The sequence below is a fragment of the Urocitellus parryii genome, chromosome 10 (genome assembly GCF_045843805.1).
Source record: "Urocitellus parryii isolate mUroPar1 chromosome 10, mUroPar1.hap1, whole genome shotgun sequence".
Classification (NCBI taxonomy): Eukaryota; Metazoa; Chordata; class Mammalia; order Rodentia; family Sciuridae; genus Urocitellus; species Urocitellus parryii.
The window spans coordinates 67,969,131-68,113,309 of record NC_135540.1 but is presented as its reverse complement, the minus strand read 5'-3'; the positions used below and the strand labels follow the sequence as shown (position 1 = coordinate 68,113,309).

Sequence of the window (144,179 nt, the reverse complement as noted above, 5' to 3'; positions counted from 1 at the left end):
CAGCCCCTGAGACACAAATGGCTATTAAGCACTGGAAATATAGAGTCTTAAATTGAGATATGCTGTGCATATAACATACACACCAGATTTTGAAGAATTACTATGAAAAAAAGTAATGTAAAGTATCTGAATAATTTTTTACTGAAAAGTGAACTTATATTATCTTTAAAATACTATTTTATATATTTTAGTGTGCAGATAGACACTCATTTTACAGTTTCCCAACAATATTGCTGTACTGTCTTCTTTGACCTTTACAGCCATGAGGTTAGCTGAACAAGAGAGGCAATGAGCTAGTTATTGACATGCCAGCACCAGATCCTAGGGCCTTAGACTCTTACCAGATCATGACTCCACAGGCTGAACACTTAACAACAGTTGGAACAGAGAAGCATCTTCCTAGTGAAGGGTCAGGTAAGAAAAATAAATATTCTCAGCCCACTTCACACTGTACTACTTTCCTGGGATTTTTAATTGGCCGTAACTCACTTCTGGGCTCCTTAAATAAAATATGGATGATTTCTGACAAACTTATATGATCCCTGATCCCAGAAGGAAGTTGTCATTCTAGATGAAGTGATTTATCAGAGGTAGAATATCAAGGAGTGGTACAGTTTACAGCCAGTTAGATAGGTCTGGATCTCCCTTCTCCCTATTCAACTCATACACAATTTCCTCTTCCCTGCTGGCCTTAATTATGAGCTGTTCTATGAACAAGTAGGAAAGATATAAACTCACTATGAGGTTAGGAGAGGGAAGAAGAGAAGGAAGGAAGAATATAAGGAAGGTGATAGGAAGACAGGGAGGAATAAAAGAAGGAAAGAGAGATGGACAAACATGGTGAACATCAATAAAACAGCAGACTATTGTGACCTGTGAACTCTCACCTTCCTTATGTATAAATACTGGACCAAAACACCTACTTGGAAAACAGTACCCAAGGAGTGTGTGTGTGTGTGTGTGTGTGTGTGTGTATGTATACACACGTGTGTGTGGGAATGCAGATGCACATATGTATACATGCAAGCTAGGAATAGAACCAGAGCCTTGTATACACAGAGCATGTACTCTACCACTGAGCTACACCCTGAACCCCTACTTTGTCCCAGCTTCCAGTGACTCTTGGAATTCTCAAATTCCTCCAATACATACATGATGACTAAAATTCTTACCTGGAAGCTTAAAGTGAGCATGAGAATGGTTATAAGACCCACTTGCGCATAGTAAGCATTCAATTGCACATTAATGGCAACTTCCTTCTATTATTCTAAGGATCTAAAGAATTGTTTTGAAATATTTTCCACGTTTTTATTGGTGCATTATTATAGTACATAATGGTGGGATTTGTTGTTATATATCCATATATGCACACAATATTATTTGGCCAGTATGGGATCTAAAGATCGTAAGCCATCTAAAACTAATGGAAAGAGTGAAATAAAGTACATGTTTTCTTTTTCCTTCTCAGTATTCTGCTGTCCCTTGTTACTTTTCTATCCCTTCTCTCCACCATAAAGTACAATCAAGGTGGGCCTGATTGAGGTAGTGCTGATGGTCATGGGAAGCTGAAGGAATTGACCTCTAGATGAAGGTGTGATAAGTTTGGGTACCTCTCAGACTGTCTTTCTTGTATTTCCTCTTTTTTTGCCCCCTGAGGATTGAACTCATGGCCTCTCACATGCAGACTCTCCAGCCATTTGTTTCAATTTTGAGACAGGGTCTTAGTAAGTTGCCCAGGCTGGCCTTGAACTTCAGATCCCACTGCGTCAATCTCTTGACTAGTGAGGATTATCAGCATGCACCACCAGGCATGGGTAATTCTTTCTCTTTCTTTGTAAGTCACTCATTTCCAATGGATTCAGAGGGAGATTAAAAGGCTTATTAACTTTCTAGACACTTCTGGAATTAACTTTTGAGGACATCTGTATGTGAGTGTGTCACCTGGAATATAGAGGAGACTGAGTAATGGCAATGGGAGCATCCTAAGTGCTATCCTATAATGCATAACACAGTGAATGATCTATGTGAGCTTCTTAAGATGGTTTTTGCAGTTGTAATTTTTCTTTTCCTAAGTGTTGTTACCAGAATTCTAGACCTGATAATTGATTCTGAATCCCAATCAATCAGGTCTGGGCACTTGCCTCAAAAACCAAACATAAAAAGTAATAGTGAAAAGCAGGTATTATGTAGGAATTCAGAGACACCAAGATGGTAGAGGCAGGGTATAAGAAAAATACCACTGGAAGACAAGAGAGGAGATGAAACATCCTTTCCCTATTTATGATAAGTCCCATCATGTTGAAAACTCCCACCACTGAAGTCTTATGGCCCATGGTAAATTCTGTCACAGGTCTGATAATCTAACTAAAAAGGGTAAGGAGGACAGTATTCTAATTAGATTTTCTAAAGTGACCAATGGGGGAAATTGAACACTATTCTAATCAGGTATTATAAAGTAACCAATGGAAGCAAATGGGGTAAGGTTTTCAATCATGTCCATTTAGAGAAAAGAATGTCTTACAGCTCAGTATATAAAACACTAATTTCCAGCCACTAGGCCCTTGAGCCTCTCTCTTTTGCTTGGCCCACTCTCTTCTACCTTAAGGAGTGCTACTTCCACCTTCACTTTCAACTATTCTGTGCTTTTCCTGCTATTCTGGTGTGCCTTACTCAGTTCTTGGTTCAGGACATGAAGAACCTTGACCTCAATTGGACTATACTGGTTAAAGTTATGCCTTAATCAGTGTAGCTATAACAGGAAACAAAGGGGACCAGTGTTTCCAGCATTGTCTTTGGGTGAACTAACTATGAGCTTTCAGATCATGCAGACAAGGAGGACCAGTAGTCCTGGGAAAGCTGTGGTCTAGGTGATCACATGTCAGGATTTATCAGATGGAGCCTTTTCTCAGATTAGAAAGCTGGGGGTGCGTATATTTATAATTAACTGAGAAATTTAGAACCTGAATTTCTGATCTTATATTTTTCTCTATGGTTTTAATTTTTTTAGTATTATTTTCAATATGCATTGTAACAAGCTGGTTAATTTTTAGTGTTATTAAAACTCAACTAATCACAGGAAAATGACAAATAATAAGCAAATCAGTAAGCAAATCTCCCAAACTTTTGTACAAACTTTACATCCTGGGAATAAGAAAAAAATATATATATATATTGTCCCCAGAAGTTCTTGTCAGTACCCTGAAGACAATGCTGGGAATGCTGGTCCCCTTTGTCTTTCTCATGTAGCTGTATTGATTAAATAAAGTTCCTTTCTTACTTTTAGCCATTAACTTTTTCATTTGATTTTTGAGGCAAGTGACCAGACTTCATTTGTTGAGACCCCCAGAAATGGATTTCTCGACTAGGACTCTAGCAACACAAACTCAGCCTTCTCATTCTAGCTATATGTTTTTCCTAAGAAAATGGGTATATAATACCCACCATCCTTTCCTGCCACACAAATTTGCTTACTCAGTAGTGGTTCAGGCAACCAACGGCTTAGGTCTCAGGATGGAAGTGCTCAGAAACAGAGTATCAACAGTCTTTAAATAAACTTTCAAAGGAGTAAGCTGGACCTTCCAAACGGACCCAAAGAAGGAGCTTCCTCTCTGCAATGATGTCAAGGATCTGTTCTGTGCAATTCCTGAAGAGCTTCCCCAAATACTCCTGGATCCTTTCCACACTTCCTCCTTCCAGTGTGTCCCTGAGACAGTAGGGACTCCCTATGAAAAACACACCCCCTTAAGATTAAGAGAGTAGGAACTAGGAAAGGAGAAATGAGACAGACCCAACCTCAGCTCTCCACCCCAGCTAGAGGAAAGGCACTTCCAGGACCTTAACTTATAGCCTGTCTGCCATTAATAGTATGGTGGGTGTTCTTCCCTGCTATCATTGTGCATGATTTGTACTTTCTTCCACCCTTATCTTTGTGTTCTCTTAACAGCTGCCAGAACTCCTCTTAAACACAGGGCTAGGATTTTATAGAAGATGCAGCACCAATACAAGGAGTGAACATGTTCCTAGGTTCCAAAAAATTGACAGTTCATTTTCCAGGTAGAAGTGTTTGCAAACAAAAACAGCAATCATCCTTTGAAAACGTACACCAAACCAATGAAAAATTCCTGCACTCCAGCCCATGCCTGCAACAGGTACACGTGAAAAAAGAACCAGTCCCTTTGTATTTTCAAGCAACCAGTCTAACCGTGTCAGAGCTGGGCCTCCTTTCAGTCTCCAGAATTACCCCAATATAGTTTCCCTGTGTATCACTAGAAACACTTCCGGTTTTACCAACAAAAGAAATTCCCATTTCAGGTACCAGCCCTCAGTGTTTGTGTGAGGGTGTTCCCCTTTCCTTCTGTGGTCTGGCGACATTGTCTGTGTAGACCCAGGGCTCACAATAGCAAAGGAGTCCTTCCTGGGACTGTGACCCTGAGGACTCCATCTCTTCCCTACCCTGGGGCAGGGCACTAACGGCGGGTGGCCTCCTGGAAAGGTGCAGGGCGGCCAGGCTCAGTGCTGCCAGAGGCTTGAAGGTGGCAAGGAGGTGGCCTGGAGCTGCTGAGGAGGCACAGCGGGAATGCGGCTTCCCCAGGCAAGAATAGATCAGGGCTGGGCTGCCTGAAGGGCTAGGGCGAGAGTGGCCTCTCCCTGGCTGGCCTGATTGCCTAGTGATGGATGAGAGAGGAAGGAGGAAGGCGCAGGGCCACTTGCCAGGCAGCACTAAGCATCCTGGGACCTGAGAGCCAGATTTAAAGAGTGACTAACACAACACTACCTTTCCTTTTTCTTTTCTTTTCTCTTCTCCCTCTTTTTTTCTTTTTCTCTTCTTTTCTTTCTTTCTTACTTTCTTTTTTTTTAACAAATAGAGTAAACAGAAAGTGGGTGTATGATTAAAATATAGAGAGATAGCACAGAGTGTGTCTGTATTGGATAGGGGTGAGGGTTAAGTGCCCAGATGCTAGAATAGAAACACCTGGGTTCATATACAGCAGATAGTGAACAATTAAGAAATGATTCATTTGAGCTTGTTGTGGTGGTGAGGGCTAGTAATCTCAGCTACTGAGGAGGCTGAGGCACGAGAATCTCAAATTCAAGGCCAGATAGGACAAGTTATGAGATCCTGTCATAATATTCAAAATAAAATAAAGTGGGTTTGTAACTCAGGGTTAGAGTACTTCCCTAGGTCTGGCCCTGGGTTTAATCTCTAGAAATGCCAAATAAATAGAAATAATTCATCTGCAGTCAAGGGTTTCTTGACCTATCTCCAGAATAGGATATACAGATACTTACCAGAAATGGGAGGTTGTGTACTCTCAGTACACTCCTGACTGTGCTCACTAGGCTACAATTGGTTTTGAACACTGAAAACTCATTAAAAGTTGCCCTGGTTTCTAGTTCTAGTCAGATATTTTCCCTGTGCCCAGCAATCTGCGAGGCTTTTTCCTCTCTGGTTCTTGACAATCTAAGTGATAGTCCCATCAACTCTCAGTTTGAATTAGGCCCCAGTGGCTCCCATTGGAGTCCTTTTCACTATTATAAATGCAACTAATAAAAACAAAACAAACAAAAACAAGAACAGATAAAGTCAGTGGAATACCTGTGGCAATTACAAACAGAATCCATTCTTAGCAAGATGAAATATATAATAGATCATTCTTATCCAGATGATAAACATGCTTTGCATCACATTTCATAAATATTTCCTTATCGAATTCTCATCTGTTTTTAGTCCCCACTTTGAACAAGCATCCTGAAACTAAATGAAGTCAATTTAGTCCCAAAGGTTTTAATGGCAGAGCTGCCTGTCCACAGAGCCTCGCCATCAGCCTGAGTTCCCCTGGCTACCTTCCCTGGTAAATGTCTGAACTCAGGGACTGCATGATTTCAGAGCCACAGTGAAAAATGCAGCTAAAAGTGAACAAGTCCTCCGGGTGCCCCACTGTTTAGCCCCTTTCTTCCATATAAAAGGAGCACAATACTTATCTTAGAGGTGTTCTGTGAAGGAGATATGAGACAACACAGCTATGAACAGGGGCCAGCAAACAGAAGTGAATAACTAAATATCTCTTTTTTTAAAATTTTTTATTTGTTTTAATTAGTTATACATGACAGTAGACTGCACTTATATACTTTTATATATATCATACATAGATGGGATATAATTTCTCATTTTTCTGAGTATACATTTTATAAAATCACATTGGTCATACAGTCACATACATACATGAAGAAATAATGTCTGTTTCATTCTACTATCTTTCTTATCCCCACATCCCTCTTCCCCTCCTTTCACTTCCCTATACCTAATATAAGGTAATGCTATTCTATTTTTTGCATTAAAATTATTAAAATATAAGTATATATACCACAATTTTTGTATCTCTGTGTAAAGTATCTTGACACACAATTCAAGTCTTCATACATGTATTTTGTATAATAATGTCCATTACACTCCACCATCCTTGCTAATCCCTTGCCCCTTCCCTTTCCCTCCCACTCCTCTTCTCTATCTAGAATTCATCTATTCCACCCTCTCAATCCCGCTATGACACAACCTCCTTATATCAGAGAAAACATTCAGTATTTGTTTTTTGAGGGGATTGGCTGACTTCACTTAGCATTATCTTATCTAATGCCATCCATTTACCTGCAAATGCCATGATTTTTTTCTTGTTTAATACTGAGTAAAATTTCATTGTGTATATATGCCACATTTTTTTATCCATTCATCCACTGAAGGATATCTAAGTTGGCTCCACTGTTTAGCTATTGTGAATTGTGCTGCTATAAACATTGATGTGGCTGTGTCCCTGAAGTATGCTGTTTTTAAGTCCTTTGGGTATAGTCCAAGGAGAGGAATAGCTGGGCCAAATGGTGGTTCCATATCCAGTTTTCCAAAGAATCTCCATAATGCTTTCCAAATTGGCTGCACCAATTTGCAGTCTCACCAACAATGTATGAGTGTACCTTTTTCCGCACACCCTTGCCAACACTTATAGTTGTTTGCCTTCATAATAGCTGCCATTCTGACTGGAGTGAGATGATATCTTAGAGTGGTTTTTTTTTGCATTTCTCTGATTGCTAGAGATGATGAGCATTTTTTCATATATTTATTGATTGATTGTATATCCTCTTCTGAGAAGTGTCTACTGAGGTCCTTGGCCCATATGTTTTTTGGGTTATTTCTTCCCTTGTCATTTCATGTTGATCTTGTTTCTTTTTTTCCAGTTCTATTAGACTGGTGTGTTATTGTTTTTACCCTACAGATTTGTAGTGCTCTTATATGGTTCCAAGATCCCTGCTTTGTGGGGAAGGACAATGTTAACAGATCCTAATATCAACAGTACATCATCTATGAACAAATTATTGTTATTAAGACATTTTAGTAGTCTAATGTCCAGAAATGTTGGATTCAATTATTATTTAAAATATAATTAGTAGTTTCATAAAAGGCGTATAGTTTCTGTGGCAGACAATGAAACTGGGGTCGGGCATAAGACTATATGCTAAGGGGGAAACATGTGAGGGTATGGGGTGTTGAGAGCCACAGCCAAAGGGGCCCCAGAAAACTTCCAGCTGCCAGCAAACTCCCAGCTGCCGGCTGATGATTGGCTCACAGTGGCCCCAGCAACATCTAGCTGATTGGCTCCTCTGCGGCGATGTTCATTGGGCTGTTTCCCTGCCCTTCAAGCTGCCAGCTGATGATTGGCTCACAGTGACCCCAGCAACATCTAGCTGATTGGCTCCTCTGCAGTCATGTTCATTGGGCTGTTTCCCTGCCCTTCAGACTACGGAACTGCTCATTGGGGGACTTCTTTGGCTCCGCCCACGCGACCCAGCCAATCGGCCTCAAGAGCAGGAGGATTGTGGGAGGTGGTGTGGTTGGTGTGTGAGAGAGGCTTCTGGAAGCCGGTGGTGGCAGTTGGGCTCTGAGGGTTTTCCTGAGGAGCTGTTTTGTTTGGCGTTTGTAGTTTTAAAAATAAAGTTTGTTTCTTTTGATAAGTGGCTCCTGAATTGTGCGGCATTATTCAGGAGCCACTTATCAAAAGAAACAAACTTTATTTTTAAAACTACAAACGCCAAACAAAACAGCTCCTCAGGAAAACCCTCAGAGCCCAACTGCCACCACCGGCTTCCAGAAGCCTCTCTCACACACCAACCACACCACCTCCCACAATCCTCCTGCTCTTGAGGCCGATTGGCTGGGTCGCGTGGGCGGAGCCAAAGAAGTCCCCCAATGAGCAGTTCCGTAGTCTGAAGGGCAGGGAAACAGCCCAATGAACATGACTGCAGAGGAGCCAATCAGCTAGATGTTGCTGGGGTCACTGTGAGCCAATCATCAGCTGGCAGCTTGAAGGGCAGGGAAACAGCCCAATGAACATCGCCGCAGAGGAGCCAATCAGCTAGATGTTGCTGGGGCCACTGTGAGCCAATCATCAGCCGGCAGCTGGGAGTTTGCTGGCAGCTGGAAGTTTTCTGGGGCCCCTTTGGCTGTGGCTCTCAACAATATACTTTAGGAAATTTGAAGGAGAACTCCAATGAAGAGGGTTAGAAGCAAAGGAATAGACAGGAGGTAATTTAGGGTAGACAAGTACTTGGGAGGACAGTAGAGTACATAAAAATAGACACATATATCTATTTAGAAAACTACAGGCTGTTAAAATAATATAATTTGGAGGGTGCAAAAAGAAGAAAGAAGAAAAAAGGAAAGAAAGAAAGATAGAAAGAAAAAAGGGAGAGAAGAAAGAGAAAAAAAGAAAAGAGAATTAAAAAAACAAGGGCCTTATGCAATTCATCTATATTATATTATTCATGTGACTCAGTTCTCATAGTTCTATTTCATGTAAAGTTCTTGGTTTCACATAGGTTGGGGTTATGAGGACCAGAGGATAGAAGGGTAGAGGAGGAAGAATAAAAAGGAAAACAACAAAAACAAAAACAAAAGCTCTTAGAATTCCATTTCTTTTTTTTTTTCTTTCTTTCTTTCTTTTTTTTTTTTTTTCTTCCAGTAGGTGGAGTTGTCTTAACCAGAGTGAGAGGACTTGAGCCCCCAGTATCCTCTCCATCTCCTGCCTGGAGCTTCCCAATCCTGGTCTCTCTGATTTGCTCTGGGTTTTTCCCTTTTTTGTCACTAAACCCTCCCCTCCTTTGCTCATCAGGTCCAAACTTTGGGACCCCTCACCCTCAGGCTCCTGCCTGGGGGAGAGATCCCTGTACCCTGGGTTTCAGGGGAAAGCTCCAAGGGCACACTGGGTAGAGGGGACTCCCCACTCCAGCAGGGAGAGTCCCCTCTACCTTGCGTGTAGCAGGGAGCTCCCCACCGAACCCAGGGAAGAGGGGACTCTGCCCTCCAGGGGGGAGTCCCCTCTACCGTGGGTGTCGGGGGAAGCATTGTATACCAATGCACCCAGGATAGAGAGGACTCCCCCCTCCAGGGGAGAGACCCCTCCAAAGTGAGTGACAGGGGGAGCTTCTGCTTACCACCACACCCAGGATAGGGGTGATTCCACCCTCCAGAGGGCACCCCTCTAACCTGGGTGCGGGTGGAGCTTCATATACCAAAGGACCCTGGGTAGAGGGGACTCCGCCCTCCAGGGGAGAAACCCATCCAACCTGGTTGGGGGGGGTGGTGCTCCTTATACCACCTCACCCAGGGTAGAGGGGACTCTGCCCTCCAGGCAGGACACCCCTCCAACCTGGATGCTGGGAAAGCTCATATAGCACAGCACCCAGGGTAGAGAGTGGACTCTGCCATCCACACGGGAGACCCTTCCAACCTGATGGCGGGGGAGCCCCATGTACCACCACACCCAGGGTAGAGGACACTCCCCATCCAGGGAGGAGACCCCTCCAACCTGGGTGCTGGGGGAGCCCTGTATATCACCACACCCAGGGTGGAGGGGACTCCCCCCTACAAAGCTACAAAGGGGAGACCCCTCCAACCTAGGTGCGGGGGGGAGCCCCATATACCACCGCACCTAGGGTAGAGGAGACTCCCACCTCGAGGAAGGAGACCCCTCCAACCTGGGTATCAGGGGAGCTCTGTATACCATTGCACCCAGGGTAGAAGGGAGTCCCCCTTCCAGGGGGAGACCCCTCCAACCTGTGTGTATGGGGGAGCTCCGAATACCAACACACCCAGGGTAGAGGGGTCTCCTCCCAACAGGGGGGAGACCCCTCCAACCTGGGTGTCAGGTGGAACACCATATATCATAGCACCCAGGTAGAGTGGATTCCCCCCTCCAGGGGTAGACTCTGCCAACCTGGGTGTCTAAGGGAGCTCTGTATACCATCGTACCAAGGGTAAAGTGGATTTCCTATTCCAGGGGAGAGATCCCTCTACAATGGTTTTCCGGGGGTAACTCCCCACCACACCAAGGGTAGAGGGGACTCTCAGCTTCTGGGTGGAGGCCCCTCTATCCTGTGTGTCAGTGTGTCAGGGGGAGCTCCCCACTGCACCCAGGGTAGAGTGGACTCTGCTCTCTAGGGGGAGACCCTTCAAACCTGGATGCCAGGGGAGCTCCATGTACCACCACACCCAGAGTAGAGGTGAATCCCTGCTCCAGGCGGGAGACCCCTCCAACTTGGGAGCTGGGGGAGGGGGGCTGGAGGAAGGGGATCTCCGAATTTCACTAAACCCAGGGTAGAAGGAACTCCCCACTCTATGGGGGAGAACCATGCAAACTGAGTGTGGGGGGGCGGGGGGGCTCCGAATACCAGGGCAAAAACAGGAGAGGGAACTCCCCCCCTCCAGGGGGAAGACCCCTCTAACCACCCGGGTGTTGGAGGAGCTCTATATACTACTGCACCCAGGGTGGGGAGCCTCCGCCCTCCAGGGGGAAGACCCCTCTAACCTGGGTATCGGGGGAGCTCCGTATACCATCGCACCTAGGGTAGAAGGGAGTCCCCCCTCCAGAGGGAAGACTCCTCCATCCAGTGTGTAAGGGGGAGCTCCATATATCATTGCACCCAGGGTAGAGGGGACTCCCCTATAAAGGGGGGAGACCCCTCCAGCCTGGGTGTCTAGGGGAGCTCTGTATACCATCGCACCAAGGGTAGAGGGGACTTCCTCTTCCAGGGGATAGATCCCTCTACCCTGGGTCTGGGGGAGGGGGGGAGAAGCTCCCACAGTAACAAGGGTAGAGGGGACTCTGCCTTCCAGGGGGAGACCTCTCCAAACTGGGGGACAGGAAAAGCTACTTATACCACCATACCCAGAATAGAAAAGACTCCCCCCTCCAGGGTGGAGACCCCCCCAACCTGGGTTCCAGGGGGGTCTCTGCATGCTGCCACAGCCAGGTTCGAGGGCAATCCCCCTCCAGGGGGGAGACCCTCAACCCTGGGAATGGGGAGGGGGAGCTCCAAACTCCACAGCAGCCAGGGTGTAGGGCACTCCCTTCTCCATGGGGGAGAAACCCCCAACCTGGTTGCAGGGAGGGGGGCAGCTCCACAAGCCTCCATAGCCAAAGGATCTCCCCCCAGGGCACTTCCACTCCTGGGGGGAGATCCCTCCAACCTGGTTCCAGGGTGAGCTCTGCACTTCACCTCAGCCAGGGTCAAAGGCACTTTCCCCTCTAGGGGAGAGACCCCTCCAACCTGGGTTCCCAGGGAAGCTCCAAAAGCCACTGCACCCAGGGTTCAGGGCACTTCCCACTCCAGGGTCCAGACTCCTCCACCCTGGGTGCTGGGAGAAGCTCCTTACTCCCCCCCAGCCAGGGTTGAGGGCACTTCCCCCTCCAGAGGCGAAACCCATCCATCCTGGGTGCCTAGGGGAGCTCTGCACACTGCCCCACCCAGGATCAAGGGGACTCCCCCCCTCCTCCAGGCACAAGACCACTCCACCCTGAGTGCCAGGGGAGTTCCACATGCTGCTGCAGCAAGTGTACAGGGTACTTCCTTCTCCAGGGGCAAGACACCTCCAACTTCCATGTCATCAGGAGTTCCTCATGCTGCAGCAGACAAACTCTAGGGGACTCCCATTACCAGGGGCAAGACCCCTCCACCCTGGGTGCCAGGGGGAGCTCTGCACACTGCTGCAGTCAGGGTCCAGGGCACTCCCTTCTCCAGGGGCGAGACCTTTCCAACTTGGGTGCCTGGGGGAGCTAAAAGTCCCTGCAACCAGGGTCTAGGGCACTCCCCACTCCAGGGCTGATACCCCCCCAACTCTGGGTGCCAGGGGGAGCTCCTCACGCACTCAGGATAGAGGAGACTCCCCACTCAAAGGGCGACACCCTTCCGCCCTGGGTGCCAGGGGAGCTCCTCAGGCCGCTGAAGCCAGGGTAGAGGGCACTCCCCCCTCCAAGTGCAAGACCCCTCCACCCTGGATGCTTGGGAGAGCTCCACACACCTCCGCACCCAAGATAGAGAAGACTCCCCCACTTAAGGGGTGACACCCCTCCACCCTAGGTCCCAGGGGAGCTCCTCATGCCTCTGAAGCCAGGGTGAGGGGACTCCCCTGTCCAGGTGCCAGACCCCTCCACCCTGGGTGCCAGGGGTATCTCCGCATACCCCTGCATCCAGGGTTGAGGAGACTCCCCCATCCAGGGGCGAGACCCCTCCACCCTGGGTGCCTGGAGGAGCTCCTTACTTTGCTCCAGAAAGGGTCGAGGGCACTCTCCCCTCCAAGGGTGTGACCCCTCCACCCTGGGTGCAGGTGGTAGCTCTGCATGCCACCACACCCAGTCCTGAGGAAACTCCCCCCTCAAGATGGGAGACCCCACCTCCCTGGGTGCCAGGGTGAGCTCTGCATGCTGCTGCAGCCAGGTTTGAGGGGACTTCCCATTCTAGGGGTGAAACCCCTCCAATCTGGGTGCTGGTGGGAACTCTGGACACCTCTGCAAACAGGATGGAGGCACTTCCCTCTCCAGCGGGGAGACCCCTGGAAAATGGGGGGGGGGAGCTCCACATTCCGCCCTCAAGGGGGGAGACCCCTCCAACCTGGGTGCGGGGTGTGGGGGCTCCTCAGGTAGCTGCAGCCAGGGTAGAGGGCACTTCTCTCTTCCAGAGGAGAGACCCATGTGACCTTGGTGCGGGGCGGGGGGAGCTCCCCACATCACTGCAGCCAGGGTGGAGAGCACTCCCCTCTCCAGGAAGGAGACCCCTGGAACCGGGTGCCTGGGGGAGCTCTGCACCCCGCCCTCCAGGGGAGGAGACCCCTCCAAATAGGGTTCTGGGGAGTCCTCCGCATGCCACCTCAGCCAGGGTCCAGGGCACCCCCCCTCCAGGGGGGAGACCCCTCAACCCTGGGTGTCGAGGGGAGCTCCAAACTTCACTGCAGTCAGGGTCCAGGGCACTCCCTTATCCAGAGATGTGACCCCTAAAACCTGGGTGCCTGTGGGGTGCTCCGAACCCCAGAGCAGCCAGGGTGGAGGTCACTCCCTTCTCCATGGGCAAGAACCCTCCAACCTGGGTGCAGGTGGCAGCCAGGGTGGAGGGGAATCCCACTTTCAGGGGCCAGACCCCTCCACTCTAGGTGCCAGGGGAAGTTCAGCATGACTCTGCAGTCAGGTCCAGGGGACTCCCCCCTCCAGGGGCGATACCCCTCCATATTGGGTGCCTTGAGGAGCTCCTTACTCTGCCCCAGCCAGGGTTGAGGGCACTCCCCCATCCAAGAGCGAGATCCCTCCACCCTGGGTCCTGGAGGTTGCTCCTCAAGCTGCTGCAGCCAGGGTCCAGCGGACTCCCCTCTCCAGGGGTGGGACCTCTCCACCCTAGGTGCCAGGAAGCTCTGCAAGCCACTGCACCCAGGCTTGAGGGGACTTGCCCTCCAGGCGCGAGACCCCTCCACCCTGGCAGCCAAAGGAGCTCTGTATGCTGCTGCAGCCAGAGTGGAGGGCACTGCCCCCTCCAGGGGCGAGACCCCTCTCCACCCTGGGTGCTGGGGGTGGCTCCACACACCGCTGCAGCCAGGGTCGTGGGGACTCCCCACTCCATGGGTGGGACCCCTCCAACCTAGGTGCCAGGGCAAGCTCTGCAAGCTGCTACAACCAGGCTCCAGGGCACTCCCCCCTCTAGGCTTGAGACCCCTCCACCCTGAGTTTCGGGGGGAGGGGGGGAGCTCTGCAGGCCTCACCATCCAGGCTCTAGGATACTCCCCCTTCAAGGGTCAAAACCCCTCCACCATGGGTGCCAAGGAGAGCTCTGTTCGCAGCCCCAGCCAGGGTGGAGGGCACTTTCTCCTCCAGGGGCGGTACCCCTCCACTCTAGGGGCAGGGGGAGCTCTGAAAGCTGCTGCAGCAAGATTCCAGGGGAGTCCCTTCTCCAGGGGCAGGGCCCCTCCACCCTGGGTGCCTGAAGGAGCTCCACACACCACTGCAGCCATGGTTGAGAGCACTTTTCCCTCCAGATAGACCTCTCCACCCTGGGTGTCTGGGAGCTCCTCATGCAGCTGCAGGCTTGGTTGAAGGTACTCCTCCCTCCAGGGGCCGGACACCTCCACCCTAGGTGTAGGGGGGAGCTCTGCATGCTGCTGCAGCCAGACTCAAGGAGATACCCTTCTCTAGGGACAGGACCCCTCCACCTTGGGTACAGGAAGGAGCTCTGCATGCTGCTGCAGCCAGGGTCCAGGGCACTCTGCCCTCAAAGGGAAAGGCCTCTCCAACCTGGGTGCCAAGGGGAGCTCTGCAAGCCACAGCAGCCAGGGTTGAGGGTACTTTCCCCTCCAGGAGTGAGACCTCTAGACCTGAGTGCAGAGGGAGCTAAGCAAGCCACTGTAGCCAGGGTCTAGGAGATTCTCCCCTCCAGGGGCAAGACCCCTCCACCCTTGCTGCCAAAGGGAGCTTTGCAAGCCCCTGCAGCCAGGGTCGAGGGGACTCGCCCTTCCAGGAGCTATACCCCTCCACACTGGGTTCCTGGAGGAGCTCCTTACTTCACCTCAGCCAGGGTCGAGGGCACTCCCTTCTCCATTGGCGAGACCCCTCCATGTTTGGTGCCAGGGGGTGCTCTGCAAGCCTCCACAGCCAGGGTCCAGTGCACTCCTCCCACCAGGGGGAAGACTCCTTTACCCTGGGTGACAGGGGGAGCTCCACAGGTAGCCTCAGCTAGGGTCCAGTGGACTCCCCTCTCCAGGGGCAAGACTTTTCCACCCTAGGTGCTGGGGGCTGCTCCACAGGCCACTGCAGCCAGGGTCAAGGGGACTTCCCCATACAGGGGCTAGATCCCTCCACCCTAGAAGCCATGGGGAGCACCGCAAGCCATTGCAGCCAGGGTCGAGGGCACTCAACCCTCCAGGGGCAAGACCTCTCCACCCTGGGTGCCAGGGGTAGCTCTGCACACAGCTGCAGCCACAGCCAAGGTAAGTCAAGGGGACTTTCCCTTCCAGGGGGGAGACCCTTCCACCCTGAGTGCCAGGAGGAGCTCCTTACTCCTCTCCAGCCAGGGTCCAGGGCGCTCCCTTCTCCAGTTGGGGAGACCTCTCCACCCTTGGTGCCCTGGAGCTCTGCACACGCCTCCACAGCCAGGGTCTGGTGCACTCCCCCCTCCACAGGGGAGACCCCTCCACCCTGGGTGACAGAGGGAGCTCCACACGTAGCCTCAGCTAGGGTCGAGGGGACTCCCCCCTCCAGGGGTGAGACCTTTCCTCCTTGGGTGCAGGGGGTCGCTCCGCAGGCCACTGCAGCCAGAGTCAAGAGGACTTCCCCATACAGAGGAGAGACCCCTCCACCCTAGACGCTGTTGGGAGCACCTCACGCCAATGCAGCCAGGGTCCAGGGCACTCCCTGCTCCATGTTCCAGACCCCTGCACCCTGGGTTCCAGGGGGATCTCCTCAAGCTGCTGCAGCCAGGGTTGAGGGCACTCTACCCTCCAGGGGCGAGACCCCTCCACCCTGGGTGATGGGGGAGCTCCACATGCACGCTGCCGCCATCACATCCAGGCTCCAGGGGACTCCCTCCTCCAGGGGAGGAACCCTTCTATCCTGGGGTCTTGGGGTCGCTCAGCATGCCACTGCAACCAGGATTTAGGGGACTCTCCCCTCCAGGGGCGAGATCTTTCCACCCTGGGTCCAGGGGAGCCCGAAACGCCACAGCAGCCAGGGTCCAGGGCACTCCAAGCTCCAGGGGCAAGACCTCTCCACCCTGGGTGCCAGGGTGAGCTCTGCACGCCACTGAAGCCAGGGTTGAGGGGACGCCCCACTCCAGATACCAGAGCCCTCCACCCTGGTTACCTGGGGGAGTTCCCCATGCCACTACAGCCAGGGTCAAGGGGACTCCTTCCTCCAGGTGCAAGAGCCCTCCACCATGGTGCCAGGGGTAGCTCTGCACACAGCTGCAGCCAGGGTCGAAGGGACTCCCCACTCCAGGGGCGAGACCCCTCCACCCGGGTGCTGGTGGTCGCTCTGCATGCCACTTCAGCCAGGGTCGAGGGGACTTTCCCCTCCAGGGCAGGACCCCATCCAACCTAGGTGCCAGCACAAGCTCTGCAAGGGCACTCCCCCCTCCAGGCTTGAGACCCCTCCACCCTGAGTGCCTGGGGTCCTTCAGCAGCCATTTCAGCAGGGTCAAGGGGACTCCCTTCTCCAGGGGCAGACCTCTTCACCCTGGGTGCCAAGGGGGTGCTTCACAGGCCAAGGCACCCAAGCTAGAGGAGACTCCTCCCTCAAGGGGCAAAAGCCCTCCATCCTTGCTGGGGGGAGCTCCCTTCCTTGCCCCAGCCAGGGTGGAGGCACTCTCTACTCCAGGGTTGGATCCCTCCTCTCTAGGTGCAGGGGGGAGCTCTGCAGGACCCCTCCACCCTGGTTGCCAGTAAGGGTCAAGGGCACTCCCTCCTCCAGGGGCAAGACCCCCTCCACCCTTTGTGCCAGAGGTAGGGAGCTCCACAAGCTGCTGCAGCCAGAGCGGAAGGGACTCCCCTCTCCAGGAGGGAGACCCCTCCACCCTGGGAGAAGGGGGGAGCTACTCATGCTGATGCAGTCAGGGTCTAGGGCACTCCCTTCTCCAGGGGCAAGAAGACTCTAACCTGTGTGCCAGGGGAAGCTCCTCAGGCCTCTGCAGCCAGCCTCAAGGGGATTCCCATCTTCAGGGGTGGGATCACTTCACCCTGGGTGCCAAGGAGAGCTCTGCATGCTGCTGCAGCCAGGGTCCAGGGGACTCCCCCCACCAGGAGCCAGACCTCTCCAACATGGGTGAGGTGGAAGCTCAACACTCCACTGCACCCAGTCAAGAAAACTCCCCCATCAAGGGGCGAGATCCCTCCACCCTGGGTGCCAGAACTACTTCCACACACCACTGCACCCAGGTAGAGGGGACTCTCCCCTCCAGGGGCGAGACCCCTCCACCCTGAATGCAGGGGGAAGCTATGCATACTGCTGCAGCCAGGGTCCAGGGCACTGCCTTCACCAGGGGCCAGAAGACTCCAACCTGTGTGCCAGGGGAAGCTCCTCAAGCCTCTGCAGACAGACTCAAGGGGACTCCCATCTCCAGGGGCAGGACCACTCCACCCTGAGTGCCAGGGGTAGCTCTGCATGCTGCTGCACTCAGGGTTGAGGTCACTCCCCTCTCCAGGGGACACCCCTCTACCCTGGGTGCCTAGTGGAGCTCCACACGGCTGCAGCCAGCGTCCAGGAGACTTCCCCCTCTAGGGGTGAAACCCCTCAACCGTGGGTACAGGGGAGATCTCCACACGCGCTGCTGAACCCTGGCTGGAGGGGACTGCCTTCTCCAAAAATGGGACTCCGCCACCCTGGGTGCCGGGGTGGGGGGGAGCTCCACATGATGCTTCACCCAGGCTCCAGGGGACTCCCCCCTCCAAGAGCTAGACCCCTAAGCCCTGGGTGCCCGAGGGTAGCTCCACAGGCCACTACTCCCAGTCTCAAGGAAACTCTCCTCTCAAGGGGTGAGTCTCCTCCACCTTGGGTGCCAGGGGTAGCTCCACACTCAGCTTCATCCAGGGTTGAGAGGACTCCCCCCTCCATTGCATGACCCCTCCTCCCTGGATGCTGGAATGAGCTCCTTACTCCGCCCCAGCCAGAGTCTGGGGCACTCCCCGCTCCAGGGGCGAGACCTCTCCACCCTGGGTGATTGGGGCAGCTCAGCAATCACTGTAGGTGCCTTGAGGAGCTCCTTATTCTTCCCAAGCCAGATTCCAGGGTACTTCCCCCTCCAGGGGCGAGACCCCTTCACCCCGGTTGCCTGGTGGAGCTCCGCAGGCAGCGCAGCCAGGCTGAGGGGACTTTCTCCTCCAGCAGCGAAACCCCTCCATCCAGGGTGGCAGGGTGCGCTCCACAGGCCACTGCACCCAGGCTCTAGAAGACTCCCCCATCAAGGGGCGAGACCCCTCCACTCTGGGTTCTAGGAGAGCTCCGCATGCTACTGCTGCCAGGGTTATGGGGACTCCCCCTCTAGTGGCAAGACCCCTCCAACTTCGGTGCCTGGGGATCCCTCCGCATGTCACTACAGCCAGGGTCCAGTGGACTCCCCCATCCAGGGGCGAGACCCCTCAACCCTGAGTGATGGGAGAGCCCTGCACCCCATTGCAGCCAGGGTCCAGGGCACTCCGGGCACCAGGGGCAAGATCCCTTCACCCGGTGCCCTAGGGAGACCCGCACATGCTGAACCAGGCTCCAGGGGACTCCCCCTTCCATGGGCGACACCTCTCCACCTTGGGGGCTAGGGGGCGCTCTGCATGTTGCTGCAGCCAGACTCCAGGGGACACCCTACTCCAGGGGCAGGACTCCTCCACCTGAGTGCCAGGGTAAGCTCAGCATGCTGCTGAAGCCAGGGCCAAGGGCACTCTCTTCTCTAGGTTCGAGACCCTTCTCACCTGGGTCCCAGGAGGAGGTCTACACGCTACAGAAGCCAGGGTGCAGGGTACTCCTCCCTCCAGGGGTGGGTCCCCTCCACCCTGGGTGCAGGTCCCCTCCACCCTGGGTGCAGGAAGGAGCTCCACATGCTGCAGTAGCCAGGGTCAAGGGGATTCCCTCCTCCAGTTGAGAAACCCCTCTAACCTGGGTGCCAGGGAGTGCTTCCGCATGCCCCTGCTCCCAGGCTCCAGGGGACTCCCTGTTCCAGGAGTGAGACCCCCCCACCCTGGTTGCCTGAGGGAGCTTCTTACATCATCCAAGCCAGGATGGAGTGAACACCCGAGTCCAGGGACAAGACCCCTTCACACTGGGAGCCAGGGGAGCTCTGCATGCTGCAGCCAGGGTCCATGGCACTTCCCCCTCCAGGGGAGAGACCCCTTCATCCTGGGTGCCAGGGGGAACTCAGCACGATGCTGCAGCCAGGGTCGAAGGGACTTCCCCCTCCAGGCATGGGACCCCTCCAACCCATGTACCCAGGGAATCTGTGCATGCTGCCTAGCCAGACTGGAGAAGACTCTCTTCTCCAGGGGCAGGACCCCTCCACCCTGGGTGCCAGAGGGGAGTTCCAGATGATTATGCACCCAGGCTCAGTGGACTTCCCCCCTCCAGGGGCAAGACCCCTGAACCCTGGGTGCTGGGGGTTGCTCTGCACGCTGCTGCAGCCAGGGCCGAGGGCCCTCCCTACTCTAGGGGAGATACCCCTCCACCTTGGGTGCAGGGGAAAGCTCCTCAGGCTGCTGCACCCAGGCTCCAGGGGAATCCCCCATCCAAGGGTGAGAATCCTCCACCCTGGGTGCAGGAGGAGCTCCACAGGCAGATGAATCTAGGGTCAGAGGGGACTCCCTCCTCCAATCACTGGATCCCTCCACCCTAGGTGCAATGGGGAGCTCTGCATGCTGCTGCAGCCAGACTCCAGGGGACTCCCTTCTTCAGGGGCTGGACCCCTTCACCCTGGGTGCCAAAGGGAGTTCAGCACGCTGCTGCAGCCAGTGTCGAAGGCACTTTCTTCTCCAGGGGTAAGACCCCTCCAACCTGGGTGCCAGATGGAGCTCCACACGCCACTACATCCAGGGTCCAGAGTACTCCCCTTTCCAAGGGCGAGACCCCTCCAGCTTAGGTGCAGGGGGCGCTCTGCATGAGGTCACAGCCAGACTGGAGGAGACTCACCTCTCCAGGGGTAGGACCCCTTCACCCTGGGTGCCAGGCGGGAGCTCTGCAGGATTCTGCACCCAGGGTCAAGTAGACTCCCCCCACCAGGGGCGAGAACTCTCCACCCTGAGTTCCAGGCAGAGCTCTGCACACTATTGCAGCCAGAGTCTAGGGGACTCCTCTGTCCAGGCGGGACCATTCCACCCTAGGTGCAGGGCGGAACTCTATGATGCTGCAGCCAGACACCAGGGGACTCCCTTCTTCAGGGGCGGGACCCCTCCAAACTGGGTGCCAGAAGGAGCTCCACATCACTCTGCTGCAGCCAGGATCTAGGTCATTCTCCCTTCCAGGGTAGAGACCCCTCAATCCTGGGTGCCAGGGGGAGCTCCCCACACCACTGTAGGCAGGGTTGAGGGCACTTTCCCCTCTAGGGGGAAATATCCCCACTCTGGATGTGGGGGGGAGCTTCTCACCCAACTGCAACCAGGTTCTAGTGGACTCCCCATTCCAGAAGCGAGACTCCCCTCCATCCAGGGTGCCTGGGGTCTCTCCGAAAGTCGCTGTAGCCAGGGTTGAGGGGACTCCCCTCTCCAGGGGCAAGACCCCTCCACCCTGAGTGGTGGGGGAGCCCTGCACATCCCGCTCCATGGGTGAGACCCCTGGGTGCCAGGGGGAACTTTGCACGCTGCTGCTCCCAGGCTCAAGGGGACTCCCACCTCCACAGGTGAAACCTCTCTACCCTGGGTGCTGGGGCAGGAGCTCTGCATGCTGCTGCAGCCAGACTCCAGGGGAAGCTCCTCTCCAGGGGCAGGACTCCTCCACCCTGGGTGCAGGAAGGAGCTCCACATGCTGCAGTAGCCAGGGTCAAGGAGACTCCCTCCTCCATGTGAGAAACCCTTCTAACCTGGGTGCCAGGGAGAGCTTCTGCATGCCACTGCACCCAGGCTCGAGGGGACTCCCTGTTCCATGGGTGAGACCCCTCCACCCTGGTTGCCTGAGAGAGCTTATTATGTTATCCCAGCAATGGTGGAGTTTACAGCCCAGACCAGGAGCAAGACCCCTTCACCCTGGGAGCCAGGGGAGCTCTTCATGCTGCAGCCAGGATCGATGGCACTTCCCCCTCCAGGGTCGAAACCCCTCCACCCTGAATGCCTAGTGAGGTATGCAGGTTGCTGCACCCAGGGTCCAGGACACTCTCTTCTCCAGGTGAGAGATCCCTCTCCACCCTGGGTGCTTGGGGGAGCTCCAAACACCACTGCAGCCAGGGTTGAAGGGACTCCCATCTCCAGGGGGGAGACTCCTCCAACCTGAGTGCCAGGGGGAGCCCCACACTCTGCTGCAGCCAGGGTGGAGGGGACTCTCCCCTTCAGGGGCAGGACCCTACCAACCTAGGTGCCAGGACAAGCTCTGCATGCTGCCACAACCAGGCTCCAGGGGACTCCCCCTCCAGGATCCAGGCCCCTGTGGGAAGCCATTCTCACACCTGACTAGATACCTCCCTGATTGGGTGTGAGGCGCTCAGACCAGCTGCAACAGAGCTTTCCCCACCCTTTCCAGGTGCCAGGGCTTGTCCATGTGGGGGTGGGGCTGACCATTGACCTGGAAACCAATTACTGACCCTGACTTTGGAATGCTGTCTTCCTCCACCTTCATTGGATGGAATTTTCCCCTGAATTTTTTGTTCCCCAATAAAAGCCCACTCTCTGGTGTGCTTGTCCTCTCCCCTGCTGGTCTCTTGTGTAAACCTCGCTACTGCCAGGTGGCTCCAGGGATGAGCCAGGAGAAGCCATCTCTGAGCTGGGCAAGAAAAAGGTAAATTGAGTTTTATGTGTCTTTATTTTGATCTCACTAGTTAACTTCTATGTTTGCAACCTCTAGTATGAAGCTAGCGTGCTGGTCGCACAGCAGAGCCCCTCCACCCTAGGTGCCTGGGATCGCTCTGCAGCCACTTCAGCCAGGGTTGAGGGGAATCCATTTTCCAATGGCAGGACCCATCCACCCTGGTTAGGGGTCTGGGGGAGCTCCGCATGCCTGGGTACCCAGGCTCTGAGACTCACCCCTCAAGGTGCAAAACCCCTCCAACTAGGGCTAGACCCCTCTACCCTGGGTGCCTGGGGTCGCTCCACAGCCACTTCATCCAGGATCCAGTGGACTCCCACATCTAGGGGTGAAACCCCTTCACCCTAGGTGCCTTGGAGAGCTCTTCATGCTGCCACAGCCAGACTCAAGGGGACTCCCTCTACAAGTGCGGGACCCCTCCACCCTGGGTGCAGGGTGGGAACTCCGCAGGCCTTGGCACCCAGGCTTCAGGAGGTTCCCCCTCAAGGGGCGAGACCCCTCCACCCTGGGTGTCAGGGGGAACTCCGCATGCCGCCCCAGCCAAGGTTGAGGGCATTCCCTCTCCTGGGGCAAGGCCCCTTCACCCTGGGTGCCAGGGGGAGCTTCGTACACCGCCCTGCCAGGATGAAGGGCACTTTCTCCTCCAAGAACGAAACCCCTCCACCCTGGGTGCAAGGGAGAGCTCCACACACTGTCACAGCCAAAGTCGAGGGCACTCCCCCTCCAGGGCAAGACCCCTACACCCTGGGTGCCTGGGGTCACTCCGCAGCCGCTTCAGTAAGAGTTGAGTGGAATCCCCCCTCCATGGGTGAGATCCCTCTAACCTGGGTGCCAGGGGAAGTTCCCTATGCTGCCCCAACCTGGGTGGAGGGCACCCCTCTCCAGGGCGACACCCTTCCACCCTGGGTGCAGGAGGGAACTCCATACACCTCCCCAACCAGGGTAGAGGGCACTCCCCCCTCCAGAGGCAAGACCCCTCTACCATGGGAGCCAGGGGAGCTCTACAAGATGCAGCCAGGGTCGAGGGCACTCCCCTTTCAGGGCGACACCCTTTCACCATGGGTGCTGGGGAAGCTCCGCATGCCTCTGCACCCAGACTTGAGAAGACTCCCCCTTTCAGGAGTGAGACCCATCCACTCTGTGTGCTGGGGGAATCTCTGAACGCTGCTGCACCCAGGCTCCAGGAGACTTCCCACTCCAGGGGCGAGACCCTCCAACCTGGGTGCCCAGAAAGGCTGTGCATGCAGCCACACCCAGGGTGGAAGGGACTCCCCCCTCCAAGGGGATATCCCTCTACCCTGCATGCTGTGGGGGGAAGGTCCATATGCCACCAGAGCCAGGGTCCAGGGAACTCCCTCCTCCAGGAGCGGGACCCCTCCACCCAGGGAGCTGGGGGAAGCACCCCACGCTGCTGCAGCCAAGATCCAGGGCATTTCCCCCTACAGGGGCAAGACCCCTCCACCCTAGGTGCCTGGGGGAGCTCCACACACCGCGGCAGCCAGGGTCAAGGGGACACCCCCACCAGGGGCGAGACCCTCCAACTTGAGTGCCAAGGGGAACTCGGCATGCCACTGCAGCCAGGGTTGAGGGACTCCTCCAAACTGGTACTGGGGTTGGCTCTGCGTGCTGCTTCAGCTAGGATCAAAAGGAATCCCCCTTCCATTGGCAGGACCCCTTCTCCCTAGCTGCCTGGGGAGCTCCGTGAGCTGCTGATCCCAGGCTCCATGGGACTCCCCCCCTCCAGGCTTGAGACCTCTTCACCCTGGAAGCCTAGGAAGCTCTGCATGCTGCTGCAGCCAGGTTGGAGGGCACTCCCCCCTCTAGGAGCTTTCCTGTGTTCCCAAGAAAGCTCTGCAGCCATCAAACCCAGGGTTGAGGGCACTCCCCCCTCCAGTGGAGAGACCCCTCCACCCTGGGAGCCAGGGGGAGCACCCCTGGGTGCTGCAGCCAGGGTCTAGGTCACATCCCTCTACAGGGGGAGACCTCTCCACCCTAGGTGACTGGGGGAGCTCTACACACCACAGCAGCCAGCATCCAGGGGACTCTTCCCTCCAGGAGGGAGACCCCTCCACCCTGGGTGCCTGGAGGAGCTCCTTACTCCACCTCAGCCAGGGTCGAGACCCCTTCACCCTTGATGCCAGGGGGAGCACCACATGCCTCCACAGTCAGGGTCCAGTGCACTCCCCCCCTGCAGGGGGGGAGACCACTCCACCCTGGGTGACAGGGGGAGCTCTCCACACTTAGCCTCAGACAGGGTCCATGGGACTCCCCCCGCCCCACAGGGGCGAGACATTTCCACCATAGGTGCTGGGGGTCGCTCTGCATGCCACTGAAGCCAGGGTCAAGGGAACTTCCCCCTACAGGGGCGAGACCCCTCCACCCTAGAAGCCTGGGGGAGCACCGAATGCCACTGCAGCCAGGGTCCAGGAGACTCCCCCCTTTAGGGGGGAGACCCTTCCACCCTGGGTGCAGGAATGAGTTCTGCATGCTACTGCAGCCTGGTCTAGGGCATCCCCCCTCAAAGGGAGAGGCCCTTTCAACTTGGGGGAGCTCTGCAAGCCACAGCAGCCAGGGTTGAGGGTACTTTCCCCTCAAGGGGGAGACCCCAAGACCTGGGTGCTCAGGGAGCTCCCGAGCCGCTGCACACTTGGTCGAGGTGACTGCCCCCCTCCAGGGTTGAGACCCCTCCACCCTTGGTGCTGGAGGGAGCTCCGTACTCCCTGCAGCCAGGGTTGAGGGGACTCCCCCCTCCAGGGGCAATACCCCTCCACAATGGGTGCCTGCAGGAGCTCCTTAATCTGCTCCAGCCAGAGTTGAGGGCACTCCCCCCCCCTCCAAGTGGGAGATTCCTCCACCCTGGATGCTAGGGGTCGCTCAGAAAGCCACTGTAGCCAGGGTTGGGTCAAGAGGACTCCTCCCCTCAAGGAGGGTGACCCCTCCACCCTAGGGTCTTGGGGGAGCTTCATATACTGCTGCAACCAGGGTCAAGGGGACTCCCCCCTCCAGGGGAGAGACCCTCCACCTTGGGTGCCTGGAGGAGCTCCTTACTCTGCTGCAGCCAGGGTCGAGGGCACCCCCTTCTCCAGGTGCAGGACCACTCCACCCTGGGTGCCTAGGGGAGCTCCAAACACCACTGCAGCCAGGGTGGAGGGGCCTCCCATTTCCACTGAGGAGACACCCCCCTCAAGGGGTGAGACCCCTCCACCCTGGTGCCAGGGGAGCTCCTCACGAAGCTGCAGCCAGGTTTGAGGGGACTTTCCCCTCCAGGGGCGAGACCCCTCCAACCTGAGTTATGGGGGGAGCTCAGCACACCTGCAGCCAGGGTGGAGGGCACTCCAACCTTGGTGCTGAGCTCTGCAGGCTGCTGCAGCCAGTTTCGAGGGCACCCCACCCTCTAGGGACGAGACCCTCCACTCTGGGTGCCAGGGGGTGCTCTGCATACTGCTGCAGCCAGGGTCCAGGACACTCCGTTCTCCAGGGGAGAGACCCCTCCAACCTGGGTACCTGGAGGAGCTCAGCTCCCCTGCAGCCAGGGTGGAGGGCACTCTCCTCTCCAGGGTGGAGACCCCTCCATCCTTGGTGCCAGGGGGAACTCTGCACGCCGCCACATCCAGGCTCAATTCCCGCCTCCAGGGGTGGGACCCCTTCACCCTGGGTACCAGGGGAGGCCCTCAAGCCACTGCAGAAAGGGTCGAGGGGTCTTCCCCCTCCATGTCCGAGACCCCTACACCCTGGGTGTGGGGGGAAGCTCCATATGCAGCTTCAGCCAGGGTCAAGGGGACTTGGGCGAGACTCCTCCACCCATAGTGCCTGGGGTCGCTCCGCTCTGCATCCCACTGCAGCCAGGGTGGAGGGGAATCCCCCCAGCGGGGGCAAAATCCCTCCACCATAGGTGCCTGGGGGAACTCCCCATGCCTATGCACCCAAGCTCGAGGGGACCCCCGCTCCAGGGGCGAAACCTCTCCACCCTGGGTGCTGGCGGGAGCTCTGCATGCTGCTGCAGCCAGTCTCAAGGGGATTCATACCCCCAGCGGCGACACCCCTCCACCCTGGGTGCCAGGGCGAGCCCCACATGCCTCCCCAGCCTGAAATGAGGGGAATCCTCCCTCCAGGAGCAAGACCCCTCTACCCTGGGTGTCATGGGTGTAGCTCTGCATGCTGCTGCAGCCGGGGTTGAGGGGACTTCGCCATCCAGGGACGCGACCCCTCCAACCTAGGTACCCAGGGTAGCTCTGCAAGCTGCTGCAGACAGACTAGAGGAGACTCCCTTCTCCATGGACGAGACCCCTCCAACCTGTGTGCCAGTGGGAGCTCCTCAGGCTGTTGCAGCCAGGCTCCAGGGAACTTCCCTCTTCAGAAGTGAGACTCCTCCACCCTGGGAGCCTGGGGGAGCTACAAACGCTGCAGCAGCCAGGGTCCAGTGCACTTTCTTCTCCAGAGGTGAGACCTCTCGAACCTGGGTGCCAGAGGCAGCTCCGCAAGCCCCTGCAGCCAGGGTCGAGGGCACACCCCCCTCCTGATTCGAGACCCCTTCAACCTGCATGCTGGAGGGAGCTCCGCATGCTGCTGCAGCCAAGGTCCAAGGCACTCCCCAATCCAGGGTGCCAGGGGGAACGATCCCTGCACCCTGGGTGCCAGGCGGTGGGGGGGGGCTCCACAGGCTGTAGCACCCAGGCTCCAGGGGACCCCCCCCTCCAGGTGCGAAACCTCCCCACCCTGGGTGCTGGCAAGAGCTCTGCATGCTGCTGCAGCCAGATTCCAGGGGACTTTCTTCTCCAGGGGCTGGACTCCTCCACCCTTGGTGCCAGGGGGAGCTCAACACACTGCTGCACCCAAGGTCAAGGGCATTCCCTTCTCCAGTAGCGGCACCCCTCCAACCTGGGTGCAGGAAGGAGCTCCACATGCTGGTGCAGCCAGGGTCCAGGGTCGAGGGCACTACCCCCACCAGGGGCGAGACCCCTTCAACCTGTGTGCCAGGGAAAGCTCCACATGCCGCTGCACCCAGGTTCAAGGGGACCCCCTTTTCCAGGGGCGAGACCCTTCCATGCTGGGAGCCAGGAGAGCTCTGCATGCTGCACGCAGGGACGAGGGCACTCCCCCATCAAGGGACAAGACCCCTCCACCCTGGGTGCCCAGGTGAGCTCAGCATACTGCAGCAGTCAGGGTCAAGGGGACTCCTCCCTCCAGGGGCGGAAACCCTCCAGCCTAGGTGCACGGGGGAGCTCCCCACACCGCTGCACCCAGGCTGGAGGGGACTCCCCCCTCCAGGCGGGAGACACCTCCACCTAGGATACTGGGTGGAGCTCCACACGCTGCTGCACCTAGGCTTGAGGAGACTCCTCCACCCTGGGTGCCTGGGGTCGCTTGGCACCTGCTCAACCAGGATCCAGTGGACTCCCCCTTCTTGGGGTGGTACCCCTCCACCTTAGGTGCCCTGGGAAGTTCTGCATGTTGCCACAGCCAGACTCCAGGGGACTTCCTTCTAGAGGTGTGGGACCCCACGACCCTGGGTGCCAGGGGGATCTCCGCAGGCCGCAGCACCCAGGCGCAAGGAGACTCCGGCCTAAAGGGGGGAGATACCTCCACCCTGGGTGCCAGGGAGGAGCCCCTTACTCTGCCCAAGCCATGTTCAAGGGTACTACCCGCTCCAGAGGCGACACTCCTCCACCTTGGGTGCCCTGGGGAGATCCACATGCCTCCCCAGCCAAGCTTGATGGGACTCCGCCCTCCAGAAGAGAGACCCCTCCAACCTGGGTGCCAGGATGAGATCCACAGGGTGCTTCACCCAGGCTTGAGGAGATTCCCCCCTCCAGGGGCTAGAACCCTCCACCCTGGGTGCCAGGGGAGCTCCTCACGCTGCTGTAGCCAGGGTTGAGGAGACTTTCCCCTCCAGGGGCAAGACCGCTCTAATCTGGGTTGCAGGGGAGCTCAGCATGCCTGCAGCCATGGTGGATAGGACTCCTGCATCCAGGGTGGAGACCTCTCCAACCTAGGTGGTGCTGGAAGGAGCTCTGCAAGCTGCTGCAGCCAGGGTCCTTCTCCAGGAGCAAGACCCCTCCAACCTGGGTACCTGAGGAGCCTCATAATCCACTGCAGCAAGGGTCGAGTGGTCTTCCCCCTCCACAGGCGAAAACCCTCCACCCTGGGTGTTGGGGGAGCTCAGCACACAGCTGCAGCCAGGGCTGAGGGAACTCACCCCTCCAGGGGCGAGACCCCTCCATCCTGGGTGCCTGGGGTTGTTCCACATGACACTGCAGCCAGGGTGGAGGGGAATCCATCAAGGGCGAAATCCCTCCACTAGGTGCCTGGAGGAGCTCCCCACTCCGCTGCACCACCCAGACTCGAGGGAACACCCCCCTCAGGCATGAGACCCCTCTACCTTGGGTGCCTGAGGTCACTCCGCATGCCACTGCAGCCAGGGTCAAGGGGAATCCCAGCTCCAGCGGCAGGACCTCTCCATCCTAGATACCTGGAGGAGCTCCTCATGCTGTCGCACCCAGGTTCCAAGGAATTCCCCCTTCCAGGTGTGAGACCCCTCCATCTAGGGTGCTGGGGGGGGGGAGCTCCGCATGCCACTGCACCTAGGCTTGATTGGACTCCACCCTCCAGGGGTGAGACCCCTCCACCCTGGCTGCCTGGGGTTGCTTCTCACCTTAGGTGCCCTGGGAAGTTCCACAGGCTGTAGCACCCAGGCTCCAGGGGACCCCCCCCCTCCAGGTGCGAAACCTCCCCACCCTGTTCAACCACGTTCCAGTGGACTCCCCCCTCTAGGGGGGTACCCCTCCACCCTAGGTGCCCTGGGGAACTCTGCATCCTGCCACAGCCAAACTCGAGGGGACTCCCTTCTAGAGGTGCAGGACCCCACCACCCTGGATGCTGGGGGGAGCTCTGCAGGCCTCGGCTTCCAGGATCAAAGAGACTCCCTACTCCAGGGTCAAGACCCCTCCACTTTGGGTGTTAGGGGGAGCTTCCCACACTGCTACAGCCAGGTTCGAGGGGACTCCCCACTCCAGGGGTGAGACCCCTCTTCCTTGGGTGCCAGGGGTAGCTCTGCATACCTCTGAAACCCGACTCCAGGGGACTCCCATCTCCAGGGGCGGGACCCCTTCACCCTGGGTGCCCAGAGGAGCTTCTTACTCTGCCCCAGCCAGGTTCGAGGGCAGTCCCCCCTTCAGAGGCAAGACCCCCCCGATACTGGGTGCCAGGGGGATCTCCGCACCCAGCCGCAGCCAGGGTCAAGGGGACTCCCTCCTCCAGGTGCGGGACCCCTCCACCCTGGGTGCCAGAGGGGAGATCCACAGGCCGCTGCTCCCAAGCTCCAGGAGACTCCCCTCTCAAGGGCTGAGTCCCCTCCATCCTGGGTGTCAGGGTGATCTCTGCATGTCACTGCAGCCAGGCTTTAGGAAACTCCTGCCTCCAGAGGCGAGACCCCTGGATCCTGAGTGCCAGGGGGAGCTCCTTATGCTGCCCCAGCCAGGGTGGAAGGCACTTTCTCCTCCAGGTGCAAGACCCCTCCACCCTGGGTTTTAGGGATAGCACCCTCCAGGGCGGGACCCCTTCACCCTAGGTGTGGAGCGGAGCTCTGCACAATGCTGAGGGGTGTGCTCTGCAGGCCGCGGCACCCAGGGTCTATGAGAATCCCCCCCTCAAGGTGCGAAATCCCTCCACCCTGGGTGCGGCGGGGTGGGGGGAGAGCTCCACAAGCAGACCCAGCCAGGGTCGAGGGGTCTCAATCCTTCAATGGCAGGATCCCTCCAACCTGGGTGCCAGGGGGAAGTCAGCACGCACGCTGCTGCAGTCAGGGTGGAGGGTACTCCCCCTCCAGGGGAGAGACCCTTCCACCCTAGGTGCCCAAGGGAGCTCTGCATGCTGCTACAGCCAGACTGGAGGAGAATCCCTTCTCCAGGGGCGGGACCCCTCCACCCTGGCTGCAGGGGGGAGCTACTCAAGATGCTGCACCCAGGCTCAAGTGGACTCCACCCTCCAGGGACTTGACCCCTCCACACTGGGTGACTGGGGAAGCTCCGCAGGATGCAATACCCATGCTCCAGGAGACTTCCCCACTCCAGGATGAGGCCCCTATACCTTGGGTGCTAGGGCGAGCTCCGCATGCTGCTGCAGGCAGGCTTGAAGAGACTCCCCCCTCCAGGGACAAGACCCCTCCACCCTAGGTGCGGCGGGGGGAGGGGGGGAGCTATTCATGAAGTCTCAGCCAGACTTGAGGGGACTCCCATCTCCAGGGGCGGGACCCCTTCATCCTGGGTTCTGTGAGTAATTCCGCACAACCCTGAAGCCAGGGTCGAGAGGACTCCCGCCTCCAGGGGTGATACCCCTCCACCCTGGGTGCCAGGAGGAGCTCCTTATTCTGCCCTAGCCAGGGTCGAGGGCACTCCCCTCTCCAGGGGCAAGACTCCTCCACCCTGTGTGCCAGAGGGAGCTCCTCACACTGCTGCAGCCAGGGTCGTGGGGATTCCCCCTCCAATGACAGGGCCCCTCCACCCTAGGTGCAGGGGGAAGCTCTGCAGGCTGCTGCAGCCAGACTCCAGGGAACTCCCTTCTCCAGGGGCGGGACCCCTCCACCCTGGGAGACAGCAGGAGCTCAGCACGCTGCTGCAGCCAGGGTCAAGGGCACTACCCCCTCCACAGAGGAGACCCCTCCATCCTGGGAGCCAGGAGGAGCTCAACCCCGCTGCTGCAGCCAGGATTGAGGGCACTCCCCTCCTCCAGAGGAGAGAGAGCTCCAACCTGGTTTCCTGTGGGAGCTCCACAAGCCACTGCAGCCAGGGTTGAGGGCACTTCCCCCTCCGGGCGGGAGACCCTTCCAACCTAGGTGCCAGGGGAGCTCCGCAAGCTGCTGCAACCAGGGTATACAGGACTCCGCCCTCAAAGGGCGAGACCCCTCCACCCTTGGTGTCTGAGGGAGCTCAGCAAGCAGCCACAGCCAGGGTTATGGAGACTTTCACCTCCAGGCTGGAGACCCCTCCACCATGGGTGCTGGGAAAGCTCTACAAGCCACTGTAGCCAGGATCCAGAGCAGTCCCCTTTCCAGAGGGGAGACCTGTCTAACCAGGAAGCAAGGGGGTGGGGGGGGGAGATCTCCACGCTGCTGCAGCCAGGCTGGAGGGGACTCCCCCCTCCAGGGGCAAGACTCCTCCCCATTTTGTGCCTGAGGGAGCTTTGCACACAAAGGCAGCCAGGGTCGAGTGCACTCCCTTCTCCATGGGCAAGACCCCTCCAATATAGGTGACAGAAGCAGCTCCACAAGCTCCCAAGCCAGGGTGGAGGGCACATCCCCCTCCAGAAGCGAGACCCCTTCAACCTGGGTGCCAGAGGGAGCTCCAATCGCTGCAGCAGCCAGGCTTGAGGGCACTCCCCACTCCAAGTAGGAGACCCCTCCAACCTGGATGGTGGTGGTGGTGGGGGGTGCTCCGCAGGACAATGCACCCAGGCTTCAGAGGACTACCCTTCCAGAGGTGAGACTTCTCCACCCTAGGTCCCAGGAAAGCCCCTCACGCTGCTGCAGCCAGAGTCCTTCTGACTCCTTCCTCCAGGGGCGAGAACCCTCCACCCTGGGTGCAAGGGGGAGCTCCATATGCCGCCCCAGCCAGGACCCAGGGCACTACCCACCTAGGGACTAGAGACTTCACCCTGGGAGCCTGGCGGAGCTCTGCATGCTGCTGCAGCCAGGGTCAAGGGCACGCCCTGCTCCATGGGGGAGACCTTTCCACCCTAGGTGCCTGGGGTAGCTCAGCATGCCACTGCAGCCAGGGTAGAGGGTACTTACCTCTCCAAGGGCGAGACTCCTCTGCCATGGTAGCCAGGGGAGCTCTGCATGCTGCTGCCAGGGTCAAGGGCACTCCATTCCCTCCAGGGGCAGAACCCCTACACCCTAGGGGCAGGGGGGAGCTCAGCATGCTGCTGCAGCCAGTCTCCAGAAGACTCCCTTTTCCAAGGGCGGGACCCATCCACCCTGGGTTCCAGAAGGAGCTGCACACTCTGCTGCAGTCAGGGTTGAGCGCACTTTTCCCTCCAGGGAAGAGACCCCTCTAACCTGGGTGCCTGGGAGAGCTCCTAAACAGCTGCACCCAGTGTCTAGGGCACTCCCCACTCCTGGGGCGAGACCCCTTCATGAGTGTCAGGCGGAGCTCTGAACTCTGCTGCAGCCAGAGTCTAGGGTACTCTTCCATCCAAGGGCAGGACCCCTCCACCCTAGGTGCAGGAGAGAGCGCTATATGCTGCTTTAGCTAGACTCCACAAGACTCCCTTCTCTAAGGGCAAGATCCCTTCACCCTGGGTGCCAGGGGGAGCTCTGCACTCCCCTGCACCCAGGCTCGAGGGGACTCCCCCCCTCCATGGGCGAAACCTCTCCATCCTGGGTGCTGTGGGGAGCTCTGCATACTGCTGCAGCCAGACTCCAGGGTATGCCCTTCTTCAGGGGAGGGACCCCTCTACCTGGGTGCCAGGGGTAGCTCAGCAGGCTGCTGAAGCCAGGGTCAAGGGCACTCCCTTCTCTAGGGCGAGACTCCTCCAACCTGGGTCCCAGGGGGAGATCCACAAGCCACAGAAGCCAGGTTCCAGGGTACTCCTCTCTCCAGGGGCGTCCCCTCCAGCCTGGGTGCAGCAAGGAGCTCCACTGGCTGCAGCATCCAGGGTCAAGGGACTCCCCACTCCAGTGAGATACCCCTCCAAACTGGATGTCTGGGAGAGCTCCGCATGCCGCTGCCCCCAGGCTCAAGGGGACTCCCTCTTCCAGGGGCTAGACCCCTCCACCCTGTATGCCTGAGAGAGCTTCTTAAACTGCCCCACCAAGGTGGAGTACACTCTCCCCTCCAGGGGGTGAGACCCCTCCACCCTGAATACCAGGTGAGGAACTACAGGCTGCTACACCCAGGGTCAAGGGCACTCCCCATATCCAGGGGAGAGACCCCTGGACCCTGGGTGCCAGGGGTAGCTGAGCACTCTGCTGCAGCCAGGGCCAAAAGGACTTACCCCCTTGAGAGGCGGGACCCCTTCATCCTAGGTGCCAGGGGTAGCTCTGCATGCTGCTGCAGCCAGGAGATTCCCTTCTACAGGGGCGGGACCTCTCCACCCTGGGTGCCAGGGGGAGCTCCTCAGGCCGTGGCACACAGGCTCAAGGAGATACCTCCCTCAAGGGGTGAGATCCCTTCACCCTGGGTGTCAGGGGAAGCTCCAAACTCCTGTGCAGCCAGGGTTGAGTTTACTCCTGCCTCCAGGGGTGAGACCCCTCCAACCTGGGTGCCAGGGGGAGCTCCACATGCCCCTGCAGCCAAGGGTGGGGGGACTTCGCCCTCCAAGCGTGGTACCCCTTCAACCTAAGTGTCCAGGGAATCTGTGCATGCTGCCCTCGCCAGACTGGAGGAGACTCCCTTCTCCAGGGGCGGAACCCTTCCACCCTGGGTGAGTGGGGGAGCTTCTAGGACACTGCACCCAGCCTCCAGGAGACTTCCCTACTCCAGGGGCGAGGCCCCTATACCCTGGATGCCAGGGCGAGCTCCTCATGCTGCTGCAGACAGGCTCAAGGGGACTTTTTCCTCCAGGGGCAGACCCCTCCACCCTGGGTGCCAGGCAGAGCTCTACACGCTGCTGCAATCCTGGTCTAGGGAACTTCTCCATCAAAGGGCGGGACTCCTCCACCCTAGGTGCAGGGAGGAGCTCTGTATGCTGCTGCAGCAGCCAGACTCCAGGGGACTCCCTTCTCAAGGGGCTGGACCCTGCCACCCTGCCAGAAGGAGCTCTGCAACAAGCTGCTGCAGCCAGGATCTAGGGCATTCCCCCATCCAGGGGAAAAACCCCTTAAGCCTAGGTGCCAGGGGGAGCTCCACATGCCACTGCAGGCATGGTTGAATGCACTTTCCCCTCCAGATCAGCTCAGCCAGCTCAGCTCAGCTCAGCTCAGCCAGAATCAAGAGGACTCCCCCCTCCAGGGGCGAGACCCCTCCACCACCCTTTGTGGTGGGGGAGCCCTGCAGGCCGCAGCAGCCAGGCTGGAGGGCACTTCCCACTCCAGGAGCCAGAATCCTTCACCCTGGTGCCAGGAGGATCTCCGCAAGCCGCTGCACCCAGGTTTGACTGGACTGCCCCCTCCATGGGCGAAACCTCTTGATCTTGGGTGCTGGGGGAAGCTCTACATGCTGCTGCAGCCAGACTCCAGGGCACGCCCTTCTCCAGGGGCGGGGCTCCTCTACCTGGGTGCCAGGGAGAGCTCAGGACACTGCTGAAGCCAGGGTCAGGTCGAGGGCACTCTCTTCTCCAGGGGCGAGACCCCCTCAACCTGGATCCCAGGAGGAAGTCCACAAGCCACAGAAGCCAGGGTTAAGCATACTCTTCTCTCCACGGGGGTCCCCTCCACCCTAGGTGCAGGAAGGAGCTCCACATGCTGCAGCAGCCAGGGTCAAGGGGACTCCCCCGTCCAGGTGAGATAACCCTCCAACCTGGGTGCCAGGGAGACACTGGTTATGGGCACTCCCCATATCCAGGGGAGAGACCCCTGGACCCTGGGTGCCAGGGGTAGCTGAGCACTCTGCTGCAGCCAGGGCCAAAAGGACTTACCCCCTCGAGAGGCGGGACCCCTTCATCCTAGGTGCCAGGGGTAGCTCTGCATGCTGCTGCAGCCAGACTCCAGGAGATTCCCTTCTACAGGGGCGGGACCTCTCCACCCTGGGTGCCAGGGGGAGCTCCTCAGGCCGTGAAGCTCCACATGCCACTGCATTCAGGCACGAGGGGATTCCCTCTTCCAGGGGCGAGACCCCTCCACCCTGGGTGCCTGAGGGAGCCTCTTATGCCGCCCCAGCCAGGGTGGAGTGCACTCCCCTCTCCAGGGGCTAGACCCCTCCATCCTGAATGCCAGGTGAGGTCTGCAGGCTGATGCACCCAGTGTCCAGGTAACTCCCCCCTCCAGGAGCGATGCCCCTCCACCGTGGGTGCCAGGGGTAGCTCAGCATGCTGCCTCAGCCAGGGTGGAAGGGACTTCCCCTCCAGGGGCGGACCCATTCACCCTAGGTGCCCTGGGGAACTCTGCATGCTGCAGCAGCCAGACTCCAGGAGACTACCTTCTACAGGGGTGGGACCCCTCCACCCTGGGTGGCAGTGGGAGTTCCTCAGGCTGTGGCACACAGGATCGAGGAGACTCCTCCCTCAAGGGGTGAGATCCCTTCACCCTGTGTGTCAGGGGAAGCTCCAAATGCCACTGCAGCCAGGGTTGAGGAGACTCCTGCCTCTAGGAGTGAGACCCCACCAACCTGGGTGCCAGAGGGAGCTCTGCACACTGCTGCAGCCATGTCAAGGGTACATCCTCCTCCAGGTGTGGGACCCCTCCAACATAAGTGCCTAGGGAATCTCTCCATGCTGCCCTAACCAGACTGAAGGAGACTCTGTCCTTCAGGGACAGGACCCCTCCACTCTGGGTGCCAGGGGAGAGTTCTGCATGATTCTGCACCCTGGCTCAGTGTACTCCCCCTTCCACGGATGACAGCCCTCACCCTGGTTGACTGAGGGAGCTCCACAGGCCACTGCACCCAGCCTCCAGGAGACTTTTCCACTCCAGGTGCGAGGCTCCTATACCCTGGGTGCCAGTGCGAGCTCCTCATGCTGCTGCAGCCAGACTCCATGGGACGCCTTTCTCCACTGGCAGGACTCCTCCACCCTGAGTGTCAGGGGGAGCTCAGCACACTGCTAAAGCTAGGGTCGAGGGCACTCCCTTCTCCAGGGGCGAGACCCCTCCAACCTGGGTCCCAGGGGGAGTTTCACATGCCACAGAATCCAGGGTCGAGGGTACTCCTCCCTCCAGGGTCGGGTCCTCTCCACCCTGGGTGCATCAGGGTCGATGGCACTTCCTCCTCCAGTGGCGAGACCCCTTCACTCTGAATGCCAGGTGAGGTCTGCATGCTGCTGCACCCAGGGTCGAGGGCAATCCACCCTCCATGAGTGAGACCCGTACATGCCCAGAGAATCTGTGCATGCTGGGGTAGCCAGACTGGAGGAGACTCCCTTCTCCAGGGGCGAGACCCCTCCATCCTGGGTGCGGGAGGATGGGGGGAGTTATGCATGATTCTGCACCCAGGCTCAGTGGACTCCCCCCTCCAGGGATGAGACCCCTCCATCCTGGGTGATTGGGGGAGCTCCGCAGGCCACTGCACCCAGCCACCAGGAGACTTCCCCACTCCAGGAGGGAGGCCCCTAAACCCTGGGTGCCAGGGCCTCTGCTTGCTGCTTCAGACAGGCTCCAGGGGACTTTCCCCTCCAGGGGCAAGGGGTTGCCAGAGCCAGGTCCACATGCTGCTTCAGCCTGTTTCAAGGGGACTCCCCTCTCCAGGTGGGAGGCCTCTCCACCCTGGGTTTCAGGGGTAGCTCCGTCCAGGGTGGGACCCCTCTACCCTAGGTGCGGGGGTGAGGGAGCTCCACTTGCTGCTGCAGCCAAGGTCTAGGGGACTCCCCCTGCAATGGCAGGACCCCCTCCAACCTGGGTGCCAGGGGAAGCTCAGCATGCTGCTGCAGCCAGACTCCAGGGGACTGTCTTCTCCAGAGGTAGGATGCCTCCATGCTGGGTGCCAGGGGTAGCACACCACGCTGCCACAGCCAGGCTCAAGGGCAAATCCCTTCTCAGTGATGAGACTCGCCCTATCTGGGTGACGGGGGCGGGGGGGGGGGAGCTCTACATGCAGCTAAAGCCAGGGCCAAGTATACTCCACCCTCTAGGAGAGTGATACCTCAACCTGGGTTCCAGAGGGAGCTCCCCATGCCACTGCAGCCACACTCAGTGCGCTACTGCCTCCAAAATGGAGACCCCTCCAACCTGGGTGCCAGGGTGTGCTCCGTAGGCCACCTCCAACTCACCCAGGCTCGAGGGGACTCCCTCCTCCAGGAGGAGACCCCTCCACCCAGGGTCCCTGTGGGAGCTCCAAAAACCACTGCAGCCAATGTCGAGGTGATTCCTTCCTCCAGGGGCGAGACCCCTCCACCCTGGGTGCTCACCCTGCTACAGCCAGGGTCCAGAGGACTCCCCCCTCCGGGGCGGGAAGCCTCCATCCTGGTTGCCAGGAAGAGGTCCATATGATGCCCCAGGCAGGGTCAAGGATACTCCCTCTCCAGGGGAGAGATCCCTCCAACCTGTGTGTCTGAGGGAGCTCTACACACCTCCTCACAAGGATGGAGGGGACTCCTCCCTACAGGCGCAAGCCCCCCACCCCCACCCCCAGCACCTTGGGTGCCAGTGGGAACTCCACACACCCTAACACCGCTGCAACCACCAACCTGGGTGCCAGGGGGAGTTCAACACACCTCTTCAGCCAGGGTTGATCTGAGCTCCCTTCTCCAGGGGCAATACCCCTCTAACCTGGGTGCCTGAGGCAGCTCTGCAAGCCGCCTCAGCCAGGGTCCAGGGCACTCCCCACTCCATGGGCGAGATCCCTTTAACCTGGGTGCCAGCGGGGAGAGCTCTGCATGCCACTGCAGCTAGGATCCAGGGCACTCCCCTTCCCAGTGGGGAGACTCCTCCAACCTGGGTGCCAGGGGAGCTCCGCACATGGCTTCACTCAGGCTCCAGGAAACGCCTTCCTCCAGGGAGGAGACCCATCAACACTGGGTGCCAGGGGGAACTCCACACGCCGCTGCAGCCAGTGTGGAGGGCAATTCCCATGCCAGGGGGGAGACCCCTCCAACCTGGGTGCCTGAGGGAGCTCCACAAGCCACCGCAGCCAGGGTGAAGGGCACTCTCCCATCCAGTGGTGACCCCTGCAACCTAGGTGCAGGTGGGAGCTCTGCACACCACCACAGCCAAAGTCGAGGGTACTCCCCCCTGCAGGGGGGAGACTCCTCCAACCTGGGTGCCTATGGGATCTCTGTATGCCTCTACAGCCAGGGTGGAGGAGACTCCCCGCTCCAGGGTTAGGACCCCTCGAGTTTGGGTGCCAGGATGAGCTCCTTATGCCACCCCAGCCAGTATTGAGGGCATTCTCCCCTCAAGGGGAGAGACCCCTCCACCCTGGGTGCCAGGGAGAGCTACACACACCACCGCAGCCCGGTCGAGGACGCTCCCTTCTCCAGGAGGGAGACCCCTAAAACCTGGGTGGCAGGGGCAGCTCTGCACATACCCACCCCACGCAACCAGGGTCAAGGGGGCTCCTTTCTCCAGGGGCAGGCCTCTCCACCCTGGGTGCTGGTGGGGGAGCTCCAGAAGAAGATTCATTTAGGCTCCAGGGGACTCCCGCCTCCAGGGGTAAAACCTCTGCACCTTGGGTGACTGGGAGAGCTCCAATGCTGCTGCAGCCAGGGTCCAGAGGACCCCCGCTCCAGGGGCAGGACTCCTCCACCCTGGGTGCAGGGGGAGAGCTCAGCACACCACTGCAGCCAGGGTGGATTGGCACTCCATTCTCCAGGGGCAAGACCTCTCCAACCTGGGTGCCTGGGGCAGCTCTGCAAGCTACCTCAGCAGGGTCAAGGGCACTCCCCACTCCATGGTTGAGATCCCTTTAACCTGGGTACCAGGGGGGTGCTCTGCAAGCCTCTTCAGCCAGGGTCAAGGGTTTTACAGCTCCTCCAGGAAGGAAAACACTCCAAACGAGTTGCCTGGGGAGCTCCACACGCTGCTTCAGCCAGGGTCAAGGGGACTCCATCCTCCAGGGGTGAGACCCCTCCAACCTGGGTGCCAGGGGTGGGCAGGGGGAGCTCCACCCACCACCGCAGCCAGGGTGGAAGGCACTCCCTCATCCAGGGTAGAGAACCCTCCAACCTGGGTGCCAGGTGGAGCTCCATGTGAAGATGCACCCAGGCTCCAGTGGACTCCCGCGTCCAGGGGTGAAACCTCTCAACCCTGGGTGACTGGGAGAGATCCAATGCTGCTGCAGCCAGGGCCGAGGGGACTCCCCTCTCCAGGGTCAAGACTTCTCCACCCTGGGTGCAGGGGGGTGCTCTGCACACCACTTCAGCCAGGGTCGAGGGCACTCCCTTCTCCAGGGACTATCCCTTTAACCTGGGTACCTTGAGCAGCTCCATATTCCATAGCAGCCAGAGTCAAGGGCACACCTCCTCCAGGAGGGAGACCACTCCAAACCAGGTGCCAGGGGGAGCTCCACAAGCTGCTTCAGCCAGGGTCGAGTGCACTCCCCCTTCCAGAGACCAGTACCCTCCACCCTGTGTGCTGGGTGGAGCTCCTTATGACGCCCCAGCCAGGGTCCAGGGCATTCCCCCCTCCAGCAGCAAGACTCCTTTAACCTGTGTGCGGTGGGGGGGGAGGGGGGAAAGGGGGTTGGGGGAGCTCCTCATGCCACTGCAGCCAGGGGGAAGCCCCCTCCAACCTGGGCACTAGGGGAGCTCCACACTCCATGTCAGCCAGTTGGAGGGCACTCCACCATCCTGGGTGGGAAACCCTTCCAACCTGGGTGCCATGGGGAGCTCAGGAAGCCGCTGCAGCCAGGGTCGAGTGCACTCCCCCTCCAGGGGGGAGAACCCTCCAACCTGGGCTCCTGGGAAATATCCACTGGCCATAGCAGCCAAGGTGGAGGGCACTCCCTTCTCCAGGGGGGGCACTCCCCTCCACAGGGGCGAGACCCCTTCAACCTGGGTGCCAGGGTTGAGGGCACTCCAGGGCAGAGACCGCTCTACCCTGGGAACCAGGGGAGCTTGCAAGCCTATGCACACAGGTTCCAGGAAACTTCTTCCAGGGAAGAGATCTCTCAACCCTGGGTGCCAAGAGAAGCTCTGCACACCTCCGCAACCAGGGTCGAGGGGACTTCCCCTTCAGGGGCGAGACCCCACTACCCTGGGTGCCTGTGGGAGCTCCGCATGCAGTCGCACCGAAGCTCATGGAGACTCCCCCCCCCCAAGGGGTGAGACCCCTCCACCTTGGGTGCCAGGGGGAGCTCTGCAAGCCACCGCAGCCAGGCTCCAGGGGCGAGACCCCTCCACCCTGGCTGTGAATGCTGCTGCAGCCAGGTTCCAGAGAACTCCCTGCTCCAGGGCGGGAACCTTCCACTCCTCCACCTTGGGTGCCAGTGGGAGCTCCTCAAACCACTTCAAACACTTTCCAAGGGATTCCCCCCTCCAAGGGCAAGAAGCCTCCACCCTGGGTGGAGCTCAGCACACCTCTTCAGCCAGGGTCAATCTGCACTCTTTTCTTCTGGGTCAAGACCCCTCCAACCTGGGTGCCTGAGGCAGCTTTGCAAGCAACCTCCGCCAGGGTGGAGGGCACTCCCCACTCCAGGTAGAGCCCCCCCCCCCCCCCCCCCCCCCCCGTGCTGGGGGAGCTCTGCACATCACTGCACTCAAGCTCTAGGAAACTCCTTCCTCCAGGGAGGAGACCATCCAGGGGAGAGACCCCTCCAACCTGGGTGCTGGTGGGAGCTCTGAACAGCACCGCAGCCAGGGTCGGAGAGCACTCCCCCCTTCAGGGGAGAGACCCCTTCACCCTGGGTGCCAGGGGGAGCTCCACAAGCTGCTGCAGCCAGGGTTCAGGGGACTCCCCACTCAGGGCGATTGCCTCCAACCTGAGTTCTGGAGGGAGCTCAACACCCCTGCAGCCAGGGTGGAGGGCACTCCCCCCTCCAGGGTGGAAAACCTTTCACCTTGGGTGCGGGGTGGGGAGCTCTGCACTCCATTACAGCCAGACTTGAAGGGACTCCCCCCTCTAGGGGCGAGACCTCTCCAATCTTGTTTCCAAGGGAGCTCAGGATGCCTGCAGCCAGGGTGGAGGGCACTCCTCCCTCCAGGGTGGAAACTTCCTAACCTGGGGTGGGAGGGGCGGGGTGGTCCCCAAGCCTTTGCAGCCAGGGTCAAGGGCACTTTCCCCTCCAAGGACGAGACCCCTCCACCCTGGATGCCCCTTCCACTCTGGATGCCAGGGGCAGGGGGAGCTCCTCATGCTGCTGCAGCCAGGGTCAAGGGCACTCCCTTCTCCAGGGGCCAGAAGCCTCCAACCTGGGTGCCAGGGGGAGATCCGCTTGCCACTGCAGCCAGACTCCAGGGGACTCCCATCTTCAGGGGTGAGACCCCTTCACCCTGGGTGCCAGGGGCAATTCCGCACGCTGCAGCCATGGTCTAGGGGAATCCCTTCTCCAGGGTCAAAACCCCTCCATCCTGGGGCTGGGGAGATCTCTGCATGCCACAGAAGCCAGGGTCGGGGGATTCACCCCTCCAGGGATGAGACCCCTGAACCTAGTTGCCAGGGGTAACTGTGCAAGCCGCTGAAGACCAGGTGACGGGACTCCCCCCTCCAGTGGACAGACCCTCTAACCTGGTGCCAGGTGAGCTTCTCATGCCACCACAGCTGGGCTCCAGGTGATGGCCCCCTACAGGGGTGAGACCCCTCCACCCTGGATTTCGGAGGAGTCCTGCAAGCTGCTGCAGCAAGGGTCCAGGGGACTCACCCCCTCCAGGGGTGAGACCCCTCCACCCTAGGTGCCAGGGGAGCTCTGCATGCCTCCTCAGCCAGGGTAGATGTCACTTCCCTCTCCAGTGGCAAGACTCCTCCAACCTGGGTGCCTGGGGCAGCTCAGCAAACAGCTATAGCCAGGGTCAAGGGTACTTCCCCCTTCAGGGGGGAAACCCCTCCACCTGGGAACCAGGGAGAGCTCCACAAGCCGCTAAGTTCAGGTTCAAGGGGACTCCCCCTTCCAGGGGCCAGACCCCTGGGTGACAGGGGGAACTCCACAGGCCATGGCACCCAGGGTGAAGGAGAGTCTCCCCCAAGGGGCAAGACCCCTCCATCCTGTGTGACAGGAGAAGCTCTGCATGCCACTGCAGCCAGGGTGGAGGGGACTCCCCACTCCAGTGTTAGACCCCTCCATCCTGGGTGCTGGATGCAGCTCCTCTCTTTTCAGGGGCAGGACCCCTCCAACCTGGGTACATGGGGGAGCTTTGTATGATGTTGCAGCCAGGGTCGAGGGCACTCCCCTCTCCAGGGGGTGACCTCTCCAACCTTGGTGGTGGAGGGAGCTCCACTCTCTGTAGTAGCCAGGGTCTAGAGTACTCCCCCTCTAGATGCTATACCCCTCCACCCTGGATGCTGGGAGGAGCTTCTTACTCTGCCCCAGCCAGGATCGAGATCACTTCCCCTTACGGGGGGGGGGGGGGGACCCCTCCAACCTGGGTGCTCTGAGGATCTCTGCACACCACTGCAGCCAGGGTCCAGGGCACTCCCCACTCCATGGGCGAGACCCATCCAACCTGGGTGTTGGGGGGAACTCCAAATACCACTGCAGCAAGGCTTGAGGGGACTCACTTCTCCAGGTGCGAGACCCCTCCACCCTGGGTTCCAGGGGAAACTCTGCACACAGCTGCAGCCTGGGTGTCTGGAGGAGCTCCTTACTCTGACCCATCCAGGGGTGAAGGCACTCCCCACTCCAGGGGCAAGACACCTCCACCCTGGGTGCAGGAACGAGCTCTGCAAGCCCCTGAAGCCAGGCTCAGGTGGACTCCCCCCTCCAGGGGTGAGACCCCTCCACCCTAGGTGCTGGGGGGGGAGCTCTGCAAACTGCTGCAGCCAGGGTAAAAGACACTCCCTTCTCCAGGGGCGAGACACCTCCAACGTGGGTGCAGAGGGAGCTCCACTGCAGCCAGCTTCCTGGGTACTCCCTGCTCCAGAGGCAAGACCCCTCCACCCTGAGTGTCTTTGGAGGCATTTCAGTCTTGTTAGCTTTGGAATGATAGAAGCTAACAGGCTACAGATTACTGCACAGATTACTAACTCATTATTAACAGATTACTACTGATTTCACAAGTTTTTCTATGAAAAACTTATTTTTATATGTTTATTTGTATAATTCCTATATTTTAAAGCTTGAGTAAAAAAAAAAAATTCACATGGATGGAGAAGACAATCAAGTACTCCAAAATCGTAAGTTTAAAAGGAAAATAATGAATCATTAAACATCTGAACTTTGTAATTCTTGGTGAAATACTTATTCCTGCCAGGACCTCCCTCAGTTCAACTTGATTTTCTCTTACAAACTTCTCATTTAAACTCATTACATATTTGATAGCTGAGGAAAATAAAATTCAATGATTTTATTAAAAGTCTAGAGATTCTTAAAATTTGATGCATCAGCAGTCTAGAATTGGCTAGAATTTGAATGAAAATGCAGATGCCTAGAGAGTCTTCTCAGACAGTGAATTTGGGGAAATTGGTATACAATCTTTGGGGATTGGTATAGGGAGCCCATATTATTAATAAGTATCTCATAAAATCTCTAGTAACTCCCTCTGCGACCTAGGTATCAACTTAGTATTAAAAGAATGGTCAAATAATGTATTTACATTGATCATTTAAGTAATCATACTCTTTAGTAATTGGTTTTCATCCTACCTTAGTAATACATTAATATTATTAAGCACTTAGAATGTCATTTAGCATTTACCTAAGTGTTTTAGAGATAGAGTTTTCACAAGGCTATTAAGATATTAGTATTTCCTTATTTTGACAGATAAGGCTTAAATGTCAGTAACTGATCAAGGGCTCACAGTTATTAAGGAGCAAGGCTAGAATCTGAGCTCTAGACTGATTTTTTGGTAGAAACAGTTCTAACTTATGTTTTATAGGATTTATTACTTATGAATATAAGAAGCAATGGCAAAAATCACTTTCCCAAACTATTTTTTAAATATCTTATGAGAAGAATCACTTCAATTTAATAAATTGATAAGCACCTAGTATATCTAGTATATCCAAGCATGATCTCCCTCAAAGAGAAATAGGAGATAAGATCTATAATTTCAATATGAGGTGGATTAGAAGTAGTTGATGGCTCTTTGTAAACAAAAAAGCAGAGTGATAACCCATTCTGAAGGTGATATATGTAGAAAATATAAATTACCAACAACAGTAAGCTAAGAAAAGAAATACTCACAGTGAAAGAACAAGGTGAGCAAAGTGTGAAATGAATAGGCAAAATCTCAAAACTATAAGAAGTAGTTCTGTGTAACACAACAATCACTGTTTATGAATGTGCTGTGTTGGCGTTGTTTTGGATGAAGAAGATAACTACAAGTGAGGGCCAAATAGGACCATGGTGAATCCTTCAAAAAGAAAATGGAAATTAAGTCAATTGGCAATAGGGAGCTGGGAAAGGACTGGAAGATGGATGTGGGAATCCTGAGGGCTCTGCACCCAAGGTGTGCTCTGAGGACAAACAGCATTAGTATCAGTAATTCTTCTTCAAATCTCCTGTGGAGAACTTTGATGCCTTCCTGAGACCTAAGAAACAGGATCTGTATTTCAACCAGTCCCCAGGTGATGAATGTGCACAGAGATACTTGAGAAGAATTGAGCAGAGCTCTCTGCATGAGAAAGGATGCCTATGTGCTAAGCAGAGAATACCTCAAAGAAAAGGCGTATGAATCAAAATAACCTATATATGTTATGTAATGGGGCCTGAACTCCAGACCCATAATTGGACAACTTCACTTACGTGTGCAAATGACATTGTAAACTTAAGAGGTATAAACCCATGGATATATTCCTTCTTGCCATTTCCTCTTGTAGCATAGAGACCTGCTCATAAGATCATGAGCATCAGATGAAGCATGGTTGTGAGAGAGAGGGGAAGCCATGAAGGTAATATGACCAGCAACTTAAAACAATGGGGCAGAGGAGTTTCTAGAGGTGGTAGACAAAGGGAAACCAGAGCTACTTAGATACTGGTTCCATTAAACAGTTAAATTATGTCACTGAGCAAGTAAGTGACATATATACTTTGATATAATGAAAGCCAAACCTCTCCCTATCTGATGTCACTTAAAAACATGAAAATTTCAAAGACTGAAAATAAGACAGAGCTGTTAGATTGGAGTCAGAAATATTATTATGAGTTAATGGGTTTTTCAATGTATACACAATAACAGAAATAGCAATAGTTATATATCTATGTTCATTTCATGTATTTTTATAGGAAATATCTATGTATACATATATATGTACCACATTTAGATGATAAAGGCTGACACCACCTGTGCAGGTTGCATTCCCAGGTGTGTTGCACTGAGAACTCAGCATTCTTTCATGCCTGAGTCACACATGCAACACTCACTGGGATGGACCTTGCAGGGGGTCATCCCATTAACTGTTCCAGATTCAAAGAAGACAGGGAAAATGTGTTTCTGAAGAGGATCCTGAGCAGACAGGAAACAGAGACAGTAAGGAGCACTCCGCAAATCTGAGTAGTTCTGATTGGATGTTGGCAAAGCCATGCTTATTGATTGGGGATTGAAGATGGTTGCATGTCCTCCCTGATTGGAGTTTACAGCTGGAAGTATTTAGTGTGAAAAGGGAGGATGGCAGAAAAAACTAAGGACCAACAGTGAGGGAAGGAGGGGCTGAATATAGAGTGAAATGTCACAGAGGGAAATCCAGGTGAGAAGAGTAGGATTTCATCTGTATCATTTTTGGATCCTTTCTCTCAGTTTGAAATATGTTCCTATATTTTTAAAGATGATGTCTAAATCTCAACTATTGAAAAATTTCCTACAAACATTCCTTCACATTTTTTAAATAAATGAAATGCCATTTCTTTAATTTCATTCTTCCACTTCTTCAAGCTTGAAATATCAGCAGTCATTGTCTCAATCCTCCCATCACAGGTGGAAATCCTGAGCTGATCCTGTTGGTTCCCTTGAAAACACACCCAGAATCCACCCTCTGCACACATGACCATCCTGGTTGAAGCTCCATCATCCTTCAGCAACTCCTTCACTGGGTCTTCCCTCACCCTTGCCTAACTGCCACTGTTGTGCTCCAAAACCCTCAAAAACCTCCCCATTTCCCCTAGTGACAGGAAAAGCCATACTCCTCCATGACCTATGAGGTCTATGTGATCTGCCACCTGCCCAATTCCACCTCATGTCCCAGTCGACCTGTGATGGATTGAACTTTGTCCTCCCCAAACTCAGATGTTAAATTCCTATCCCCCAAGGCCTCCGAATGTGGCCATAATGGACATGGTACTTTCAAAGAGGTTTTTAAGGGTAAATGAGGTCATTGAGGGTCCTCATTTGCCTACATCCAGTTAGGAGGTGATTAGGACACAGACATACAAAGGGAGAAGATGACCATCTGCAGCCAATGAAAGGCTGATGAAGAAATAATCCAGAAGACACATTGGTTTCAACTTTCTGCCTTCAGATCCATAAGAAAAATTTTGTTGTTGAGCCCTCAATTTGTGTACACGAGGCAACCTCCACACACCTTAGTCTCTGGGTCTGTCCCTCTGGACTTGATGATGTTCCACACACATCAGACATGCTCTGCCTTAGGGCCACTGGCTGATTTACAACCAAATTCTTCTGATTTACAGCACATCTCACTCACACTCTCCCAGCTCAGGTGTCACATGATTGTGGTCTTCTCTGACCTTCCTATTGAAGACAGCATGGCCTTCCTTCCTTATGTTCATTTTTCATCTTCCTTGAACCACTTGTTTTTTGTCAATTCTAACCTGATAATAAAGAAGGAATATTTTTTTTAGCTCCTGCACCAGAAATACCAGTAAAAATAAGTAATTGGACAGTAAATGAATGAAAAACAATGTTGTCATAGCATTTATTTTTTAGGAGTCTCATGACATCATTAGCTGTTCTCCCATCTAAGTCAGTTGTGAGCTTACACAAGAACAAGATGAGAAGATCAAGGATTCCCTCCATTTCTATACTAGTCCTTTTTCTTTCTCCTTTAGATTCCACCTAAAACACAAATTATTATCATCTTCAAGAATTTCTATGGTCACTGTCATTTGGTGAATTCACCAGTAGCAGTCCTGCTAGAGACACTTTACCTCATTTTCTTCATTATTCTGAACAGGAAGTAAATGACACCTGTGTAAGCTGAGCCCAGTGCAAATTTCTCAAGTGATTGCAACTGATATAAAGCTTATTCATTTAATAGTCCTGCATATTCCTCACCAGTCAAATAGTTTCAAGAGAGTAATTTAAAACACTAAAAATAAAAAAAAAAACTATGACAGAGAAATAACTCTTAAGATAGGAGAAGAACCAGGTGCAGTGGGCATGCCTGTAATCCCAGTGCTAGGGAGACTCAGGCAGGAGAATCACAACTACAAAGCCAGCCTAAACAATTTAATGAGGCCCTAAGCAACTTAGTGAGACTCTGTCTCTAAATAAAATATAAAAAAGGGCTAGAGATGTGGCTTAATGTTTAAGCACCCTTGGGTTCAATCCCTGGTACAAAAAAAAAAAAAAAAAAGGAAAGAGAGCAGAAAAGGAAACAACCTATAGCGATCTTTTATATAGTGTAACCACCACCTCCAAACACTACATCTCCACAAGAAGATCCCAACTGGATTGACAAGAGAGTCACCTCAGCTCCAGGAACATATACTTTATATCATACCGTACTCGCATCTTTTTTATTTCATTTTTTTTCCCAACGTGATTCTTTCTACATCTTAACTTACCTTGGAATTGCTCATTTATCTTTTTAGAAAAATCTAGAAGAGAGGATATTTCAAAGGGCGAGTGGCCTAATCGATGTAAGCAGTAAATGTGTGTAGAGGGGATAAAAAAGCTTTGGGGGAGGGAAGAAGTAGGAAACACATCTGGAATTTGTGTAATCAAATTATAATCAAATGTTCTTCATGTCCCTTGATTGGTTTCTATTAACAATTGAACTATTAAAAGACATTTGGGTATCTAGTTCAAAGTACTATATGTATGTACAAATATACCACAATGGATTATATTATTCTGTACAATTATTATAACCATTAAAAAAGGCTTTGGAGGACAATTAGGGAAATGTGAAAAAATATCAATATAAATACAAAATAGCTGATAATACAGAGACCTTGTTCATTTGTTCACTGATAATGGTATTTGTAAGGTAAGGAAATGTGTGTATTTCCTTATGTAATTATGGGAGAAGAGGAAAACAAATGACCAATTGCAGGAAATAGTATTATTACTAATACAGTGGCATTAATTCTTTAAATTCTTTTTTTTAAAGAGAGAGAGAATTTTTTAATATTTATTTAACTTTTTTAGTTTTCAGCGGATACAACATCTTTGTTTGTATGTGGTGCTGAGGATCAAACCCGGGCCGCACGCATGCCAGGCGAGCGCGCTACCGCTTGAACCACATCCCCAGCACCGGCATTAATTCTTTAATTGTTAGGTAGTTGTTCTTATCATTTGAGTAATCAGACAATTTTTCTACATTTCTATCATGTTCAAATATCATAAAGAGCTAAAAAATAAATTATTTGAATCAATGAGATTTTATGCTTCTAAGGAGCCAACAATTGCCTTTTTACATTTCCCTTGGAAATCCAAGCAAGCAACTCATGGAAGTGCCTTCTTGGAACTTAATAAGAGAATAAAGAAAGTGTCTTCCTAGAAAGACAAATCACTTTTAGTAAAAAATCAGCCCCAAAGCCTACATTACTCAATCACTCAACAACAACAACAAAAATGTGGTGAAAGGTTGACTCCTGTGCCAATGTAATTAAGGAGAGATCCACAGACAAAAAAATGATGTTCATCTGCTACAGGTCCAAACCCCTCTGAAATCCAAACCAAGATTCAACAAGACTTTTCTTCAGCTTGGCATGGTTTACTATAAATAACTCTAACCTCAACTTTGATAATATATGTAACTTTTAACATAAATGAGAGTAGTGACCCCAATAGCCAACATTGTATCTTCAACCCATTTGAATGTATTTCATTTAATGGTTTAAAGTATTAATCGGCATCAATATTCCTAAGTTAGTTTTCGTATCTCTCATTTATACCTGTTCCTCTTACCCTCAATTCATCCTCTTGCATTATCTGCTACTACCTTACATAACCACCATCCATCTGTTTTGCCTTTGCAACTTGGTATGAATTATCTTTTATACCTCTTCTCTCTTTCTTTCTGACTCTCTTTTCCTTCTCCTTTTTGGCCTATCTCCCCACTCCTCATCCCACATTTAACGTGATGGTAATTATAAATTTAAGAACTATTTTTTTTTAGTTATTCCAGTACATTAATTACAGGTTTACATGTGTATTTGGGGAACTGTGGAGAAAAATAGCAACAAATTTGTATTTCTTATAAGGTTGGATAGTACGGGGCTTGGCTGTGAACTGATTATAGCAAATAAGGTTCAGTGGCAACCTTGAAACTGGTGTTGATATTGGGATCAGCAGAGGTGACACATGAAAAAAAAATTAACATCTGGATATATGATAAACTCAGTGCTCTTAGGAGAAAGAAACTCATGAATAGTCCCTCTCTTGATAAAGAAGTGAGAACTGTAGCAATAGATGAGTAAACACAGAAACAGTATGAGAAAGCAAGAGAACAAATCATCCCTAAAGCACATAATGCTTCAACAAGTGACTCCATGTATACTACCATGGAGGATATGTCAGAGAAAGAATTTGGAAATTTCATAGATAAAATGTTCTATAACCTCAAAAGTTGTAAAAAGCAAAATTGGAGAGAAAATACAGGATATAAAAGATCATTTCAGTAAAGATAAAGAAATTCTAGAAAGAAATCACATGGAAATCCTAAAAGTGAAAAACTCAGAAACCAAACTAAAAGTTCAGTGGAAAATATCACCAAAAGATTAGATCACTTTGAAGGTAGATTTCAGGCCTTGAAAACCAAATATATGATCTTGAAAATATAGTTTTCCATAAAGAAAATATGGTAAGAGACAATGAATAGATATTTAAGAAACATGGGATATCATTAAACCATCAAATTTAAGATTCATTGGGATAGACAAAGGCTTGAATTAAAAGCTAAAGGGAGGCATAATCTTCTCAAAAAAATAATATTAGAAAAATTTGAAACCCTTAAGAATGAGAGAGAAATTCAAATCAAAGAGACATTTAAGAATCAAATTATAAAATAATCACAATTGATCCACACCAAGAAACATTATAATGAAAATGCCTAGTTTACAGGAAAAGTATAGAATTATAAAAGCTCCAAGGAAAAAGGGCTGATCAGATTCAGAACTAAACCAATCCAGATTTCAATTGATTTCTCAAGCCAGACCCTAAAAGCCAGGAAGACTTGGAGTAAGATTTACAAAAGTCTAAAAGAAAATGGATGTCAACCATGAGTTTCTATACTCAGCCTAATTAAGTTTCAGAATTGAAGATAAAATAAAAACATTTCATTGTAAACAGGAAGCAAATGAGTTAATAATAGGAATCCTGCACTACAAGACATACTCAATGAAATTTTCCATAAAGAAGAAATGAAGAAAGAAAATGAAAAGCAGCATAGGAATGAAGTGCACTATGAGAATAGTCAATTAAAGGGGCATCAAATCTTCTTTAAATATTTGAAACAAATCAAATGTCTGCAAATATAAACCCTCTCTCAATAATAACATTGCATGTAAATAATCTAAAATCTTCAATAAAATGACATAAGTTGACAGACTGAATTAAGAAACAATATCTAACAATAATTTCTTTGTAAGAGTCTCACCACACAGGCAAATACATCCATAGGCAGAAGGTAAAAGGATGGGATAAGATATACCATTCAAGTGGGACTCATGAACAATCAACCTTAGCAATTCCTATATCAAATAAAGTAGATTTCAAGTTAAATTAATCAGAAGAGACAAAGAAAGTTACTTCATACTGCTAAAGGGAATTGTATATCCACAAGATAATGATGGCAGAGATTAATGCCTCAACCAACAGAGCATCTATGTACATGAAACAAACCCTTATCAATATTAAGAATCCATAATACAATGATACTGGGTGACTTTAAATTTCCTTTCTCATTACTGAATGGATCAACCAAACAAAAACTAAGTAAAGATTCTAAAAAAACTAAAAAATACCACTAATACATGAACCTAAGAGACACCTATAGAATATTTCATCCATCAATGACTAAATTCACTTTCCTCTTAACAGCATATGGGAACATGTTATGAAACAAACCATATTTTCTGCCACAGGCAAACCTTTGCAAATACAAAAAAAAACCAGAGATAATGTCTTAAATTTTATCATAATATATAGGAATGAAATTGGAAATCAACAATAAGATAAAAAACAAAGACAACTCTGACACCAGCATATTAAACAATGCACTTTTGAAGATGAAAGTGCAAAGAATTAAACAATCTGAGTCTTGAAAAATGAAATGAGGATGGGAGGACCACAGAAAAGGCCATATGAGGCCTACTCCATCTCCAAGACTAGACCACAGTTAAGAATGTTTCTCTGCATAATTTCCCTCTTCATAGTATATAAATAGTCACTTTTCTCATCACTACAGAAAGCAGCCAGTTTTTTTTTTGCTTTTTAAAAATAAATATTTAATTGACTTTTTAAAAATAAATGACAGCAGAATGCATTACAATTCTTATTACACACAACAGCACAATTTTTCATATCTACTTTCATAAAGTATGTTCACACCATTTCGTGTCTTCATACGTGTACTTTGGATAATGGTGTCCATCACATTCCACCATCCTTGTTAATCCTCTACCACCTCCCTTCCCCTCCCATCTCTCTACCCTATCTAGAGTTTGTCTATTCCTCCCATGCTCCCCCCTCCCTACCCCCACTAAGAATCAGCTTCCTTAAATCAGAGAAAACCTTCGGCATTTGGTTTTTTGGGATTGGCTAACTTCACTTAGCATTATCTTCTCCAAAGCCATTCATTTACCTGCAAATGCCATGATTTTATTCTCTTTTATTGTTGAATAATATTCCACTGTGCATATATGCCATATTTTTTATCCATTCATCTATTAAAGGGCATCTAGTTGGTTCCACAGTTTAGCTATTGTGAATTATGCTGTTACAAACATTGATTTGGCTGTGTCCCTGTAGTATGCTGTTTTTAAGTCCTTTGAGTACGGACCAAGGAGAGGGATAGCTGGGTCAAATGGTGGTTCCATTCAGAGTTTTCCAAGGAATCTTAATACACAGAAAGCAGCAACAAACACCTTGGGAAACTTCTGATTAAGGTCATATTGCCCACACAGGGAGCTCTTCTTTCCTGGTTATGTATGACTGTATCAGGTTTCTTACATTCCCTTAGATCTGCCCTTCCTCCAGATCTAACACTTTAATGGTCTTGTTTATCTTTTATTTTTTTTCCTGGTTTTTCATAGTTGTTGTAAACCAAAGAGCCGCTGAAAACAATATATTTTTTTTTCTCACCATCAGTGTGTCCATCACAACATCATCCTGAAGGCAAATGTGATTTCATTGAGAAACACTGAATCTTTCTAAGACCATCAATTCAGTGTATGTAATTTAATATATGAAAATAACAAACCCAAAGGAAAGTTCTAGCTATTGTGAGTGTTCAACTTTAAGAATTTAAGAAACTTCATACAGCTTCAGAGCCCAAGGGAATCATTTTCACTCTCTGTCTGCACACCCCCATGTAGCACACATGATTATGATGACTTTTAGACACTTAAGGAATGCTTTGAATGAGGACTTTAAAAAAAGTCATCTTTTTTAGGAGAAAAAGAGAAGTGAATAAAGGGCAAAAGAAACAACAGTAGATCCTGATGGAAATGACACAAAAGCTAGAAATGCCTAAACGTTTATTTCCAGGTTCTTTCTGCCTCTCCTTTTGACTCCTCCCTCAATCCTAAAGGAGATTATGTAAAGATAGTATACAGAAGGATGGTTTCTTGAGAATGTTCAATTTGAAACATGATAAACTATAAGCCCAGGCTCTTGCCCATACAGAAACAGGAGACACCTAAAAGGCAAACCCACTAATACTTACCTGTGAAGCCAGATTTAAAGTTAGGTAGTCAGTGTAGTTAGGTAAATCGGGTCTAATATCCAGTGAAATCTAAAATGGAGGCCATGCTGGGAAAACACAGGACAATTCATGGAATGTTAATGAAGTCCCTAAAAGGCCCTAGGCCAAAGTCCACCTCAAAGAAGTGTTAACCAACAGCCCCAACAGATTTGGAGATAGCCCATCCCAGAGAAGTGATAAGCCCATCCCAAAAGGTGATAATTAGGCCCACCTGTGTCCCACCCCTGGGGCCTTCCAACCTACATTCCATCACCAAAACTATAAAAAGGGGAAACAACCGCACTTCCACGGATTCCACCTCTTGGGTCCCCTTCTTCCTCCCGGAGAAGTCTCTTCTGCTGTCCTTTAATAAACTTCTAATTTCTACTCTGACCTTGCCTCAGAGTGCTTCTTTGGTGTTATTCTTCAACATCAGGGAAGCAAGAACTCGTCACCGGTCAACAGCGGTAACACCTGTACCACAGACCCTGTATTACATTGGAAATTGGCCTCCTCGGGTACATCTGGCATCCTTCATGTACTGAGACATCTCCAGATAAACCACCTGGGTCTTTTCTTGCAGCTAAGACATCTAACAACCCATAAAAGGACAGATTTGTTGTGAGATTACTCATTCCTTTAAAGGCCACATCTTTCACCTACTTAGAATCCAAATTCTATTCGTTAATAAATGAACTAGTCAAAACAATTTAAGGTTTAATGTGTGTGTGTTAAACACACACATCAGAAATTATTACTTTTCTTTTCATCAGAAGCTATAAGAAATCTCAAACTTTTTTTTTTACTTCTGATGCATGTCCTCACTGAGACCTTCAGCTCTTTCTCTCCACTTTTAATAGTATTCCCTTATCTTCCTTCCTCATTAGCTCATAACATGGCCAATTGCTATTGGTTAATCACTTTATCATGATGTGTTATTAAAGCTGAGTTTAACAACACTTCCTTGTCCTAGGATTAAAACCATAAACTAATCTAAATGCAAGGTATTCATAGTTGTTAGCTGCAGGACAGGCAGAACAGATGTTAGCTTCAGGGTGGGCTGAACACTTTGTAAAGATAAAATTTCTAAGCTGATTCTAAACTGCAAAGCCTGAATTAAAATGTAAAAGACTAGGTATTGTTAAGTTCCTCTGCTACACCCAGAACCTGAAATTCCTGAGATAGTTAAGACAATGCCCTACTGGCCATTTAGCCTAGGGCCCTGTGCAGTTTGTCATGTGTACCCCACTTAGGAGTGACCAATCAATTTTCCCATGCTTCATGATGATTTGTTCTGATGTATGCAAAGCCCCCCCCCCCCCCCCCCCCCCCGCACTCCCCAAAAAGTGTACTTAAGCTCTGCTTAACCTCTGCTCTGGGCTCTAGGCTGCTCTCCTTCCTTGAGTGGGCAGGGAGCCCCAGCATGCTGGTTCAATAAAACTCCCTCCTGCTTATTGCATGAAGCCAGTCTCTTGTGTGCTCTCTTTCTCAGATGCTTTGCCGGACCCTTACAACTTGACCCTCACCCTGACCCTTCTGGTTCCTTATCACTTGTTGGCCTCAAATCTGAGCACTCAACCCCACTCAAGATTGAACATTGAACCCCACTCAAGGCTGAACACTCAACCCTCACCCATCTGGTGCAATGGAAACCCATATCTAGCCCCTTCCTGGTCTGCCTGAAGGCAGAAGATGACACCTTACCAACTACTGTGTGATCCAACCACTGTATGCCAACAAGGCAGCTTGCAGACCCAGAGACCCTGTTTGACTTAAGCAACACAGCAAAAGGGATCTTCTCCTATTGTTACTTTCTCTCACACTTTTACTCTCTCTTTTGCTTTGCTCTTACCGCTCTGTTTCTCTTTCTTCTCTCCCCCCGTCACTTTGCTCTCTCTCTCTCTCTTTCTTCTCTCTTTCCCGGCTCTCTCTCTCTCCCTCTGACTTTCTCTCTTTCTCTCTCTTTTCCCTGTCAATTAGATACTCCCGCAATAAAGATCTCTTAGTCGCTCGGTAATACTCGAATTAAGGACCCCCAAAAGTCCACCAGAGACCAAGATCGATATAAGCAGCAAAGAGGTGTTTATTGTTTATTGCGAGCTAGCTTGGTCCTCCACGCTCACACCACAACTGGTGACACTGAGAGGCCCTGAGCCCAGGGTTTCAGCAGTTTTATACACTCTTTGGGGAAGGCAGGGACTTCACATACACCAGAGCATCTCTTAGCAAATCATTACACACCCTGGGAAAATCAAACAACAACTCTTAACATTGATTAGCACATTCCCTGGCAGGAACAAGTTGGGTTGGGGTGATTGTTTAGTACAAGAGGGGGGTTAGTTTGAACTGATTGGTTTAAGTCACAAGGGGAGTAGTGCTGAACTACAGGGTTTCCCAACATGTTATCAACCACCATAAACTACTGGGAGGGTCTTCTGGCATCCCAGGTATTTTTCCTGTCTCATGCTAATTGGTGGTTGCTAGGGGTTTGCTATGGGTCCTCACCTAGCCTGAATGAGTCAAGGACACCTGGCTGGGAGATCCCTCCTGTTATTTGTAGATAAACAACTCAGCATGGTGGGTATGTGCCTAGGAGTGCTCTGTGGGTCCTTCCAAGGACAAGGGTCACATGCCCTTCCTTGGACAGGCTTTGCTTTGAGGTAGAGGCTGGTTTCTCAGCTATATGCCAAATGTCCAGGTTACTTTGTTTTCAGTAGTACCTAGGATCACACAGGGAATGCACAACAAATGAATACGATTTTTTAAAAATATTTTTTTAGTTGACAATAAACCTTTATTTAATTAATTAACTAACTCTGGTTATTTATACACCACAACTCTGGTATGTATGCCAGTCTCTCTTTAGAATTGAACGGAGTGCTTCACACATGCTAGGCGAGCACTCTACCACTGACCCATGATCCCAGCCATGAATGTGATTTTTAAAATCACACTGAAATAGCACAAAAAAGGGCCTACTAACACTTTCTTTATATTCACAAATTTTGCATGCACCTGAGAGTCCCATGGTGGCATTAAGGCCAGGTTAATGATCCCACTGTAAACACAAAATAGACTGATTTAATATTTCACTTTTTAAAGAGTTCTATAGGTTTAGGGGCTATGCTGAATATGTTCAGTTAAGGCTGATGAAATTGCAGACAGATAACAACCACCAAATCTTAAAGAAAATAACTCATTGATTAAGAGAAGTCTAGCACATATAGGATATCATCCACTATTCAGGACCTATAAAAAATCTGAGATTCCTGAAGTATCTTGAAACTGTTACCCCTGTTGACCAGTGATGAGTCCTTGCTTCCCCGATGTTGAAGAATAACACCAAAGAAGCATGCCGAGGCAAGGTCAGAGTAGAGATTAGAAGTTTATTAAAGAACAGCAGAAAAGACTTCTCCCGGAGGAAGAAGGGGACCCAGGAGGTGGAATCCATTTTGTGGGCAAATGTGTTCCCCTTTTTATAGGTTTGGTGATGGAATGTAGGTTGGAGGGCCCGAGGGGTGGGACACAGTTGGGCCAAAAGGGCAGGAAGGACTTTTGAAGCCAGATTTAAAGTTAGGTAGTCAGTGTAGTTAGGTAAATCGGGTCTAATATCCAGTGAAATCTAAAATGGAGGCCATGCTGGGAATGACTCAGGGAAAACAGGACAACAGTTCCGAAAAGGCCCTAGGCCAAAGTCCACCTGGAAGAAATGTTAATGAACAGCCCCCAACAGATTTGAAGACAGCCCATCCCAAAGAAATGTTAATGAAGCCCAGGATACAGCCCCCAACAGATTTGGAGATAGCCCATCCCAAAGAAATGTTAATGAACAGCAAACTTGCCCAGATTACTTCTTTGGCCCACCTGTGTCCCACCCCTCAGGCCTTCCAACCTACATTCCATTACTGAAAGAACTATAAAAAGGGGAACACATTGCCCGCTAACTGGATTCCACCTTTTGGGTCCCCTTCTTCCTCCGGGAGAAGTCTTTTCTTCTGTCCTTTAATAAATTTCTAATTTCTACCCTGACCTTGCCTCGGCGTGCTTCTTTGGTATTATTCTTCAACATCGGGGAGCAAGAACTCGTCACCGGTCAACAGCGGTAACACTTTTGGGATGGGCTTATCACTTCTCTGGGATGGGCTATCTCCAAATCTGTTGGGGCTGTTGGTTAACACTTCTTTGAGGTGGACTTTGGCCTAGGGCCTTTTAGGGACTTCATTAACATTCCATGAATTGTCCTGTGTTTTCCCAGCATGGCCTCCATTTTAGATTTCACTGGATATTAGACCCGATTTACCTAACTACACTGACTACCTAATTTTAAATCTGGCTTCAAAGCCACTAATCCCTTTTGGGAAATGACACATTTAATGCTTGCAGACCACAAAATATGTAGCAAATTCTCATGAATCATATCCATAACTCTTACTCCTCTTGAAATAGTTTCTGAGTAATGTTTGATGATCAGCCTCTTCAAATCCCCTTCACCTGCTTCTAAGTCAAGTCAGACATAGTGAATAAACCACACTGATTTGGAGACTAATCAGCAGTAGTGTTCTCACTTTTAAAATCAAATCAGAACAAAAATTAATGTATCAGTAGAAATCAAAGAGTGAAACAAAACATTCCAGAGTATAAGAAACCATCACCTGTTCTTCAAACTCGAGAAAAACATCTTACCAATTAAAAAACCAGGATAGAAGATCTATTGCTTTGTTAAGTGTCTGATAAATCGACTGGAAAATGCTTGGTTTAGTATTGGGAGACATCTCTCTAGCATGGATGTCTTTTCCATATGCACAACCAGAAAACAGATGAAATTATGCTTCAATCAAATTAAATATATGTGTGAAGCTAGTGAACAATCAGATGGAGTAGAGGTGATTATGGCACCACTGACTCTTCTAAGTCCCAAGAAGTCAAGTAGGCTAAATATTGTCCTAAATATAAGAATTGAAACTACTGAGAAAATGAAATGGAGGAGAGACCTAAGGGCAGGACTACTGCAAGTGCAGAGGAGTGAACTCAGCCATCTGACTTCACCCTTTCAGATCTCTGGTATCTCCCTTCCCCCTCACACCATCATATATGTATTTTGTGAACCCATGAGGGTCTCCTTCCATCTTCCATGCAATTCCCTTTCTCCCTCCCTTTCCCTCCCACCTCTTTTCCTTGTTTCATGGTAATCTTCTTCTCATACTCTTCCTTCCTACTCTGTTTTGAGTCACCTCTGTTATATCACAGAAGACATTCAGCATTTGTTTTTTAGGGATTGGCTAACTTTGCTTAGCATTGAAAGGATAAAGTTTCTAAGCTGGAAAGCTTGAATGTAAAAGATTAGGTATTATTAAGTTCCTCTGTTACACTCAGATTCCTGAGATAGTTTAGACAAAGCCCTACTGGCCATTTAGCCTAGGGCCCTGTGCAGTTCCTCACAGGGCCCAAACCAATCAGTTTGAATGTGTAACCCGCTTATGAATGACCAATCACCCTCGCCCGCCAATGAATGTGCCAATCACGTCTCAGAGTTGTTGTTCAATTTCCCCGTGCCTCATGATGATTTGTTCTGATGTATGCAAAGACTCCCGCCCTCCCCAAAAAGTGTACTTAAGCTCTGTTTGAACCTCTGCTTGGGGCTCTGGGCTGCTTTCTCTTCTTGAGTGAGCACAGAGTCCCAGCACGCTGGAATGGATCCCCAATAAATCCCCTTTTGCCAATTGCATGGAGTAAGTCTCTTGTATGGTCTCTCCCTCCGACGCTCCGCCGGACCCCTCTTACAGCATAATTTGCTCTAGTGCCATCCATTTCCCTGCAAATGTCATAATTTTGTTATTTTTTTAGTGCTGAGTAATATTCCATTGTGTATAAATGCTACTTTTTTTATCCATTCATCTATTGAAAGGCATCTGGGTTGGTTCAACAGTCTAGCTATTGTGAATTGTGCTGCTGTGAACATTGATGTAGCTGTGTCCCTGTAGTATGCTCTTTTTAGGTCTTTTGGGTATAGTCCAAGAAGGGGAATGGCTGTGTTAAATGGTGGTTCCATTCCCAGCTTTTCAAGGAATCTACATACTGCCCTCCAAATTGGCTGCACCAATTTGCAGTCCCACCAGCAATGTACAAGTGTACTTTTCCCCCACATCCTCGCCAGCACTTGTTATTGTTTGACTTCATAATGGCTGCCATTCTTACTGGAGTGAGATGGTATCTTAGAGTGGTTTTAATTTGCATTTCTCTGATTGCTAGAGATGGTGAGCATTTTTTTGTGTGTGTGTACTTGTTGATTGATTGTGTATCCTCCTCTGTGAAGTGTCTGTTTAGATCTTTGGCCCATTTGTTAATTGGGTTATTTGTTTTTTTGTTGGGAAACTGAATCTTTTGAGATTCCAGAAACATTAAGGCCTGGGAATACTGGAAAACCTAAAATGTCGGGGACTAGAAGGACATTCTCCTTCAAAGATTAGCCTGACAGCCCCCTGGGAGACATTCTGCCCTGAAGGCATCCTGCAGCTACCTATCTCCCAGGAACATCCTGCAGTTATCAGGATCATCAGACATCTTGCAGCTGGCAGTTTTACCACCCACATCCAGCAATTGCAGAGACCTTCCCCATCCCTAGCATATGAATACCCACCCAGCAATTGCTGATTAGAGAGCTTCCCCATCCCCAGCATATAAATACCCCAGTGTGAACAATAAAAGTTTGCAGCTTGATCAGAACTTTTGTCTTGCTGTCACCTTTCCTGTCTCTTGTCCCTTCATTCCTCTCCATCTAGGTTCACTGCCCACATTGATGTGTCCTGCCAGAGAGGACAATAAAAGACACCATTTTCTGTTTAATCAAGGTCATCTGCTCATAAATTTCTAGAAGAAAGTTAAATCATTTGTCAAAAAGATATCATCAACCAGATGTTCTGGCAGTACACACTTGTAATTACTGCCACCCAGGAGGCTGAGGCATGAGTGTTATAAGTTTAAAGTCAGAAACATAGGGAGATGCTGTCTTGAAATAAAATAATAATAAAAAAGTGTGCCTTGATGTGGTTCACTGGATAAGGACCCTGGATTCCATATCTGGTTAAAAAAAAATCCAAATTTTCAATCTAAAATTACCAGGCATGCCATAATATAGGAGCTAAAGTTCCAAATCAGAACATAAAAGAAGACCCACAGGTAAAACACAGTGGAGTTATCAAACACTGACATTAAAACCATTGATTAGTATGTTTAGAAAACATAGATTACCACCAAATAACCAGATCTTTAAAAAGAAAAAGAACAAATAGAACTCAAGTTAGACATGATGATGCAAATCACTATAATCAGCAACTCAGGAGACTGAGGTAGAAAAGGTGGTCAGGAATGTGCTGTCCAATGAGGCTTTTGAGCAGTCACAGAGGGAGGCCATCTGGAGGAACAGCACTAGTTTGAGCAATAATGTAAGAAAGCAGCAAAAGGCCAGAGTGCCTAAAGTGTGAGAGGGGCCAAGAAGAGAGGAGATAGGGTCAGTAAAAAGTCACCTCAGGAAAACCCAACATTGACCACCATAAGTAATGTGACTTGGACTAGAAATGAGACTGAGAGATACCAGAAAGTCCTGGGTGAAGGAATGGTATGATGTAACTATGTTTATAAGGACCACTCTTATCGGGGATACAGATAGAGCAGGGAGATCATATGAAATACTACTGTAACAACCCAAGTGCCAACATGGGAACACTGTTCTGAACCCCTCCTCTATCATAAGGTCTTAGGAGAATTTTTATCTTTTATGTGCTGCCCCTGTACAGCACCACTCAGTAACTCCAAGAACAGATGCAGCATAGCACCAGGTTTATCAGACATACTGTTAGGATCCGGCGAATCGTTGGAGAAGAGACCACAAGAGACCAGCTTGATGCAATGGGCAGGAGGGAGTTTATTGAAGAGGATCCTGATTCAGTGCGCTAAGGCTCAAGACTCACTCAGGAAGGGAGAGCGGCCCAGAGCCCAGAGCAGAGATCAAGCAGATCTTAAGTATACTTTCTGGAGAGGGTGGTGGGCTTTGCATACATCAGAACAAATCATCATGAGGCACGGGAAAATTGAACAACAACTCTAAGACGTGATTGGCACATTCATTGGCGGGAACAGGTCGGGCGGGGGTGATTGGTCACTCCTAAGTGGGATACACATTCAAACTGATTGGTTCGGGCCCTGTGACAAACTGCACAGGGCCCTAGGCTAAATGGCTAGTAGGGCGTTGTCTTAACTATCTCAGGAATCTGGGTGTAACAGAGGAACTTAATAATACCTAATCTTTTACATTTTAATTCAAGCTTTCCAGCTTAGAAACTTTACCCTTTCAATACCTCCTGCTGCAGCATCTCCTATTCCAGTGGAAAATGGGGTGCAGATGGGGAAGGTATAGAAATTCAGGAGGCAACCTCATACACACAGCAAAGGCACAACTAAACAGGATTCCTAAGGATTCTTTATGAATATGTTTCAAACCATCCCAGTGCCCTGCCTCACCCAACCCATGACAATCAGGTGAATAAAAAGAGTGCTATACATAATAATGGTTGACTTTATGACCCTTGGAACCTAGAGAAGAACTCCTGTAAAATTTAAAAAGATCCTATTGAGAAATTCCAGTAAATTCAAATAAGAGAAGTAGGTAACAAGGCTTGGGGGAGGGGTGTCTGTGGGTGTCAGGAGGACAAAATTGGCAGATGCCCTGGGAAATCTTCACCTTTTGTCTTCTCCCAGCATCAAGCTCACCCACCCTACTGACCCCTATTTAGACCTTCTGTGAGAGAGTAGATGAACTTAGCACCACTCAGTCAATCCTTCCCCTTTCTTTGTAAAACTCACCTCCAGTGGCTTCAGTGGTAGAGCACAAGATTTGTTACATTCTAGAAACTTCTATTTCACCTTTTGGATAAATTGAAGTAGATTACCTAATGCTATCTGGGCCTAAAAACTAAATGCCTCCCAGACCCTGCTGTACCTAGCAGCAAGGCCTTTCTAGTCTCAAACCTAAGAGATTGAGGTATTGATTCATAAAGTAGAGGAACACTTGTTCATCAGTGTCTCCTCCCAAGCCAAGACATCATTCCTTTCTTGTGAAATCAAACTTATTCATAGACACCAGGATGGGAAATGAAGGTAGAATAGCAAATTTTCTCCATACTTCTCAACCATTTCTGACTCAAACAACTGCTACACTACTAACTTTAAATATTATCCACTGAATATTTTCTTTCTGTAAATAAATTAAATGTGTAGCTCACAATCATGTTGGTACCCACTATTCTCAGTCTCGTAGTGAGTGGGAAAAATGAGTACTCATCAGTATGGGTTTTGTGGGATTTTGATGCATGGATGATTTTGAATATATATTAATATTAATATCAATATATATTAATAACCACATAAGTATACTTTAAGTAGGAGAGATATGGTATGTGAATATTACAAAAGACATTATTGAAAAGTTATGATGACAAAATCAACTAGACTATCAACACTTTTGGTTCACATTCTGATGTGAGCTCAGAATTGATTATTTAAAGAGTGGATGAGGTTATTGTAGGTCTATAGAACCTATAGATATAGGTAGGGAGGCCATTTGGACTCTTCAACTTTTATTAAAACATTTCAATCCTAACTTCCTATCCTACACTATATGGTTCATTCCTAACACAGTGTAAAACTTCCTCCCTGACACCATTTTTAACTGCTACCAAACTCATAGCAAAAAGTGTCAGCACAATGTCGGAGGTGGCAGATAAACCAATTACCCTCATCTGATCATTGTACATTGCAGATGTATAAGGAAATGTCACACTAAAAAATTACCTATCTTAAATTAGTGTGGGACCATTGGAAAATATGCACATATTTTTTGAAATTAAGATAGACATATTTACAGAGTACTTAAAGAACATGAGGCCCACCTCTCCCTCTATAAAATGCAGGTTTATCCTCAAATAAGCTCCAGCCATCCACAGTAGCATAAGGGACCACAGAGTTGTAGCATCCAAGTGAAGCCAGAGTTAAAGACAAGCAAGCAGTCAGTACAGAAATAGAGAATGAAGGCCAATTTGGGTCCTGGAAGTTGGAGACCACTCATGAGGAACTGAAATGTTAATTCCTTCAGAGCCCTTCCTCCACCCTTATGAAGATAACCTGCCCCTGCTCCAACCTGTTGCTAAGGTAACATGTCACATAGATTGTCCCTCCCCACAGGGAGTTGTAAGCTTGTTAATTAATGTATCCCGGGCTCCCTTCCTGCTTGGATCACTCCACCTTGGCTCCTCCAGCCATCTGCCTCTCACCTTTTATCCACCTCACCTGGGCCATCTCCTGGGCCTAGTCATGCAGGAAGGAGAGAGATAAGGGGGAAGAGAGCAGGAGAACAAAGAAAATCTGGGATGGATAAAAAAGAACACTCTTACTTCTTGAAATACCAGGATACCAACTATTATGGCCCTTTCTTCCTCCCAGGAGAAAAAGTCTGTATTACTCCCTTTTAAATAAACCCTACTTTATATGCTTGCCTCGGCCTGCTTCTCTAATATTATACTTAAATATGTGAGAAGCAGAACTCCTCACCAACAATCAGTGGTATCATAAGTGTGTCCTCTTAGAACTATGATGATACTTCTTAGGAAGTGCACTTAGAACATGCATATGGACAGCACTGAGAGTGCTCTTCATTGCCATTTGTCAGTCCCTCTATATCCCCATGTGTCGCACACACACAGAAATATAATTGCCATGAAAACAGACATATAGATCAATGGTACGGAATAGGAGACTCATAAGCAAAACCATTCGGGAATACTCATCTGATAATTTTTTACAAAGGCACCAAAAAACACACATGGAAGAAAGTACAGGCTTTAAAAAAAATGGTGCTTGGAAAGCAGGTTGTCCCCATAGAAAAGAGTAAATATGCAGAAGAATAAAGAAGCATGAAAGAATATAGAAGCATGAAAATGCAAAAATAATTTCTGTCATTGTGTATGACTATAATGCACCAAAAATGTAGGAAAAAATAAAAATTTTAAAATAAAAAAATATAAATGCCAGGTAAATCTTCTCTAAAGAACCAGCTTCAGAGGGAATGACTAATCATCCCCTTTCACCTATGGCTTCTAGGATGCATAGTATTGAAGTACAGAGGCCCTTTCTGTTCCTCTGTGTTTATTCCAATCTGTTCCCCCAGGGCAATGTTCCACTCTGGGTGGTATTTTATTTCATGTTTTGCATGCTCACTTCAAATGCTTCATGGACCCCTAATGATAATAAATGTAGAAATGGGTTTGCAGACTCCTGCATTTCAATACACCTTAAGGAAAATAATGTGTTCCCTAAGGGAACTCCTGAATAATGCCCAAGGCCTGAGATCAAATAAGCCCAATACATATTTGTTACTATGAATCTTTATTTTTTTCTGAAAATGGAGAAGGCATGTACAATGCTACAAAATATAGATATATAGATACATATATAAAATATATATTCTACTATATACATTATACATATATGTATATTTTGCGTTCTTATATGTACACTTTTAAAAACTGATTTAGAACCTAGTTTTTGATCTATTTTTTTTGCATTATTTGAATGTTTTCATTTTATTTTTAATAAGTGTTTTAAATAGTTGGTTAATTTTTAAATGTAACTATTAAAACTGAACAATCCACAGAGAAATTCTGAAAGAGAGCTCAAGGACTCTGTAGCAAACTACCCAAACTTGTGAGCAAACTTAATGGCCTGGGATAAGAAAATTGTGTGTCCAATCCCTTTAAAATATTAATCCTAACAAATATTTCCTCCACCAGCAGTAACTCCCATGATTATTACGTTTTCATTCTTCAATATTAATTCCTTATCTTCACACAATGGGGCACAGTCAAGAGTTTTATCTTAACTGAGACGTGTGCAGGACTCACCACAAGACCTGGAATCAGTTGCACCCACACATCATTTTCTAAAAACCCTTCTGAATGGGCAGCTTTTATTTCCTACTCTCAAATTAAACTGCCAAGGGTACAAACTCAGTCATCTCATTTGAGCAGTGTGCGCTTTTCCAACCAATTGTGCATCCAATACCCACCCACCTTTCCTGTCACACAAACTTGCCCACTTAATAGTAGTTCAGGGACCAAGGGCTCAGGGCTCTAGTCTCAGGATGCACATGCTCAGAGGCAGAGTATAAAACTCTTGGATTTAAAACAGGGATATGGAGGTCAACAGAAGTCACCTTGATCTTCCATACATGCTCTGAAACAGCAGGTTCCCTAAGACAAGGACACTAAGCATCTGTGCTGCTGTGGAAATCCTCAAGCACTTTCCTCAACTTGCTTGGCTTTTCCCAGTCTCCTCCTTCCCACCCACCCTTCCCTCCTCAGTGGAGGATGGAGTGCCTCCTCTTCCCCACTGTGTACTTGGAGGTTGGTCTGCTGGGACTCAGGACAGTGCCCACAGCCTCCACTGAGCCCTTCCCTGGATAAAGACAACACCACAGTACCAGCTGCTGTCAGGTGGGACACTCACTGTGGGCAGCCACCTGGGAAGGTGCTGGAAGCCCAGCTCAGGGCTGTGGGCCACAAGTTGGGCCACTAGGAGACAGCTGGGAAGTGACTTCTGTATGTAGGGCTCAGGCTGCAGGGCCAGAATGCCAGCAGCTGCCCATTGCTGGAGTTGGGCTCCAAAGGCCAGGGTGGGGACAAGAAGGCAAAAGGCAGGATGTAGCCTCACAGAACTTGATGAACCTCTGTGCTCAGGGCACCCAAGATCGGGGACCACCCACTTCCTGGGAAGTTCATATCATCTACAAGACTTTTCCTGACCACACAGGGACAAACCAAAAGCACCTCCTCTGGTGCTTTTTATAAATGAACAGAAGCAATTAGGTGTGGTATCAGTGGGGACTTCCCCGACTGATGGACACCTCTTGTGGCTAGAAGTGTTTGGCACAGCTGCTCTCCTTGCCCCTGAGCACTGGGAACTCTGACACCTAGGCTTTTCCTCTCACTCTGCACTCATTCCAAGGGCAATAGGTGATTTCTGGTAAATGAATTTGGAACAAATTAGATGGTTGTACCCCAGCTCCAATACATCAGGAAATGAATCTAAGATGGTGGAGGGTTAGAATGAAAGTATTCCTGTGGATGGTTTCAGTGTCTTGACACACTGCTGAAATAATTATTTCTCTGCAATATTTTTAGGCTGTAGATATCTTAAAATACAGTATGGGAACAGGAGAAGAGCTGGTTACCAGACTCTGTGAATGAGTACTGCTTTCCCCCTTTCCCCTATCCTCAGAAAGTAGCACCTGTGTGGAGAACCTCTTCAATCTGCATTTTACAAAGAAAATCCACAGTATCATCTTTTGACCCTGAAAATTATTGTTAATATTGTGTCCCATTCAGGAAAATTTCAGGCAAGAAGGGAAAAAAAGAAGATAGACAGTACATTAACTTTTAGAATATTGAAGATACTCTACTGTAGAGTTAAAGAACTTCAAGGATATATCCATATATATCCATATATATCCATAATGAACCAAACATTTTCATGAAGTTATTCTTTTAGGATGCATTCTGTCAATGAATGAATGTCAATGAATTCTGGGATGACTCATACAGAAATACAGTTTATTCTGGTTTCATTTCAACTGCACTGAAGCAGTTCAAACAAAGTATCTATTTATAAAAAAAGATAAAGAAAATATGATATTGAGATCAAGCAAAAATAACAAACAGGATAACAGGTTGTATATAGTATTTTGAATTATATAAATGAAAGACATTAGGGACTGGGGTTGTGGCTCAATGGTAGAGCGCTCACCTAGCATGCACAAGGTCTTGGGTTCCATCCTCAGTACCACATAAATGTAAAATAAAGAAATTGTGTCCACTTAAAACTAAAAAATAAATATTTTTTTAAAAAAGAAAGACATCAGAGAGCTGAAAATGATAGAGAGTTGACAGCCTAGATTTGTGCTCTGTACATACATAAAGAGGTAAATAAATAAATAAAAACATATCTCAAATTCCCTATGTTAAAAAATAGTTGGATGAAAATAACTATTTTAGTACAATTTATTTTATAGTTGGTTTAATGCAAATATACATTTACAATGAAAAAAAACACATTGTTTTTAAAGGTAAAGCCATTGATAAAACGAACATCTAAAGAGACACAATGCTTTGAGTCACATCCCCACCCAAATAGGGCCAAAACAAGAGAATCAACAAAGTTTTCACCTCATTTTTTATCTACTTTGTAAAATAGTTTTCTTTGTGTTTTTTTTTTTTTTAATTTTTTATTCCCAGTTATTCCTTACATAAAGGGAGTGGCTTTCTAGAGCCACAAGCTCCTGTCTTGTTTTTGGAGGAACGAGGTGAAAGGACTTCTGATTCTAGTGTTTCTTTCTGAGTTACCACCCTATGACCATCTCTTCAATGTCTTTTATGCTTTGGATATCTAGTGTCCCTGGAAAAGCTTGTGTGTTATTTCAGACATATTGAGAGGTGAAATCATTAGATTATGAGAACAATAACTTAGTAGGCTAATCCTTTTGAAGGAATAATAATTTGCATACATTATTGGGTGAGAAGAGCAGGCAAAAAAACATGGCTAGAAAAAGTAGTTCATTAGGTATGTATCTTTGGGGATTGTATCTTGTCCTTGGATCTCCTTTCTCTCTCTTCTCCTCTCTTCTGTTTGCTTCTTTTTCTCTCTCTTTCCTGTCTTGCCTTGCAAGGGCTGACAAACTTTCCTCTATGATGTTCTGCATCATATAGGACCCTAAACAAGGGAAATAGCTGACTATGAACTGAATATCTAAAACTGGCAGCCCACAAGTTTTACTCCTCTAAGTATTCTTATCTGGTATTTGGATCATGGTAATAGCAAGCTAACACACCCTGATTTGATAAACTGCTTCTGTATGTGGACACCACAAGAGTTGGATTCTCCAAAGGCAACTCTATTAGCTCAGGATGGCAGGAATAAATTTGTTTAATAATCTGGATGTAATCATGAATGGTACTTAAGCACTAATGAGAACACAGTGGCTGAGTTTAAGACTATCCTGAATTCAGGGTGATCTTAATATTGCTTAGTAATATAGTTTGATACTTGCCTAGCATATCTAGGTAAGTTAACAACCCACTTTTGTTCCTGCAAGGGGAGTAAGTACACTGATTAAATGGCTGAAGTTTAACTTCTCTGCTTCTTGCAGCAAATCACAGGGAGTACTACCACCCTTATGATAATATCTGTATTTTTTTTTCAGAAACAGGCAACAGTCTTCTATTACCTAAATTTCTTACTAAGAAATGACTCATATGATTAATCAATACTCAACATCACAGAATTTAAGACTTTAAGAAACATGAGGAATACATTTATAAACATTTGTCTTTTCTATTCACCTAGTCTATCTTTGGCAGTTGTACCTGCATTACTCAGATAACAGAGAAGCATTTCAAGTTATTACTTGGTCAAAGAAGACCCCTAAAAGTTAACTTGATACACATGATATCCAGGAGTGATAATGGAATATGAATTGACCAGTTTATTAAAGTACAGTTCAATCCAAATTCTATTTATGACAAAATGGAAGAAGCTAAGGTAACCTGTTTATACTACTAAAATTTAAGATATTCATTTGCAGTCTTATGAAGTTTGTGGAACAATTTTTTTTTAGGTAAAGCAGATTTCATAGCAGCCTGATTTCTTAAAATGGCTGTGGCTATGTCTCCTCCTCCTTCTTGTCCTTCTCCTATGTCTCCCCTTCCTCCTTTTGCTCCTCACCCCTGTTCTCCTCTTGATGCTTCTCTTCATTGATTTCCTATTCCTCCTTCTTCTTTTTCCTTCTTCTAATTCACAAGTGAATTTACAAGTTAAATCTTAGATATTTGCTTTCCACATAAAACTGTGAAATGAATAAATCTGCAAGCAACCTTAAAAACAGTTTTTCTTAATATAAGAAGAAATTCAGCAGAAGAGAAAATAGAAAGCTTGGAACTTAATTGCAGTTTAAGATTCATTTTAAAGGTACTTCCAAGAAGTTTTAAAATCAGGCATTCCCAAATAAATAAAATATTAAATTCATGCAGAACCTAAAGTGAATTCACCAGAAAAGGTTACAAGATATTTGTATGAGTCAATTGTGTTAAAAAGTGCAGGAGAGGGGTTGGAATTGTGGCTCAGCGGTAGAGCACTCACCTAGCATGGGCGGGACCTGGGTTTGATCCTCAGTACCACATAAAAATAAAGGCATTGTATTGTGTCCATCTACACTTAAAAAAAAAAGTGCAGGAGAAACTCTTTCAAAAGAGCAAAGTGGCCCCAGGAACCCCTGCTAGCTATTCCTTAGAATTAAGCAGACAGTTTACCTTGACTGTTCTAAGTTAAAATATTCCCAATGCTGTCCCCGTGGCCCATTTTGAGGCAATACTGTCTCTTTCAAGGAATATGAAGATCAGGCAGAATTACAAAAGTAATAATAATAATTTTTTGCTTCTTATGGATTCATAGCTGCAAGTTACCTAATTTGGGAGAATGCCAAAATAAAGATAAAGGGTGATTTAAGACATGACCACTATGTTTCACATCCTTTGTGTTCTTTATGTTCTTCATTCTTTGTTATGTACACTTTTTTTTTTAATAATGAAGGGATTCAGATTTAATTTTCATAAATCATTATTTTCTTTTTTTCTTCATACTTTATTCCTCATTAATTCAAATAAAGACCAGGAGTAGAAAAAAAAATGTGGATTTTGGAAAATTTATTTTACTTTACATTCATTCAGAGTTTTAAATCATAACAAAATAATCTTTTATATTGCCTTTCATTCATCTCTCTCTCTGTGTATATGTTTCTACTCAATGCAAAAAATATTTTTAGAAGTATAGGTTAATAAAGTTATCTATGACAGTGCTTTACCTTAAAAGAAGAACATGTTAACTCACATGGTTTTAAACACAAATATCAACACTTCATAGTTACTTGGTATCATGACTTTTCATTTCACTCTTTCTTTAAAAAAAAAATAGGAACTGTGACATCCAGGATGTCACAGGAAGTGTTTGAGTGAATTATTTCATGCCAAGATAAAGATATTTTCTTTTAACTCATTCATATTTCACATTTTGTTGATATCCTGAGACTACCTACAAGGAATATGCATATATTACCTGTAAAACCTGTATATTACCTATAAAACTCAATCCAATAATTAATGTAATTGCTTTAACAAGTATTTTTTTTTTAAAAAAACCTTTTGAGTCTTTTGATGTGATACAAATTGAAACTTTTAACACTTTTAATCTAAGTTTATTAAGATAGTGGTTTTGTCTTAACTATTCAACTATTTCAGCTTAACTTAGGTACCTGGTGTTTTTCATCTAACACTAACATTTCATGCTTTCCTTAAGAGTTGTCCTAAGAAATTAAATAAATTATTTCTGTTTTGGTAAGCTTTTTCACTGCTGTGACACAAAGACCCCATCAAAACAATTGTACAGGAGGAAATTTTTTTGGGGTCTCATGGTTTCACAGGCAGCTGACTTCATTCTTCATGGCTCCAGATGAGGCAGAAGAACATGTTGAAGAATGTTGCAGAGGGAGATGGCTCACATGATGATCAGGAATCAGAGAAAGACACTACACTCACCAGAAACAAATATATACCCCAAAGCCATGCCCCCAGTGACCCACCTCCTCCAGCTACACCCTTCCCACTTTCACCACTCAGTATCAGGAGATTAATTCACTGATTGGTCTCTTATAACCCAATCATTTCTCCTCTAAACCTCCTTGCATCATCTCACACATGAGCTTTTGGGGGACACTTCACATTCAATCCATAATAGTTTCCATTTTCCATAAATTTTGTAAAAATCATTTGTAAAAGGTTTGATGATGATGTTTTCAGTAATTGAGGGTAGTGTCCTGGAAGTGGGCCCAGGTATTCCTGGGTAGCAGGCCCAGGTCTTCCTGGTTAGCAGATGGCATTCAATGATGGAGTCATGATGCTCTTGAGCAGGACCAAAGGTACAGCAGTCTCAAGCAAGTTCCTTTATATCTTGCTGTGTGCAAGCATGATGGGCTTGATTTAAAACTAAATTTGCCTAATATCTTCTTCTTATTGTTGATAAATATGCAGATGCTAAAGCCTTTGTCACCCTCTTACATTGATGGTGCTTTGGATTGTGGGGCAGATCAACAGATCAACAGGGCTAGAGTTTCCTCACAGCATTTCCTGTGTGTTCAAGTACATATTTTTCACCCTGTAGCACTTCCTTCCTAAACTCCCTTGCACCTCTGCATTGGGATTCCCTGAGACAGTGGAAGAAAGACTGAGCTTCTTAACACCTGGTTTTATTTTATTCCTGAAGTAAAGGGAGAAAAGATTCAAGCTGCTGAAAACGGGAGTTAGAACATAATGAATAAAACTGCTATTTACAATGAAATTTTCCTTTAATGCAGGTTTTCACAACTTCAGCAATAGGGCCCTCCTTCTTCCCAGTCATGGCAATCAAAACTGTCTCCAGACTTAGCCATATCACTTTCAGTTTAGTACTGCTTTGATCCTTTACTTTCAGGAGGTAAATGCTTTTTAAGCTCCAACCACACACTCCCTGCTATGTTGTTCTGCCTTGCCACAGGCACCAAAGCAATGGAGAAAACTGACCATGAACTCCTCTGACATTATGAGCCAAAACAGATCTTTCCTCTTCATAAGTTGTTTTCCCAGGTATGTTGGTCACAGCAATGGAAAACTGACTAACAGAAGTAGCCATGTGGTTTGTATAGGGAAGGGCAGGCTGGGGTGTTTACATGTGTTTGTATAAATGTGATTCTGGAGTCCTCAAATTTTAAGCATCACTGAAAAGAAAAGAGATGTAAAATTATCCAGAGAATGGAAGTTTTGAATGAAGCCTGTGTGTATAAACTGACTTATTCGAAACATTCTCTAGAGAGAAAGGCAAATATAAATAGTTGTCAATTTGCCTAAGCTTCTGAACTTTGTTAATTCTTTGGTGACTAAAGGAAAGCCAGTCAATATGAAATAGTTTTCAACTAAAGATAGAAACAAAGTTTCTGCTGCTTCTGCCACACAATGTCACTCTATAAAATATAATTCCCCATGTGGTTAGCAATTTATCATGGCCTTCATGCAATCCAGAGTTGCATATCAGTTTCTAGCTCCTTTAAATTTTCTCTCTTGATTGGCAGAAGGACTTCCATATGAGTCATGTGCTTGCTCAACATTAAGCAGCCTGTAAGTAACAGGCTGCTGCGGCCTGCTTGAGTGCCTAGCTGATACCTCTACCCCTCTAAAGTTAAGGAAAAGAACTTACATTTTACTCTGGAATACTGTCTTGGGTGAAATTCCTTGTATTTCTTGGATTGTAGTCACACTATACCTATGTCTCCCTCTTTGTTCACATCACTTCCTTCCCTTCTTTATATGTTCTTATTTTCTGCTATATCAAAGATTCCTCTGCCATACCCATATAATATCACTTTTTGTTGGATTTAGGCCATACCAAGTTAATCCAGAATGCTTTCTTAATTGAAAAATCTCAATGTCTTCACATATGCAAAGATCATTTTCTCAAAGAAGTTAAAATTTACCATACCAAGATTTTAGATGAGAAAATATCTTTGTGGAAGTGACAACTCAGCCTAATATAGTCGTCCTCTGGCCTTTTAAAATTCATCTTATGTGCAAAATATATTCAATCAATCCAAAAATCCCCAGAAATCTCAACCAGAATCTCATCTCTATATCATCATCTCTATATCATCATCTCTGTATCATAAGTTCAAAAGTCATAATCTCATCATTTAATGCATTTAAATGGGTGAGACTCTGGATATGATCCAAACTGAGGTAAAATTCCTTTCCAAAAGACCTATGGATCTAGAAAGCAAATTATTTGCCCTCAAATTATGATGGTAGGACTGATAGAGCATAAATATATTCCATTTCAGAAGAAATTATATGTAAGGGAGGTTTGCCAGTCCTAATCAAGTTCAAATCTAGCAAGAAAAAATCTGTTAGGTTTTAAGGCCTGGAGGGTAATGTATGATTTGCAGTTCCCTTTGCTAGACTCAAAGCTGGCCCCTCAGGCCTCAGATTCCATTTATTTTATTCACTCTTCCCCTTGCTCCACCATATTCTGCTATCAAGTCCATTCTTCCTTTTCCTTAAAGGGTCACACACATTTGTAGCTTAATGGCTCAACATCCTTAATTCTTGCCTAAAGAATTTTGGAAGTCTAAAGGTTTCTAAGATATGCCTGAATTCTGTTTCTGTCAGTCACAAAAAAAAAAGAAAAGAAAAATCTGTTTTTATTGGTGGTATTTCTGCACTAAACCATTCTCAAAACTCTACTTGTCTGTCTGTGTGCATCACAATGATACACATTATTAGAAAGGAAGTCCTCTACATAGCTTTCTTTGATATTACCATTTCTGTTTTTGGCTTCTGATAAAAATCTTTAAACAGATCCATGATTCAAAAATTTTCAGCATAAAGTTAACCAGTTTGAGTCTTTTTAAAATAATTTTGTTTTTATAATTTTATTAATAACACATAAATGGTTAATGGCATCACCAACTTGAATGACTTAAATTAATTATCCTGTGGAAAAAGTATTTTCCATATTATCCATCTTACCAATGATTGTTCATAAGCTGGTTAAAAATGTCATCTTGGACCCAAGTTTACACAATAAATTTACACAATAAATAAATCTAACAAACACATAAAAAATGTTCATCATAATTAGCAATTAAAGAACTTCAAATCAAAAGGTTTCATCTCACTACAGTCAGAATGGCAGCTATTATGCATGTAAACAACAATAAGTGTTGGCGAGGATGTGGGAAAAAACGTACACTCATACACTGCTAATGGGAATGCAAACTGGTATAGCCAATATGGAAAGCAGTATGGAGATTTCTTGGAAAATTGGGAATAGAACCACCATTTGACCCAGCAATCCCTCTCCTTGGTCTATACCCCAAAGACTTAAATACAGCATTTTATAGAAATACAGCCACATCAATATTTATAGCAGCATAATTCACAATAGCTAAATTGTGGAACTAACATAGATTCCCTTTGATAGATGAATGGATTAAAAAATGGCATATATACACAATGGAATATTACTCAGCAATAAAAGAGAATAAAGTCATGGCATTTGCAGGTAAATGGATGGAGTAAGAGAAGATAATGCTAAGTGAAGTTAGCCAATCCCCAAAACCAAATCCCAAATGTTTTCTTTGATATAAGGAAGCTGATTCATAGTGGGATAGGAAGGGGGAGCATGGGAGGAATTGATGAACTCTAGATAGGGCAAAGAGGTGGGATGGGAAGGGAGGAGGTATGGGTTAATTAATGATGGTTGAATGTGAGAAACTTTATTATCCAAAGTACATGTATTAGGACATAAATTGGTGTGAGTATACTATGTATACAACCAGAGATATGAAAAAGGAGCTCTATACATGTAATAAACATTGGAATGCATTCCTCTGTTATATGTAAATGAGAAATAATTAAAATAAATTAAAAAACAAGCAAAAAACAATGTCACATTTCTTCAACTTTTTAAAACAAGTTTCTTGCTGCAATTAAAAATACAGGGCTGACAAAGAAATATGAGATAAAAATTTATGTTAAACTGTCCATCATTAATGCATTTCTGATGGGCAGGACTTACACTAATGTATCAAAAATACATTTTGAAGAATGGAAAAAATATCCTTGTTTATTTCTTCAATTTCTTACCCCTTAAATGTCCACGTTAATAAATCTTACAGTCCATGTGAAACATCTTAACATGTGAGTTGTGCAATGTTCACCATGGCAAAGAAAGACCAAGAGCCCAAGCCCTGGGAAGTTGAGAAATGCTACACTGTCTTCTCTTTCTCTGCTTTATTGACCTGGACACAAGTACATATGCCTGGGAAAAAAAGACAGAACCTTGTAGTATTCCCACAGTGATAACAATTAGCTTCCCCCACACATAAAAGTAGCCATGCTGTCTAAGCCCAGCCACACAGAAAAGGGAAGGCAGCTTCTGGAATGCCAGATGAGGTCTCAGCTCTGTCTCAGGTCATAGCACAGGTGGTCATCTCCACTGTCATGTGGCCTAGGGGTCAACAGTTGACACTCTCACACAGAAGGTAGTCTGGTAGCTTCCATCTCTACAGCATGGTTTGTTTCGGTATTTAAAATGCATTTCAGTGAGCCATTTGCTCTACTGCACATCCCCATCAGATGACATCCAGGGCATCAGTAGATAATAATCCTGACTGTGAGCAAAAGGCTTGTCCTTGCACAAACTCCAGACAATTCATCAGCTGAGAGAAGTCTGTCTGTGGCACACTGCTGGGAGGAGGGCCCAGGGGATTGGCCATTTTTCTGGTTCTATCTTTCTCCTCATTTTCTCACCTGCAACTTCTACTTCTGTGTTGTCCTTCAGGGCCTCTAAAATGAGGTTCAAGTTTGTGCTGAGAGCCTGAACTCAGTGAAATCCAACAATCAGGGATATAGGCAAGAAACCTTGCTCATCCATCTTTCTCTGAAAAAAAAAAAAAAAAAGTCATGTTCCAAGTTTTCTATACTGAAGTAATATTCAATTCAATGCTTAATATACTCTGTAAGCAATGCTTCTTCCACAGGATACACCTGTACACCCTTTCTGTTGTCATAGTAATACATCATACTGGCGTTACTTTCTGTTTGAAATGGCTGATCTGTCCTTTCACCAAGTTCTCGGTAACCATATGAATAATCAAAGTTCACTGGAGGGTTTCCTCTGCCTTATCCTGTTCCCTGTCCTAGTCCTCTTCCTTGACTTTTGAAGGAACCTCATATATTACCCCCTCACTCCTCACACTGGACACTTCATCCTGATCATCCCTTTTTTGTCTGTCTCCCCTCCAACTTCGCGTGTCATTTCTCCTGTTATGGGAAGACTTGTTTGCTTCAGGTTGACACCAAGAGCTGTGGAGGATCCAGGTCTCTCCGGACTCTCTGGCCTTACATCTTCTGAGTGCAGTGGTACTCACTTGTGTTTATGAGCTCTTTCCCTGACTGCTTGACTGGGCATCCTCACTGACATTTTCAATAGGACTTTCTAATTTTGTTTCCTGTTACTCCTCATTTCAACCTTCTCTCCTTTTTTGCTTTCCTAATTTCTTCCTTCTTATTTCCTTGGATGATGACACTCTGAGATGGCAAAACGGTTTTTCCAGTGCTCACTAACTCTCCGGGTTTTGGCCAGTTTGCCATATCACGGAAATCACTGGCCTTATTGGATTTCCTTGTCTAGAGTTTTCCTGCGTTTATTCTGAGCTCTGCCTGCAGGGTCTCCAGCCCGGGCTGCAGCGCCCATAATGGCGAGGGACATGCGCTCAGGAGGCTTTTTGTTCCAGGGGTTCTCCTTGGGCAGTGGCAGCTTCCCCTCAGGGCCCAGACCCCAGCGGATCCTGGGCGTCTTTGGCTGGCAGCTCTCTGACAAAGGGGCCCCGGGGCTGCCGCACCTTGTGCACCTGGTGGAGCGCCTGCATGCGCAGGAGCGCCCGCACCCACAGCAGTGGCAGCTTAGGACTCTCCCCACACCCCTTCTCCTGGCCGCCCTCTCAGCCTCCCCGCCCTCCTGCTCCAGAAAAGAAAAAATTTCCTTGGGAATCCCTTCAGCTAAAGTTCATCACAAATTCTGCTTTGCATAAAAAAGAACAAAACTCAAGACAAGTTTTGATCACTATATATAAGAATTACCTTTCCTCACATTCCCAATTATATATGTTTCACTTCTCCCTTAACATACAGCGGGAGTGGACCTAACATTCATATTTATGCCAATATTCTGTATATGGAATATATTTATCAACTAAGCCACTAGAGATTTCTAAGTTCTCACCAGATCAGTTTGGGAATTCATGTCTACCAATAGTCTACATATTTTTTTAATCATGATTCTCCAAATTCTTCCAGCCTTCAACTTTTATCCGATTCTAAAGTCACATTAATATGGCCCTTCAGTATCCCTGTATTTGTTTTATGGCTGACAACATTGGATGACATTGGCTCTTCTCCATGTATTTTCTTCTGTCTGTCCCAAATTTTCCTCTTCCAATCTCTTATAATAACAAGTCATTTGCTATGGCACTCAGATAATTCTGGGTCATCTCTTTATCTCAAGATCATTCACACTGTTAAACATGCAAAGATCATGTTTTCCTTAACAGTGTAATCTGTATGAGTTTCAGAATTGAAGATGGAGTCATCACATTGAAAGCCACCATTTCATCCACTCCATGTGGAATTTGCCTGTCTGAGAGGACATGGAGATTGCTGATAGGTTGTTGATAAAGTAAACTGACCACAATGAAAACTTGCACCTAATGGTAAGTTTTTGAAAGGCTTATGTGGAAGTGTTGTAAACTATGGGAAAGATTTCCCAAAGCAATTTTTCTGCCATATTCATTTAGCTCCTATCTGCATCTCATCTCTTCCAGCCTGCAGCTCATTTAGCTCCTATCTGCATCTCATCTCTTCCAGCCTGCAGCAACAGCTGTCTGACTTCTCCTCCTATTTCCCTATAATACAAGCCTCACACTGTACTCACTGTTATGTTTGAGCACATTCCAAATTTCTGTCTTTATATAACAAAGACCTAATGAGATCAACCATGGATATGCTGGAGTTATAAAAGTTATAAATTGTGTTTATTTATTTAATAACACTTAAATAGTGCTTACTACTTACTGAATTAGGCTAAGAACTTCTAAATATTAATAATACTAACTTGACCATCAAAAATTATCTTCATTTCACACGAGTTGTTCTGAAACTTATGTGCATTGAGATAGGGTGGGTTTAGTGTCTTGTGCAAGGTTGCAAACTCAGTAATGGTATGAAAGTAGTGGAGAGGCAAGTTCAAAGATCAAAAACACGGAGGTCAAATATCTACTATTACAAATTAGTAGTAAAATGTCAGAGGATAGCTATAGATGGGTTTGTGGTTTCCTAACATTTGCATTAGAATAAAATTAACCAGTGAGATTATGGGTTTCTTAACAGTCCAGCAGGGACCCTCTGTTCAGGAAAGCTGCTTAGAAAATAAGCCATAGACTAAGTCATTTTTGTCTATGGCCTGCTCAAATCCCTTGTCAGTGAGCCTCTCTTACTCTTCTGGACCCAACTGAATAAAGATGGACAGGGGGCTGAAATATGACCCGATCTTTCCATATGGGCACATGTGAAGTGAAGAGCATGTTTTCCCTCCTCAATCTCTCCCTGAGCTTACACTCGTCCTTTACTTTTGGTGCAACTTTTCATCACTGCCCTGAAATAAACTCCCAGGTATTCCTGAAAGTTTTAGTGGCATGGTATTATTTTTATTTTTAAAGGAAAAGCTTATTGATAAAAGGTGGTTGTTTTCAATTTTAAAATTTATATAACATGAAAAGACCATCAAATGTATGATATGTCAAGGTCATTGTACTGTCATGTGTAACTAATTAAAAAAAAGAGAAAAGAACTGCTTTCTCATATTTTCTGAAACTGTTATCTTACTGATTGTTTTTATTGATCATAATAGTTATGGGATAAATGAATCTTTATGATTCCTTATTCACAGCTCTGAGCTTCATAAGGAAAGTTCATGAATTCATTATTTTTGTTTTAGATTATTTCTCTTACAATGTTATCATGAATAAACATGTTTTTAGATTGAACATCAAGTCCATTTGTAATGTATTTTATATAATATATTTAACAATTTTACATATGATTAGAAAATATATTAATATAAGGCCTAAAAAAGACAAAAAACAAAGGGAAATTCTCACATTGAGGCAAAAGGAAAGAATTGTAAAGATGAGAGAACTTTGTTGCTCATAGTTTCAGAACAACTCAAAACAATGAACTGTTGAACCCAGATTTGGAAGAGTTTTTTTAAGACATATCTATGGTCAAATGGCTGTTATTCAATACATACTTGTTGAATGAATGTCTAACAAATAATAATAAATTACTTTTGAAACAATCATGACTTCCTACTTGGAATGCCTTTCCCTGACCTTCCATATTTATCCCTCAGGTCTTATCTTGAATATCAGCTTATTTGGGAAACCTTCTTGGCATTATACTCTTGTATAAAAATGTGTCAGAGACAAAAGAAGTACTGTGTTTCTAGATCTACCATAGAGGGATGGCCTCTGTTCCTAGCTCTATATTATATATCCACAACACTCTGTAATTAACTCTACACAAAATTTAGTATCATTTCATCTAAGTAAGATCTCATGCAATTTTAAATCTTCAGTAGATACTTTTAAATGCACACTAGCATTTGATTTATATTGTTAAAGTCAACATACTAATGCTGCTATTTTTAATTTCCCACAGTTTAGAAAATACTTTTATTTAAGATTGTGGGTTTAAAAGTTCTGTGGTTAAATGAATTATTTATTTTCAGCTTTATGGGATGCTTTTTATGAAAGTAATTTGCCCTTGTGTTCTTGACCACAGTTCTCTTTCTCACTGTTAATACAGCAATTGCCACCAGCTGCTTACCCAAAGCTAGAAGATGTCATAAAAGTTTTTTGAAAGTTAAAATATATGGAAATTTAAAGTTAATGTTATATAAGGAAAAGTAAAAGCTATTATGAGGGCAGAATTTTTCTTTAGATGTGGGGCTTCAATAAAAACCTGTGTTAATAATTGTGCTGATACACAAATAATCTCATTTTTCCATTTCTATAAAAGAAGCTGAGCTGGAATGAGATGGACATCACTACCCTATGTACATGTATAAAAAAGTCATGAATCGTGTGAATATATTTTATATGCAAGCAGAGAGATGAAAAATTGTGCTCTACGTATGTAATATCAATTATAATGTATTCTGTTGTCATATATAACAAATAAGAATAAAAAATTTAAAAATGAAGCTGAAGAAATTTGGACATACTTCCACCATTAAGATCATTTGAAGCAAATTTCATTAGTTTTATATTTACTTGTTATTCAAATGAAAATGTTAATCAGAATAACTTTAAATTCATTCATACTGTTATTATAATTCAAAATTGATAGAGGTCTACGGGCTTGAAAAATTAACCTGAATTTAGTGCCATGATACTCTCTTCTTTGGAGGGAGTTTTTCATAGCACTTCAGTGGCTTCTAGGCCAACATATTTTTTGGTATATTTGAATAACGCCTAGATCATATATTTACCCAAGACCATTCAGCCCCCAGTGGCCACAGGTCACCTCCAGGAAGAGGATTCAGCTGTGCTTCCTCATGAACATTAGAAAATATGAAAGAATGTCTACAGTTCACACTGAAGGAGATCCATCCAAGGGAGCCCATACTCCCCACAGCAACAACCATTTCAGCTACTGAAAGCTTAGAGGCTGGCTCTCAAGAAACTATTAGGCCAACACACCTCCATGTTTGTGGAAGATTTACACTCTACCATGGTTTAGTACTCTTCTCCACCTCTTTCGTCATCGTGAGCTCCTGAGCATTACCCATTCCAGATATGCCATCGCAGATATCCTCCTCCTTCTCGCTATAATTGTCTCATTTTTGATGATGACAATTTTATGTCATTATTTGTGATGTCTTTTGGAAGTATTTTTGTGTTAATACATGGTTCACATGCACATTCTATGAATATTCATATTTTATGGTCTATATATTCTATAAACTAACTCTACTAGGTGCATTTGAATCAGGTTCCAGATAGGTGCTTTCTGACAAATTCAGTGCATGAGCACCATATCAGTTTCTCTGCCCTTTATCAAAATATAACTGTGCCCTCTATAATAAAAGTCTGATCTCAGCCCTGTGAAGGAGGTTCTTCTTTGGGTATTATAGGGGTGGTGTTTGCTACAGATAGTTTGATTCTTTATTTTGAAAAGAATTCTCTTATTACTAGACAATTTATAAACACTCCAATTTCCTGTTATTCCAATTCCTTGCCCTAGTTAATTTCTTATGTGCAACTCCCAATTCAAATTACTGTGTGGTTTATCTCTCCTGATTAGACCCTGTTACATATCACTATGAGCCTCCATGTTTCACTTGTAAGACTATTTTTAAGAGATGACACCATTATGCCTATAGTTGAGCAAAATTAAGACAATACATTTCACATGCCTTTAAGAAATATCTTAGAATCCCTTGATTGAGCAGTTTTTCCTGAGTGTGAGGAAGAACTGGGAGTTTCCTCACATGAGTATAGCATGTGATCTCTGTGATCACATGAGATCTCTGTGCACCTGTGCATTTGTCTGTCTTCTCTATCTCTATGTCCTATACCTTCATCGCCTTCACTACCTTCAGTCTTAGTTATCAGTGTTCTCCCATATTTGTCTTTTAGTTTTGAATCCTAGCTTTGCTGTTAACAAGTAATTGCTTGATCTCAATTTCCTTCTTGGGAAGGTAGAGATAAAAAATAATAAATTCATTAAATCAAGTACATTAAAGTTCACCATGTAAAATAAGGTGATGTTACTTGTGTTTGTTAAATGTTTTTCTCTTTTATGTGTTTAATTTAAAAATAAATTATTTTTTAGTTGTAGTTGGACACAATACCTTTATTTTATTTATTTACTTATATATGGTGCTGAGGATTGAACCCAGGTCCCTGCACATGCTAGGCATGCACTCTATTGCTAAGCCACAAACCCAGCCCTAAATTTTAAATTATATGTAAAACCATTTCAGAAATGTGTCCTGTAGACTAAAATAAAATGTAGGTATTAACAACTAAACTTCACTAGCACACTATATTTGACAGCCCTTTTCATGAATTGCATTGAACTGGAAGAGGATAGTTGGACATACTGGTGCAAACTGAGTGTTCAATAAATATATCCTCGATAGATGAAAGTAGAGAGGAAAGGAGAGAGAGAGAGAGATACTAGCTCTGGGCTTAAGTCCCGTAAATCTCTTCTCCATATCACAGCTACCATTCTTAAATGAAATGCAAAAATGAATTCCTTACAAAATATACAGTGTAGGAACTGAGACTAAATGGATTTGAAATATCTTTGGGGTAAATGGAAATTTTCTAAAACTTTTATGGTGATATTTGCACAATTCAGTACATTTACTAAAAAACTATTGAATTGTACACTTACACCAGGTTAATTTTATGATATATGTTACAATCCATTAAAGCTACTTAAAAATTCAAATTACATTTTATTTTAAAAGCTTTGAGGTTCCTTCAGAGATGCTTATGACTTAATAAAACACACACACACGTGTGTGTGTGTGTGTGTGTGTGTGTGTGTGTGTGTGTAATTATCAGATGAGGCTGAATGTGCTGTGCTGAAAGAGGGGAATAAAACAGGGTACAGTAGACCCAACAATTGGAACTTAATCCAGAAGATTTATGAATTCCAAGGCAAGCCAGGTGATTTTACAGGATCTAAGCTGTCATTTGTTAAATGTCTGTGACACAAATAGATCTTATACTAGGCAGTTTACATATATTATAAAATTTAATTTTACATTTCTTTGTGTGTGTGTGTGTGTGATTATTTTTATCAGGTGATTGAACCTCGGGGTGCTTAAACACTGAGCCACATCCCCAGTCCTTTTTAAAATATTTATTTAGGGAAAGGGTCTCATTAAGTTGCTAAGGGCCTCACTAATTTGCTAAGACTGGCTTTAAATTCAAGATCTTCCTGTCTCAGCCTCTTGAGCTACTAGTATTACCGATGTGCACCACCACGCCTCGCTATGTGTATTCTTAAATTATTTTAATATATCTTGGGATGATTTTCAAAATACTTTGAGGACAGGTTTATATTCAGATGTTTTGTTCTTTAATTGAAACTCATCCCTGTTAGTTTTGTGAGCCAGTGATGTAAAGTCTTCAGATGGAAAATTGTTTTTGTTTTTTTTTTTTAATACAGTTTCTTAGCCACATCCTATTTTTGTGTACATTAATGGATATTTGCACTTGGAAACATGGTTAAATATGTTTTACCTCAGAATTAGGATAAATAGGATGATATGATAATCTCCATATTAAAAAAGGATAATGATTTGTAAACCAATTGATTGGATTTAAAACATTCTAGGGATTGACATACTTGTTTGCACATAGGAATAAATATAGCATACTATTTAAATTGGATATTATTTCTCTTCAAACCCAAAATATCCTATGAAATCACAGGATGAGTGCATCTCCCATTGGAAGATGTTGCTAAGTGCAAGGTGATCATGATCCCTCCCTAAGGTACTTGTTTTTCCAGCTGGAATTCTATAAGATGTTCCCCAAAGACACTTAACTTTTCTCCTGGAAAGTTAAGAGGAATGGACCTTCATATTTATTTGAAAGCTTCATTCATTTTCCAATTTTTATGAGGAGTCCATCCTTTTTCCACTTGCAGATGAGGTAGAAACTTCCTCTCTCTTTGGCAATAAAATGTGTGACTATAGCTAGTTCAGCTTAAAAAAAAATAGCTCCTCTTAGATCAGCATTTTCTGAAGTGTGGTATATTACTAGAAGTAGACAAACAAACACAAATTCAATTTGCTACTTCTTTTAATGCTTATTACAAAAGAGAATGCCTGGTTGTACCATGCTTATCAGTACCTGAATGTTATTGCTAAAGACTAGAGTAGGTGTCAGAATCCTTTCTAGAGCAAGTGATGAATTACTGGTACAGTGCTCAGGTATGCCTGAGAAAGTGTTGCTGCATTTTTTTAAAAAATATCTTTAGTTGTACATAACTTTATTTTATTGATATTTCTATGTTGTGCTGAGGATTGAACCCAGTGCCTCACACATGCTAGGCAACCATTCTGTCACAACCCCAGCCCTGTTACTGCATTTTTTATAGTGATACAGTAAAATCTTATTTTCAAAAAATGGTAATAAATAAATATAACATATTCACAAACAATTGTAAATTGGAATCAAACCTCTGCTTTGTTTTTTCTTCCTCTTTTCTTCCTCTTCAAGTCAACATGGGTCAATAGGTAAAAGTGGAATTTTTAAAATATAAAGGTATATTCTGTGAGGGAAATGTTAATACAAGGGAATGATTGTGATGAAATCAATTATGTATCTTTAGATAGATATGAAGACCAAAATTAGTAATTGCTTGAATCATCTACTACTATTATAGAAGGATCAGCTGTAAAGAAAACTATTATCCCACAAGTATGATAAAAAATATTTGAAGTTTGTTTTTTCATGAGCATGTCGAGAATGAACCTATTTCCTTGTATGTATATATAAACTTCCTCAAAAATTTCCACATAAAATTAATCATTTGATCTGGATATTCCACTCTTAGGTACATACCAAAAGAACTGAAAATTGATAACCGAAACAAGTCTACACCTGTGTAGAACTGTGTATAGGGTAGCACTATTCACAATAGCCAATGGTTAGACAGGGGAGAATGGGTGCCAATTGTTTAATGAGTATGAGTTTCCTCTAGGGGTGATGAAGAAAATTTTTTGCAACAAGAGAAAGCTTAGGCACTCAGCAGGTTGGGCAGCGGCGACAGCTGTGGGAGTCCAGGCACTGCATGTGAAAGGTCCCTGATGCGTCTGAGGATCCAGCTCCTCCACCCTCAGCCTTTCCCACCCTAGTCTCCATACCAGGCGCTGAGGGAAGAGAAGGCCCTAGCCTCTGGAGCCCCGCGCACACCCCTGGCTGCCTCCGACACTGCCCTCCTTCCCTTTGCTGTGGCTGACCTGCCTGGGTGCGAGGCTCCTCTGCTGGAAGGCAGCAACAGCTGCGTGCTATGGAGAGTCCTGTTGCCCTCAAGCCTTGATCCTTTGCCTGGCCCTGCAGGGGTCGAGAGAACTCAGCGCCTGCCATTCCGCTCGCCTTCTTCCACAGCCGGTTGGAGCAGCTTTGGTCCTGGAGGTCTCTGGGCTGAGGCTGTGGCAGCTCCTAGGGCTCCATCACTTCCGCGGACGGAGACTTCAGGAATCCTCTGAGGAAATTCAAGCTAGGAAAACAGAGCATTGGAAAAACATCCTTGATCACCAGATTCATGTATGACAGTGTTGACAACACTTATCAGGCAACAATTCGCATTGACTTTTTATCAAAAAACCATGTACTTGGAGGATCGAACAGTATGATTGCAATTATGGGACACAGAGGTCAAGAGCGGTTCAGGAGCTTGATTCCTAGCTACATTCGTGACTTCACTATGGCAGTCATTTTTTTATGATATCACAAATGTTAACTCATTCCAGCAAACTACAAAATGGATTGATGATGTCAGAACAGAAAGTGGAAGTGATGTTATCATCAAGCTAGTAGGAAATAAAACAGATCTTGCTGACAAGAGGCAAGTTTCAATTGAGGAAGGAGAGAGGAAAGCCAAAGAGCTGAATGTTAATTTCATTGAAACCAGAGCAAAAGCAGGATACAATAAATCAGCTCTTCCGACCTGTAGCAGCAGGCTTTGCCTGGAATGGAAAGCACACAAGACAGAAGCAGAGAAGACATGATTGACATTAAAGTGGAAAAGCCTCAGGAGCAACCAGTCTGTGAAGGAGGCTGTTCCTGCTAATCTCTCATGGCATCTTCAACCCTTCTCCAGAAACTCATTGCTTTGGCTCCGTTACTCTGTACTCTTTCATTGATTGCAGTGTGACTATTGGCTTGAACAATTTCCCTTTAGTAATAACGTATTGCAATTCATCATTGCTGCCTGTTTTGTGGAGATGATCTATTAGCTTCAGGAGCACAAAAATATCAGTGTCTTCATTATTTATATTTTAAAAAAGCCAAAAGATTCCAGCATATTTCCAGTGATAACCTTAAAGATCAGATACATTTTCTTCACATTTTTTCTTTTTTAATGTTATGATAACATACTTTAAAATGATGGAAATCTCAACATTATGAGCATGGCTTGGTTAAGGAGTAGTATGTTCTCAGCAACATTTACCTACCTACTTGATCTTTACCTGCTTTTCTCACCTCTCTCTTATATTCATTCCCTATTCTCACCCTCCCACAAAACAAACAGGAGGTGGCAATGCAGCAAATCCATTGGAATTATCCTTTACAGATAACCACTTGCTCTAGGCCAAGATGTCCAAAATTATTCTTGAGCACTGATATAAATTATGTTTTGACCTTCTTTGAGGTCAAAACATAGCTTTCATGGTGGTCAATGCTTAAATGAGGAAAGGGTTCTGGTGTATCCTCAAAATGAGTCCTAATGAACATACGTGAGTACTTACAAATAGATGAGCATAAAATTTATTTCTGACCAAGACAAATGACCCTTTCACATGTACTTTATTAGACTCTGGGAGAAAAAAAATAACCAAGTGCTTCAGAATAGGTTTTCAATGTTTAATTATTCATCATAAAATCAGTTCCAATTAACTCTTTCTCCCAAGGTTTTTAAAATTGTTGATATAGCTATTGTTTGTTTTAAAACAAAAAATTCCACCACCACCCTTTTAAGTAACAGATTTTGCTTGTATTTTCTGTCTTTTAAAAAATGTTATGCAGGGCTGGGGATGTGGCTCAAGCGGTGGCGCGCTCGCCTGTCATGCATGCGGCCAAGGTTGGATTCTCAGCACCACATACAAACAAAGATGTTGTGTCCGCCGAAAACTAAAATAAATAAATATTTTTAAAAAATTAAAAAATGCTATGCAGGCAAGGCATTGAAAAAATCAATTTCCTTTAAGAAACAGTAGAAGAATTTAAATTTGATGACTTGATCAAAACTATGACAAATAGAAATAATGATATCTAAAGCTTACCCACAATAGAACCCTCACAGAATAGCAAAGACCCTACTCTGAACATTTGAAGTCAAAATTAAAATGGAAATAATTTTTGTAAGCCCCTAGAGGCAGATAAGAACATCGAAAAGGGAAAGGAGAAAATGGAAATAAAAGTCAATATTATGCAGATTTATGCCTTATGTTTTAGCATTCTTTAAAAAATGTTGGGTCTTTCAAGCTGGTTTTGCTTTTTATTAGATCTGTGTAGTTTGGTTAATTAACCAGTGATTTAGTTTTATATTTAAGCTACAATTAATCTTTTTTTCCTTTTGTTATATTTATTTCTTTGCCTTTTTTAACTTTGAATTTTTAGATATTTTGATGAATCATTTTAGAGCTTCATCACCATGGCAATATGTATTTTCCTTAAAACACTGCAAGCAAATATATTAGTAGTGCACCCTTTTAATCTATACTAGTTATTGTGAGATTGCTGTGTAAGTTAATAAACACATATGTAAATACATTGTTTGCAGGGAGAAAATTTCTGAGTTAAAGCTCAGGAAAAGCCTGCTGAATTTATGTTGTAAGCATTACTTAACACAGTATAAAGACGAAAAGACAACAAAAATAACTTCATATTTCCTCATCTTCTCATTGCTAAAAAACACTTAACTCAGAAAACCTTGCTCCCCTCTATTCCTCTTCCTCCTTCACTTCTCACGTATTGTTACCTGGTAATATTCAGAGAGCACTTGGATTACGCATCTGAATAGAGAAATGTTTTCAGGTAAGCATTAGCCCACATACGTATAAATTATACTCAAAGATGAGATGAAGTTGTAAAGTGCTTTTATAATAGAATATTATTGTTAAAACCAAAAAAAAAAAAAAAAGAAGGAATGAATCCACAACATTCTGAATACACTATATGCCTTGAATTGAATTATGCACTTCAAAACCATAAATTTTTATGTCATGAAAATTTTACCTCAATTAAAAAAATGCAAATATCTATCTATCCTGTAGTGTGGTATGCTTAATAAATAGAATGATGTTAGTTATGTATAAGCATTACTTGTTTTAGGAATTACATATCTATTTCATGGTTTTCTTTTAATGGTAAATTACATTAATTTTCTACTTTTAGGAATATACATTTTCCTTTTAAGATAAATTTTAAGTTTAAGAGGATTAATATAAAAGAAAGAAATGATAAAGTTGCTACAGATGACAAATGAAGAAAATTAAGAGATGAGTGAAAACAGTAGAAACTTCAAGAAACACTGTATTATATGTTCAAGCCAATTAATTTTTAATGAGAACATATTGGGTACTAGTTATTGTTCATCAAAGTTGAACAAAATTTGTTTCTTGCTATCAGGACTTTCATCTAGTAAGGTGATAAACCACATTCATAGATAAATTTAGGCAGAGGCTAAATGTGCCAAGTGCTCAAACAGACTGAGGTGAAGATCAGGAACCTGTTTGGTTACCAGTACCATTCAAGAAAATGAATGTAGATTATATATATATATGAGAGAGAGAGAGAGAGAGAGAGAGAGAGAGAGAGAGAGAGAGAGAGACAGAGAGAGAGAGAGAAACTAAAACCAAAGATACCAACTTAGTTTAGGCATTGTTGGTTGGTAGAAAGGGTATTGATGGGACACTATTTTAGAGAAAAATTTGCCTTCAAAGTTAGAGATGAGGAGCAGCAGTAAATAATAAATGCACAAGCCATGTATTTAAGTTCTATGCACTGTATTAACTTCTGCCTGTATTTTTTCTCTCTCAGTAACCTGACAGTTATCCGAGTTCCCTGTCCTTGATGATAGTATGCTAAAGCACTTAAGAATGTGGGCTCTGAAGCTCAATTGCCTTGGTTCAAATTTCAGTTCCATTAGTTATATGTCATGTAAAGTTAGTGACATAACTTGATTTTACTATCTTGGTTTTCCAACTTGTGAAATGACAATAGTGTTATTATATACACTGCAAATTTGCAGTAATGATTAAGTCAAATGATTAAGTGGATAAAGCATTTTTTTATTGTGGTGCTGGGAATCAGACCCAAGTGATGTATAATAGGTAAATGCTTCACCACTGAGCTATACCCAGCCTTGACAAAATGTTTTTAACATTGATTTGAACTTAGTAAGTGATGAATAAATGATAGCAATTATCATCATTTTTGGTCTATTAGTCCTGTACAATCTACCTCCTAAAAATATTGTTGAATATCCCCCAATCCCACTGCCTTAGTTTAAGACTTTATGTAGTCAAAGTTGCAATTTTACCCTAACTGGTCTTGCTTCATCTCACCCAAAGTCAGAGGGCTAACAACATCCTGATACTCTCTTGCTTAGTCTCATATAAGTCTCAACTCAGGTGACATCTTTTGAAACTTTCCCCAATCCTCTACCCTAGGCCAGTTACAGTCATCCATTTGCATTTATGTCACCTTGAGAATACCCCAATTATAGCACATCTCATGGTCCTATGACTACTTGATGATCCTTAGGCTATGAATCCTTGAAAGTTGCTGGTACAAAGTAGATACTTATTGAATGCTTAAGTAGATGAATGGATGATTTCTGCCTGTGGACTGCTGGCTCACAGTCTATACTCAGAAAGTTAAGGTAAACACACTGAAGAATAAATAACTATGAAGATTGTGTGGTAAGTGCTGTAAAAGTTCAGGGAAAAAGGGGCATTTGGTGAGTGTTGGAGTAATGTAATTAGGCCTCAAAAAGATAGAGCTTGATTTGGAATTGAAGAAAAAGTAAAACTTGAAAAGAAGGGCAACCACCATCTGTGCAAGGGAGATATTTTATGAGTTCAATGGATGGTGACATAAAAAACGTAACATTTGCAAAACAGAAGACACTGGTCTAACTAGGTTGTTTGGGTGGGAGTTATATGTTGAAAATTACAAGTAGTTATCATAAACAGTGTGTGTTCTAAGGATATGTTTACAAATTATTAGGACTTTAGGGATCATATACATGATAATGAGATTTCTGAGCCACCCCAAGATACTGTAATTAACCTACTTAAGTAGTCCAAGTGGCCTAGGACAGCACTGGTCTGAGCTTTAGGGCCTGTAGAAGCAGAGGGTCAGAAAAGCTGTGGTGGATTTGGGACAAGAAGATAAATTGGTAGAGGAAGTCAAGCTTTGTCTTTAGCCTATGGCTCTCTCTACACCCATTTTTACATGTTGAATTCTTGGTTCTACAGCTCAGTTCCTCTATCATTTCCCAAGATCTCTGTGCTGCTAACTACCTTGAAAAAAGCAGTACAGCTGAGGGTGCTGGGTCTCACCTCCAGCCTGCCCCACTCCCTCAGGGTGACAACTCTTTGATATTTAAAGAGACTTGATTGACATATCATGTTTCATACATTAGATTCAAGTTGGTTATGAACTCCCATTTTTACCCCAAATATAGATTGCAGAATCACATCTGTTACACATCCACATTTTTACATAATGCCCTATTAGTAACTGTTGTATTCTGCTACCTTTCCTATCCTCTACTATCCCCCCTCCCCTCCCCTCCCATCTTCTCTCTCTACCCCATCTACCCATCTACTGTATTTCATTTCTCTCCTTGTTTATTTTCCCGTTCCCCTCACAACCTCTTATGTGTAATGTTTTGAACAACCAATAAAAAAAAATAAAAAAAAAGACAAAAAAAATAAATAAAAAATCAATTAAAAAAAAGAAAAAAAATAGAAAGCATAACACATAGTGGGAGAGGAAGTAGAGATAGGAAGGTATTTTTGACAGGAGGTTAAAGTAATCCTCTTTCAAGAGAGTATACTTAATAGTAACCTATTTTCAGTGATCTGAGGGAAATAAAAGAGAAGTCATGTGAAAATCTGAGGTAAGAATATTCTAGACAGAGGGAATGTCCATACAGTTTCTGAGATGGTATAGTGTTTGGTGTACTGCATGAGCATTAAAAAGGCCATTTGGACTTGAGGGGGCTTGAGTGAAATGGAAGCCTGCCACAAATCAGATGGGCTGGGTACATATTAAGCTATTGAGCAAAGAACCTCCATACTTATTGACATTGACATTTATGGTCTTAATATGATTGTTCTCTGTTATCTGTCCATTAAATATACATGACAAATTGAAAAAAAAAAAGACTTGATTGAACTCATTCAGGACAATGTGTGAATAACTGATAGCTACCTCATTCTGGCAGCTTACTTACTATAATTTTAACAGCCTTCTCCTTAGCTCAAATCAAATGAACTTGTAATTGCTGGAATTTTTGACAGTACTATAGACCAATAATGGGGTGGGATAAGGGTTGAAGAAAGAGAGAGTTCCACTACATAAGATATTTTGATAAGGGAAACCTTGGATAAAAGATTTTCATAGTTCCCTTTCTTCTTCACCTCCCTCCCCAAGTTGTTCTTGTGTATTCTTCTACACAGAGCTGCAAGTTGTATAGTTTTGTTTTCATAGCTTCATGGCAGTTCTTGGTAAGTATTGTTATTCATTTGTGCACGCATCTAGGACAATCTGTAATGGAAAATAGGGTTGATTACAAAGGCAGGGGCCTTTGAAAGTGGAGATGATGAAAGCAATAAAGAAGGAACAATTAATTCTAAATTTTGGATTAGAAATTATGGGGTGTCTACTTGAATCTTGACTTGTAATGGTTAATATAAAATCTTATTGTACCTGCTGTTTTTATTTTACTTTTTTATTAAAACTGTTAATATCTGGTTCCCTAGTCATCTGAATCTTCTCTGTGGCTCCTGAACAGTCTTTCTTTAAGATTAAGGCTCTTTGAGGCTTTTGTGTTCTTGTATTCCCAAGTAGCCCAAAGAATTTATACCCTGTTTCTATATTTTAAAATTCAAACCCAATGTTAGCAAAACGCCAAGACTACTTTATAAGACAATATTTTTCTTCTTAGTAAAAGTATTCAGCCCCTGCAACTGTCCTCCGGAATACAACAGAGATAGCAGTTAATGATCTGCATCCATTAGCCCACACAGCTGCAGGAGATTCTGCCCTCTTCCCCAAGCTATGCATGGTAAACCATATTGCAAATAGACTTTCCCCCTGAGAAACCCTGTTGTTGTTTTCTTCTTTATAATGTTCATTATGTTAATATCTTTGATGTTTCTACCCTCCCAGTCAGAAGAAAGGAGGAGGCAAGGTAGTGGGGAGATAGAGATTTGAGACACTTTCTTAAGCCTAAATTATAATGCTGTAATTGGAACAGGATTCATAGGCTTTAATCAAATGCATATGTTTTTCTACATGTTGAAAGTTAAAGAGAACAGCCAGAGGAGCCGGGCAGCGGAGGAAGAGGCCTGAAGGAGATCGCTGAGGGGTTGGGGGCGGGAGGGGGGTGGGGGATTCTGAGGCGCCAGTGGCCTGGAGTCTGGAAGGCCCTGAACGGCGCCAGGCGACCAGCCTCGCCACAACTTGCCCAGACGAGACACGCTTCATCTTGCACCCTGGAAGAAGGAGTCCGCCCGCCTGCTCCTCGACCTCCACGAGCCCCGCCTGAGCCAGCAGAGCCCCTGGGATCTGTGTCCCCTGAGACTCTCCGTCAGCCTGCAGCGCCCGGTACCCGCCCAGGAGCGCGCAGCTGGGGTGTTGGGGATACATCAGTGAGCAAGAGAGACCACAGCCCTTGTTCCCGCTGATCCTGCAGCCCAGTGGATGGAGCCCTCAGTCCACAGACCTGCCAGGAAAGAAAAAAAATTTCCTGGTGGTTGGTCCAAGCAGGGACTCCCCGGTGGATTGAGGAATGTCTGGCTTTCCCTCAGCATCTTGATCTCTGTGGTAACCACTGGCAGCCCCCAGAAGACCCCCAAAATGAGAGGCCTGAAGTCTTCAAGTTGCTACTAGAAATATTTTGGTCTCTCCAGAAAATAATGCAACCCCCACACAAGTTTATAAGGGTGCTGGGCGCAAGCTGACCGCGCGCTGGCCGGCGCGCCCTTTGCTCTGGGTCCGGCGGGGCGCTGCCATAGCAACGTCCTGGACGCCCAGACCTTGGCCGCCGCCGCCGCCACCACCGCCGCCGCCGACCTGGTCTTCTTTTTTTTTTTTTTTTTTTAAACTAAATCTTTTTTTTTTTTAAATACCTTTATTCTATTTATTCATTTGTATGTGGTGCTGAGGATTGAACCCAGGGCCTCACATGTGCTAGGTAAGCACTCTACCGCTGAGCTATAGCCCCAGCCCCCGACCTGGTCTTCTCTGGCTTCCCAAGGGTGTGGCGGCGGCGGCCCGGAAGCGGCTTGAGGATGGTAGGCGAAGCCGAATCGCTCCTCTGATTAAAGCCTAGGCAGCGGACTGGCTCGCAAGCATGCCCTTCCAGAAGCACGTCTACTACCCTCTGGCCAGCGGCCTCGAGGGGCCGACGCCTCTGCCTCTGCAGCAGCAGGCGCGGCCTCCATGGCCTGTGTGCCCCCCAGTGCGCATCAGGCCCCCTGCCCTTCTTCCAGTTCCGGCCGCGACTGGAGAGTGTGGATTGGCGCCGGCTGAGCGCCATCGACGTGGACAAGGTGGCAGGGGCCGTGGACGTGCTAACGCTGCAGGAGAACATCATGAGCATAACCTTCTGCAAACTGGAGGACGAGAAATGCCCACACTGCCAGTCGGGGGTGGACCCGGTGCTGCTGAAGCTCATCCGCCTGGCACAGCTCACCATCGAGTACCTGATGTACTCGCAGGAGTTCCTCACCTCGCAGTTGCACAGCCTGGAGGAAAGGCTGCACCAGAGCCTGGGTGACTGTGAGCACAGCAAGCAGCTGCTCACCAAGCAGGCAGGGGAGATCAGGCTTCTCAAGGAGGAGTGTAAACGCAGGAAGAAGATGATCTCTACTCAGCAGCTGATGATCGAGGCCAAAGCCAGCTATTACCAGGTGGGAAGCTGTACTGTGGTCACAGTCATAACCTTAAACAACCCAGTCCCCATTTAAGAGCTTTTTCCTATGGAATCATTCTTCCTTTTTAAAATTTGTGCCATAACTCAGAAGACAGCACACTTAAGCAAAAAGCTGGCATTTAAACCAATAGAGAACATGGTTCATTACCTTCTGCAGCTGGACAGGGAATTAATAATTAAATAACCAGCATCTGCAGTGCTTTATTGAAGTCGTCTAAATGCTGGTTGTTGAACCTATTTCCTCCTATCATGTCAAGAAAAATCAACCATGTACAAATTGCTGTTGAGGTCAGTCCCCAAATGGTCTGGAATATGGGCCATTTATAAATTTTTTTCTTATTAAAAATTTTTTGAACTATTCTCAAACTGACAGAATAATAGGAAGAACTTTGATATACCCTTCACCCAGAGTCACCAATTATTAACATATGCCACATTTGCTATATTTCCTCCTATCTCCCTCTATATTATTACTTTTGAGCTGTTTTCATGGTGAGTTGTAGACTCCTAAATTTTTGAGAACAAGAAAATTCACTGACATAATTCACAGTATTTAAATAATCAAACATTTACATTCTTTTAGTCTTAATCTCCAACAATTAATGGTTAGATATTGAGCCCAGGATGGTAAATATTGCCATTTTGAGTTACCAGAAATCATTGTACAGGATAAATATCACTTCTCTGAAATGCTTAAAAGACTCTAGTTTTGTTTTGTGCTAGGAGCCACAGCAAAAATATTGATACAGGCACCTTTGGGTTTAGTGACTGCCAGCCAGCAATTCAGATTATGATTATGTTAAGTTACATTCATATGGTAATTGATCTCCTGCTGTTTACCTGGGCCCCTTTCGGGACTCAGGTTACTCATGTCACTCTTATAATGGGAGAGTTCCCATTGGTTGGGAAAGGATGGTAGGAGGGTGTTCCGGGGGAAGTGGAGGCCCCCCCCCTCAGGTAGAACACACGTGGGTGGACCCACTTGTTAGGAGACGCACACGGCCTCTCACATAATAAAACTTTGTTTCAATTTGACTGGCTTGTGTTTTTGTGCTCAACCAGGTTGCAAGAGGTGTGCACTGGAAGCGCTCAGCAGGGGTGTGGCAGGAGCTGAGCTCAGCCAGCCCGCTCGACCCGGGGCTGGGCAGCCTGCAGCAGTTTTGTTTTTTGATTCTAGAGTATTTACATATACATTCTGAGATATCCTGAGAATGGGACTCAAGTCTAAACACAAATTTAATTCTTTCCTAGATACTTTATATGTGTAGTCTGAAAATCATTACAGTATTTTTAGTGTGCCTGCATTTTGATTGCAACCTGTCACATGGAGTCTGGTGTGGAATTTTCTACTTGTAGGGTCACGTCCACATACAAAACTTTCAGATTTGGAGCATTTCAGATTTTTGGATTAGGGATGCTTAATCTGTGTTAATTGGAGGAAGCGTGGTGTTTGATGAACATATCAAAGTAAGCAACACATTGATAAGATTGATTTCATACCTACTGTCTGGTGATTTTGGCTAAATATGTTTTAGAAGTCTTCAGTGGGTTTAGGAACAGTGGAGCTGAAACAGGTGTGAATGTTGGGTGTAGGGCAGAGAACATGGTGTGGTTAGTATTGCCTAGGTATGTATCAAGTCATTTAACTTCTAAACCTCATTCTCCTGATCTGGAAACTGGGGACTTTGAATTGCATGAAATGAAGCATGTAGAGCATGAGGGACATCTGATGTGTGGATGGCACTCTCTTTTTGGCTTCCCCTTACTAAACTGTGTGTGTGGTTTCTTTGAATCCTCAGACCTCTTTTAAGAGCTTAGTGAATAGTGGGAGCAAAGAATGCAGAAGCTACAGAGCAGGTACTACAGGAAATGGTGATGCAGGATGGGGTGTTAGAGGACTCAGAATGATGGTCACATAAGCTGGCTGTGGTCTCCGTGGTATTGTAAGGGTCCGGCGGAGCGTCGGAGCGAGAGACCACACAAGAGACCAGCCTCATGCAATTGCAGGGGGGGAAGTTTTATTGAACCAGCATGCTGGGGCTCAAGGCTCACTCAGGAAGGGAGAGCAGCCCAGAGCCCAGAGCAGAGGTCAAGCAGAGCTTAAGTACACTTTTTGGAGAGGGTGGGGGGCTTTGCATACATCAGAACAAATCATCTTTAGGCGCGGGAAAATTGAACAACAACCCTGAGCCATGATTAGTGCATACATTGGCGGGAACAGATTGGACAGGGGTGATTGGTGCTCCTAAGTGGGGTACACATTCAAACTGATTGGTTTAGGTCCTGCAATGCCTACGTCTGAGCTATTTGGAGCCCTTAGCTAATAAACAACCAGGGAATCAATGGAAATATTTACTGGGCAGTTCAGGTATTGTTCTAACAGCTACAGAGATTACAGGTTCTGGGGGTAGCAGAGGAATTTTAACAATACCTGGCCTATTATTATTATTTTTAGCCCAAGCCTTTCAATTTAGAAACCTTACAATCCCCAGTCTTTTACACTTTAACTCAGACTCTTGCAGCTTAGAATCAGCTTAGAAATTTTACCTTTACAGTATAATCATTTTAACTCCAGGTTCTTAAGGTAGGAATATTTGATTGGTAATAAAATTAGGGAAAGTCACCTATATTGCTTAGTAATTTGACTACTATGCAATTATGAACTTGTATTTATATAGTTTTACTTTAAATTTTGTCGTGCTGAGGATTGAAGCTAGGGTCTCCTGTGAGGTAGGCAAAGCACTCTACCACTGAGCTGTATCCCCATGCATGAATTGTATTTAATAGAGACCTCCCAACAACTGGAGAAGTCAGACAGCCATGTATAAAGGCCAGTGTGTACACTGACTTATCAAGTTAGTTCTTCAGATTTAAAAATGCAAGTATGGTGCTTGCCAGTGGACTGCAACAGAACTAAGATTCAAAGACTTTTTGCTGATTGCTTTCCATGTCACAGCAACAGAAGGAGATTTTGGAGTCTGTCAGTGAGCTTGTGTCCCTGATTCCAATTATACAACCCCATGGAGTTGAGATGAGTGTTGGGGAGTTAAAAAAAAAGCATACAATTTATAATAAAAGGTATGTGAATTAAAATGGAAAAAAAAAGAAAGTTAAAGAGTCTTTTTAACATTATACCCTGGGGCATCTCATTTGCATACTTTACTCTTGACAGCTTGCCATATCATTTGTGATACTGGGTATTGGTGATAGGCAGTGACTTGCTTGGTGGAATTTGCTATTTTGTTTTCTTGTTCCATCTAATGGAGCAGTTATTGTCAAAATTGGATTTTGTGGTTTAGTCTTTAATCATCACTGATTGCAGCCATAATTCAATAAGACCTAATATCCAAGGAGTACACTTTCATCTTTTTCAATTTCCAGTCTGTAGAAATGACTAGTTTTAGAAGATACTATTTTATTGTACATTATTCACTGGTCTAGCTGGTGAAAAACCAATGAAATGCATTTTTTCACTTTCTAGCATTAATAATACTGTTTTTGACTTAGAAAACTAATTACTGGCATTTCCTTTACTTGTCTGAGCTAAGTGTTTCCCTTGCTCAGTTCAGTTCAGCAGTTACTTATTGAACAAGCCCCACAACCCCTACATCCATTGATCATAAAGTTGTTGTATATCTATTATGCTGGGCACCCTGCCAGACACACACAGGCTCTATCATGCAAACATCAAATGGAATTATTTAAGAATACTGTTTGTAATTTTAATATTGATTTATTTCTTATGATTCATATCTTACTTTTGCAAAGTAAGGATTTCTTTTTAAATTTTCATCAGAAAAGTGAGCATAGGCATGGAGGAAGGAAAAAAACCTGTCTCTGCTATCTTGATTTAAACAAAATTACCTCCTATTGGGTTATTATGTGATAGGCACTGAGTTAGGTATCATAAAAACACAAGGAAGACCCAATATTAGCTCTCAGGAGTTTATAGTGTAGGGATGCGTAGAAACAGTTATAATTCAAAGAGAAAGGAGCTATAATATTTATGAGGACACAAAACCAAGCCGTGAGTCTGCTAAGGGATGTGTGGGGAGGTTTCATGGAAGGGGGTATGCTTGAACACATAAGCATGACTAGAAGTTTGCTTGGTTGACAAGGAGAACAGGGAATTCCAAGTTGAAGCCTATGAAAAACCAATGAGGCATGAGAGAGTATGGCATGTTTGGGGCCTGTGCCAAGAAATTCCTGATTGATGGATGAAAGGGAATTCTGTGATTTGGCATTGAGGAGATATCCCTGGCATAGGTATAGATTAATTATTCTTCATTTTTTCTCATAGCCAAACTATAGTCTCTGTGAGATATTTTTTTTTTTTTTTTTGCCCTCCATTCCTCAAACAATTTATTTTCCCATGATTAATGTGTGAAGAATTTTGTTTTTGTGGGCAAGGACATGTTTAGGAGCCATCTTTGTAGTTTTCCCCTAAAATATATAGTTTAATACAGTTGTGACTAATGAACACTGAATTGGGCATCAGGGGACCTGGACTCTTATTTCCCAGCTCTCTCAGGAGATGTCACCTGACACAAATCATTTAACAACTTTGCTTTTTCATTCGTGAAATGGGAATATTAACATCTTCATTGTCTACCTCAAGATCAGGTTAAAAATGAAAATGGCACACTTAAAAATAAAAAAGTGAAGTAAAATCTTTTAATTGAAATTCTGTTAGTTGAGTTTAAACTGACACTTAAAACAAGTAAAATATTTTGAGGAGTATTTGGATGGAAAATTAGGTTGAACAATAATTTTCAAATAGAAATACTGTGCACCCTCCTTAACCTCATATAACTTCCTTTATGTATTTGGGGCTTTATTTAGATTATCTTCATGTTTTTAAAACTAGCATGGTAAAAATTTAAACTTCCCTGTGTTTTAGCACATATATCCAAGACACATTCAGATTCCCACTGTAACTATTAAATAGTGTTTTATATATATATATATATATATATATATATATATGATTTATGTTGATATATGTATGAGTTGATATATTTCATAGTAAACTTTGATAATTAATAACTGTTAAGTAGTTTTAATTACTCTGAATCATATGTGGTGCTAGATACTTGTATGATTTAAATTTTGTTCCATTTCGGATATACAAGAAGGTTCTGATTCATTCAGTTAACATGGAGAGTTTATACAACCCTGTACTTCTGTCTGCTTTGACAGTTTTCCTAGTCCAGTGACAGAGATTTCTTAGACAATCTGTGCTAAATGTTAGGAATTATGCAGTCCCTGTAATGGAGGAATGTAAAAATAAGTGTAGTCCAATTGCCATCGAAGATATCACAGAAAAGAACAGAAATTGAGCTGTACCTGGAAGGGTGAATTGAGTGTAGAAAAGATGAGAGAGGAAAATATTTCATGCAAGGCAGACCCCTGGAGCAAAGTGAGAAGGAACAAAAAAAGCTTGTACAGTAGAGAATGGCAAGATTTGTTATGAATATTATGGACAGCAAACTGCTAGAGCATATGGTGACTTCTAAGTGCTGGACTTAGTTGCTTAATTCTTTGATTGATCCATTTATTGAACAAATGGTTTCTCATAGCTAGAGGATAAAATCCAAACTTTTTCACTCTCACATGTAGCATTTTGCTGTGTGGGTTTCTGCATAATCTTAAAATCAGCTCCTCTCAACACTTTGTACCCTCTTTCCAGTCATATTGAACTCTTTCCAGTTATATTGAAGACTTTGCTGGTCCTTCCAACATGTTGTACTCCCTAAAATCTGTGTGGCTCTGCCTAGGCAATTTCTTCTAGATTCTGTCTGATGAATTCCTCATTCTTCAGCCTCAGTTACAGCAGGATATTCATTGTTCTGCTGTTGCTGTAGAATTCTGAGTCTGTACTACTAAAGCTTCTGCATCTTATTTTGTGTTGTTGAAATGCATGTTTGTTTCCTTCACTCAGCTAGGAGCTGCCTGTGACCAAGAGGTTGTCATTTATTCATTTTTTATAGCCATATCACCAACTATAGTACCAATAGCTAATTCAATTAATGTTTTTAAATAAAATACTCATTGAACATATTTTAAATCATGTATAGTTTCATTTTAAAAAAGTGATCTAGAAGCAATGTGATTGATAGACTAAGAAGGGAGACCAGTTACATATGTGTTTTTTGAAGTAACTTATTTGTTTAAAAACACCAAGGGGGATTAGATTCCTAGAAAATTAATAAAGAGAAATGAGAAGATTCATGACTGGCTTCTATAGGCAAGAGAGAGGAAAAATAATAAATATTCAATATGACAAACAGAAGGACAGTGACCCTTACAAAAAATAAGATTACTTTCAGGTAAACAGGTTGTTCCCCAAGTCAGATCTCATGTTAGCAATTTGCCTCACCCCATCTCAGCTCGAAAGATAAACACTTCATTCCTGTTCAGTTTTTTGGAATTGAGCTCAAAATTCACATCCCCATTTTCATATCTCACCTGGAGTTTACATGTGAAGTATAAATAGTTCAAGCACACTGACTACAAATTTTCTGTCAAGGAAAAGTGAGCAGTGCATAGGTTTTTGAATATATAAAGCCTGTTTCTCCTTTTGGGAGCTGCAATTGAAGTGTTATACCAGTCAGATGCACTGGGGTGTTCTACTATGTAGCAGAGCCTAGCTGTGCAACCCAGCTCTTAACTTCAATAAAACCCCACAGAATTTGATGAGAGAGGGATCCACAAGAACATGACAAATGATGAGAGTCTCAAACTTTAATAGAAAAATGGGCTTATTGGTAAGAGACCTTTATTTTTCTTTATTTACTGCTGCTACTTATTCATTGAAATAGCAAGACTGTTATTTTCATATGTGGCTGTGAAGCAGTATACAAAAATCAATTTTACATGTATTGTAGAATTTGGAAACATATTGGTAACCATGTAAAAATTATAGGGAGCTTAGATAAAGCTTGATTTTTAACAAAATCTCTAAGGAGATTTTATTTTGCTTTGGACTGTGGTATAGATTTTTATATAGCTTAAATGTAATCCAAGTTAATATATATTTGAAAAGTTTAAATAAAGAAGAGTTACTTGTGAAACAATACATAATTTCACTCAGTTACCAGAAGGTGGAACACCAGATTCTTCTTACACACACACAAAAAAAGGGATAATATTAATAGGAATATAAAATAAGCTGTATTTAAAGATATTTTAAGGGCTGGGGTTGTGACTCAGTGGTAGAGCACTTGCCTAGCACCTGTGAAGCCCTGGATTCGATCCTCAGTACCACATAAAAATAATTGAATAAAATAAATGTATCATGTCCATCTACAACTAAAAATGTAAATAAAAGTGCAGATTCTTTAAAAAAATATTTTAATGTACTTTTAAGCAAGGAAACATTATAATTGTTATTTGGTTAACAAGGCTCATGCTAAAATATGACAAATATGAATTTAAATTATTATATCTTTTAATCATTCAACAATAATTTTTATATCATAGCATTTTAAAAGTAGACTTTGAAACAATATGGTCAGCAAGGTGATGATATTTTGAATTTATCATTCTAAATATTCACCATTTACCTTTATTCATTGAAATTTATTAGATTTAAGACAATCTTTTAGGTAAGGTCTTTGTCAATGTCTGTCTAAAGATACTATTAGACTATAGCTTTGATGTAGTTATGACTTTAATAACACAATAAAGCTTGTGAGATGACCCAGAAAAAATTGAGACAGGTTATTTCAAACAAAATGTTAGATGAGGCTAATGTTTACTTTCTAGAAGCTAATAACAGTGTAAATAGAATAAATGTAAATGAATTACATATTGTGTTATCGCTTCTCAAATTTTTTTAAGAGAGTTGACTGTCTGCAGTACATACTGAGGTGTTTCTATAGTAGTCTCTATTTTTAAAACTACATTCCTGAGGCAGTACTAGAAGTATCTGTCCAAGGTTGCTTTTTTGTGTGTTTGCCTAAAGCAGCTAGTTAAATGGCAGAACTTCCCCAACAGGAAATCTTTGGGTTAGGAGATAGTGCATCTGTTTGTATGTTTTTATTAATTACAAGCAGTATGAAAATTGGTAGTAAAAGAGCCCAGAAGAACATTCGCCATCTGTTCTCTGAAAGCTTGTAATTGTGTCATTTGCTTTCAGGTTTTTATGGCAAGGTGGTATATCAGCAAAGAATTTACTTATAGACTTAAAAAGTTAGAAAATAAGGAATCACTCCAAGTACTGAATATATGTTTACTGGAGACATGTTTCCTTGTGTCCAAATTTGACTAGTTTAGTCTTATAGATCTATTGTAAATAAATGTTGTACTTAATGTCAGTCTTTATTCCAGAGTTTCTAAAACATTAAGAGAGCTTCCAAACACAAATAGAATCTTATGACTTTCTAGTTAAGTTTTTAAAAAGTTAATTTCCATAATTTTGAATTGTTCTGTGTAGCCTTAACTGTTCAGGGTTAATAAATAATACTTATTAATCTACAGCTAAAATGCTTTCAGGGTATGCTTTGAAAAATTTGAACTAAATAAAATGAAGCCACAATTAACCATATTTTTTTGTTTGTATGTTTTTGTTTTGCACTTCACTTTCAGGAGATGGAGGGTAATTGTCTTTAAAACAAGCCAATTTCAAGGCTATATTTTTTTTAAAAAACAACTTCAGGGTATGTCTAAGGGTCTGCATTTTCTTTTACCTTTTTTTCCAATGAGAATTAGAATTTATTTTTTAAAAGACGCTGAAAAAACAGAAGACATTTAGTTATACAGTTCCATAATGTCTAGAATTGTTTGTTTATAAAAAATATTAAAAATACCATATATCATTGTATTATGCTTTATATTTTCCTGTGTGCTTTTGCAAATAAGTTAGTTTGTTTTTCATAACATTGCTATGAGATGAGCAAGGAAAATTGCATTTTTCCTAATTTACAGATAAATAAAGATAACACTGGAGATCATAAAGCTAATTAGTGACAGAACTGCAGCCAGAACCAACGTAACTTTTGCTGTTCTATTGCATTCTTCCTCACAGAAATGTTTTTAGCTTTTAATTTGTAATACAGAATCAATATAATTTGTACTACTTAAAAAATTCATGTCCCTCCTTATCTCCCACTTTCATCTGTTTGTCTGCTTCTCTCCCAGTAATGCCAGCTTTATGCAATTGCTTTCAGACTCTTGCAGACCTGAAAGAATTTGGAGTATGGGAAGGCAAGATAATGTCTGTAGGCAGTTCAATTTGACAACTGGTGGAGATTGAGAGAGGAAACAGAATGTTACTATAATTGGGGCATTCTGAGCAGGGATTAGCAACCTTGACCTTAAAGAAGTGTTTCTCTAAGCTTATTAGACATGGCATGTTTAGAAGTTGGAGTACTTGTTTCAAATGCAGAGCACAAACACCTATCTACGGACTTCCACATTTTATTGAACCTGGTTAATTCTTAGCATACATTTAATGTTTGAGAGCATCTGCTTTATAAGTTAAAACTTTTCTTTCTGTTTCAAGTGTATAAGAGGCAAAAGAAGAGACACTTTTTCTCAGTTACATTTGTGTTTCATGTGAAAGCACATCAACTAGGCCAGTGGGAGCCAAGGGGTAGGCAAGTGTGAGGAATAGTAGATATTATTTACCCACATTTCTGTGTCCACATCTGATGCAACCACAATAGGTATTGCTTACTTTGGAGACTGTGAGGTATTTTTGAAAAAGGATTGTGACCAATTTAAACTTGAAGAAGGTGGAAAGGCAGACAGATTCCCATCAAAGGGTGAAAAATAAATGTTGATATTACAATAACTCACCTTTCTTAGTTGTTTTATTTTTAAATAATTTTTTTAAAGTTGCCGAGAAAATTAGGCAATCCAAGGTTCTCTTAGAGTTCAGGCTTTACTCTATCAGTATATTTGTACTCCTTTATATTTCATATGTAAATATCCAGTCAGCCTAATTAGATTATAAAGGCCTAATAGCCAGGACACATGTGTTCTTTTGTATATTTGTAACATTTAGCAAAGTCATGTATTTTCTTTTTTTTTATTGTTGGTCTTTCAAAACATTACATAGTTCTTAATACATCATATTTCACAGTTTGATTCAAGCAATATGTATTTTCAATATTTATTGATGATTGAACTAAATTAGCATGTACCTTCTCTCTAGAGGTCTGGAGTTGGGCATAGTGAGCTGATTGATTTTGGTATTTGACATCAGTCTATGTTGCACTGTCCACAAAGGCTAATATACTAAAAAGGCCTTGTTAAAACACATTTTAGTTAACATATAAAATAGTATGGTCCTAATTAATAAATTTGCTAATGTCTTTCCCTGAGTATCAGTGAAAGCTCAATCTTGCCTTTTGGAATATGGGTTTTATTGTTCTGTATTTTATGAGTCTGAATCTCAAAAACTGGTATTTTTTGAAACCTATAAACATAAATATTTAAATTTTTTAGTTATAGATGGACACAATACCTTTACTTTATTTATTCTTATTTTTAAATGTGGTTCAGGTATCAAACCCAGTACCTCATACATGCTAAGCAAGTGCTCTACCACTGAGCCATCACTACATCCCTAAACATAAATATTTTTGTTGAATGTCTGAACAGTTTTGTAGGAATTTAAATAAAATGGCTATATCCTGCAGTGGAAGACACACAAAAATGTTCAACAGTGTCTCTGACTTAGATAAAGCTGAATAAGGAATGAATGAATAAACATATATGAGCTAAAGGAAAATATTTTCACCCCCAAGTTATGTTGTTTCAGTATTCCAGGAGAAATGACTAAAAATAATTGATTATTTAAAACATTCATTTGATTTTAAAGACTCAAAGTGATTCTGTACATATTATAGTAAATAGCCTTAGAAAGGCTGTCAGGAAACCTAAAATTAAATTACCACTAACTTAAACCTAGGGTCAATCTAGAATATAAATTTTGTTTTTATTCAAAATTTCATTCACTTTAGTTAATAATACAATAAGAAACAAAGGAAAAGAAACAGTTTACCCTCTATGAGATAGCCATTGCATTCAAATAAAGTTAGGCATAATGCCAAAGCAATGTTTTGGTTAGATCACAGCACATAACCACTTTTTATAACATGTGCTAGTGATATGTTATATCAGGATTTTAATTAAAATGCTATTTGAAGGCATAGAAAATTTAAATTACACACTTTTTAGTTAGCTTCTATAATTTAGACTTACTACCATATATTGAGCATCTTTCACTACAACTGTTTCTTCATTCTTAACTTGTTTTTGAGAACTTAAAATCACCAAAGAGAAGAATTCTAAATTAGAAAATAAAAAGGATCTGTAAATAGTCATGAAAATGGAGACCAGTTTGCTAAAATTCTCTTGGTTACTACCATACTAGGCCAAATAGCATGACTATGAACTATACCCTTAATTTAACTGTTAGGCTTCATGTTAGAGTAATGAGTCATAGAGTTCAAATTTGATATTGAGTTGTTTTTGAAGTATAAGATTTTCTCACATATTATATAATTAAATCTTTTCTTTTTAGTTAGCAATACTGTATGTGAATATAAGTTTAGGGAATTTAAAGTTTTAATGATTAAGCCTGGGAAATAGTAAAACAAAATAAAATAATTGAAAATAAAGAACATTTTTTGTGGATACCTTAAAGTGTATATAATCTTGATGAATCATTAGAATTAGCTTTCCATGAAAGTATTACCTCAGGTTATTCAAATATTATTGTGGTTATACTATAAAAACCTGTAATCAAGACTTAAAATAGGTAGAAGAAAAAGAGATTTGACAACCACGTAATTGTCTAACATGGTTTTTAGTGGGAACAACAGTGGTTCACATATGCATTTAACATTTTGTATATAAGTATATGTTTTTCAAAATAGTATCTTTATTTCATCAATTTAAATTGGAATTTTGAATAAGATATACTTTTTTAGATTTTTTTTTAGAAACTCAGGTTTATAAAAAAAATCAAGGTGGTTCTAAAATACTTTAGAATGTATCAAGTATTGGCTGGCATGTCTTTTGAGATTTGGTATGTGATATACTTATTGTTGAAAAGGTTTTAACTATAATAAACAAAAGTTATTAGCAATTGTTTATTCTTAGCAAAATAGTGCAAAATATAAAACTTGTGAATTTATATATATATATATATATATATATATACACAGTCTTCATGCATCTTTGGTAATGTTACTTCTATGTTTGCTGCTACCAAAATTAAAACACAGTTGTGCAATTATTAGAAAGGCTCTATATGAATATATTTTTATCCAGTATAGGCATATTCTTAACTGTTCCTTAAACTGCAAGTACATTTTATCTTATTCTTTCTTTTCTTGCAGTACAGAGGATAAAACCCAGGGCTTTATGCAGGCTAGGCAAGCACTCTATCACTGAGCAACACACCCAGTCTATACTGTACATGTATAATGAATTTTTTATTTTAATAAGTTTGAATGTTTTGCATACAATGCATCAGAAAAGCTAGTAATGGCTTGTTATTTTATTTACCCAAAGGAATTGAAGGATGCACTTAGGAAGTTGCTGAGAAATGGCCAACATATTTAAATAAAAATCTTTATTCAATGTGAGAGCAGAGATTATATATATATATATATATATATATATATATATATATATATATATGGCTTTCTTTAACACATACCTGTTTTTGATTTTTTTAGTACTGGGAATTGACCCATTGAACACAGGGGAACTCAACCACTGAGTCTCATCCCCAGCCATTTTTTTAAAAATATTTTATTTAGAGACCGGGTCTTACTGAATTACTTAGGGCCTCATTATGGTGCTGAAGCTGGCTTTAAACTTGCCATCCTATTGCCTCAGCCTCTTGAGCCACAGGTATTATGGGCAAGTGCCACTGCAACTGTGTGTGTGTGTGTGTGTGTGTGTGTGTGTGTGTGTGTATAAATACACACACACACACACGCATTCTCACACACACATATATACATACACACACACACATACAGACACACACACATACTTGTCTTAACACCTTAATGTCTTTCAACTGTTTCCGAAACTATAGGAAGTGTTACATAAATATCAGGAATTACTACTGTTCTGATTTTCCATTTCCTGCCAGCCAATCATTATCTTCCTTGTCCCTGCTTCTGCCTTCTTCTTTTAACCCTTCCCTAGTGTTTCCCGACTTTTCAACATACCTGTTCCTCATATTGCTACCTTACTTAGTATCCTTCTTAGCCTATGAAACTCTTTCAGACTGAGAGAATCCTGAGCTTTACATTATTTATGTCTTCATGAAATAAGAATTCCCTATGCATGTGCATGAGTATATGCCTGTGCAAATATGTCTTTATACTCAATTTGTATTATGAAAGATTGGTAGGTACTCTGTAAATCCAAGGCATGGTCATAACCACAGTTGTGCTATGTCTTCATAGATCCTTTGTTCTGTTAATTTCCAAGATAGAACTTTCTAACATAGTTATCTTTGAAAAACATCTGGAATTTCCCATTTTGATTGTAGCAAGACTACATATATATGTTGTAAGAACTTTTTAATTTATTTTATATTCAATTTGATATAACCAAATAGTGATACATATACACATATACACAGAGACACATATATAGTCATAAATGTGTATAACAGCTATACATATATATCCATAAATATAAACAGATCTATTTTTGTAAGAAGAAATTTAAACATATTAAGAATTTTGCTCTTTTTTTCAAATTTTTTTGTATGCTTTAACAGATTTAACAGCCCTTCTTGGTTGCCAATAGTTTGACATAATCTGCAGTGTTGTCTAGGTAATATGAGTAACACTGATATTCTAGGTAAGTTTGCAGAAACATTGTCAGGACTAAAGAGATCACATAGTTCCTGCTCACATAAAATGTGGCTGATGTTTTTAGTTTTTAGTTGTACCACAGGTAACTTTTTAGTTAATCACAGGTTAACTTTTTCCTTATAAGGAAAGGTAGGTCTGTTCTTAGGGCATATCAGGAAAAAAATGGAGAGAGAATTTAGGTACATAATGTATTTATTAGATGGTACTAATCAGTAGGCAAATTAAATTTTACTTTAAAATTATTAGGAATAGTTATACCAAGAAAAATTCAGACAATTATTTGTGCTTTTTTTCTTCTTAATTTTTTTGTTTGTGGAGGGGTACTGGGGATTGAACTCAGGGGCACTCGACCACTGACCCAAATCCCCAGCCCTATTTTTTATTTTATTTAGAGACAGGATCAAACTGAGTTGTTTACTGCCTCACTGTTTGTGAGGCTGGCTTTGAATTTGTTATCCTCCTGCCTCAGTCTCCAGAACCGCTGGGATTACAGGTATGCACTACCTTGCCTGGCTGGTATTTGTGCTTTTCCATTTTGTCCCATGCTATGACTGGCTTAAGTTGTATTTACACTTTTCTCTCTGATTATTATTTAAACAGTCTTGTGGAATTGGGACATTTTGGAAAATAGTTCCTTATGTACACCTTTTTATTTTTGGTCTTTCCTACTTTGATCTTTCTGGTACATCTAATAGGTGGAGTAAATACTTCTTTCTAATTCTTATTTATTTGAAATATGGTGAGACATTTAAGAATATTATTCAGTTCAGATAAAAACATACATCTTGTGGAATGGTCTGATTGGAAAGAGAGACAGCAGAGATTCTAGAGAGGGATTCCTAGATCAGAGATTGATAACAGTTTTGCTTCTCATTAGAACGGAGACATTGGACAAATTAACATCTCTGAGTTTCAGTTTTTTTTTTTTTTTATCTATATAATGAGATTTCTAAGAGTTGCACAAGTTCTGAAGATCTCTTCTTCTTTTATCAGGAGCCAGGAATTGGTGTTGTAAGATTTGGCCAAGAGTGACTCTTTCTCTGCCTTGGCCAAGAACCATCATTGCCTTTTGTTTATTATGTCTCTAAAATATGTATTTCACAGGTAATTTTTAATGATTAGTAAATGTTCATAAAATGCTTTGAATATCTTTTGTGTATGCTGTCTTTCTATCCTGTTTTTTTGCAGTGGTCCATAGTAGAAACCAAGTGTTCTGTAAGTGAAATCAGATTTTCTTATGATGTGTTTGAGGGTTTTGACATTTACCAGTCTCAATATTAAAGTAGTGGAGCACTAAGCTTGCATAAAATTATTTTTTGAACATTATCATTTTCTTCATGTTTTTTCTGTAGATGAAAACAATTTTTAGTTCTAGAGTATAAAGCTTATTATAAATATATCATAGTTGCTAATAGAATCTCTTCCAGGATAGTAAAATCTGATTAATTTGGATATTGCTAATTTGTAATTGGGGTAATTTTACCTGGCTGAAGTTTATTTTTAAATTATGTATGGGGAATGGTATTGTTAAGCAATTTAAAATAGTGCATAACTCATGAACCGTATTTCTACTCAAAGGACTGTTTTTAAAGCCTTTGGCATAATACTTGCTTATGAGAGAGAATTACAAATGATTTAGCAATTTATTAAAGCAAAAATAAAAACTAGATATAAATAAATGTCCACAAGCTTTGGGGTTTTTGAGTTTTTAAGGCTGCTGAGGATGGTGTGGAAGGAAGCAGTCTTATTTGTTTTTACTTTGAATAATTATTAAAAATATTGGAATGCAACAAAACTAGTATTATACTCTGTGTCTAAGAAAAATCTAGACTGAAAATTGATGTAGAAAGTTAATTAATTTGATTGGTTTCTTTGGAGTTTAATGAGATTAAGAAAATGTTGGTTTTTCTCAATCAGTTGATTATTCACAAAAGAATAATAACTTGAGAATCTTTACAATAAAGTGGTCTTCACCTGCATGAGAGGGTAAAATGTCTTCTTTGAAATTTGGAAAATTCTTCTTTAACCCTATTTTCTGCTGAGAAATTTTGAGGAATCTCTTCAGACAGATTGGCTGCTAGATACACTTCACTCCATGGATTTTTATAAAATTTTGGGGTCTTTGATCTCAGAAGTTGAAGTTACATTTGCAATTACTGCTTTATAAATTTTTACTAAGCTTGAAAATATTCAATTGAATTTACTTTCTAAAATATCACCTTCTTACTATGTATTATTCTATAGCTTTTTATGTTTTATATTTTTAAATATTTGTAAATGCTTCAGGTTTAGAAAATTTGTTTGAAGTCATTGTGGAATAAGGCATTCCAGCCTTGATGCCTACATATGTGTGTGAGCACACACGTGTCCATGTGTGTGTTTGTGTGTATTATTTGATTTTCAAACAAGTTGACACTAATAATTTTACCTGGGACATTTCTGATTTACAACATCAAAACTTTATAATGCAAAATATATTGACTATGGTATATTTGTATCAGTGGCATGATTTTCTTTTAACCTTTTAAATATATTTTGCCCATGAAGGAACTGATAAATACTCTTTTCTCTGATTACTTTAAAGATTTTTATGACACATTTTTGTGTTTGGATCCTTAAAAGGAGTTGTAAATATAATTTTGGGTTTTTTGGTGGGACATTTGCATATGATAGATTCAATAAAAAAGGTATATTAGGCAGTGGTGGCTAACATCAATTTAATATTTGTAAAGTTTGTGTATTACTGGTCAATGCTTCAAAATAAGTGTTCTCTCTCCATATATGTATGTGTGTATGTATTTGTTACATATTCATAATGATTGTATTTCATAGGAAAAAAATAATTTGTATTTTTGCCTCCATATTGACCTGTATTTTTAAAGGATGGTACTTATGATTATCTTATGTGATTCTGTGCTGAATTTCTGGTTTACTAAAATATGTATTTTGGAGTTTTTTGAAAGTAACTTCTTACTATAAATATACCCATCTGAGGTTTTTAAACAAAAATAAAAAATTCTCTTAATGTACCAAATATTAATATAAAAAAACAACTAATGTATAAGTATCTGAAAGCCAAGTATTTCAGTTGTAAGAACAGTTTATTGTATGGATACAGGCATGAAAGTAAATATGATCTCTTTTTCAATACAGTGATTTTATTAGAAGGTAGTGACTTTTGTTCCAGTGGTGATCTTTCTTTACTAAGCTTTTATTGATGGAGATGGATAGTTTAATTTTCAAGTAGACGTAGAAGGGTGTTATGATGGTATGCTTTAGTGGTTAACATTAAAAGTAAAATTCTTTACCTTTAAATAAAGAGTTCAGGAAAATACCATTTTAACCCATTGTTACTTTTTAGAATTATTTAGAAGTTTTATGAATTTGTTTTGGGTCTTTAAACTGAAACTTAAAAATATCCACCACTTTTAAAGCATTCACAATGCTATTTTCTAAAAGTATTTTAAAACAATATAGATGAACCCTTTACTTGCTATTGCTTTCATGAAATATCTCAAGCTGCATTTGACAGCAACTTCAATTTTTGAACCTTTGTGACAAATGCTAATCTCCTCTGAGGACTGCTATTAATAGGAAGCTATTCTGTACTTTTCTGCTGCAGAAGGAAGAAAGATATTCATTTTACCAGGGCATGTTGTAAATATATGAGATTTTGTTCATCCTGGCATGGAAATAAAAATAGGGGAAGGAGAGCAACTGGAATCAAAAGCAGCTAGAAGAGCATGCACGTTTCTGCCACAGTTTATATTTGTTCTTATATTTTGCTTTCTTCTAACTGGAAAACAGAGGGATTGGCATTTTTAAAATAGGATTTTCCCATAATGGTATTCTTGTGTTGTGTCACCATAGCTTGCAAAGGAGGAAAGCAGGCTGCTGAATTTATTCACTGGTTTCTATTAGCTGTGGCCTAAGGATATGCTGAGGTTTATATCCCATTTGTAATGTCCCAGCTCAAAAGAAGAATGTTCAGAGGATGACAAGTATATTTTGAGTAGGTATGTTGTTTCTTTTTCATATCAAACCCATCTTTTTATTTCCTGCCAATATTGGTCAGAAATCAGGTTAATAGATGCAAAATATACTATAGTGCTACAGTATCCCTGTTAAGGTAGAACGATAGCTTGCAGGCTTTAAAAAAGAATAGCCTTCACTATTTTTATTAACTAAAGGTGCATTGTGTGGTATGCAAAATGCAGTCACACACACACACACACACACACACACACACTGCAGTCAGTGCTTTTCTAATGAAGTGGTACTATTATTGAGTTGGAAGGATAGAATCATTATATTGCTTTAGAGAATATGATGGAGGATTTAAAGGAGGTACCTTGCAGTCCAATTGATAGATTGGAGGCAAAGGTTTAAGGGCACTGGCAGAATTCTTTGCTTGTTCTCTGTGCCACCCATTGCTGTGTCAGTCCATTGTTGAATGGAAGTCCTAGTTGGTAGACTGTTACAGAAATGCTGTTTACTATTATTATTGTACCTTAGTGACAACATGCCAATGATATGGAAAAATGAGCTCTCCTGCATATGAAAGTTCCCAGTTCCTGTGCTTAAAAATCTAGGTCAACTCCACTTTATCCAGTATACATGTCACTGAGAGAAAATAGGATATCAAGGTAGGATTGAATTCATGAACGTATCTTGTGACAAAATGGGGAAGCCCCTAAATAGCAATGTCCCCAATCCTACAATATTAGAAAATCCTCATGCTTGCTTACATTTAAAGAAATTGGCATGCCCACATTTTACATTGTTTTGTTTTCCTTGTGTTTATTTTATGTTCACTTAAAGTGCTTAATGCTTATCTAATTACTGATGTGAAAGCACAAAGATATAGCTAAGAGATTGCATTAGGAAACTTTAATGTTTAACATGGGATTTTTAAAAATCTACTTATCTAAAACCTAATTTCTTTTGTGTAATGGCTTAAAATCTGATGATTGATGGTGGTGGTGGGTTATATATGGAATTGTCTTCTATGGTATTTTTGATGAATTTGAAACATTCAGAATTAACATATTGGTCAGAAAATGAGTCTTTCAATCAAGACTTTTATGCTGTAGTTGTATAATAATATTAATAAGTTTGATGTTGCATGTTTTCACTTCTGTCATTTGAGTTCTGAAGTTAAGTTCAAATTCTTGCAAATTATACTTTGAGCATTATCTGATGGAATGAGTTGCTAATAGATGATACAGTACGTAATTCCTTAGCATCACCTGGATGAATCAATTTTTCATTTATTATGAACATTTTTCCTACAGAGAGGATGTGTGCCTAATCATTTCTGAATGATTCACAGCTAAACAGAAATATGGGAAACTGGAACCAAAATTTTGGTCTTCAGTAGATCAGAGACCTGTCTCATTAACATATTTTTCATAGATATGTTGCTGAAGTTTATAAATAGATGCAATTAAAAGCTACCATTTTTTGAAGCATCATAAATTTTGTCTTTCTTTTATATAAGTATAGTTGCAGTTTATTTTTTGAGGGGGGTTAAATGAGCCTTTATTGGAATGTTGTAGCAGTTGTGTTTGGAGAAGGTTGCCCTACAGAATAAGGATTTTAAATTAAAGTTCCTGAATGCATCAGTAGGAAAATGAGCTGGAGAGGAACTGGGGAATGGTGGTGCCCAGTCTTCTTGTAGGTACATAGATGTGCATGTACATGGGATACCCTCACTTGGGCAGGAGTGGCCCAGCATGTGGTACACGCAGAACGGCTTCCACCTTTTCTCACAAAACCAATTTTTAAGGAGAAGGGCAAGAAATAAAAAGAAAATAAAACTAAAAGCAGACCTCATTCTTAAAAAACATAAACAAAAACAAAACATTTATGTAGGTTCTAAAGGGGAATAGTGAGAGAAAAGAAGTCTGAAAGCAGACCCTGACAGCAACCGCCAGCTTTAAGGAAAGGTTCTAATTAATCCCAAGTGGAAATCCTTAAGTCTGAGGGAAAGCAGCTCGCCACACAGCTGAATAGCACCTTCCAGCTTGGACACACCTGTGCTCACTCACTGACAGGTGCACATGCCAGGGTCTGCCATTATCCATTCAGCGGGTGTAATAAATGAGCCGGGTGTAGCCTGCCATATACCACCCGGCCCAGGTAACGGCTGAAAGGAGAAAATTAAATTTTGCTTTTGTTGAAACATTATGATTTATGTATTTGTAATATAGGCTGTGGTGGGCAATTGGGGGAAGAAAAAGATTGCTGAATATCCTTCAGAGTTACTGATGGCCCCGCCGGCCACTCAGAGAGCCCAGGGTGGCCCACTCCTCTCGGGGGCAGGAACAATAGCGAAACGCAGCTTCCCATTATCCTGCTCCTCGACAGGAGGCATCGAGGGGCTGGCCAGCCGCAGGTGCCCACCTCCACGAGGCCAGCCAGCTTCAGCACGGGTCCTCCTGAGCGAAAGCAGGGGCAGTGTCTGCGGCTCGGACCCCAGACCTGGCATTCTGGTCCCCGGGTGCCCTATCTGGACCCATAAAAATAATTAAGTTCTGCTGCTGGCCCGGAGACGGGCGTGAGAGCGTGTCCTGTAATCCGTGATCTTGCCGTCCTGGCTCTGAGTGCAGTGACGGAGGCTGATCCTGCGGTGGGAGGTGACAGACATACTCTCCGAGCAGCTCCCTCTCAGCTGGCCAGAGGCGGGCCTGGGGAGCAGACCACCCAGGGACCGGGGGCCTCCCTTGATGGAGAGGGCAGTGGCTGTGGGGCGGTGAGGGGCTATGAGGCGTCTCTGCTGCAGGGAGGCCAGCTTCACCAGGCAGGAACCAGGGCACCAGGAGCACAGGGGCCAGGCCCGGGCTCCACAGGCTGAGCTGAGGGTCCAGCAAAGCCTGCCACCCAGAACCACTGGGACCTTCCCTCACAACACAGAGGCCTGAGGGTCTGAGTCCAAGGATGCCGAGTGGCCACCACGGGGGTGTCCTCCTGGCACACCAATCCCTGCTCCTGCAGAAGGGCCAGGCCCTCCTCCATGGTCACACTGGAGATAGCTTTCCTCTTCCATCTGGGGGAGATGCTCAGCCACGTCACCACTGGGTATCTTCCAGGGACGGTGTCCATTCCTGCTCCCACTGCTCCCAGGACCTAGCATGACCCTGGTGAACTCATTTCACTTCCCTTGCCCCCAGGGCTTGTCTTAGTGCCCAGAAATCCCATGCACTACATCTGCCCACCTCCAAAAGGCCTCTGAGTTCCCAGTAAAGGGTGGATACAACTTGGTCCTCGCTTGGAGTTGCTGGTTCAAACCTTGCCTGAAGCAGGTTTTGTTGCCCACTTGGCTGTTTGAGTAGGGAGCTTCCCTTGCTGCTTTGTGTGTTGGGGTCCTGTCCTTGCTCCAGATGAACCCTAGCAGTGCCCTGTCTTCCCCTATTCCCCCAGAATCTCCCCTCACTGGTGCAGGCCTCACCTCTGCTCCTCAGCTCACTGGCCCCTTGCCCAAAGCCCAGATGCAGCCTGCCCAGCTCCAGCACCACCCCTGCCTCTTGGGTGTGGCTGAATCCCAGGGACATGTCTGCCTGGCCCAATCTGGGGTGGGCTGTGCTGGCCCCTGAGGCCTGGGGTGGGGAGGCGACCCCCAGGTGCCTCCAGGGGGCGAGCGGCTCTCACCCCTGTTCTGTGGAGGAATTTGAGCTGAGAGGCAAGAAGCGGAGGAGCAGCTGTCAGGGGCTGTGGGAGCTGAAATGGGAACCACCTCCCCTGCTGCGTCTCCCTGTCCCCTGTTCCCTGTCCCTGTCCTGGAGGCCTCGCGGAGCCCCTGGGGGCCACTGGGCCTCGGGCCAGCACAGGGAGAGGCTCCTGTCCTGCACTGAGACTGAGTTACCTGGGGCAGGGTTCTCCGTCCCACACGTTCTCTGCTGTGGCCGCCCCTCCTTGCCACGGTTCCTGGGGCGCTGGGCGTCTGGCTGGCGGCCCTGCTGGGCTGTACCTGGCCAGGCATCAGTGCACACGCAGGGGATGTGGGGAGCACCCCTTTATCAGGAGCGGCCATCCCTGCAGGGCCACACCTGGGTCTGCGCCCTGGAGAGGGCCAAGGGCTCCTGTTGGGAGCCACCGCCTCGGGACACTGGACTTGGGAGGTGCAGCTGGAGCCTCCATACCCAGGGCAATGACCGTGGACTGGGCTTCCCTGGACCCAACTCAAAGGGACCTGTGTTCCCTGGGAGCAGGACCCTGCCAGCCTCTGGTACTTGTCCTTGGAACTTCCAGAGGGACCAAGGGAGCCAGGATGCCTCTTCCCCACAGAGGCCCCCAGCCTCTGGACAGCCAGCACTGGCTCTCCGCTGGCCACCCCATACCCGCCTCAGCTGGCCTGGCCTGCTGGGGTCCTCATCCCAGGGAGACTCCTACCTTAAAGTACAGCCCTAAAGGCCACTGCCCACTGAGGCTGAGCACCCCCACCTAGAACCAGCCCTCCACCCTCCCCTGTGTGTGAGGGAGGCTGGGCCCAGGAGAGCGAGCGTTCCCACTGCCTGCGGAGTAAGCGCCTGAGTCCTGGGACAGCCCCTGGCCCTGAGAGTCACCCCCAGCCTCCTCCTGGAACCTCAGCGCCTCCATCTTGTCAGCCTGTTATCTCTGTGTCTCCTCTGGGCAGATGAAACAGGACGGCAGAAACCACAGGCTGCGCCACCACCTGAGTGGCACCCAAAGCTTAGAGGCCCAGGCTCTGTCGCTGCCCAGCTCTGAGCGCCTCCCCACACCTCCGCCCTCGCTCAGGACGGGTCTGCTCAGTCACCTCAGCAACACCCCACCCCGGGCAGGGAGGTCAGAGCAAGGTCACACGGTTGGTTTCTCCTGAGCTGTCCTTGCAGGTACCCTGATCTGTGTGTCAGCCCTGGAGGCCCCTTTTGACTTATGGACTCTCAATGCCCCGTCTGCAAGCGGTCCCCTGTGTGCTGGGCTTGGGCTTCAGCATGGATCTGGAGGAGCACAGCACGGGGAGTCCCAGGAGAGGGCCACGGAGCCGGGGGGTGACTGTCGGTCCCTCCCTGCCAGCAGCTACATCACTACCTGGTTCCAGCTGCTGTGAGCACTGCATGTTGCACTGTCCTCCCCAGCCCTGGCCACCACAGCCAGAGCAAGCCTTGCTGCAGGAAACAGTCCCTGCAGGCCCGGGGCACCCTTAGCTTGAAATTCTGGAACTGCTCTTGGGAGTCTTTCTTCCACCTCTTGTGACCAGGATCTTGCTCAGTTGGCTGCACCACCAGCTCAATGTCTCCACAGGACAGTGCACATGGGCTGTGAGAGGCCCACCTCCTGTCTCAGGGCCTTTGCACAGTTGCTCTTCCTGCACTCTGCTGCCTGGACCCCTCATCCATGCCTGCTCTGTGGAAGGGGCCTCCCAGGCCCCTCCATGCCGCTCCCATCCCAGCTGCAGTGTCAGACCTGCTGGTTCTGTATTTTGGGGGCAAACACTTGTCACCATTGTTCTAGGTCTCCAACCAATGTCCCCAGGGCTTGGAGAGCAAGTATCAAGACCACGCAGAAATCTCATCCACATGGCAGGTGGGCACGGACTCCTGTGTCCCCGTGAAGGCCCTCTGCTAGCCAAGAGCCAACAGGCCAGCCCGGCTGTGCCTGACCACTGGCTGCTGTGTTCTGGTGAGGCTACCCATGTCCCCGTCTGTGTGAGAGCCTGCAGGGAGCTGGCATGTCCCCTGGAGTCATTAAGGGGCCCCACAGTATGACCAGCCCCATAGGTGGACCGTGCTCTAGGACCAGGTGGGGGGCACTGGGTTCTTGTCCATGGCCCAGGGCAGGGGGCCCCATAGGAGACCCAGTGTGCCTTCCTCCAGAACCCAGTGAAGCCCCTCCCTGGGTCTATCTGTCCATTGCTGCTGGCGCGGCCTGTGGTTTCTGCGGTCCTGTTTCATCTGCCCAGAGGAGACACATAAATAACAGACGTGATAAGATGGAGGCATTGAGGTTCCAGGCGGAGGCTGGGGGACGCGTTCTCAGCTGCAGGGGGCTCGGGGTGGGGGCGGCGGACATGTCTGGGAGGCTGACGAAGGGAGCCCAGGAGCAGACAGATGGAGCTCTGAGGTGCTGAGATTGGCAGGGAGCACAGTCGCCGCCATCACTGGGCTCCTCCTGCGTTTCAAGGTCACCGCAGAGGAGAGGCTCTGGAGCCAGGATGACCACAGGGACTCCCCCAGGGTCTCAGAGCAGCTGCAGGTGGGGACAGGGAGCTGTAGTGACCCAGGGGGCAGCCACTGGCCCAGGACAGGAGGGTGGGGACCCAGGGCGTGCTCAGGGGAACGCCACAGCCAGTCCTCATGACTGAGGTCCCACGGGTGACGCTTGTGAAGGAGCTGCTAGGAGCCAGGGAGAGCCGTGCTCAGTCCAGGCTCAGACACCATGCCCGGTCAGGCAGCTGGCACCAAGCGTGGGACAGGGCAGGGGTGGCCTTGTCCTGTGGGACAGGAGTCGCTGAGGAGGAGTCCCATGTCCCCAGCCCGTTTTCCTGCAGGGTGCACCTGTGTGTGGCGTCACAGCCGCTGTCACCACCCGCCTCCTCCCCCAGCACTCAGCCAGGGACTGCTGTGGCTCAGACAGAGCCCCCTCCCCAGCTGGTCTGGCCCAGCTGACCCAGCTGGCCACAGCCTTCTCCTCCTGCCCAGGGGGCAAGTGCCTGGTGGCTGACCAGCCGTGTCCAGCCGACAGGGGGCAGTGCTAAGCGCCTGGCCCAAGGAAGGGTCTCCCCAGGCGTGCCTCTTCCTCACCCCCACGTGCCTTGGGAGGAGGCCCTGAGAAGACCCAGCTGGCTGGGGTGCTCCATGCACCGGGCTCTGCGGGCAGCTCTGGGCCTCTCCTCTGAGGGCCAGCCACAGCCAGCATGGCTATGCTGCCCGCAGCCCTCCCCAGGGCCACTGTCACAGCATGCTGGGGCCGGGACTCAGGGCTCCTCCATCTCCCGGGCCCCACTTCCCCAGCTGGCAGAGGGGACCTGGGGCCACACAGGGCACATGAACATTTTCATGTCCTGCCATCTTGCCATTATAGGATGTGGGCCGTGGACCTGGGTGCCCCAGGGCGCCAAGCCTGGCCTGGAAGGGGCAGTGAGTGTGCCCCCAGCCCCAAGCACAGCTCACACAGTTCTGCTCTGGGCCACCCAGGCTGGTGTCCAGGGTGTGCTGGGACACTCTGTGGGGGATGGGGCTCAGGCAATCATTCCCAGAGGCTCAGCAGCCTGACACACAGGGACCAAGCACCACCACAGGCACGCACTATCCCTCTTCTACACTCCTTGAAGGCAGGGTCAGCACCTGCTACTCATGCCTTTCCCTGAAGTGGAGGAGGGGGGCGTGTGATGGACACCAGAGAAGATGGGTGGTGGTGGGGGGAAGGATGGGTGGGTGGGTAGATGGATGAATGAATGGGTGGGTGGGTGGATAGATGGAAGGGTGGGTGGGTGGATGGTGGGTGGGTAGAAGATAGATGGAAGGGTGGGTGGGTGGATGGATGAGTGGGTGGGTAGGTGGATAGATGGAAGGGTGGGTGGGTGGATGGTGGGTGGGTAGAAGACAGATGGAAGGGGGGGTGAGTGGATGGATGAGTGGGTGGGTAGGTGGATGAATGAGTGGGTTGGGTGGGTGGATGGATGGATGGATAGAAGAGTGGGTAGGTGGATGAATAAGTGGGTTTATGGTTGGGTGGACCAGTGAATAGGTGGATGGTTGAGTGGGTGGGTGGAAGGATGGATGGATGATGGATGAGTGGGTGAGTGGATGAGTGGGTGGGTGGGTAGGTAGATGGATGAGTGGGTGGGTGGGTAGGTAGATGGATGAGTGGGCGGGTGGATGGTGGATGGATGGGTAGATGAGTGGATGGATAGATGGATGGTTGGTTGGTTGACAGGTGGGTGGATGGATGAGTGGGTGGGTGGATGAGTGGATGGATGGATGGATGGGTGGATAGTGACTGGGTGGATAGAACAGGTGGAGGAGTATGGCTGGGTGGGTGGACTGCTGGCCAGTGGGTGGATATGTTCATGAACTTGAGCAGCTGGATGTGGCTGAACCCAAACACAATGTCTTTGAGCTGTCTGTCACTTGTAGCTTTTCAGAGGTGCTTAGCTCGGCCAAGCAACCCTATTCATTTCTTCCTCATGCTCTTTGGCTTTCAGAGAAAGCCCCCTCCATTCTTTCCTTAAATTGCCCAGTGTCCTTGCATTCTCTTCATTCTCAGCTGAGGACCCACTTTTTCAATCAGTGAGAACAACAATGACCTACAAGAGGACATCTCCTTGTCACATTGCCAGCTCTATCTCCAACTGCACAGCTACTCCCGCCCAGACATGGGTGGACTCTGTGCATTTCTGGAAAGGGCCAGCACCACCTGTGGCCACCAGAATCCAGGCTTCTCAGATCCATAGGTCAATTGGTTGATGGAAAATCGATTCACGTGTAAGTTGGTGGAAGCAGTAGATACAGAGACGGATGGAGATTTGGTGGATAGATAGACAGGCCCATGATAGAGCTGATGGACTAGTGATGGGTGGATGGACCAGATCTGTGCTTGGATAGAAGAGTGGGTAAGAGAGGAATGGAAGAGTGAGCACTTGGCAGAGAAGGAGAGGGAGGACGCTGAGCCAATGGGCACGGAGATGGACGCACCGCACGGAGCACCCCTCCTGGAGCCGCTCATTCCTGCTCGCCAGGCCTATGGCTTGGGCCCACCATGTGTCATGCCCATGCCAGCCTTCTGAATACCCCTTCTGACTACCCCTCTCTCTGGCAGCTTGGACCAGGTGGAGCCCCCAAGAGGGTGTTCAGGTCACTACTCCTCATGTGCTTCAGGCCGAGGCTGAGTGCATGCTGGGGAAAGAGGCCCAAGTATTTGTGTGCACCTGTGCACAGCCCCGCACGTCTGTCTGTGCAGACAAGTGTCCAGCTGTGTGGGTCTGAGTGCACATCCATGCACATGCGCTCACACATCTGGACACATGCGCATGGCACGTGTGCATGCGTGTCTGCATCGTCGTCTCCCCCGCCCCCAACAGCCTCACTGCTCCTTCCGCACAGCCCCAGAGCTTTGCACAAGGGAGGGACACTGTGTGACAGTCAAAAGTCAGTGTCTTGACAGTGGCCACAAGGCACAGCACAACTGGCCACCAGAGTGATGTGGCCCTCTGGTGGTCCTGGCCTCTGGATGTATTTTCTTCTTCCCCTCTTGATTGTTTTGGAGAGACTGGGCCGGAACCCTCTCAGCTGGTCAGGGAACCAAGCCCCGACACAGGGTGGACAGCACCAGAGCTTCTCCAGGGCTGCCCAGGGCCTGGGCCACCTCCCACCTGCCTTTCTGGAGCCAGGGGCCCGCTGTAAGAGGGAGGCCTGAGGAAGGCAGCAGAGTGGCAGGGTGCTCCCACCCAGGCCTTGGGACACATCTCGGATGGTGGCTCGCGCCTTCCCACGACCAGCCTCCTGGTGGGTGTGGCCACAGGTGGGTACAGGGAGGGGCCCAGTAGGCTCTGGGATAGATGGTGGCTCCCCCAGGAGGACAGTGAGGGTGGGGACAGCCAGACTTACCCATGGTGGCCTTGGAGTGAGGGCCCCCACCGCAGGCGCACTCTATCTGCTTTCGGCTCTGTGGGGTCTGCACCCCAGCGGTCTGCCCCTTGGCTTCCCTGGGGAAGTCCCTGAGGACCCAGGTGGTCTGGGGGGAGAACTGCAGCCCCCGTCGACAGGGAGCATCGCTTGGCTGCTCTTACAGTGAAAGGTCCCCCAGGAACAGAGACCATCACCCAGGAGAGGTGGGGACAACCCCTCTGAGCCCCAAGAGCTAGGTTTTGGCACTGATCTGACAGCCATTCCTGTGAGGGTCAAGGGTGATCCCATGGCAGCCAGCAATTATGTGGCCTCAGAGTGGCTCATTTGGGGCTGGGCTGTCACCACACAGCGGTGGGACGACGGGCACTGTGACACTCCCAGTCCCAGCACCTGTGCCGCCGCGGCCGTCCAGGCCACTGTGCTTCCCAGCTCCAGAGGCACCTGCCTCAGGGACCCCAGCTCTGCCCTCGCCTAGGACTGGCCAGAACCTGAGGCCCCCAAGGGGCGGGGGGGGGGCTCCCTCCTCAAACAGCACCACACTCCCACTCTTGGGGTGCAGCTGAGCCCTGCGAGAGCCGTGGGGGGCGCGGAGGGGGGTCTGCCCCAGCACCTCACCTGAGCCAGTCCTGGTGAGCCTGAGCTCTGGGGCCTGCAGACACTTAGCCTGCCCCCCCCCACCCTCCCGTCTCCCTGCAGGTCCAGCCCTGTGTGGGCAGGGACTGTCAGGGAGCGCTCTCTGGAGCTGCCACCCTCCTGCCACCCTCCAGCCACTCTGGGGTGACAGCCCTGGCTGTTAGGTGCCAGGGCCAGAGGATAGCTGTGAGTTTCCAGGGTGAGCTGGGATCCCGAGCAGGGGACGTCAAGCCCAGCACCTTCAGCAGGGGCAGGAACAGCTCTGGAGGGGCGCGTGGGGGACAGGCACTGGGGAAGCAACAGAGGGGCTGTGGCTGTGGGGACTTTGACCCTGCAGGCCCTGAGCAGGAGCCAGGGGGGCTCTCAGGGGGCCTGAGTGCATGGCTGTCCCACCCAGGAAGATGGGTGCACGTCACTGGCATCTCCAGCTATCACAGCAAGTAGGAACAGATGTGTGGTGGATGTGCCGTGTGAGGGCAGGAGAGGGGACCCTGGCCCCATGCCTGGGCTGGCCCTGCCTCTCAGAGCAGCTGGCTGCTCTGTGCAGGGTCTCCTGACACCCTCTGGAACTCCCTCCCCACTGCCTGCTCGGACGGTTCCTCAGGACAGTGACTAACCCCTGCAGGCCTTGGCCACCCTCACGAGGACTCCTGCACTTGTCATGAGTTAGTCAATGCCTGTCAGCTCCAGGGGCAGTGTAGTCTGGGGTCTCCCAGCACAGGTCGATCCCTGGGAGGGAGGGAGGGAGGGAGGGAGGGAGGGCAGAGCTCCACCCATCCCCCCACCTGGGAGGGGGTGCTCCAGACATAAGGGACTCCTCCTCTCACCCACATGGAGAGCCCACTGCTCAAACTAAGCCAAAGACTTTCTCCAGGACACGACTCGTCAGTGCCTTTGGTGGTGGGCATTGGGACCCTCTGCTCTGGCCCTCTGGGAAGCTTTCAGACCACCCCCCAACACCTGCCCCCAACCAAGGGCTTGTGTGTGAGAGGGCTGGACGGGGCAGCTGTGCGTCCCAGTCTGTTGGGCCCCGAGGGTCATGGGCCCAGTCCTCTAGGCCTGGAGTCCAAAGCCCAACCTGGGAACAGGCCACGCTGGGCAGCCTTGGGTAGGAGGGCCATGTGTTCGGGGGCCATAGAGGAACACTGATTCATGTCCAGATCCCTCACGCCCCAAGGAGGGCTCCCAGGTGTGGCCGTCCAGCAGGGCTGGGCTGTCCAGCAGGGCTGGGCCCTGGGCTTCATGTGCTGGGTCCTGTCCTTGGAGGGGAGTTACTCTTGAGGGACCGTGAGCTGTAGGATAGGGTCTCCCTGGTGCCTTGGGCAAAGCCACAAAGCCAGATCTTTGAAGTGTCCTTGGGGCCTGGACCCTCCATGGCGAATGAGTGTCGGGGACGATGGAAGCAGGGGGCCTGGCCAAGCAGGAGGTGGCAGGGACCCCGGGCTGGTGAAGAGCTTCAGGGCCTTGAGTACCACAGGAGCTGGCAGGTGGCTGGGTCCCCAGCCCCATGAAGGCCAGGGGACGAGGGCCCCACCACCTCTGACCCCTCCGACCTTCCCGACAGGGCTGGGGCAGTGCCTGGCGCCACCTCCTGGGCTTCAACCCCCAGTGCCCTCTCCTGTGAACCGGCCTGGGGAGCAGGGCCACTGGGCACCCCAGCTCAGCCCAGGCGCAGCTCCAGCAGGCACAGTGGTTCCAGAGGCGTCCCTGCCCCCTGGGAGCCAGCGCTGGGACAGCGGCGGGCGGCCTCTGCGAGCAGCAGCGAAGGCTATTTAAATGCTCCATTGGAGAGGGATCAAAGTTTATGCAAGGTCACCGAGGGGGTGATAATTATAATCACAGGTTTGGGCTCCACAATGACAGCCATTTGTTATTTCCACTCGGGCAGCTCCCGCAGCAGTGCTGGTGACAGGCGTGGGGTGATTTAGTGGCCCGAGCCGTGCCCCTCCATCCCACAGCAGCCCTGCAGCCCCCACTGCTGGGACCGCAGAGGGGCTCCACCCCCACGGGACTGGGCCTGGCGTATTATGGGATGGGCGAGGGAGTGGTTGGTGATGCCTGAGAGAGAACAGGGAGGGGGTGCCTGGGTCCCCACTGGAAGAGGAGTAGCTGCATGTCCCGTCTACAGGCTGGGTAGGAGCTGCTGCCCCGTGCCTCGGTTTCTCCATCTGTGGAGGGGACGCTCCCAGAGGCTCCTCACTGGCCAGGGAGGGGCTCTGTTCACGCCAGTGTCTGCGGCTGCAGCTCTGGTGTCCAGGTTTCCCTGGAGCTAGGTCCACTCCTGGTGGAAGTTGGTCCTGGGTCCAGCCCAGCCCTTCGTGGGTGTCCCTCAGCTCCCCCTCTAACGGGGGCCATGGCTCCAAGGGCTTCAGGAGGGAGAGCCAGGACCCCACCCCTTCCTGTGCTCTCAGGTGGCTCCCTGCAGTGGGGTCCCCAAATCCCAGGCCACCTGTGCCAGTCATGAGTCTCGCAGGACGGAGACCTGTGCAGACATGCCAGGGCCTTCCCGGACGCTTGCTGGCCAGGGCCAACCCACTCCTCTGGACTGATGAGGACCTCATCGGGAGGTCAGGCTGGGGGGCAGGCCGTGTCCTCCACTAACTGTGGCCCAGGCTGAATGAGAAGGTTGTCTTTGCCCTTGTAGACCCTGGCAAGGACCCACAGCCTTGGCCAGCACAGCGAGGCCAGGGACCAGGGAAGGGGTGCCCAGCCTGCCGGCCGCCTCCCGCCTGTTGCCGGCCTGTGGTCCATGCAGTTTTGTTTGTTTTTGCAATCAGAGGTGAGAGCGCTTTAATACATATTAAATGGTGATAAATGGGGGTCCGGGCGGCCAGCCTGATGCGGCATTTGTCTTTGAGGGAGCGGAGATTGATAACTCACGGGCGGCAAAAAACATGGAGGCAGAGCCCAAGTGGAAGCCTACCGTCCTGGAGCATTTCTGTCTGGGCCGTACCTGGGACTGCAGACCCAGCGTCTGGGTGCCACGGTAGCCAGCGAACCCTCCCTGTCCTGCCCTGAGGCTGACCACCTGTGGGCCCAGGTGGGTCTGCAACAGCAGCTGTGGCCCTCGTGCAGGAGCCAGGTGCTCCCAGTGCCCAGCTTGAGTCCCATAGCCCATCCACTGGGACCTCCCCTGCCCACCTGACTCTCCCCCAGTGGCCAACAACAGGCCTGTCTGCTCCCAAGTGGTCCCTCTAAGGCTCACCAACTCCCCAACAGGAGCAGAGGGACACCTGTCAATCCTCCTCTGAGGTGTCCCTCTAAGGGACCTGGAGTCCCAGGGTGACCACAGTCCCCAGACCAGCCAGGGGCTTCCCACCATGCTCTTCCTCCATCTGACCAGAGGACAGACCCTTCACCCTCCAGCCCCTCCCAGAAGCCCCCCTGGAGGCCCTGGTGGCAGTGGACACCCCTCAGGGCTCCAGCTATCCCGGTGGCCAGGCCCAAGGAGCTCTGCAGGAGGTGTTGGGCTCCCAGGGCCAGTTCTGGACTACCTCTAGCACCCAGCCCTGGCCACCTGGGAGTGGCTCAGCCCCCCGTCAGACTGAGTGGGACTGCCGGTCAAGAGCACCCAGCCAAACCAGACTGCCCAGTTGTGCCCACTCCCAATGTGAGCCAATCAGGACCCACTTTGGTGCAGATGGGTGGGCAAGAACATCCTCAGGTGAGAGGAGAGGGGGCCTCTGAAGGGTCTGTCTTGACCTCTACCCAGCCGCTGCCCTCTGTCTCAGAAGGGACCCCCACCCCAAGGGCGAGGAGGGGGTAGTGGCCAGGCTACACTGTGGGAACTGTGGAGAGGACCAGACCTACGCAGGGCACCACGGCCTGAAGTCTAGCTCAAACCGGAGCTCTAGACCTGCCTGGGTGGACTCTGGGTGGGCACTGGATGGGTGCTAGGGGACACAGGATGGATACTGGGGGACACTGGAGTGGTCAATGGGGACACTAGAGGACACTGGGTGGGCACTGGGGTGGACACTGGGTGGGCACTGAGGGGCAGTAGGACCAAAGCCGCCTGCCTGCCTCTGCCTGGCACCCCACACCCCAAGGATCAAAACAGGCTGCAGTGAGGACTTCCCTGTTCCTAAGACGTGGTTCCAGAGGGGACAGACTTTCCCATGTGACACAAACACAGACAACCTAGGAGACTGACAAATGTGACTACATAAACTCTGGCATTTCAAATGACAAGACTCTCCCCCAAACAGACAAAAGGTGGCAGAGAGAGATGAAAGGCTAAAATTGGTTTAAAAAGAAAACTCATAAAGAAAAAGATCCAAAGCTCCCGTGAAGAAGGAAGGAAAAGCCCGATAGAGCCAGGCCAGTCTGCGGCTGGGAGGCCCAGGCAGCCCTGCTCCTCCTCCTGGCAGGGGCGGGTGCGCCAGGCTGCCAGCCTCTGTCCTGGCCCGCCTTTGGCAACCTCGCGTCTACCTCCCAGGAGTGTGGCCGACTGGCGACTGGGTGGCTCTGCTGCACACTCCTGCCCGCCTGCGGCAGGCCTGGACCCTGGAGCCCACGCTCGCCTTCTTGGGCCTTTCCTGGGGACTCCCGCTGGACTTCCTTCTGAACTTGGGTCTAGCCCTGAACCTCCTGGGCTTTCCCCTTGGGGGTGTGACGCCAGCCTAGCAGTGCCTTCGCTGTCCCCGGGCTGAGCTCTGTCCTGAGCATCTGGCGGTCCTGTTCCTGCCTCTGGGTGTGGGTTCTGCCGCTCCTCTTGCCCCAGCGCAGGCTGCTGCCTCCAGGGATGTGGGTGGCTCTCCCGTGGAGTCATTCCTCTGCTTCTCCCCACTGATGCCCAGTTGGCAGAATAGAGCCCAGGCACTGCCCAGGCCGCCTGCTCTGCGCTTCTCCCTGTGGCCTGCAGGCGGCGCCTTCTCACTGCACCCCCACACCTCTGGTGTCTTCCTGTCCTCTGGACCTGCCCCCTTGTGACCTCACCTAACCCGGGTCACCCCTGGAGGTCCTTTTCCAGCTGCCTCATGATGGGGGTGGGGCACATGTACCTGAAGGGGACGCAGCTCATTTCTGGGTGTCCAGCAGTCCTCATCCTGGGCCTGGGCTGCAGCTGCTTCGCCCAAGTCTCTGGAGAGGCCTGTTGTGCAGGGCAGAGGCAGACTCATCGGAGGACCTCTGCCCACCCAGCTCTGCCCACTGTGGGCACTCCCAGGCCGGCTGGTGGTGTGGGGCTGGTGGACGGGCATGGGCACAGGCCCGGGCACGGGCCCAGCCTGGTGAAATGTGCTATATAAATGGAAATCTCCAGGCCCTTGCTCACTCACTCAGCGAGCTCCCGCGCAGGGCTGTCAGTCCAATTTTTCACACTTTGTGTCTCTGTTCGCTGTCTGGGGCAACCTGCTTCCCTGGGCCTGGTGGGTTGGCAGCTGGAGAAGCCAGCTTTGCACATGGACAGGACCGCCTGGCAGGCCCATCCATGCACGAGGCTAGCTGCCCTACCTGCCTCACCTGGGAAGGGGAGGGGACCAGAGGAGTCCAGCCTCCTGGTGCTAGGCGCCAAGCAGAGCAGGGTGGTCTTCTCTGGGCAGGTGAGGGGTGCCCTGCTTAGAATCCTCCTTTCCCTCTCCACATCTCGGGGAGCACTGGGCCTCAGGACTCAGCCCTCCCTTGCTTGGGACTGAGGCAGAAGCCCCCTGGGAGCACCCTGGTGGCTCTCAGCAGGACTCCTGCTCCAGGGCAGCAGCCTTGCCTCCCTTGCTCAGCAGCAGGACAATGGCTGGCCTCACTGATGAGTTGAGGCTGCAGAGGAGGGGACAGCAGGTAGGTGTGGCCATGCTAGGAGTCTGGGCCCCTGCCACAGTCCCACACACCAGGACCTGAGCTCCCTGGCCTGCAGGCCAGTCCCTCTCCAGTCTCCACTAGCTTCTGCCCATCCTCCTGAGGTGCTTACTGCCTACACCTGCTGGGCTGGGCTCCAGGAGGGAAGCCCTGACTTCACACAGGACCTCGCACATGCTGGGCAGGTGCGCACTGCTGAGCACACCTCTCGCTCCCTGAGCAGGCATTTCTACCAGAGTCACCAGAGCCCAAGAAAGATGCCGGACGCTACTTGTCTTAGAAAGATGAAAACTAAGCCACAATTAGGCACCACTGCACACCCATTTGAATGGCTGAAACTTACATGGACCATAACCCAGCCATTTCACTTACCCAGAGGAAAGGAACACATGTGTCCATCAAATGTCCAGCTTTACCAAGCTCAGTGCAGCTTTATCTGCCACAGTCCAACCTGGAAACCCCAGAAAGCCCCTCAGCAGGTGAAGGGGTAACAAGGTGGAATACTGCTCAGCCCTGAGAACAAACTATGGCCACATGTCACATAGGTGCTGTCCAAGTGCTGGCCAGAGAGGAAGAAGCACATACAATATGGGGGACCGGGGGACTGAGGCTGTAGGCTGGTGGGGTGGACTCCAGGATGTCCATGATCAGACATCTGCATGCAGTGGTACTTGGGCAGGGTTGGGGGGACAGGGCCAGGGAGGGGACAGAACAGGGAAGGAGGGAGGTGGGGAGGGTGGCCTGCAAGCTTGGCTGTGGCCCTGCGAGCTCCACATCAGTGAGGCCTGCCGGCCGGGATCCTCCCTCCAGGACAGAGGTGTGTCCCTACTGGGAATGTCTGCAGGACACAGCCCAGTTCTGGGGCAATAACACACCACCATAGGTCTCATCCATCTTTGAGCCTGAATTACAGGTATTGGCTCCGGGTCACTTGCTTTCTCCAAAGGCTACAAAAACCTAATTGCTTTGGAAGGAAAATATGCCCTAAATAAAGCAGTTAATTGCAAGCAGGATGTTCCTCTAGTGGGCAGCCGTACGGCTTCGAGGTGACCACATGTGTGAAACCATCAGTGGAGCCATGCCCAGCCAAGAGGACCAGGCAGGTGCTGCAGGAAGGGGCGCCAGGTCAGCGGGGTCAGCTGGCATGGACCATAGCCACCGAAGTGCTCAGGTGATGGTAAGGTCAAGTCTCACCAGAGGACCCGCTGGCCTGACGGCTAATTGGAAGAACAAAGTCAATACGTGTGGCTGTGGAGGGACACAATCTTCATTTGATCTCTCTCCTGGGCAGAGTAATTAAGTGTTTTCAATTAATGGCCCTGGTTAAAGGGGACATGTGTTAGTCACTTTCAGGTGATGTCAGGCTGCGGGGCCAATGGGAGATGGAAATCCTGTCCTTCCAGACTCCCCTCCAGCAAGAGTGGACTTGGCCATGCACCAGACAGTGGCCCCGGGGCAGGCCTTTGGCTCACTGGCTGCCTGCTTCTTCATGCCACCCAGGTGTTCTCCATGTAGATTGCCCCAAACCTCAGGGCGTCCCACAAGCCTGCAGAACGGGTCAGTCCACCTGGAGCCTAAGAGGGCCTGTGCTTGCAGCCGGGGGTCCACCCTGGGGTCTGGTCCTCCTGGGCAGCTCTAGGAGCCCCTGGGTAGGAAGTGCTCCTCTCACCCACATAACGCCCACTCAGGGCAGCGAGGTCCACCCATGAGAGCTGGGACTTCTGAGAAGGCTGTCACTCCCTGCCCTGGCACTGGGCTATGGCTGAGGGTTAGATACCTTTGCTCGGATCAGGCCTGGGCTGCCCTGGACTGACCTGGTCCTGAGAGGAGCTGGGAGCTGGGCACAGGCTGCTGGTTAAGCTAGGCGAGGCGCCACCTGCTGGCCGGTTCATGCCGTAGCTCAGTGGCCCTGGAGAGCAGATCTGAGAAGCCAGCTGGGGGCCCTGGCCTGCTGCATACAGCCTACCTGGATGATCTACTCCCCAGCTTCTCATGGTGGCAACATCACCCTCAGCATCTCTAAACACATCATTTTGAACCCGAAGTCACAACCTCCAGTCTAACTCCTACACCAGGCTGCCCATGGGCACTTCTGCTAACTCAGAGACTTCTGTTAAGGTCTGTAATTGTTAAGGTCTGTAAATAAGTCAAAAATAACACCTGGTATTTTGCCAGGGAAATGTTAAGAGTTCGTAAACAAGTCTGGATGGTGCCTGGCAAAATGTCAGAGGGAGTGGTTTGAAAAGTAACAAAAGCGAGCCATTAAGTTTGGAGATGCCTTATTGGTTGATTGATGTATCTAGTTTATGCTAATTAAGATAAGCTGTGCAAAATGTATAAATAGCTCTGTTGCCCTACAATAAACGGCTCCCAATCCTGCTGTATCAACGAACACAACTTATTCGTCAGCCCCCCGGTTATTCTGCTGCAGCTGGACTGCGGCAACTTCAAGGCCACCTTAGAGGAGACCAGAACATGGAGAAGGGTTGGAGAAATGGGCGCTGCTTGAGCCACATCTCAGGGAAGCAGCCCACCAGAGCTCCAAGTGAAGCTATGGGAAGCTTACGCCTGCCCCACCTCACCTTCCTGCTTCTCTTTGGTGGTCCGAGCTGGATGGGAGTTGATGGTGATGATGTGAGGTCATGGTGGTGGTGATGTTGGTCATGGAATGATGTGGGTGCTGATGGTGATGATGCTGATGGTGGTGGTCATGGTGAGGATGGTGGTGGTGGTGGACATGATGCTGATGGTGCTGGTCATGTGAGAATGGTGGTGACGGTGGACATGATGCTGATGGTGGTAGTCTTGGTGATAGTCATGGTGATATTGGTGCTGATGGTGGTAGTGATGTTGGTCATGGTGAGGATGGTGGTGGAGGTGGACATGATGCTGATGATGGTGGTGGTACTAAAATAGTATTGGCCATGATAATGATGTAGGTGTTGAGGGAATGATGGTTGTACTTGTTGACTACTGCTGTGTATCAAGTTACTGAAGTCACAGTTACTAAAAGAAACAACACTTGCCATCTCACACAGATTCTGAGGCTTGGGAGTAGGAGTGGCTTCACTCCAGGTCTCTTCCAAAGTGCAAACTCTCAGTCGTGGTTGTAGGCATTCGGAACCTTCACTGGCAGAGATTCACTGCTGGGCTCACTCCCAGGCTGTTGAGACGTAGATCCTGGATACTCAGAGCCTGTTGGCCATGTCAGCTTCTCCATGGGCTCTGAGTAGACAGGACCCAGTGGATGGCTTCCCCCAAAGCACTTGGTGAGAGAGGTGGTGGAGGTGAAGAGAGGGAGGGACTCAGCACCCAAGGCAGGACACAGGCCACCTGGCCTCATCTCAGGAGCCACCCCCTATTATGTGGCAATGAGTCCACACTGGGGGGTACCTCACAGGGCATGTCACCAGGACCACCATGGTGGCTTGTTACTGATTTCTGGCGTCAGGAAGAAAGAGGGGGTGAGCAACCCACAGGGTCTACATGCCAAGCTGCACTTAGGACAGGAGGTGCTCCTGGATGCCTGCCCAGGCACAGGGGCTGGGACTCAAGGAAGGTGCGGCCCCAGGCCCAGGCATGGAGCCGGAGCCAGGGGACTGCAGCCGGCCCTGGGGCGGGGCCGAGCAGGTAGAGCGCGGCCCACACCTGCCCAGCCTGCCTCAGCTCCGGGATAAATCCCCACTCACAACCTCACGCTGCTCTGCGGCCCTGAGGGATGAACACGGCGCCCCATAATTTTCCAGGCTTTGCCAACGGGACAGTTTGTAATAAAATTGCTTCTAAAAACATATTTGCAAGTCGTCACCACATTTTTTAAGCAGAGCGATCTCCACAGGGACTCTTCGTCTCCATGATGAAGTGGCAACCCTCTCACATGCATTTTGTTGGCCTGTCCTCTCCAGGCAGAGAACACTCGCACTCTCCCGCAGCCTCCCTAAAAAAGCACTTTGACATGTGATTTACAGGCCCTGAATCCACTTGCTGCAGGGTGACAGGCTCAGCCCGCGTGATAAGGTGAGAGATGGGGCACCCTCAGGGGCGCATCTGAGGGTGGGGCTGCCAGGAGCGCCAGGCAGGCTGGGCAGCACAGGCCAGGCCAGCTGGGGCAGTGGGGTGCAGGTTCAGAGCCGCTGCCCGCCCTGCCCACGCCACCTATGCTCCCCTGCCTGCCCACCTGCTGGGCCCACCATACCCCTCGGGGAGTCTGGAGCCTGCTGCTGGGCTGGGCAGGCGGGCCTCAGGCCACAAGGTAGGCGTGCTCCTGGGGCAGCACTTGCAGCGAGGCCAGCCCTTGAGTCCTCAACTCACGTGGGTGCCACCTGAGCCTGGGCCAAAGCAGGCTGAAGGAACTTGGCTTCCGCAGTGTGGGGGAGCCTCGGTGGTGTGAGGCTCTCCTGGGCATCTGGAGAGAGTCCAGCTCCAGGGGATGAAGAAGGACCTGTGGTGCCTGGGCCCAGGCCAGGGTCACTGGGACACCTGCTGCCCGCAGCTGTCGTTGGCTTTGGTGAAGGTGACTCCTCAGCTGTTGCAAAGGGGCTTCTTCTCCCTGCCTGAGCCTCACAACCTTGCTGCTCTAGGGGAGCCAGGTGGGCCTCACTGTGGCCAGAACAGCCCACCCTCCTGGCTGTCCAGCTCCGGCTTACTGCCTGGGGGCCGTGTGCAGTAAGGCCTGGCACCCTGTGAGCTGGGCTACTGGCCAGGGGAGCTGTCCCTGAGGTCTGAGACTGAGGAGCCCCCGTGCCCTGTTAGCCCTGGCGCCGCCCCAACTCCTCTCAAGCCTAGCACCAAAAATTGCACCCAGCCCCACCTCCAAGTCCTGGCAGAAGGCAGGGGGCTGCCAACCATGGGACACAGTACTAAGTGAGGCTGCCCAGCTCTTCACCAGGCCCCTGCTTGGTGGGCGGGGTGGGTCCCGGACAGGGGCAGCAGCAGAGGTGCCAGCTTTGTGCACTCCTGAGTGCCCACCCAGGATCCAGAGTCAGGCACTGTCGGTGACCACAGGTGGACCCCACCCCACCCCCAATGGGAGGACTGCAGGGTGGAGGGTCCCTGCCAGGGAGTAGCGCAGCCCCAGGAGGAAGCCAGGCCTGAGGACTGCAGCCCGGGGCCGCGTCCGGGACATGAGCAGCCCGCTTATTGCACCCTGCTGCTGTCCGCAGGGAGAGTCGGCAGAAGCACAGATGCAGGCAGAGGTGACGGATGAGCTGGGTGGGGCAGAACCTAAAGGGCTCAGCCCTGAGACCAGGAGGACTCTGAGGTGGACAGTGGCAAGGGCCGCAGTGGGAGTGCAGGCCACCGACCCACATGTTGTGCCCAGCAGAGTCCACCCAAGAGGCCGTTCCAGACAGCGAAAACCTCCCAGCTGGTCAAGGGCGGTGTGGGAGGGTGGGGGAGCCTCTGCTGTGCCCCCAGGGAGGGGCAGGCCCACCGCAGTGTGCTCCGTGCCATGCAGGGCCCCACACACTCATCCCTCCCCGGGGCCCTCTCTGGCTGCATGGAAGTGAGTAGAGATATATTAATTATATTTCTCCCCCTAATGGGCTGCTTACTTATGATCTGGGGACACAAAAGTAAATTTTAAAATCAATTATACAATTACATATGTAGTAATGACAGGGTACACTGCTAAGCTCCGCTGGGTCAGGGCTGTAACCTTCCAATAATGCAGGTTTCATTAGGGGAAGAGTTGTTATTGCCAAGAATTACAGGAATAATGGGAGTGGGTGTATTCCGCAAGAAGTAACAAATGAGGCTCTCTGGAGATAAGCCTCCAGCCGCCTGCAGAGAGTCGTGGAGCCCGGGGGGCACAGGGGTCACCCGCTGCCAACAGGAGTTAATCTCAGACGCTTCCTGGGTCTAGGCGGGTGGCTTCTGCAGAGGGAGCAATGAGGGCCCCTCCGCCCTCGCTTCCCCAGTGGTCCCCAGCCCCAAGACCCGTGTTCCCTGGGCACAGCTGCCCCTCAGGCTGTCCCTCGCACAGCAGGCAGTTGGTAGTCTGAGGGTCCCTGGCAAGGCAGGGGACGTGGCTTCCCGGGTCTGTCCTGGTCAGGAGCAGAGGAGCCAGCAGCTGGCCCCTAGGTGTGCAGAGTGACAGCTGGTCACTCAGAGCCAGGCTTGGGGCCGTCCCTGGAGGCAGGGCTGCTGGGCCCTTGCCCACAGGCCACAGGGATGGCGTACACAGGTCCAAATCTGCTGAGCTAAGGGGTGCAGGTGGGAAAGGAGAGCCATGGCCAGACAGGCAGAGGTGAACGGCGGAGAGGCTGCTGCCCAGGCAGAGGCAGGTGGACTAGCAGACCCAGCAATGGGCAGCACGATAGCCCTGACTAGGTCCACCAGGGGACCCCACCACCACCACTGAACAAGGAAAGCTCTGGAAAGGAGCCTGTGCCTAGAGGGATCAGAGCTCCATGCTCAGTTAGGGCCACCCACGCTGGGACAGGGCCTAGTGGACCAGCCTGCTCCTTCTGGTTCGGGATTGCTGGCCCTGCTGCCAGGGTTTCAGGTGGGGAGGAAGGGAAGGGGGTGCCCTGGAGCATGGGCCATGGGGAGGTCCAGCCTCTGCTCCCAGCAGCCATGGAGGGTTGTGGTCAGAAGCACTGACCCACACGTTCCCAGTGGTCCTTGAACCTACAGAGCAAGGACCCATGTGAATTCCCGGTGGAGCTTGTCCCCTGGCTTGCAAGGCCAGGCTCCTGCTAAGGACGGGGCAGCTGCAGGCCTCCCGGCCACCCCCAGTTCACCGGCAGCCCTGGTGGCCCTGGCAGGAGGTGAAGAATTGCTGAGCGCCTGAGAATCCTAAAGTGATTACCTGTGGCCGCCAGATTACGTGCATGTAAATGAGGCCCGAGACAGCCAATGGATCAGGTCTTCCTTCCCCAGCACCTGCAATAGACTCCGATAAGGGGATCTTTGTAATTACACGGAGCTACACTGGTCAATTCTGACTTTTAAAGACCGCAGGGCCCGGGGAAGGAGAAGAAAGCGCGGAACACATGTCCTCCCGGGCAACGGCAGTGGCTCCTTTGAATTCAGCGGTAGACCGGACTGGCCACCTCCTTTGTGCACACTATCGCTCCATCACCGCGCAAGATCATTTCCAAATTAAATTTTATGGTCCATTACTTACTGCTCTGACACGGGTCTAATGGAATCTTAAATGGAACTGACTTGATCTGCGTGGGGCTGGCCTCTCAGTTAAGATGATATTTAATTCTAATTATCAGATAATGAACTCGGGAAATTTAATTTTTAATATTTGTATGTCAAAAGTCCATTGTGTTGTGTTTAGAGACTTTAAATTAAAAGTTAACACGGGTCCAGCGCCAGCCCTAGAAGTCCCCTCTGAGGGCTAAGGACAGTGGAGCTTCTACCTTGTGCCCCCTATTTGCTGAAGTGAGATCCTAAGGTCCCCAAGGGACCTGGGCAGGAGACCCAGGCCCGGGCTCAGGCCCAGGGCCTGCTCTGCTGCAGGGCCACCAGCCGCGAGGGAAGCCAGGGCTTGGTGGAGGCAGGCTGGGGCTTCAATGCTGTGAGGCTCCCCGTGCACAGGGAAGGGCCCCCTCCCAGGCCTGTGCCTCCACGAAGATTCACAGACAAGACCACAGACATCTCTCGGGCGTAAAGGAAGACACACATTGGACAGCAGGGGTGCTTCTTCATAGTGAGGGTCAGAGGCAGTGCCAGGCAGCTTGGCCACACCATGCCATTCTGTCTGGGGGCAGCTTGCAGCTAGAGCCCTCCCTGCCCCACTGGACTGGGAGCTGGGCACCTGGCTGGGTCTCTGTGGCATTCTGGTTTCTCTCTTTACAAGGAGGCTCCACTCGAATGCTTTGAGCCAGGTGCTTTGGGAGGGCACAGCTGTGCCTCTGCCAGGTGAGGACCTGGACCTCCCTGGGCCCCAGTCAGGGCTGCTGTGCTCCCCAGGTAAGCAAAGCATCAGGGATCCATTCAGCTGCAGCCAGGGCACAGGGGCCTGAGCAGGAGAAGGGGCCACTGCAGGGTGCCCTGAGGAGAGTGGGCTTGCCATCGGCAGAATCATGGAGGGGGCGGAAGGTTGCAGAGCCTAGGGCAGGAAGTCCAGCTCCTCTACCCAAGGTCACCTGCAGTCCTGAGAGGGCTGGTGCCATGGCTCCACAGTGGTGGACGGCTGGCTGCCCTCCCCAAGACACAGTGCCAGTCTCCCCTGCCCTGGTCTGCAGTGAAAAATGGCCACAGAGCACCCTGTTCATCACTGTGATCATTAGTGCCCAAAGGGTGGCCTGTGGACCTCCCTCAGGCTTTGATTTCTCACAGTCACACGGGCTCATGGCAGCTGTGGGCCATCAGGACGGCCTGCCCTGGCCGCATCCTCGGGCAGGGACGATGCTGGCTGTCCTTGGGCTCCAGTCCACGCAGGAGGCTTCCGTGGCCATCACAGGCCTACACGTGCACAAGGCCACCAGGAAGGGCCAGGGGAGGGCCCCTGGGGATTTTCCTCAGGGTGCCCAGAGTCCAGCTGCCTTGCCCTCTTACCCGCAATCCCAGGTGGCAGCTCTGTGGTGCCACTGCTCACAGCCTCTGATGTGTCTGCCTCCTCAGTGCCCAGCCCTGTGAGTGGCCCCCAGCCCCTTCTTGGCTGACTCTGAACCCTGTGTCCTCGAGGGGGCCTTTCCTGAGCCCCAGCCTGTTACGCAGATGCTCCGGTGCTGCCCCTGAAGCTTCCGTCCCTGTGGCTCCATGGAGGGGCTGTTCCCAGCACATGCTCTTGACACCTTCCTCCAGCCTCGGCTCCCTGCAGCCCTTCCATGTGTCAGAGGGGACAAAGCTGAACTCCCAGCACCTCCTGTGTGTGCTGGCCAAGTGCAGTTTTCTCCATCCTGTGGCTGCCATGGGAGTTCCCGAGGGCTCAGCCTGTTGGGCACAGGTTCCTTGTGTCCAGCACAGCGCCTGCAACTGACTACTCCCTCCTGCTCTCTGCTCCTGCCACGTCCAGCCCAGCCTTGCCAGACAGTGCCCCTGTGCTGTCAGTGGCCGAGTCCCTGCATGCCCTCTCTCCTGGGGTGCTCCCTCACAGAGGGCCCAGAGTCCTCTCCTGGCACTGCTAGTGACTGTCCATTAGAGTGCCCTCTTTGAACTGTGTGGTTTCTGACTCTTGATTGGGACAACAGGACTCTTGGCAACTTTCTGTTCCTACTTTTTAATGTGGTAAAACACACCCTTAAAATGTCCCAAGGTAGCCATTTCCACACCCCGGAGACACGAACCCCTTCACTCCTCGGTGCAGCTTCTCCACCCATCGCCAGGCTCTTCCTCTTGCAAAGCTGAAACTCCCCGTTATGCACCAATTCACCCATTCCACTGAGCCCCTGGTGCCCACTGTTCTACTTCCTGTTCCTATGGGTTTAAGTGCTCTGGGGTGTCCCGTGCAAGTGGAGCCATACAGTATTTGTCTTGTGCAACTGGCTCGTTCCACATTGGAGTGTCCTCCCAGTCCTTCCATGTGATAGCATGTGTCAGGACTTTGTGATGCTCCATTCAGAAACCAAGATGGAGGCTCCAGTGCCTTCCACCTCTGGGCTATTGTGAACAGCCCTGGGATGAGCTTGGGTGCATGGGCATCTCTGTGAGTCCCTGCTTTTGACTCTTGGATGTGTACCCGAGGAGGAGTTGCCGGACCTGGTGGTGGGCTGTTCTTGGTTTTGTGAGCCAGGCAGCTGCACCACTTCCTGCTCCACCAGCAGGGCGCAGGTTCCACATCACATGTTCTTGCACCCTTGCTGCAATCTTCTGCATGTGCCAGGGTTTATTCTTGGTCTCTATTCTAATCCAGCGGATTGTGTATCTTTACGCCGTGGCTACGGTTCTGTGTTAATTTTGTAGTGAGTTTTTGAAATCAGGAAACACGAATCCTCTGCCTTTGTTCTTCTTTTTAAGAGTGCTTGGACTACCTGGAGTCCCCTGAGATTTTGTATTAATTTAGAGAGGGACTTGTCTATTTCTGCAAAAGCGCGGAGGTCTCCGCAGGGGCGGCACCCACTCTGCAGACCACCTGACGGCTCTGGCCTCTCACCCACACCCTGTGTGTTCCCCTCTCTCCATCTCTCTCCGCAGGACACTTGCTCGATGCTTGTCCTCCTCGTCCTGGGTGGAGTTTATTCCTGAAATTATTATTCCTCCTGAGACTTTTGCAAATGAAATTGTTTTCTTAATTTTCTTTAGGGATTGTTCATGGTTAATGTGTAGAACCGTCCTGATTTTAAAACCTTTTTAAGTTCAGTCGTAACACACATACTTCTATATGCACTTCCCTAAGTGTATCAAATATGAAAGTATCATTCAATCAATTACTACAAAACTTAGGCACCCCAGGTCAGGAAACAGAGCATTACCACCGGGGGACAACTTCCAGGTGACCACTCCACAGTTTCCAATGCAATAGGTCCCTTAGCCCATTTTGGCAGGTTCATAGGGACTGTGTAGCCAGGGCTGTGGCATCAGAGGCTCTTGCCCTACTCTGCATCTGGAATGTGCAACCTTATCCTCGCACTGCTGAGGGCTCCTCCTGCCTGAAGAGTGTCCCTTTTGTGAAGAGCCACCGATGACTTCTGCACTGACTCTGGTGGGCACTGGGTGTTTTCTCCTCTGGAGCTCTTCCAGGGCACAGCGGGGAATGCTGTGCATGGCTCTGTGCTTCTGGGAGGGAAACATGAGAATTCGAGTGGCAGAGACTGCTGTGTACACTCCAGGTGGCCTCCAGCGTGCTTGCACAGGCCCTGCAGCAGGGAGGCTCTCCAGCGCCCCCATCGCGGCCAGCAAGCACTACACTAAGCGGAGTCGGTCCAGAGGAGACCCATCGGGGAGCAGCCTGCTGGGTTCTGAGCAGCCCACCATGCTCCAGGGGTCCCCTGCCTTCTCGGCCTCCTGTGTAGGTGTGCAATGTCCCAGTGGGCTCTGCACTTGCCACTCTTTTACCAATGGTGACAGCACTTTACATGGTCGTTGGCCACGAGGTGTCCTCTCAGTGAGGCCCCTGTTCCAGCCCTGCCCATTGTTAACTGCTCTTCTCTGAAGGGTATATTCCCATACGCTCTTCAGCAGGATTTCTCAAGGGTTAGCAATTGCTTCCCTCCTCCCTCCTTCTTCCTCTTCTCTCCTCCTCCCTTCTCTCTCCTCCTCCCTCCTCCCTCCCTCCTCCCCTCCTCCCTCCCTCCTCCCCTCCTCCCTCCCTCCTTCCCTCCTCCCTCCCTCCTTCCCTCCTCCCTCCCTCCTTCCCTCCTCCCTCCCTCCTTCCCTCCTCCTCTCTCCTCCCTCCCTCCTTCCCTCCTCCTTCCCTCCTCCCTCCCTCCTTCTCTCCTCCTCCCTCCTCCCTCCCTCCTTCCCTCCTCCCTCCCTCCTTCTCTCCTCCTCCCTCCTCCCTCCCTCATTCCCTCCTCCTCCCTCCCTCCCTCATTCCCTCCTCCTCCCTCCCTCCCTCATTCCCTCCTCCTCCCTCCCTCCTCCCTCCCTCCTTCTCTCCTCCTCCCTCCTCCCTCCCTCCTCCCTCCCTTATTCCCTCCTTTCCTTCCCTCCTCCTCTCTCCTCCCTCCTCCCTCCCTCCCTCTTCCCTCCTCCCTCCCTCTTCCCTCCTCCTCCCTTCCTCCCTCCCTCCTTCACCCCTCCTCTCTCCTCCCTCCCTCATTCCCTCCTCCCTCCCTCCTTCCCTCCTCCTCCCTCCTCCCTCCCTCCTTCTCTCCTCCTCCCTCCTCCCCTCCCTTTCCACATCATCTTTTTCAGAACCATCTGAGAACAGGGCTGCCGTGACGTCCCTCTAAGGGCAGTGTGGCTTCCTAAGAGCAAGGTGTTCCCTACACAACTCACATAATCATCAAAGCCAGAAAGTTAGCACAAGTAAAATATTAGTCTACAAACATTCAGATGCTGTCATCTGAATGCTGTTCTTTCAAGGGGGTGAGTTTGTACATACAAGTGTGCACTCTCACCCTCACGCACATGCACATACACACACACACACACACACACACACACACACACGCGCGCGCCTCTTGGCTCTCTCTGCTCAGGACACCCAAAAAAGCCACCTTGGGCACAGGGCTCTCAGATCTGGGCTCTCATCCCTCCCAGGAGCAGGGGAGCTGGCTGACTGCAGGTTGGGCCCAGCTTCTCTGGAAGAAGTGGGAGTTGGATGTTGAGGCCCACATGGCCACCTCTGCCAGGTATCGTGTTGTCCTTGTGAAGACCCCTCTCCAAGCATGAGAGGACAGTCCTGCCCCACCCTGGACACCAGGAAGAGGCTGTACCCCTCCCCTGGGCCCAGGCCTGGGACATCCCCACAGTATCTCAGGACACTGCTATGTCCTCCTGGCAGGATGTCTATTTCTCCCTCCTCAATGGGCTCTGGGACCAGGTGGACACAGGTGAAAGGCCTCATCCTGGGGGAATGCCTGAGATCACTGGGGCCCAGGGTCAGGGCAGTGCAGGCGGGACCGACAGGGCCTCGGGCCAGTGGACCCAGGGTTCGCCTGTTAAATTGGCCTTCACAGCTTGTGCTGGGTGCTGGCCCGGGGACAGCCAGCTGGGCATGCAGGAGGCCAGTGCTTTCAGAGGGCTCTGCTCTTAGGCCCACCTACTCTCGATTCCAGCCCCACTGGGGCCTCAAGGTGGGGTGCCCACCCCAGCCTCCCTCTGACGGGATCCTGAATGTGGGGCCTCTCAGATTCTCAGCTGCCTGGCTCTGCATGTCCACCTCCATTCACAGGGGCCCCAGGCATGCCTCCACTCTGCCTTGGTCCAGCAGACTCATGCTGTGTCCTTCCTGCAACATGTGGACACAGACACTATCAACATTCCAGTGTGCCAGGTCCTAGGGCAGTGAGGTCAGGCTGGGCACATGAGAGGGACAGCTAGGTAAGGTTTTATTAAGAAATAATTAAGCAGGCTGTAAGACAGGGAATGCGGGTTAAGGACCCCCTCGGGCTGACCTGGGGCTGTTCAGAGTGGGCTGGGAGGAAGCAGGAGCCAGGTGCCCCAATGCACAGGGGTGAGACACGCCTCCGGCTGAGTGCTACAGTCACAGGTGTCCTGCCCCCTGGGGAGTGCAGCCACCCAATCACTAGGACCACTGTCGACCTGGTTCCTGGCCCATCTCGTGGTCACGGACCACAGCTCCCAGGACCTGCTGGCCCCTCCTGTAGTGCTCTGCCAAGGTTCCACTGAGGACCTTGACAGCCCTGCCCCCCTTGGGTTCCGCTTTGTCTCCAGGTGCCATTTCCCAGTGTCTCCATGACCCCCACCTCACCTCAGCTCCTCCAGTTCCAGCTCTGTCCTACCTGCTTACATGACATTAGGGGACAATAGGAAGAGCCCACTGACCCTTAGAGGAAGGAGGTCCTTGAGGACCTGGGCAGGGGCCTCTCACCCCTGAAATGCTCTTGGGATGGCTCCCCTGCCAAAGGAGGAGCAGCCTGGACGTCAGCTCCATAGGGTGTGGTCCTCGACCTGGCTGCCCCCACCTGAGGCCACCAGCCCATGGGGGATGACCCTGGGTGAGCAGCAGGAGTTTGGGGCACAACAGGGGTAGGAGGAACCCCGGCTGGCGTGTGGGCATGGTGTGCTGAGTTGGACCATCTGAGCTCTTGGGAGAAAACACCCTGAGCAGCCCGCAGGCCAGAGCCTGCTCTGCCAGGGTGGGCGGGGCGGCGGGGAGGGGCTCCCGCCAGGGAAGCACCTCATCTCCAGCTCACGCGAGTGCTCTTAATTGCCATCAATACCCAGAAAAGCCATTCGACTGCGACCGGCTGTATCATCTAAAACGGCAGCAAGAATAACGGCGCAGAGGGTCATGCACGTGTGGAGCCGGAACCGCCCCCCTGCGCGGTGGCCCCAAATTATCCATCAGCCTCCCTCCCATTAAGGGGCCGCCTCCTAAATCTCAGGGCGGGTGTGGCCAGCCCCGGGCCCTGTGAATCATTTTCTTATTGCCACCACAGTCCAGGTGGAGGCTCTCCCCTAAATTCAGACCTGGCGATTGACGCCCCTGCTCCGCACACACTGCGCCCCATCTGCTCACGAGGTGCAGGCGGAGGAGCGCGTCCTGCTGATTTTAACGGGGCTAATTTATTGCTCACCAGCGGAGGAGCCGAGTTGGCGGCGAATTTCTCCAGCCACCCGGGAGCCCGCAGCTGGCCCTCGCGCCTGCGATTGAAGCTTGATAAGGTCATCGTCAACAGCAGCCGCGAGCCAGCCAGGAGCCCCCCAAAAGCACCGGGGAAAGAGCCCCGCGAGGCCCTGTGGGGGGATTTATTTCTGAATTAAGCACGCGGGGCCCCAGAGGAGCCTATTCATTTCCACGATCAGCTTTCTCCCCGGTGGTAAACAGATTCTTTCTAAAACTTGTGCATGATTTTAATTACAGATAAGCTTCTCTTAAAAGGCCAGGCATTCTTGCTGGGGGTGGCTGAGCTGAATTCGATACGTCTCTGTTAGCTGTGTCCAGGGGCGCACAGCTGGGCTGGCACACAGGCTGCTCCAGGGTTCTGGGTGGCCCAGGTGCACTGGGGCCCCACCACCCCCACTGCCTGGTTGCCCTTGGATGCTGGGACCCAAGATGGTCCACCTTCACCTCTGTTTCTCCAAAGTTGTGACCCAGTAGGGCAATCAGCCAGAACATGCCTCCTCCTACCTGATCAGCCACTGGCCTAGGGGCCAGGAGCAGCTCTGCTTCTGCAGAGGAGAAGTGCTGGGCTGCAGGCCAGGGGGCAAAGAGCCAAGGCCTCTGGGCCTTGCTGGAGCCACAGCCTCCAGAAACCCTTCTGACTTGCAGGGGAGTCTGAGCACAGCCTGGGGAAGCCGAGAGGGCCTCTGACATCATTCACAACACAGAAATCCACAGAATCACCATGCCCCCCAACAGCTGAGCAAAGCCCAGAGAATTACACCTGCTTCATTGTGACTCCTGGGTTGGCTCAAGGGGTCGGCTCTCAGCTCCCACAGCCCAACACCAGGCTCTGGGCAAGACCTGCAGCCAGGGTGCAGGAGGAAGGCTTTGACTCAGGGATGTGCTGTTCTCAGAGGGTGGGTTGAGCGCTTGTGATGGTGTTGGGTCCAGGCCCCCCAGCAGCCCGGGAGCCCCTCACTGGATGAAGAGAAAAGATGGGGCCACTTGCCTCCTCAGGTCAGAACATGCTTGTCAGTCCTGGAAATGCCAGAGGCCACCCCAGCGGGAGTGTGAGGTGGGGCACATGTGTCTCCATAGCGCTGATGCCAGACCCCAAGACAGGAGAGCTTACAGAAGGCCAGCCCCTGGCACCAGGCGGCAGAGATGGGCAGCAAGTGTGCACTGAGGCCAGGTGTGTGTCATGTGTGCTGGTGCCCACGTGCTGTGCCCACATGTGTGGAGCCCCCCAGAGACAATGCAGTGGGCTGGGGGTGAAGAGAGTCCTCTGACTCATAGAAAAGGGATGACAAAAGCGGAGTCCCACCTGCCTTCCCTGTGCTCAGACCCGGGGCCAGGCCTGGAGGGGCTGCATCGGGGCTTCTGTGGGGCTTGCGGAGGCCAGTGAGACTGCAGGACCTCTCTCTGAGTTACGGCAGCTGTGCGTCTCATAACTCTAAATCCCATTATGATCATCTGATTTTACAACATGCTTTGGGCCTGCGATCGATATATCAAGGGAGCCTGGTTCCCCTTACAATCTGGCCTAGAGGCTGCAGGGGCAGCTGCTCCAGCCCCTCCCACCCAGCCATGCCCGCCTGGAAGGTGGTATGGAGGCCAGAGAGGCCCAGGCGGCCAGGGCCTGGAGAGTATCCCCGTGGTGCCAGGCCTTGGCCTGACTTCTGGGGGAGGGTGCCTCTGAGCCCCTCCACCCCACCAGACTCCCTGGCAGCCTTGCAGGGCAGCCCGGCCCAGGGGCCCAGCTGCTGGGAGTGCTCTGGTGGCATCAGCATGGACCACGGCTCCAGATCTGCCCTTCCCCTCACTTCCCACTGCCATTGGGACTCTTGGGCAGGGGTGTCAACAGGGGGACCCTGGTTTCCTGCACACTTCAAGCCGCCAAGACAGCCTCTTGCGCTCATACTCTGGTGCCTGGCCGCGGGTGCCATGAGCAGGGGCACATGGCTGCTCCCACCAGGACTCCTGCAGGCTCCAGCCACAAAGCCCTCCTGGGGGCCAGCTGTGAGTCAGGGCCAAAGGGACGCAGCAAAGAGGGCTCGGCTTTCCTGCACGTGTTGTGAGAGAGCTTGTCGCTCCTTACTGAGGCCTCACCCATGGCTGAGACTCGGGCAGAGGTCAAGGTCCCACAGTGGGCCATCCCTGGGAACCCGCTGGTGTTCCCAGACCTCCTGGACTCAGGAGGTGACCCTGAGCTGCCAGTTTTTAGGAACAGGAAGCCACACCAGGCCCCAGAGGGGGAAAAGAGGCCACGTGGTGCCTACTGGGGTCCTTAACTCCCCAGCTGTCCTGGCCCTGCCTCTGCAATCATTTCTGTTCAGGGTTGCTTGTGCGGGCCACCCCTGAAGGCAGACCACACACACCTGTGAACACAGCCTTGGCGAGGGTGCAGCCTACCTGGTTGCTGTGTATGTGTGTGCACACGGGGGGCTGCATGCACCTGAGCTCATGTGTCTACCCATGTGTGCACAAATGTGTGCACAGCCTGCCCACATGCCCTCATGCACATGTTTGCTCACACACCCCTGTCTCTGTGTGTGCAGTCAAGAGCCTGTACACCAGCCCAGGAAGCCAGGCCCCTGTAGGGCACCTTTGGTGACCCAGTGCACATGGCATCCCTCCTTTCTGCCCAGAGGCCAGGCCTGCTGGAACTGCCCACTCCTCTTTAGGCCTCTATCCTGCCCAGCTGTCTGCCATGTCTGCCTCCATCCTTGGCCTCCACTTCTGTGGGGCCCAGAGTCTTTGTGAGGCCAAGGACAGCCCAAACACGCACAGGAAGGACTTTCATCCATTTTGTCTTTACTAGTGAGGAAACTGAGGCCCAGGACACCATGGTTAGTGGACAGGTCACCCCAGGGTAGAGGCTCCCTCCGGGGACCACAGTCAACCCTGA

The 144,179-nt window shown here is 48.2% G+C and overlaps 3 pseudogenes; 2 read left to right on the top strand and 1 right to left on the bottom strand.

Moving 5' to 3' along the window:
• Positions 1-74,857: 74,857 nt before the first annotated feature.
• Positions 74,858-75,878, bottom strand: LOC144257154 (la-related protein 1B pseudogene; annotated as a pseudogene).
• An 8,757-nt stretch (positions 75,879-84,635) lies between these two features.
• On the top strand, positions 84,636-85,163 carry LOC144257315 (ras-related protein Rab-6A pseudogene; annotated as a pseudogene).
• A 5,479-nt stretch (positions 85,164-90,642) lies between these two features.
• Positions 90,643-129,646, top strand: LOC144257153 (cilium assembly protein DZIP1-like; annotated as a pseudogene).
• Positions 129,647-144,179: the final 14,533 nt, after the last annotated feature.